Genomic DNA, 144,179 nt, shown 5'->3' with positions numbered 1-144,179 from the left:
CCCCTGACAGCCGCAGCCACGAGTCGGCAAGCGCTGGCCCCAGCCTCCTCCTCAGGAGAAGCCAGCGCTCGCGTCTACTCACCACAGCCGGATCCCGTAGGGTGCGCGCGCTCGTGCCCGCTCTTAAAGGGGCAGCGCGTGCACCGGACCTCATTCATGAACCTTGACCCGTGAGTACTCTGGACTATAAGATGGGTCCAGCCCCCTAGTTCTTTGCCTGAGCTTTGTTGTGTATTCCTAGTCTGTCGTGCATATGGCCTCCTAGTGTTTCCTGCTCCCAGTGTTCCTGTTCCTGTATCCTATACCTGTAGCCTGATCTAGTGTCGTGCTGTGCTGTATACCACGCCTGTCCTGTTTCTCCACGCCTGACGTTCACCTGCTGCCAAGTTCCTGCCAAGCCTGCCTTGCTACTGTCTGAGCTGCCACAGGTACCTATACGAACTATAAACTTTGACCTGCGTCCTGTTGACCAGCTGCCTTACCGCCAAGACGGTACGGCACAGTGGGTCCACGAACCCAACGTGACAGTAAGCTCAGGCCATGGACCCTGCTGTTTGATCCAAGACCATGATGACGTCACAGGAGATGCGTGCGGATTTACTAGACCTCCAGTCTCGACAGGATCAACTCCTCCAGGCTTTGAACATTCTCGTATGTCAGCAGGAGGCATGAGCTGCCGTTCCTCCTCCTACACCTCCTGGCAGGGTCGACCCGCGTTTTTCTTTGCCTCTTCCGGACCGCTATGATGGAGACGCAGGTTTCTGTCGTGGATTTTTGAACCAGTGCCAGATCCATTTCAGCCTGTATACTTGGACATTTTCGTCTGATGGTGCAAGGGTCGCTTTCATCATCTCTCTCCTCACTGGCAAGGCTCTTGCATGGGCGAACCCTATCTGGGAGAGACAAGGACCAGAGACCCGTGACTTCCAAGCCTTTCTCCGAACTTTTCGAATGGTGTTTGAGGAGCCTGGACGGGTCTCATCTGCAGTGGCTTCTTTGATTAAACTACACCAAGGAGACACTTCCTTTGAGTGAGTACGCCATCCACTTCCGCACCCTGGAGGGAGAACTGTTATGGAACAATAAGGCCCTTGTAGCTGCATTCTGGCATGGACTGTCTCCTAAAATTAAGGACGAACTTGCCGCTTTAGACCTGCCATGTACCCTGGATGACCTCATCCTTCTGTCCGCCCGGATTGATATGCGGATCAGAGAACGCCTCCAAGAGGTTAGTCGGGAGGGAGATCCTCCTAGTCTGGTACCTACTTTGCAGCAACCTCTGCTGTCCTCAGATGTCGATCCTCCTAAGGAGTCTGTGATGATGGACCGGGGTAAGCTGTCCACTCAGGAGAGACAATGCAGACGCACTTCGGGACTTTGTCTATATTGCGGCCTCGGTGGCCATCTTGTGCGCCTGTGCCCCCAAAAGCCCCAAAGCCTAGGGTTGCTAGGAGTGGCAACCCTGGGTAAAAAAGGACTTCTGTCCAAATTGTCCTTACCCGCGATCATAGTGTCCGGCGAGAGAAACCATCAGGTCTCTGCGTATCTGGACTCTGGATCCGCTGCTAATTTCATCCGTAGAGATCTGGTGGACCTTCTTCAATTGCCTACCACCCCTATGGAGAGCCCATTGACAATTACTTCTGTGGATGGTCTACCCCTGCCAGACCCAGTTTTTGCCGTGACCAAATCACTGAGGCTCCAAGTAGGGGCTCTCCACTCCGAATTGCTGTCGTTCTATGTCCTTCCCAGTGCCCTTGACCCTGTGTTGCTGGGCCTGCCTTAGCTCGGATTGCATGCCCCAGTCCTGGACTGGAACTCTGGAGAGGTTCTCCAGTGGGGCCCCGAGTGTCACAATCGTTGTCTGGGACAGATTCGTTCGGCTCAGCCTCCTCTTCCTCAGTCACTGGCATGATTGCCTAGTCATTTTGTTTCATTTGCGGACGTCTTCATCAAGAAAGAGGTGGAGACATTGCTTCCACACTGGACGTATGTCCTATCGAGCTGGTTCCTCGTGCTTCCCTTCCCCGTGGTAGGGTATATACTCTCTCTCTGCCAGAGACTCTGTCCATGTCCGCCTATGTTAGAGAGAACTTGGAGCGGGGCTTCATATGCAAGTCTTCCTCCCCGGCAGGAGCTGGGTCCTTCTTCGTCAAAAAGAAGGATGGTTCTCATTATCCCTGTATAGACTACCGGGGTCTCAACCAGATCACGGTGAAAAATAAGTACCCATTGCCATTGATCCCAGAATTATTTGACCCGTATACGTGGTGCCAAGATTTTTTCCAAGTTAGACCTGCTGGGTGCTTACAACCTAATTTGGATTCGCCAGGGTGACGAATGGAAGTGGCATTTAACACCCGGGACGGACACTATGAATATCTAGTAATGCCCTTCGGCTTGTGTAATGCCCCTGCGGTCTTCCAGGAGTTTATTAATTACATTTTCTGTGACCTCCTCTATGTTTGTGTAGTAGTCTATCTTGATGACAACTTTTCTCCAGATCCTATGACTCATCAGAGACATGTCCGTCAAGTCTTGCTGTGGTTAAGGGAGAATCATCTGTACGCCAAATTGGAGAAGTGCGTGTTTGAGAGAGATGCGCTACCCTTCCTGGGCTACATCATCTCGAATAGAGGTCTCAAGATGGATCCTGAAAAGGTAAAGTCCGTCCTGGAATGGCCACGTCCTAAAGGCTTGACGGCTATACAGCGCTTTCTGGGATTCGTCAATTTTTACAGACAGTTCATCCCAAACTTCTCTTCACTGACATCTCCTATCTCTAACCTCACCAAGAAGGGCATGAACACCAAGGTGTGGACTCCTGAGGCAGAGTCTGCATTCAATACTCTAAAGAGTGCCTTGACATCAGCCTCTATCCTCCATCATCCAGACGTTTCCCTACAGTTCTCGTTGGAGGTGCATGCCTCCTCTGTCGGTGCTGGTACACTCTTGTTCCAAAGAGGTTCCAAGGGCAAGTCTAGGGTATGTGGATATTTCTCTAAGCTTTTCTCTTCCGCAGAGCTCAACTACTTGATTGGAGATCGGGAGTTACTGGCCATCAAATTGGCCCTGGAGGAGTGGAGACATCTACTAGAGGGCGCAGCTCACCCCATCCTGATTTTTACGGACCACAAGAACTTCACCTACCTCCAGACAGCCCAACGGCTGAATCCTCGTCAGGCCAGGGGGTCACTGTTCTTTGCCAGGTTCCATTTTGAGCTCCATTATCGCTCTGACAAGAATGTGAGGGCCGATGGCTTGTCCAGGTCTTTTGAGACAGAAGACACCATGGAGATGCCCCAGAACATTATCGACCTGTCCTGTATTGTCTCAGTCAATCCACTGCAAGTTCGGGACATCCCTCCAGGGAGGACGTTTGTGCGCATGGCTGACCGAAGGAGAGTCCTCCGCTGTGGACACGCCTCTAGACTGGCAGGTCACGCAGGGATCCGTAAGAACCGGGATTTGATTGCCCGTCATTTCTGGTGGCCCACGCTGCCCAAAGATGTTATGGACTTTGTTTCCTCATGCTCTGTGTGTGCAGCTAACAAGGTCGCTCACTCCAGACCCGCTGGTCTGCTCCAGCCATGGCCTGTGCCCAATGCTCCCTGGCAGCATATAGCTATGGACTTTGTTACTGACCTACCTCTCTCTGCCGGATGCAGTACTGTCTGGGATGTGGTGGATTGATTTTCGAAAATGGCGCACTTCGTTCCTCTGACCGGCCTTCCGTCTGCTCCTCAACTGGCCAAGCTGTTTATCCAACACATCTACCGCCTGCACGGCTTGCCGCAGCATATTGTGTCTGATCGGGGGGGTTCAGTTCACCTCGAGGTTCTGGAGAGCCCTCTGCGGACTTCTAGGTGTGAAGTTGGACTTTTCCTCGGCCTACCATCCTCAGTCCAATAGACAGGTCGAGAGGATCAATCAACTCTTGGCGAACTACCTGCGTCACTTCGTCTCTAGGCAACATGATGACTGGGTACAGTTGCTTTCGTTGGCTGAATTCTCCTACAACAATCATACCAGCGAGTCCACAAGGAACACTCCGTTCTTCATAGTCCTTGGCCAACACCCACGAATACCTCTCCCGGTTCCTTATTCATCCAAGGTACCAGCTGCTGACGCGGCCTTTAGGGACTTTCTACAGATTTGGCGGCAGACTCGATCCTCAATCCTGCTGGCAGTTGACCGTATGAAACGGAGGGCGGACACTAGGAGAAGAGAACCGCCTCACTTTCTTCCTGGCACAAAGGTCTGATCCAGGAACATTCGACTAAGGGTGCCATCATGCAAGTTTGCTTCCAGGTTCTTCGGACCATTCGAGATCCTACAACAGATCAATCCTGTCGCCTATAAGCTTCGGCTGCCTCCTACCCTCAAGATCCCCAACTCCTTCCATGTATTCCTCAAGAGGCCAGCGGTCCTGAACCGCTACACCAAGACTCCTAGCCCTGTGATTGTCGCCAGCGGCTCTTCAGACACCTTTGAGGTTCAAGAGATCCTAGACTCCAAAAGAGTGAGAGGAAAGACCTTTTATTTGATGGATTGGAGGGGATTTGGTCCTGAAGAGAGGTCTTGGGAGCCAGAGGAGAACCTCAATGCTCCTGCTCTTCTGAAAAAGTTTCTCTCTTGCTCTGGTCCCAAGAAGAGGGGGTGTAAGTGGGGGGATACTTTAATGTCTGTGGCTGCGGGCTGTCAGCTCCGTTCTCCCCCTGACAGCAGCCCAGAGTCGGCAAGCGCTGGCCCCAGCCTGCTCCTCAGGAGAAGCCAGTGCAGCGCGCGCACCGGACCTCGTTCATGAACCTTGACCCGTGAGTACTCTGGACTATAAGAGAGGTCCAGCCCCCTAGATCTTTGCCTGAGCTTTGTTGTGTATTCCTAGTCTGTCGTGCATATGGCCTCCTAGTGTTTCCTGCTCCCAGTGTTCCTGTTCCTGTGTCCTATACCTGTATCCTGAGCTAGTGTCGTGCTGTGCTGTATACCACGCCTGTCCTGCTTCTCCACGCCTGACTTTCACCTGCTGCCAAGTTCCTGCCAAGCCTGCCTTGCTACTGTCCGAGCTTCCACAGGTACCTATATGAACTATAGACTTTGACCTGCGTCCTGTTGGCCAGCTGCCTTACCGCCAAGACGGTACGGCCCAGTGGGTCCACGAACCCAACGCGACATTCTGCAACAGATTTACCCTGTGTTTTATAAGCTACTGCTACCTCCTACACTCAAAATTCCAAACTCGTTTCATGTGTCCCTCCTAAAACCAGTGGTCCTAAACCGATACAGCAAATCCCCTAGCTCTGCAATTGCTCCCTGCGGTTCTTCTGAGGTCTCTGAGGTCAAGGAGATCCTGGACTATAAGAAGGTAGGAGGGAAGACCTTTTACCTTGTGGATTGGAAGGGTTTTGGTCCTGATGAGAAGTCTTGGGAGCCTGAAGTAAATGTGGATGCACCAGCTCTCATCAGGAAATGCCTGAACAATGTTGTGTCTTCCCTGTTTGTCTTGCAAATGGGCCCTTAGCTGTATCCTGAATCCCCTATCCAGTATCTCTGTCCGGTTCTAGTGCTTAATCGAGCGTCTGAGACGACTTCACCATCTGTGTCCGGTGCCCGTGCCAAGTAGAGTGTCCATGACGGCTTCACCATCTGTGACTGTGCCAAGTCGCGTGTCCGAAACGACTTCACCATCTGTGTCCTGTGCCCGTGCCAAGTCGAGTGTCCGAGATGACTTCACCATCTGGTACGCGAGCCAAGTCCAGAGTCCGAGACAACTGCACTACTCCTGTCCGGTGTCCTAGCCAAGTCCGGTGTCCAAGACGACTGCACTACCCCTGTCTGGTGTCCTAGCCAAGTCCAGTGTCCGAAACGACTGCACTACTCCTGTCCGGTGTCCTAGCCATGTCCAGTGTCCGAGACTACTGCGCTAATCCTGTCCGGTGTTCTAGCCAAGGCCAGTGTCCGAGACGACTGCACTACTCCTGCCCGGTGTCCTAGCCATGTCCAGTGTCCGAGACGACTGCGCTAATCCTTTCTGGTGTTCTAGCCAAGGCCAGTGTCCGTGACAACTGCACTACTCCTGTCTGGTGTACTAGCCAAGTTCCATTGTCCTGCACAGGCCTGCTTCTCCTGATTGTCTGGAATATACCCACCTCTGACTTTCCAGGTACTTTATCATCATTGACTCCCATAGACTCTGTTGTTCAGCAGCTGCTCTATTATGGCAGAGTGGCCCAGTGGGTCCATAAACCTGCCTGTTGTTACACGCAATCTATTCCAGCTAAATTTGATCTCAAAGTCAAATGGCGCTTCTTTCCTTCTGAGCCCTGCCGTGTGTCCAAACAGCCATTTATGACGACATATGGGGTATTGTTGTAGTCGGGAGAAACTGCTCTACAAATTTTGGGGTGCTTTTTCTCCCTTCAGTTCTTGTGAAAATGAAAAAAAAATTAGGTAAACCTACCTATTGAAAAAATTTTGATTTTCATTTTCACGGCCCACTTCCAATAATTTATGCAAAAAACCTGTGCAAAATATGCTCACTATAGCCCTAAATAATTTCCTTGAAGGGTGTAGTTTCCGAAATGGGGTCACTTGTGTGTGTGTGGGGGGGGGGGGGTTTCCACTGTTTTGTGCCTTGTTTTGCTTTGCAAATGTGACATGGCCTCCGCAAACAATTACTGCTAACTTTGAGCTCCAAAAGCCAAATGGCAGTTCTCCCTTTCTGAGCCCTGCCATGTGTCCAAACAGCCATTTATGACGACATATGGGGTATTGTTGTACTCAGGAGAAATTGCTTTACAAATGTTGGGGTGCTTTTTCTCCTTTAGTCCTTTTTTAAATTAAAATATTCTGTGTTTTGTTGGAAAAAAAATATTTTTCATGGCCCAATTCTAATAAAATCTATGAAACACCTGTGGGGTCAAAATGCTCACTACACACCTAGATTAATTACTTGAGGGATGTAGTTTCCAAAATGGGGTCCCTTTGGGGGTATTTCCTTTGTTTTGGTACCACAAGACTTCTTCAAACCTGACATGCTGCCTAAAATATAATCTTATAAAAAGAAGGCCCCAAAATCCACTAGGAGCTCCTTTGCTTCTGAGGCCGGTGTTTAAGTCCATTAGCACACTAGGGCCACATTTGGAATATTTTTCGAAGAACTGGAGAATCTGGGCAATAAATATTGAGTTGCGTTTCTCTGGTAAAACCTTCTGTGTTACAGAAAAAATGGATTAACCCCTTCCCAATCCTGGACGTACTATTAGGTCATGGTAACCATAGCGTTCGCGCTCCATGACCTAATAGTACGTCTCAGGAGTAACGGCCATTTCAGCCGTCCTCCCGACACATACAGAAGCTGTGACAGCTGCTGTCTCATACAGCAGCTGTCACAGCTCCTACAGCGGGGACCGATCGCTGTGTCCCCGCTGATTAACCCCTGAAAAGCCGTGTTCAATAGCGATCACGGCTTTTTAGGGGTTAAGCTGCCATACACGATAGCGGCCGGCGATGGTAACTATGGCAACCGGACACCAAACAATGGCGTCCGGCTATGCCATCAACGGAAGCCTAGTGGGTCCTGACAAAGTCAGGACTCACTATGCTTGATGTCAGTGAGTAGCTGACAGCTCTAATACACTACACTACGCATGTAGTGCAGTGTATTAGATAGCAATCAGGGCCTCCTGCCCTCAAGTCCCCTAGTGGGACAAAGTAATAAAGTTAAAAAAAAGTTAAAAAAAGATGTGTAAAAATAAGAAAATAAAAGATTTAAAAGTAAAAATCCCCCTTTTTCCCTTATCAGTCCTTTATTATTAATAAAAATAGATAAATAAACTATACATAATTGGTATCGCCGCGTCCGTAACGGCCTGAACTACAAAATTATTTTGTTATTTATCCCGCGCGGTGAACACCGTAAAAGAAAATAATAATAAACCGTACCAGAATCACAATTGTTTGGTCACTTCACCTCCCAAAAAAAGGAATAAAAAGAGATCAAAAAGTCGCATGTACCTAAAAATGGTACTAATGGAAACTACAGTTCGTTACGCAAAAAATAAGTCCTCGCACGTCTTTATTGATGGAAAAATAAAAAAGTTATGGCTCTTAGAATAAGGTAACACAAAAAGTGAATGATTTTTTACAAAACGTATTTTATTGTGCAAACGCCATAAGACATAAAAAAACTATAAACATCTGGTATCGCCGTAATCGTATCGCCCCGCAGAATAAAGTGAATATGTCATTTATAACGCACGGTGAACGCTGTAAAAAAAATAAAATAAAAAAACAATAGTAGAATTGCTGTTTTTTAGTCACCGCGCCAATTAAAAATAGAATAAAAACTGATCAAAAAGTCGCATGCACTCCATGAAAACTACAATGAATTCCTCAAGGGGTCTAGTTACCAAAATGGGGTCACTTTTGGGGGGTTTCCACTGTTTTGGCACCACAAGACCTCTTCAAACCGGACATGGTGCCTAATAAAAAGGAGGCCTCATAATCCTCTAGGTGCTCCTTTGCTTCGGAGGCCGATGCTTCAGTCCATTACCGCGCTGGGGCCACATGTGGGATATTTCTCAAAACTGCAGAATCTGGGCAATAAGTACTAAGTTGCGTTTCTCTGGTAAAACCTTTTGTGTTATAAAAAAAAAATGGTATAAAAAGGATTTTCTGACAAAAAAAATGTAAATTTCACCTCTACTTTGCTCTAAATTCCCGTGAAACACCTAAAGGGTTAATAAACTTTCTAAATGCTGTTGTGAATACTTTGAGAGGTCTAGTTTCTAAAATGGGATGTTTCCTAGGGGTTTCTAATATAAAGGCCCCTCAAAGCAACTTCAGAACTGAACTGGAACCTAAAAAAATAAATAAATGAGGCAATTCTTCGCTTCTTACATTATACTGATAATGAGCCGTGCCCACCCCGAAATGACCCCAGTTTTAACCATTTGTATAAACGGAGACCCCTATCAGACCATTTCAGTGCCCGGTTTTCCCAAGCATACACCCCCGAGAAGTGTATTTCTATTGATGAGTCCTTGGTAGATTTGAATGTGAGGGTTCAATTCCGCCAGTACCTGCCGGGTAAGAGGGCAAGGTATGGAAGATGTATAAGCTGTGCGAGAGTGCATGAGGGTATACCTACAGATTTAGGATATATAAAGGGAAGGACACCAGTATTCAGACCCCAGAATGCCCCCCCCCCCTTACTGGGAGTTAATGCAAAAATTGTGTGGGATTTGGTGCACCCACTGCTGGACCAGGGTTACCACCTCTACCTGGATAATTTTTATACCAGTGTCCCGCTCTTCAAGTGCCACGCTTCCAGATGTACTGCGGCATGCGGCACTGCTAGAAGAAATCTGAGAGGCCTCCCTAAGACTCTGCTTGGGCAAACACTCAGAAGGGGTGAGAGCAGGGCACATTCTAGCAGCAACATATTGTGTGTCAAGTACAAGACAAGAGAGATGTCACACCAGTACCCATGTACCTGTACGAGGTACCAGTACAGAGACCCCCTAACCAGACTGCATCCTGGACTACAATAGGTACATGGGAGGGGTGGACTTGTCAGATCAAGTCCTGAAGTCCTACAGCGCCATGCGGTGTGGTATAAGGAGCTGGCCGGGCACATCATACAGATGGCATTGTACAATGCATACGTGCTACGTCGATGTGCAGGCCAGAGGGGAACTTTCCTGGAATTTCAAGAGGTGGTTATCAAAAACCTAATCTTTAGGGACCAAGAAGAGGGGGGCACCCAGTACTTCTGGAAGCGAGGCCACACGCATCGTACCAGGGCAACACTTTCCAGGAGAAGTTCCCCAAACTGGCAAGAAAGGAAAAAGTCAAAAGAGGTACAAAGTCTGCTACAAGAGGGGGATAAGGAAGGACACAATATATCAATGTGACATGTGTCCCGAAAAACTAAGGCTCTGTATGAAAGAGTGCTTCAAAATTTATCATACATCCCTTGATTTTTAATCTACCCCAGTTTTACTTACCCTGATGCACAGCTTATCCCCCTCATCTTTCCCTTCTGAGCCCTGCTGCGTGCCCAGGCAGCTGATAACAGCCACATGGAGGGTATTGCCATACCCAGGAAAACCCACATTACAGTTTATGGGGTGTATGTCTCCAGTCAAAATGCTCACTGCACCTCTAGATGAATGCCTTAAGGGTGTAGTTTTTAAAACGGGGCCACTTCTACGGGTTTCAACTGTACTGGTACCTCAGGGCCTTCTGCATACATGACTTTGCACCAAAAAATCCCCAGTAGGCCAAATTAGGGTCCTTTCCTTCTGAGCCCTCCCATGGGCCCAAACGTCAGTTTATCACCTCAAATGGGGTACTGACGCACTCAGGACAAATTGGGCAACAGAATCGGGTATTTTATTTCTTGTGAAAATAAGAAATTTTCAGCCAAAACTACGTATTATTGGAAAAATATAATTTTGTTTTAATTCCCTGCCTAATTCAAATAAGTTCTGTGAAAAAACTGTGGGGTCAAAATGGTCACAACACCCATAAATGAATTCCTTGAGGGGTGTAGTATCCAAAATGGGGTCATTCTGGTGGGTTTCCATTGCTTTGATACCTCTGGGGCTCTGGAAATGCGACATGGCACCCGAAAACCAATCCAGTAAAATCTGGACTCCAACAAACACATAGCGCTCCTTTCCTTCTAAGCCCTCCCATGGGCCCAAACGGCAGTTTATCACCACAAGTGTGGTATTGCCGCACTCAGGACAAATTGGGCAACAAAATGGGGTATTTTTTTCCCTGTGAAAATAAGAAATTTTGATCAAAAATGACATCTTATTGGAAAAAATGTCATTTTTTTTATTTCACAGACCTATTCAAATAGGTGCTGTGAAAAAACTGTGTGGTCAAAATGATAACAACAATCATAAATTAATTCCTTGAGGGGTGTAGTTTCCAAAATGGGGTCACTTCTGGTGAGTTTCCATTGCTTTGATACGTCTGGGGCTCTGCAAATGCGACATGGCACCCGAAAGCCAATCCAGCAAAATCTGGACTCAAAGAACAAATAGCGCTCCTTTCTTTCTGAGCCCTCCCATGGGCCCAAACAGCAGTTTAGCTCCACAAATGGGGTATTGCTGCACTCAGGACAAATTGGGCAACAAAATTGAATATTTTATTTCTTGTGAAAATAAGAAATTTTGAGCTAAAACTACATATTATTGGAAAAAATATATTTTTTTTAAATTCCCAGCCCAATTTAAATAAGTTCTGTGAAGACACTATGGGGTCTAAATAGTCACATTACCCATAAATGAATTGTTTGAAGGGTGTATTTTCCAAAATGGGGTCACTTCTGGTGGGTTTCCTTTGCTTTGATGCCTCTGGGGCTCTGCAAATGCGACATGGCACCCGAAAACCAATCCAGCAAAATCTGGACTCCAACAAACACATAGCGCTCCTTTCCTTCTGAGCCCTCCCATGGACCCAAACGGCAGTTTATCACCACAAATGGGGTATTGCCGCACTCAGGACAAATTGGGCAACAAAATGGGGTATTTTGTTCCCTCTGAAAATAGGAAACTTTGATCACAAAAGACATCTTATTGGAAAAAATGACATTTTTTTAATTTCACAGCCCAATTAAAATAGGTGCTGTGAAAAAACTGTGTGGTGAAAATGATAACAACAACCATAAATGAATTCCTTGAGGGGTGTAGTTTCCAAAATGGGGTCACTATTGGGGGATTCCTACTGTTTTGGCACCTCAACACCTCTTCAAACCTGGCATGCTGCCTAAAATATATTCTAATAAAAAAGAGGCCTCAAAATGCACTAGGTGCTTCTTTGCTTCTGGGGCTTGTGTTTTAGTCCACGAGCGCACTAGAGCCACATGTGGGACATTTCTAAAAACTGCAGAATCTGGATAATACATATTTAGTAGTGTTTCTCTGGTAAGACCTTTTGTGTTACACAAAAAATTTTTTATAAAATTTAAATTCAGCAAGAAAAATGAAATTTGCAAATTTCACCTCCACTTTGCTTTAATTCCCGTGAAATGCCTGAAGGGTTAAAAAAACTTTCTAAATGCTGTTTTGAATACTTTGAGGGGTCTAGTTTTTAAAATGGGGTGTTTTATCTGGTTTTCTAATACATAGGCCCCTCAAAGCCACTTCAGAACTGAACTGGTACCTTAAAAAAAAGGCTTTTGAAATTTTCTTAAAAAAAAGAGAAATTGCTGTTTATGTTATCAGCCTTGTAACGTCCAAGAAAAATAAAATAATGTTCGAAAAACGATGCCAATCTAAAGTAGACATATGGGAAATGTGAACTAGTAACTATTTTGGGTGGTATAACCATCTGTTTTACAAGCAGATGCATTTAAATTCTGAAAAATGCTATTTTTTCAAAATTTTCTCTAAATTTTTCACCAATAAACACTGAATATATCAACCAAATTTTACCACGAACATGAAGCCCAAAGTGTCACTAGAAAACAATCTCAGAATCGCTTGGATAGGTTTAAGCATTCCGACGTTATTACCACATAAAGTGAAATATGTCAGATTTCAAAAATGGGCTCTGAGCCTTAAGGCCCAAACTAGGCTGCGTCCTTAAGGGGTTAAAAATTAATTTCTGCTAAAAAAAAAATGAAATTTGTAAATTTCACCTCTACTTTGCTTTAATTCTTGTGAAACACCTAAAGGGTTAAGAAACTTTCTAAATGCTGTTTTGAATACTTTGAGGGGTGCAGATTTTAAAATAAGGAGATTTATGGGGTTTTTTTTTTGTATGGGCCCCTCAAAGCCACTTCACAACTGAACTGGTCCCTTTAAAACTAGTCTTTTAAAATTTTCTTGAAAATTTGAGAAATTTCTGCTAAAGATGTAAGCCTTTTAACGTCCTAGAAAAATAAAAGGATGTTCAAAAAACAATGCCAACATAAAGTAGACATATGGGATATGTGAACTAGTAATTATTTTGTGTGATACAACTGCCTGTCTTACAAGCAGATACATTTAAATTCAGAAAAATAAAAATGTTTGCACATTTTCTCAAAATTTTGCTGTTTTTCACAAATAAGGAATGAATTTATCAACCAAATTTTATCCCTGACAATGTGTCACTAGAAAACAATCTGAGAATCGCTTGGATAGCATTCCAAAGTTATTACCATATAAAGTGAGACATGTCAGATTTGAAAAATAAGGCTCTGTCAAGAAGGTCAAAAGTGGCTGCAGCGGGAAGGGGTTAAAAAATCACCTCATTTATCTGTCCAGAAAATAAAAGCCTATCTTTCTGAACTAACAGGAGCCTGCAGCATTGATTATTCTTACTTCCTGCTAGGTGGTGCTGGCGAGTAATCTAAAGTTATACATTTATAGCAATGTAATTCTGGATGCAGACACTCTGGTAACTGGACGCGGAACAGCATCTCTATGATGATGTCCTTCATGCTGATACAATATGTAACTAATTCCGTTGAGTCATTTATATCAGCGTTCACCATGCTTGTCAGTTTTCTCAGGTGAAGCCTGGGTAGAGAGGTGGATGATGTAATGGGAACGTCTCCTTATTTGCATGGTATACCCATCATGCACCGTTATATTCTATCCGTTCTATTTGCAGTTTTCTGTTGTGTATGTTATAGGGGCTGCACAAGCACGTACGGCAGGCAGGTTGGGAGGTAGAAGTATATGAAGAGTAGCAGGCAGAGCATTTCTTGTCTCGCTATAATGTAGCAGTATTCACCAAGCGGGTGGGTTCTCAGACCGGCTGACATTCAGCAGCTTTGCGCAGTGGCAGTATCGTAGCCAATGAGGTCTATCCGAGGCGCGATTATTGCTAATTGAAAACTTTTCCCAATACCCCGCCGTGACGGCTTGAAATACAGCCGGCACTGGCAATTTTTGACAGTCTCTACGGAGACTGAACCTTGTATGTAACAATCAGAAATGTTAAAAGCGCATCAGGTGTCTTTAAAGATGATTGTATGGAGTGGTAATACTCTATTTTAAACATTAGATAAAGGTTATCTGATTATGGTAGTATTAGGGCATGACCACACGTGGCGGATTTCCTCCGCAACTGTCCGCATCAATGCCGCACAGAATCTGCGTTGCAGATTCTGCTGCGGATCTGCACAAAATGTGCATAAAATTGATGCGGACTAGCTGCTGCGGACTGCAGGAAAAGTGCTTCCCTTCTCCCTATCAGTGCAGGATAGAGAGAAGGGCCAGCACTTTCCCTAGTGAAAGTAAACGAATTTCATACTTACCGGCCGTTGTCTTGGTGACGCGTCCCTCTTTCGGCATCCAGCCCGACCTCCCTGGATGACGAGGCAGTCCATGTGACCGCTGCAGCCTGTGCTTGGCCTGTGATTGGCTGCAGCCGTCACTTAGACTGAAACGTCATCCTGGGAGGCCGGACTGGAGACAGAAGCAGGGAGTTCTCGGTAAGTATGAACTTCTATTTTTTTGACAGGTTGCTCTATATTGTGATCGGTAGTCACTGTCCCGGGTGCAGAAACAGTTACTGCCGATCGCTTAACTCTTTCAGCACCCTGGACAGTGACTATTTACAGACGTCTCCTAGCAACGCTCCCGTCATTACGGGAGCCCCATTGACTTCCTCAGTCTGGCTGTAGACCTAGAAATACATAGGTCCAGCCAGAATGAAGAAATGTCAAGTTAAAAAAGCAAGACGCATCCGCAGCACACATAACATGTGCATGACAGCTGCGGACTTCATTGCGGATATTAGAATCTCCATTGAAGTCAATGGAGAAATTCCGCCATGAGTCCGCCACTGCTCCGCAACAGACAGAGCATGCTGCGGACACCAAATTCCGCTCCGCAGCCTATGCTCCGCAGCGGAATTTTACGCATCGTCTAAACGAACACTGCTAAATTAAAGTGAAAGTCAATGGACAAACGGCTCCGCTGCGGATTAACGCTGCGGAGTGTCCGCAGCGGAATTTAAGTGAAATTCCGCCACGTGTGAACCCAGCCTTAGAGTATGCCAACACGACGCTGTTTGGTTACAGTGTTAACCTCAAAACCATCACCACATTTTGCTGCAATCTACCAGTAACCATGCATGGGCTCTGTCTGCATAGTGAAGTGAATCTGCGATGGAGGCTCCGAACAGGGCCTCCAGATGTGAACATAGCATTGTGTCATCTGTATAATAAAAATAGGCATTTCATTATGATGTTGCCCAATTAGAATTGACCTGGAATAAAAGATTTATTAAAACGGTCTTATGCTGGATTTACACGTCATAAGTGCGTTTTTTGTTACAAACCTTGATTAAACCGCACCATTGTTCTGTGATTTACACAAAAACGTGGCAAAAGAACACATTTTCACCACGTGTGAACACAGCCTCAAAGAAACAGACAGACAGAAACTGAGACAAATTAATCACACTGGTAACACCCGGTAAGATAAATCTGGCGCATCTTGCTTGCCATGTTAGATACTTTTTCACGCTGGCATAGTTTACCCCAATGTTTTGTACTAAAAGAATGCCACACAGCATAAATGAATCTAGCACATTTTATGACTCCTCTTAGCCATGCCTCTTTTTCTAGGCACTAATCAAAACTGTCAAGTGAGGCGTAAAAATTGTGTAAAACACATAATAAATTTGCCATACAGCATGTACACCAGTCTCTTTGCCATAATTTGAAGCAGAATTCTGGCACACTTTGTTAAAGAGGACCTGTCACCTGTCCTGACATGTCTGTTTTAGTAAATAATTTTATTCCCCATGAAATAACAATTTAGGAGCATCTTTTCTTAGAGCTCTACATTATGACGCTCTTCTGGCAATTTATGAAATTTAGAAATTTATGAATAAATTGACAAGTCGGTATGTCCTTAAACTGACTGAGAATGTCCAATCAGGGCTGACAAAGTGATACTGTGTAGGGACACAGCCCTTTAACAAGGGGAATGGTCACACCCAGTTGTCCATTTATTAAAACATTTCTAGGAGGAAAAACAGAGGAACGATACAATTCAGAGCTGTAAGAAAAATATATTTAATGGAGAATACAAGTATTTACTAAAATAGACATGTCAAGAGAGGTCACATAGGCACGGACGAAACCCCGTTCACTTGCGGTGGCCAATGGTCACCCGGTTTTGCTGATAAAACCAGGACACAGTTACGTGGTACCGTACCATGAGTGCTTGTCCTTTCCAAATAATTGAATAAAATGTGTTTCCTTTTTTACTGAGTGTTGATTTGCATTTTCCCACACCACTGTCTCTTTATTTTATTTGTCTATAATTATATGAGGCTCCTGTGTGACTGAGACAACCAATCATTGCTTTGAGTTATCCCCCATGTTATTGATAAGTAATACCACAGCTACATGAAGATCAAACCGTCACATAATCTCAAGGAAACCGTCACGTAATCTCAAGGAAATATTTTAGTATATTTCGTTATTTGCTCTCATGTGATTTATGTGCAATAAACAAATTCATGGGAAAAAGTTTTTCTTTTTGTTTTTTTTTTATACTAAGGCTGGATTCACACGAGCACATTACGTCCGTAATGGACGGACCGTATTTCGGCCGCAAGTCCCGGACCGAACACACTGCAGGGAGCCGGGCTCCTAGCATCATAATTATGTACGATGCTAGGAGTCCCTGCTTCTCCATGGAACTACAGTCCTGTACTGAAAACATGTTTTCAGTGCGGGACAGTTGTCCGGCAGCGAGGCAGGGACTCCTAGCATCGTACACAACTATGATGCTAGGAGCCCGGCTCCCTGCAGTGTGTTCGGTCCGGGACTTGCGGCCGAAATACGGTCCGTCAACTACTTCTTAGGATGCAGTCACATTTACTTAAACCCCTTCCCTCTTTAGCCACTTTTGACCTTCCTGACAGAGCCTCATTTTTCAAATCTGACATGTTTAACTTTATGTGGTAATAACGTTGGAATGCTTTTACCTATCTAAGCGATTCTGAGATTGTTTTCTCGTGACACATTGGACTTTATGTTACTGGCAAAATTTGCTCGATATGTTCAGTATTTAATTGTGAAAAACACCAAAATTTAGCAAAAAATTGCAAAAATTTGCATTTTTCTCAACTTAAATGTATCTGCTTGTAAGACAGGCAGATATAACACACAAAATTGTTGCTAATTAACATCCCCCATATGTCTACTTTAGATTGGCATCGTTTTTTGAACATCCTTTTATTTTTTTCTAGGACGTTACAAGGCTTTGAACTTTAGCAGCAAAGGCTATTTTTACAGGGGCCAGTTCAGTTGTGAAGTGGCTTTGAGGGCCTTATATATTAGAAACCCCCAAAAAGTCACCCCATTTTAAAAACGTCACCCCTCAAAGTATTCAAAACAGCATTCAGAAAGTGTTTGAACCCTTTAGGCGTTTCACAGGAATTAAAGCAAAGTAGAGGTGAAATTTACAAATTTCATATTTTTTTACAGAAATTAATTTTTAATCCAATTTTCTTTATAACACAGAAAGTTTTACCAGAGAAATGCAACTCAATATTTATTGCCCAGGTTCTGCAGTTTTAGGAAATATCCCACATGTGTGGCTGTAGCGTGCTACTGGACTGATGCACTGGCCTCAGAAGCAAAGGAGCACCTAGTGAATTTTGGGGCCTTATTTTTATTCGAATATATTTTAGGCACCATGTCAGGTTTGAAGGGCTCTTGCGGTGCCAAAACAGTGGAAATCCCCCAAAAGTGACCCCATTTGGGAAACTACACACCTCAAGGAAATTATCTATGGGTATAGTGATCGTTTTGACCCCACAGGTTTTTTGCAGAAATTATTGGAAGTAGGCCCTGAAAATAAAAATCTACATTTTTTCAAAGAAAATGTAGCTTTAGCTAATTTTTTCTCATTTCCACAAGGACTGAAGGAGACAAAGCACCACAAAATTTGTAAAGCAATTTCTCCCGAGTAAAACAATACCCCACATGTGGTAATAAACGGCTGTTTGGACCCACGGCAGGGCTTAGAAGGGATGGAGCACCATTTGGCTTTTGGAGTTCACATTTAGCAGGAATGGTTTGCGGAGGCCATGTCACATTTACAAAGCCCCTAAGGGGACAAAACAATGAAAACACCCAAAAAGTGACTCCATTTAGGAAACTACACCCCTTGAAGAATTCATCTAGGGGTGTAGTAAGCATTTTGACCTCATAGATGCTTCATAGAATTTACTAGAATTGGGCAGTGAAAATAAAAACAATCCTTTTTCTTCAATAAGACGTAACTTTAGCGCAAAATTTTTCGTTTTCTCAACAAATAAAGGAAAAAAAGAACCCCAACATTTGTAAAGCAATTTCTCCCGAGTACGGCAATACCCCATATGTGGTAATAAACTGGTGTTTGGGCACACGGCAGGGCTCAGAACGGAAGGAGAGCCATTTGGAGTGCAGATTTTGCTGGATTGGTTTCTGGGCGCCTGTGGGACCAAAGCAGTGGAAACCCCCTAGAAGTGACCCCATTTTGGAAACTACACCCCTCAAATGCATTTACCTAGTGGTGTAGTAAGCATGTTAACCCTGCAGGTGTTTTGTAGAAATTAGTGTGCACTCGATGTTGCAGAGTGAAAATGGGATTTTTTCCATAGACATGCCAATATGGGGTGCCCAGCTTGTGCCACCATAACAAGACAGCTCTCTAATTATTATGCGGTGTTTCCCGGTTTTAGAAACACCCTACATGTGGCCCTAATCTTTTGCCTGGACATTCGACCAGGCTCAGGAGTGAAAGCGTACCATGCGAAATTGAGGCCTAATTTGGCGATTTACAAAGTATTGGTTCGCAATTGCAGAGGCTCAGATGTGAAATAATAAAAGAAACCCCTGAGAAGTGACCCCATTTGGAAACTGCACCCCACAAGGCATTTATTAAGAGGTGTAGTGAGCATTTTCCCCCACAGGTCTTTTCCATTCCATTCCACCTACGTAGTGCAATGTATTAGATCTGTCATTTATTCACTGACAGCAAGCCGATTAGGCTTCGCCTCCCGGCTGGGCCTAATCGGCTTCCGTAATGGCAGAGCAGGAGGCCATTGTGTCTCCTGTTGCCATAGCAGCAGTCGCCAGTCCTAATTGCCTGTCAGGGCTGGCGATCTGCTAGCAACCGCTAAGATGCAGCAATCACCTTCGATTGCTGCATCGAAGTGGTTAATGGCAGGGATCGGAGCTAGCTCCGGTTCCTGCCATTACAGGTGGATGTCAACTGTAACATACAGCTGACTTCCACCGCTGATGACGCCGGATCAGCTCCTGAGCCGGCGCCATCTTGCCGGCGGCTACAGAAGCCAATCAGGCTCCGCCGCCGGGGGGATCTTGACCGGCTTCCATGCTAGGCAGACCGGGAGGCCAGTATTAGGCCTCTGGTTGCCATTGCAGCCACCGGAACCCCGGCAATTTCATTGCTGGGGTTCCGATGAGCTGCAAACACCTTAAGTGCAGCACTCGCGTTTGAGCGCTGCACTTAAGGGGTTAATGGCGGGGATCGAAGCTAATTTCGGTCCCCGCCATTACAGCCGGATGTCAGCTGTAAGATACCGCTGAGATCCGGCGATGATGGCACCGGCTTAGCTTCTGAGCCGGTGCCAAACATTTGGCGTATGGATTCGGCAATTTGCGGGAAGTCAATGCTTTCCATGGCGTACCCATACGGCAAATGTCGGGAAGGGTTTAAAGGGGTTTTCCTACAAAACACATGTATCCCTATCAGACCCCCAGCGGTCACACATTTATCACCTAACCTGTGGATAGGGGATACATGTGTTTTGTGGGAGAACTCCTTTAAGGGTAATCTAACCTTTAAATAAACAAAAGCGGAAAAAAAATTTATTTACCTTACTAGGCCTTCTTCACATCGTGTTTTGGCCTGCCGTGAGAGGTATACAACATATACCTCCGACAGAAGACTGCAATGTATCCCATGGTATGGCATACAGTGGGATGCATCACCCAGGACTCTGGGCCTGGGGAAGCTCCTGAAGTAACTGTCCATATATGGATGATGACTTCAGTAGCTTGCCCTTACCGGAGTCTGCGGGGAGAGCATCAGCTGTTTTTTCAGGTTCCCATCGCTTTATGTCCATTGGAATCAGCGCTGAAAAGGCCTCGCTTTTACATCACATTGCTTTCAATGGGAATCAGTGCCCTAATTCACACGGCGCTAATTTTTTAGCTCACTGAAACTAATTCACCGTTGCTGAAGAAAAAACACAAAAAACAAACCTCTTGACGTGTCTTCGCGTGGATTCCGCACCACAAATGCCCATTAAAACAAATTCTCATCAAAGCACCAAAAACAGCGACCAAAACAGATTGAAATTGAAAATCTGCCTCAAATTTAGCCTGGAAAACAGGCAGACTTTGGAGGCAGAATCAGCGACTAGTTTATCAGCTTCTAAAAAATTCTGTGCGAGCATACCCTAATGGAAATTTGTGACATGGAATACGCGCCAAGATGGAACAGGAGGCTTTTTTTTCTTACAGCATCGCTGAAATAGTTTCAGTGTGCTGAAAAATTAGTGCCGTGTGAACTAGGGCACTGATTCCCATTGAAAGTAATAGAATGTAAATGCGAGTCTTTTCAGCACTGATTCCAATGCTGAACTAGCATTGAAAGCAGCATGCAAAATACTCTGTGTAAACACTACATTAGGGTGCCCATACATGAGTTGATCGCGTTGCGGTAGTGTACCGTGCAGCAAAACCGCATGTGGTTTTATCGTAAATTGCCACGGTTTTCCGATTTGATGAAGCACATGATTTTAATTACTTCATTTGTATAAACTAATGTAAAAAACCGCATTGCAAAACGCTGTAAAACCGCATTCGATTTAGCTGCGCGGCACCATATTTCACGGCCGCTGCGTGTACGGACGGCCTTAAAGTACCCTAAATGGCCAATTCAGAGTAAGGCCCTGTTCACATAACCTTTTTGCCCTACGTTTAGAATCTACGTGAGGAAAGCTCCCAATGTACTTGCTAAATGTGTCTATAGGGCTCCATTAGCCCAACAGAGCCCAAGAGTGTCTTTTTGGCCTCCGTAGGGCTGGTAAACTTCTCTATACCTGTAGTATTCCACTCTGTCGTATGCCACAGAATATTTTTTTTTAAAACACGGGAGCCTATGATTGATGTATGCCACTGTATGGCATACGTCACAGTTATATATTTAACGTATAAGTCGAGTCTCAAGCACGTGGCCCGCGGTCCGCATGCGGCCCCTGAGGCTGTCATCTGTGGCCCGTGGGACACAGAGCCGCTAGTATAGGCTAGTATAGTATATGGACAGTGTTGTCAGGGTCTTCCCCAGAGCTGGATAGTGATGTCAGGAGCACGGCTGGAGTCCCAGTAAGAGCGCTACCCGGGACTCCAGCTCTGGGGTTGCCCCTGACATCTCTGTCCATATACGAACAGTGATGTCAGGAGCAGAGCTGGAATCCCATGCAGAGTGCTAGAAACGGCTCTGCTCTGGGACTCCAGCTCTGGGCAAGCCCCTGACATCACTGTCCATATATGGACACTGATGTCAGTGGCTTCCCCAGAGTTCTGGAGCAGAGCCTATACTAGTGTTCCGCACTTGGACACCGGCTCTGGGGTTGCCCTTAACATCACATTCCGGTCCAGGAGGATTCCCTGACGTCACTGTGTATGAACAGTGACGTCAGGGGCTCCCCCAGCAGAGGAATCCCTTTCCAAAGTGTCGGCAACACTCTGGCTGGGGATTCCACTCCTAGAGGGAGCCCCAATGGAGCTATCTACTGGGAGTGTGTGTGGCACTATCTACAAGCTGTGTGTGGCATTATCTGCAGAGGGCACTGTGGCAGCATCTGCAGAGGGCACTGTGGCAACATCTGCAGAGGGCATTGTGTCAACATCTGCAGAGGGCACTGTGGCAGCATCTGCAGAGGGCACTGTGGCAGCATCTGCAGAGGGTACTGTGGCAGCATCTACAGAGGGCACTGGCATTGTCTACAGAGGGCACTGTGGCATTATCTACAGAGGGCACTGTGGCATTATCTACAGAGGGCACTGTGGCAGTATCTACAGAGGGCACTGTGGCAGTATCTACAGTGGGCACTGTGGCACTATCTAAAAAGGGGCTGCCCAATCTAGACATTTGTGTGTCTGCCAAAGGCTGCCAGCTGAGCCGCCGGACTGCATTTAGCGACACTTAAACTCGAAAACTGGATTGTTGAAAAAAGCACGCAGAGAAATCTCACAAATTTCCGTTAAGTTTAAACCTAGCGTTATTATTAGAGTAATGTAGTATTGTTATAGTAATGTAGTATTGTAGTATTGTTATAGTAATGTAGTATTATAGTAATGTAGTATTATTATAGTAATGTGGTATTGTTATAGTAATGTAGTATTATTAATTATAGTAATGTAGTATTGTTATAGTAATGTAGTGTTATTATAGTAATGTAGTATTATAGTAATGTAGTAGTCTTATAGTAATGTAATATTATTATAGTAATGTAGTATTATAGTAATGTAGTATTATAGTAATGTAGTATTATTATAGTATTGTAGTATTATTATTATAGTAATGTAGTAGTAATGTAGTAGTATTATAGTAATGTAGTATTGTTATAGTAATGTAGTATTATTATAGTACTGCAGTATTGTTATTGTAGTAATGTAGTATTATTATAGTAATGTAGTATTGTTATAGTAATGTAATGTAGTATTGTTATAGTAATGTAATATTGTTGTAGTAACGTAGTATTGTTATAGTAATGTAGTATTATAATAGTAGTGCAGTATTGTTATTGTAATGTAGTATTATTATAGTTACATAGTTACATAGTTTGTACCGTTGAAAAAAGACACATGTCCATCAAGTTCAACCAAGGGATGGGAAAGGGGAAGTAAAAAATTTCTACACATAGGAGCTAATATTTTTTTGTTCTAGGAAATTATCTAAGCCTTTTTTAAACCCATCTACTGTCCCTGCTGTGACCAGCTCCTGCGGTAGACTATTCCATAAATTCACCGTTCTCACAGTAAAGAAGGCTTGTCGCCTCTGCAGGTTGAACCTTTCTTTTTCCAGACGGAGGGAGTGCCCCCTTGTTTTTTGAGGGGGTTTTACATGGAACAGGATTTCACCATATTTTTTGTATGTGCCATTCATATATTTATATAAGTTAATCATGTCCCCCCTTAGTCGTCTTTTTTCAAGGCTAAATAGGTTTAGTTCTTTTAATCTTTCCTCATAACTTAGATTCTCCATGCCCCTTATTAGCTTCGTTGCTCTTCTTTGTATTTTTTTAAAACTCCAGGGCATCCTTTCTATGAACTGGAGCCCAGAACTGAACTGCATATTCTAGATGAGGTCTCACTAATGCTTTGTAAAGTGGTAATATTACATCCCTGTCCCGCGAGTCCATGCCTCTTTTAATACACGACAATATCTTGCTGGCCTTTGAAGCAGCTGATTGACATTGCATACTGTTATTTAGTTTATGATTTACAAGTACACCCAGATCCTTCTCAACAAGTGACTCCCCGAGTGTAGCTCCCCCTAGGACATATGATACCTGCAGGTTGTTTGTACCCAGGTGCATAACTTTACATTTGTCTACATTAAACTTCATCTGCCAAGTGGATGCCCAAACACTCAGTTTGTTGAAATCCGCTTGCAATTCACGAACATCTTCCATAGTCTGAACTATATTACATAGCTTGGTGTCCTCTGCAAAAATAGAAACAGTGCTATTAATCCCATCCTCTATATCATTAATAAATAAGTTGAATAATAGTGGTCCCAGCACTGAACCCTGGGGTACACCACTTATAACCGGTGACCATTCAGAGTAGGAATCATTGACCACAACTCTCTGGATACGGTCCTTGAGCCAATTCTCAATCCAATTACAAACTATATTTTCTAAACCTATAGTCCTTAATTTACCCATTAGACGTCTATGGGGGACAGTGTCAAATGCCTTGGCAAAGTCCAAAAACACTATATCCACAGCGGCGCCTCTATCTAGGCTTCTGCTCACCTCTTCATAGAAACAAATCAGGTTGGTTTGACAGCTTCTGTCCTTAGTAAAACCGTGCTGGCTGTCACTTGTAATACTATTTATTGTCACATAATTCTGTATATAGTCCCTCAATAGCCCCTCAAACATTTTCCCCACAATTGATGTTAAGCTTACTGGTCTATAATTACCCGACGAAGACCTAGAGCCCTTTTTGAAAATAGGCACCACATTTGCCCTGCGCCAGTCCCTTGGCACTATACCAGTCACGAGAGAATCTCTAAATATTATGAAGAGGGGGACTGCTCTTTCTTCTGTTGTATATACAGAGCGGAAGAACCCATTTAGTAACTCTGCCTTCTCTTGATCCCCTGTGATCAACTCCCCATTACCATTATCTAGGGGTCCTACATGTTCAGACCTTGGCTTTTTTGCATTTATATGCTTGAAGAATTTTTGGGGATTTGTTTTACTATCCTTGGCCACGTGCCTTTCATTTTGTATTTTTGCTGATTTTATTACCTTTTTACAGATTTTATTAAGCTCTTTATATTTTACAAAGGCTACAGCTGTACCCTCAGATTTGTATTTTTCAAATGCCCTTTTTTTGTCATGTATTGCCCTTTTCACAGAAGGTGTAAGCCATGTGGGGTTTAATTTTAGTCGTTTATACTTGTTACCTATAGAAATAAATTTTGCAGTATAATTACCCAAAGTAGATTTGAAAATCTCCCATTTATCATTTGTACCATTATTTGACATTATTTCTTCCCAGTCTATATCCTGAATTGCAGCCCTCATCTTGGGTAAATTGGCCTTCTTAAAATTAAGTGTTTTTGCCCTCCCAGCCTGTGTTTGTTTTTTACAGTATAGGTAAAATGTAACTATATTGTGATCACTGTTACCGAGGTTTTCACGAACATTGACATTCCCAACAAGCTCTGCATTATTAGAAATGACCAGATCCAACAGAGCTTCACCTCTAGTCGGGTCTTCCACAAACTGGCCCATAAAATTTTCCTGCAACAGGTTGAGGAAATGTCTCCCCTTTGCAGTTGAAGCCGAACCATGACACCAATTAATATCCCGGTAATTAAAATCTCCCATTATCACTACAGTACCCGCCTGTACAGCCTGCTCCATCTGTTTATATAGCTGAACTTCCATCTCCTCAGTTATATTGGGGGGATCTATAGATTACACCAAAAGTAATTTTTTCAGTGTTTACCTCCCTTTGTAATTCCACCCACAAGGTTTCAACCTCCTCACAATCTTCACCCTCTAATGTCTCTTTCACACTCACCTTCATATCGCTTCTCACATACAGACATACACCACCACCTTTCCTATTTGTCCTGTCTTTCCGATAAAGTGTAAAACCCTGTAGATTTACAGCCCAGTCATCAGAAGAGTCTAGCCATGTTTCAGCAACACCAACTATATCTATATTTTCTTCCAGTACCAAGGCCTCCAGCTCCCCCATTTTGCTTGCTAGACTTCTGGCATTGGTGAACATACACTTTAACTTGCCTTTAAATGTTTCACTTTCAGTATCAGAAATGTGATTATTTGACAACATTTGGGCTTTTTTATTTTCACTGTTTTGTAACGAAAGGATCTCCTTATCTTGTTGCCTAGTCCTCTCCACACCGTCTGTTTCTCCCCCCACCAATATAGTCTGACCCCTCTCTAACCTGACTATCCCTTTAATTTCTACATTGGCCTCCCTCCTCAGCCCTAGTTTAAATGCTCCGCCACCCCAGCTAGAATTCTCTCCCCCAGCACAGCAGACCCCCTTCCATTTAGGTGCAAATCATCTGCAGAATACAGTTTGTACCCCAATGAAAAGTCAGCCCAGTGCTCTAGGAACCCAAAGCCTTCTCCTCTACACCAAGACTTCAGCCATGCATTTAACTCCCTAAGCTCCTGCTGTCTTTCCTGTGATGCGCATGGCACACGCAGTATTCCTGAGAATACAACCTTGGAGGTCCTTCCCTTCAGCTTGTAGCCTAGTTCTTTAAAATTATTCTTAAGGCTCCTCCACCTACCATTTATTCTGTCGTTGGTACCCACATGGACCACGACAGCTGGATCATCACCAGCCTCTCCCAGCAATTTGTCCACTCGTTCCACCACATGCCGAACCCTGGCACCAGGGAGACAGCAAACCATTCGGTTGAGGCGGTCTTGGCGACAAATTATTCTATCCGTCTTCCTGATTATAGAATCCCCTACAACTATCAATTGTCTTGGCTTACCTGCATTACCCACCGACTACTAGCTGGGCTATTCTCCCGGCTGTTAGGGAGATCAGTATCCACTAGGGCTGCCATTTCTGAGACAGACACCCTCGCATCCTCACCCAACTTGGCAATTTTGCTTGGAATATCAGAAACAGGATTGGCCTTCCTTTACTTTGACCCCTTTCTACTGCCCCTAACTACATTAACCCAGCTACTTACCTGATCCTGCTCACCCATGTCTTCACCCTCCAGTTCCACCCCACTAACTGCATGCTCGGTGAGCAGCATGCTCCGCTCAAGATTGTCTATCTCTAATGTGAGCTTCCAGGTGAACAACATGCTCACATCTGCCGCAGAGGTATTCACCCTGGAACTCCGGCTCCAGTCGTGCATACATATGGCAAACTGTGCACTGAAGAAAACCTCCAATCTTGCTGTCCATTATCCCAGTTACAACAAAACAATGAACAATTTGCAAAGTAAAAGAAAAGAAGAGTACTTACTGGGGTTTTAACTCCTCTTTAAAACTCTGGTTTTATAACTCCACTTATACCACAAGCCACTTAAACCACCAAGCTCAGAAATCAACTGAAATGTAATATTGTTATAGTAATGTAGTATTAATATAATATTGTTATTGTAGTATTGTTATAGTAATGTAGTATTATTATAGTAGTGTAGTATTATTATACAGGGTGGGCCATTTATATGGATAAACCTAAATATAATGGGAATGGTTGGTGATATTAACTTCCTGTTTGTGGCACATTAGTATATGGGAGGGGGGAAACTTCTCAAGCTGGGTGTTGACCATGGCGGCCATTTTGAAGTCGGCCATTTTGTATCCAACTTTAGTTTTTTCAATGGGAAGAGGGTCATGTGACACATCAAACTTATCGAGAATTTCACAAGAAAAACAATGGTGTGCTTGGTTTTAACGTTACTTTATTCTTTCATGAGTTATTTACAAGTTTCTGACCACTTATAAAATGTGTTCAAAGTGCTGCCCATTTTGTTGGATTGTCAATGCAACCCTCTTCTCCCACTCTTCACACACTGATAGCAACACCACAGAAGAAATGCTAGCACAGGCTTCCAGTATCTGTAGTTTCAGTGTCTGCACATCTCGTATCTTCACAGCATAGACAATTGCCTTCAGATGACCCCAAAGATAAAAGTCTAAGGGGGTCAGATCGGGAGACCTAGGGGGCCATTCAACTGGCCCACGATGACCGATCCACTTTCCAGGAAACTGTTCATCTAGGAATGCTCGGACCTGATACCCATAATGTGGTGGTGCACCATCTTGCTGGAAAAACTCAGGGAACGTGCCAGCTTCAGTGCATAAAGAGGGAAACACATCATCATGTAGCAATTTCAGATATCCCGTGGCCTTGAGGTTTCCATTGATGAAGAATGGCTATCTTTGTACCCCATATACCACACCATACCATCAATTTTTGTGTTCCAACAGTCTTGGAGGGATCTATCCAATGTGGGTTAGTGTCAGACCAATAGCGGTGGTTTTGTTTGTTAACTTCACCATTCACATAAAAGTTTGCCTCATCACTGAACAAAATGTTCTGTGTAAACTGAGGGTCCTGTTCCAATTTTTGTCTTGCCCATTCTGCAAATTCAGTGCGCCGATCTGGGTCATCCTCGTTGAGATGCTGCAGCAGCTGGAGTTTGTAAGGGTGCCATTTGTGAGTAGCTAATATCCGCCGAAGGGATGTTCGACTGATGCCACTCTCCAGTGACATGCGGCGAGTGCTACGCTGTGGGCTCTTGCTGAATGAAGCTAGGACAGCCACTGATGTTTCTTAATTAGTGACAGTTTTCATGCGTCCACATTTGGGCAAATCCAACACTGAACCAGTTTCACGAAACTTGGCAAGCAGTTTGCAAACTGTAGCATGGGAGATGGGTGGTCTCGTAGGGTGTCTTGCATTGAAATCTGCTGCAATGACCCGGGTACTGCGTTCACCAGACATCAACACAATTTCTATCCGCGCCTCACGTGTTAACCTCTGCGACATGTCAATGGCTGTAAACAAAGAGAAGCTTGTAAATAACTCATGAAAGAATAAAGTAACGTTAAAACCAAGCACACCATTGTTTTTCTTGTGAAATTCTCGATAAGTTTGATGTGTCACATGACCCTCTTCCCATTGAAAAAACTAAAGTTGGATACAAAATAGCCGACTTCAAAATGGCCGCCATGGTCAACACTCAGCTTGAAAAGTTTCCCCCCTCCCATATACTAATGTGCCACAAACAGGAAGTTAATATCACCAACCATTCCAATTTTATTTAGGTGTATCCATATAAATGGCCCACCCTGTAGTAATGTAGTATTATTATAATAATGTAGTATTGTTATAGTAATGTAGTATAGTTATAGTAGTGTAGTATTGATATAGTAATGTAGTATTATTATAGTAATGTAGTATTGTTATAGTATTGTAGTATTAATATAGTAATGTAGTATTATAGTAATGTAATACAGTTATAGTAATGTAGTATTAATATACTAATGTAGTATTGTTATTGTAGTAATGTAGTATTGTTATAGTAATGTAGTATTGTAATAGTGATGTAGTATTGTTATAATAATGTAGTATTGTTATAGTAATGTAGTATTATAGTAATGTAGTATTGTTATAGTAATGTAGTATTAATATAGTAATGTAGTATTATAGTAATGTAGTATTATTATAGTAATGTAGTATTGTTATGGTAATGTAGTATTATTGTTATAATGTAGTATTATAGTAATGTAGTACAGTTATAGTAATGTAGTATTAATATAATAATGTAGTATTGTTATTGTAGTAATGTAGTATTGTAATAGTGATGTATTATTGTTATAATAATGTATTATTGTTATAGTAATGTAGTATTATAATAATGTAGTATTGTTATAGTAATGTAGTGTTATTATAGTAATGTAGTATTGTTATAGTAATGTAGTGTTATAGTAATGTAGTATTATTATAGTAATGAAGTATTATAGTAATGTAGTATTGTTATAGTAATGTAGTATTAATATAGTAATGTAGTATTATAGTAATGTAGTATTATTATAGTAATGTAGTATTGTTATGGTAATGTAGTATTATTGTTGTAATGTAGTACAGTTATAGTAATGTAGTACAGTTATAGTAATGTAGTATTAATATAGTAATGTAGTATTATTATTGTAGTAATGTAGTATTGTTATAGTAATGTAGAATTATAGTAATGTAGTATTATTATAGTAATGTAGTATTGTTATAGTAGTTCAAATAACTAATTGACTAACAATAATTTTGTAATGTATCAAATTTGAAAGAAATGCAGCCCGTCAACTTCACATTTTTTTCTATATGTGGCCCACTTACGCGGCCGAGTTTGAGACCCCTGGTATAAGTCATGTGTTCTCTAATAGCTTTTTGTGACGTATATGTTAAACAGATACTATTATAGTATAGGAGACATATAAGTTAAATGGATGCCTAATAGCAGCATCTGTCACCCACAGACTATAATGGTATTCATTTAACGTATACATCTTGAACAGGGGTTTGAGATTTCACAACGTATCCATTTAACGAATACCATTAAAACCTATGGTGACGGATGCCACTGTGAGGCCCCATGCACACGACCGTAAAAAACCTCTGTTTTTGCGGACCGCAATTGCGGTCCGCAAAAACGGAGCCATTCACCTTCATTGAACGCTGACACCTTTCCGTAGCACTACGGAAGGGTGTCCGTGCCATGGAAATGTTCCGGGAATTATGTAACATGTCCATTCTTTAGCATTTTGCGGGCCGTGCTCCCATACTTTGTATGGGAGCACGGCCCGAAAATGCGGCTGTCAGTCGGCGGCCGGCCGTGCTCGCAATCGCGGGCCGTGATTGCGGGCACGGTCGTGTGCATGGGGCCTTAGGCGTATGTCATAGCATACGTTTAACGTTTGTTACAAGGCCTTATCCTTGTGATGATGATCTGAGTGGTGTATAAAATCTGTATAAAGCCAGTTCTCCAGTAGACCACTTCGGATGGTCCACTAATATAAACACCCCTCTATCTCCAGTCCATTAAAACGTAACGTTTATTGTATTTTCTTAATATTTGTATTAGTGTTCTAAACCTTCTGATATGTTGTATTTACAAAAGAGGAGAAATAATTTTGTGTGTTTTAAACCTAAGTGTGGTGTATTTTACTCTAGTTTAAGGCTATTTTCACATCTGCGTCAGAGGCGCCGTCGCAGATTCTGTCAAATTTGATATAAAAAATATTGCTGCTTGCAGTGCAATTTTTCCAGTCCAAACGAGCGACACCTTGGTAGAACCTGACGGACCCAATTGTAAGTCAATCGGATCCATCGGGCACTGCTGGTATTTCCTGTACGACTGATCCAGCACTGCGTTGTGGCTCCAGTCAGTGGCGTAACTACCGCTATAGCAGCCGTAGCGGCTGCTACGGGGCCCGCAGCATGAGGGGGCCCGTGCCACCCGCCGTTATCTACAGGGGGGGTCTGTATGGCGTTATCTACAGGGGGGGCTGTATGGCGTTATCTCCAGGGGGGCTGTATGGCGTTATCTACAAGGGGGGCTGTATGGCTTTATCTACAGGGGGGGCTGTATGGCGTTATCTACAGGGGGGCTGTATGGCGTTATCTACAGGGGGGATTTGGGGCTGTAGGACGTTATTTACAGGGGACCTGTAAGGCGTTATATACAGGGGGCTGTGTATGGCGCTATCTACAGGGGGCTGTGTATGGTGCTATCTATAGGGGGCGCTGTGTGGTGGAATCTATAGGAGGGCACTATCTACAAGGGGGGGTTGTGTGTTATCCAGCGGAGCGGGGGCCCCAGTCAAAAGTTTGCTATGAGGCCCAGTCTTTCCTAGTTACGCCCCTGGCTCCAGTTATTAATAGAAGCAACGATGCAGATGTGAATAGAGCCTAAGATGAGCCTATTTTGCAGTATTCCTGGTGGATGCATATAGTGCTTTTGCAGGGTTAAACTCACTGCACTGGTGCCCACGTGGGAGCTGAGCTCACTACTCCCATGAATGCCACCTCTCATCTTATGAGGACTATTTATTGCGGTATTGTACTCACTGTGAATTTCACACTATTGGCTGTTTCCGACATTTTTCTTAGCTCAAGGGGTACCACAGATAACAGGTATGGTAAGGCGTATGTCCATCTTGGTTGACTGGATGAGAAGGGTCTATGGCAGACTCTACAGCACCTTATTACCATACACCGTGCATTCCTGAATAGCGCACCCTCTAGTTTATGATCATTAGGACATCTACAATATGAGGACTGTAGCAAAACCTGCATTAAGTATTTTTTTCTTAGGCTTGATGCAGGGCTATGAGCCCACAGGTGTTTCATACAGTGGGCCGCAAAAAAAGAAAAATTATATTTTTTCAATGAAAATGTTGCTTTAGCCCCATATTTATAATTTTCACAAGGGGTTAAAGAAGAAAAAACAGACATGAATGTTATGAAATTTCTCCTCAATACGGCAATACCCCATATGTGGCCTTAATCTGCTGCTTGGGTACACGGCACGGCTCAGAAGGGAAGGAGTGCTATTTGGCTTTTGGAGGACAGATTTTGCTTAACCCCTTCAGGACTGAGCCTGTTTTGGCATTGTGGATGAAGCCAATTTTATCAAATCTGACGTGTCACTTTATGTGGTAATAACTTGGGAATGCTTTTACCTATCCAAGCGATTCTGAGTTTGTTTTCTCGTGACATATTGTACTGTATGTTAGTGGCAAAATGTGATCAATAAATTCAGTATTTGTTTGTGAAAATCACCAAACTTTAGAGAAAATTTGCAAAAATTAGCATTTTTATCAATTTAAATGTATCTGCTTGTAAGACAGATAGTAATACCACACACAATAGTTACTAATTAACATTTCCCATATGTCTACTTTATGTCGGCATCGTTTTTTGAACATCCTTTTATTTTTCTAGGACGATACAAGGCTTAGAACTTTAGCAGCAATTTCTCACATTTTCAAGAAAATTTCAAAAACCTATTTTTATAGGTACCAGTTCAGTTGTGAAGTAGCTTTGAGGGCCTTATATATTAAAAACCCCCATAAGTCACCCACTTTTAAAAACTGCACCCCTCACAGTATTCAATACAGCATTTAGAAAGTTTCTTAACCCTTTAGGTGTTTCACAGGAATTAAAGCAAATTTCTTTTTTTTGTCGGAAAATCCTTTTTAATCCATTTTTTTCCGTAACACAAAAGGTTTTACCAGAGAAACACAACTCAATATTTATTGTCCAGATACTGCAGTTTTTAGAAATATCCCACATGTGGCCCTAGTGTGGTAATCGACTGAAACACCGGCCTCAGAAGCAAAGGAGCACCTAGTGGATTTTGAGGCCTCCTTTTTATTAGAATATATTTTAGGCACCATGTCAGGTTTGAAGAGGTCTTGTAGTGCCAAAACAGTGGAAACACCCCCAAAAAGACAGCATTTGGCAAGCTACACCCCTCAACGAATTCATCAAGGAGTATAGTGAGCATTTTAACCCCACAGGTTTTTTTCTGAATTTAGTGGAATTACGTTTTTTCCAAGGAATAAAGAAGAAAAAGTGCAAGATTTGTAAAGCAATTTCTCCTGATTATGGCAATACCCCATATGTGGTAATAAACGGCTGTTTGGACACACGGCAGGGCTCAGTAGGGAAGGAGCGCTATTTGGCTTTTGGAGCTCAAGATTACTCAATTGGTTTTCAGGTGTCATGTCGCATTTGCAAAGCCCCTGAGGGACCAAAACAGTGGAAACCCAACAGAAGTGACCCCATTTGGGAAACTACCTCCCTAAAAAGAATTTGTCTAGGGGTATAGTGAGCATTTTGATCCCATAGGTTTTTTGCTGAATTTAGTGGAATTAGGCCGTCAAAATTTCTATTGTTTTTTATTATTTTTTCACGGTGTTCACCGTGCGCTATAAATGACTTATTTAATTTATTCTGTGGGTCAATGCGATTACGGCGATGTATATAATTTATGTTTTACGGTGTTTGCATGATAAAATCACGGTTTTAAAAAAATTATTTCATTTTTGTGTCGCCATATTCTAAGAGCTACAACTTTTTTATTTTTCTATCAGGAAAGCTGTGTGAGGGCTTGTTTTTTGCGGAACAAACTGTAGTTTTTATTGGTACAATTTTTGATCCCTATTTATGCAATTATTTGGGAGCTGAAGTGACTAAAAATAGCGATTCAGGTATCGTTTTTTTCATATTTTTTTTATGGCGGTCATCGTGCGGGATAAATGGCATTATATTTTTATAGTTCAGGCCGTTACGGTCACGGCGATACTTTTGTAAATTTTTGTATAACTTTTTTTAATTTTTTTTTTTTTAGTCCCACTAGGGACTTGAAGATCCAATTGTTGGATCGTTGTTATAATACCCTGCAATAATTATGTATTGCAGGGTATTATACCTGTCAGTTTCACACTGACAGGAGGCATATTAGGTTCTGCCTCTGGCAGCACCTAATCGCCTTCCATAGATGGCAGACCGGAAGCCTTTGTTAGGCTTCCGGATGCCATAAAAATCCCCCACCCCGCAACAATCCGCCCCCGCAATCGCGTAGCTCGGTGCTGATGTTTCTATAACAACTTAAATGCGGCGGTCGCTATTGATTGCCACATTTAATGGTTTAATCGGTTCGGATCACCGCTGTGATCCGACCGAATGTTTTCCCCCAGTACTAAGGCTGCTAGTAGCAGCCTGTACTGGGAGATGCCGGGCTGCGGGGGGCGCCTGTGTGCTCTTTTAGGAGCACACGTAGATTAACGGGCTGCAGGCACAAGGACCAATGCTGCAGCCCATTAATCTATGTGGGGTGGTCGGGAAGGGGTTAAATAGTTTTCAGGTGCCATGATGCATTTTCAGAGCCCCTAAAGTACCAGTACAATGGAAACCCCCCAAAAGTGACCCTATTTTTGAAACTACAACTCTCAAAGTATTCATCTGGGGGTGTTGTGTCCATTTTTTACTCCACAGGTGTTTCATGGAATTTATTTGAATTGGGCCATGAAAATGAAAAATTTTATTTTTCCAATAATTTTTTGCTTCAGGCCAAAATTATTCATTTTAGTTAGCAGTAATAGGAGAAATATCACGCCAAAATTTGTTACACAATTTCTTACGAGTATAGCAATATTGCATATGTGGTCATAAACTGCTGTTTGAGTATTTGGCAGGGCTCAGAACGTAAAGAGCACCCTGTAACATTTGAGGCCTCCTATGGTGGTATTTACTGCCCTGTGTCATGAAAACAGAGGCTTTGGGGTGTCCAAATATTAGAAATCCCAGAAAAGTGACCCCATTTTGGCAACTAAACCCCTAAAATAATTCATCTAGAGGTATAGTGAGAAATTTAAGATTGTAAAGTAACACCCTTCAAGGAATTCATCTATGTTTATGGCGAAAAATTTTAATTTGTGAAGTGACAGCCCTCCAGGTTGGTTTAGTTTTTTTTTTTTTACAAATTTTAAATGAGCAATGGGGCTAGTCAGTAAAAGAAAAAAATATATTTATCATGGCCAATAAGGGAGACAGAAAAGGTGGATAAAGAATAAATAAATTAAAAATCCAAGGAGGTATGGTATTTTTTGAAACATTGTTTCATGCACAGGCCGGGACTTGTGGGACACGTCTCACAATGGTATGTGGTGTCCTTCCGAATGCCTCGCTTGGCGCACACCCAGCATTTTTTGGGGGGCTTCTGTTGTTTGTTCAGTGGGGGGATTTCTGTGGGGAAATGCTGGCCAGGAATTATCCTGCTGACGGAAGGACCAGATGAACTGCCCCACCCCATTCTGGTAAGCAAATAGCAGGGGCTTAATGACTTCTTCCTGAAATTGCATATCTGCAGAGGACAAAGGTGTTGTATAAAGCCATCTGTGTAAGATGCACAGAAAGCTTTTTATGCCATACCTTTGTCTTGCGCATGGTGCTGTATGGTTTTATGACCTGATCAGATAGGTCAACGCCACCCATGTATTTATTGTACTCCTGTACGCAAAATGGTTTGCGGACTTGGGTGGTGGATCCGCGTAGAGGGACAAGGCTGCAGCTGCTGTCCTGAATGCTGGTCAGTATAAGGACGTTCCTTTTGTCCCTATATTTCAGGAGCAGAAGAACGTCGCTGCAGACAGCTCTGCTCTCTCCTAATTTCAGTGTCTGACCCAGCAAAGTTTTGGGGAGGCCCTTCTGATTTTTGCGGATTGTTCTGCACGCCAATGTGGATCTGGACAAGAGAACTTTTAGTAATGGGACACTGTTATAAAAAGTGTCCAGATAAATCTAATATCCAATGCCGAGCAAAGGATGAACAAGATTCCATACGATTTTTCCACTAATTCCTAGGAAGGGGGGGGGGGGCATTCTGGGGAGTCTTTTCCCTCATAAATGTTGAAACAGTGGCTGTAACTGGTGGTACTTTCACATCATTTATACATTTTAATGCCGTACCGGTCTCTTTTTATTTGGTAGATACTGCCTGAAGTGCAGTCTACCTTTGAAGCTTACTATTGACTCATTGACTATTGACTGCAATGTTTTGTTGGTGGGTATAAACTCGGGAAAAAGTTTGGCAGTAGTGAGCAATTTCTGGTCTAATTTTATAGAGCCTATCAAAATTTGTGTCCTCTGAGGTGGACAGTGACTGTTGTCGTTGTAGTGCAGGAACTTTAGGATAGCTTCAAATCGTGTCTTACTAATAATTGTGCGGTACAGGGGGGGTGTTATATAAAATATCAGATGACCAATAGTCTCTAATGCTCGGCTTTTTGACGCGACCAAAGCTTAAAAATAGGCAACAAAACTTCCCTTTTTACACTGAGTTTGTGGGGGTCCAATTTTGGCCTCTCGTGTAAAACGAGTTTGGGTTCTTCGATATCAACTTATCCGCATATATGTTGGTCTGTTGGACAATTAAATTTAAAAGGGTGTCAGAAAAGAAAAGTATAAAATAATCTATGGGGCGGAACCCTGTAGTATCAACTTGAATGCCTGAGGGGGCTGTAAATTCAGGCACCTGGGGGTATAAATGTCCGCATCTACCCATATCAGCTTGGACAGAGCTGGACCTACGGCTCTTCTGCGCTGATGGGGGGTTGAGACTCCGAGTCGCTTGATACGTACTAAGATGAGAGCACGAACTGCGTTTCACCTTTGCTTGCGCAGTCCATATCGGGTTAGAGCAATTTATATGCTTCCTCGGCTGTGAAAACCCTTCTGGCCATATTGGGGGATTTTACAATTACGAACCAAAAATAACTACGCTAAATTTTTTTCTAATTTTTTTTGTGATTTTTTTAAGCAAAACCACCCCCCCCCCCCACTACTACCAAGCGAGCATTGAAAACGGACCGGCGACCCTGCTGTATTTAATGTGTGAGGATATCCTACCTACTAGGGGAAAAGATGACAGGTGGCATTGTACCTAACAGGGAACTCGGGTAGAGAGCAATCTAGAGACACAGCAGGGCAATGGCGACTGGGTACTGCGACAGGTGATGTGATAGGTGATGGCTGGGCACATGTCACAGAAAGGCAGTTTGGGTGGATGAACAGATGAATCAAATGACCAGTGGGCACCGAAGGTGGTGACCACTGGTCAGTCGCCAGAAATTGGGCATATCTGAGGGTTTTATCAGTTATTCCTCCTCTTCTCTTCACTTCACTTGATCTCTTCACTAACACAACCAACTAACAAGCTCTCACACATAACAGAGCTTGTCGGAGCCAGCGATGCCTGTGAATCCTGCCTCCTATGCTGTGATTGGCCAGTCAGTACTGACTGGCCAATCACAGTTCTTGACGACACGGGACCATTCCGATTGGTCCCATGCCAGTGAGTCCTGCCCAGCAACTGTCACTAACTGTTGCGATCAGGACGCTGTCACCGTGTCATTTAACACGGTGACAGTTTAAAGCCAGGACGTGACTACGCCCGATTGCGGTAAAGCACTTGCAATCTGGATGTACAGTCATGCCCATTTGCGGGAAGGGGTTAACCAGATCAGTCCCTTTGTTGATCTTAGAAGAGGTTTATTGTGGAATGTCTCCTGTAGGTTCTTTCTTGAATGGATGTTCTGCATCTTGGTGAATAACATCCTGTAACAACCTGCAGAATATGCATGATTTCTATTAACCACATGCAATAAAGTAAATGACACCTACTTAACTATAAGTGCAATTTCACCACTATTTTAGATTCAAGGACCTAGACCATCCTGTATCCAGTAGCCATAGCACAGGTGTCATTTATGACCATTTTTTCATCTGCTTATTATAAGATTTTTGTTCAGAAATAACTCCTCATGAGTGAGTGACTCTGTAGTGGGTGAGCACCTTCCTGATATCTAATCCACACCAAAACCACAATAAAAATAGACATGTGCTGTGTGGCTTATGTATGTTACTAGAGATAGGCAGACTCCTCCAGGCTAAAAATACATAAAACAACTGAAAGCTAACTTGGGATGTGCCAGCCCAGACTCATCTTTCTCTGCTTCTAAATATGCTTGCTCTCCCCTCCCCTCTTCTCTATATTTTCTGTGTACACTGAATTTCTAAAAAGAGTGTGGTGTCCACTTAGTAAATTGACCAACAATACCAAATAGTTGAATATGTAAGCACATTCTAAATACCCTCCTCAACATTGAAATTTCAACACCAAGAAGGAAAAGTTTTGGAATTGTGAAAATTAAAGGATCGATAATCCTGTTAATGACATGTAAATGATAAAAAAATGGAAACAAAATATTCTAAATATCTTGATTTATTCAGTATCGAATACACAACACGTTTCTTGCGACCCTATTGATTATTTGCAACAAAACGTTTGATGGTTCTGTGATCATGCCCCAATATCTTAGCAAATTTAAGAGTGCTGCATCCCTCTGAAAGACTTTTAACCATTTCTGACTTTTCAGTCAGTTAAATCTATTTTTGGCCCATTTTGTTAGAGGAAAACAAGCTGCCTAATAATTCTGCACACCTTGATACAGAATCTTGATCTCCTTAGGCAACACCGTCCCTCATTACACAGATACACATCATCTGATATGCTTCAAGCCAATAAGCAGTCAAGCTTATACAGCTTGGAGTTGGAAAATATGCATAAAAATGATGATATGGTCAAAATACTCACTTGCCTAATAATTGTTCACACAGTGTATACAGTATACATACTGCCTCTTGATGCTCACTCTTTTCAATGAGTCACTTCCCAATATAGTTAAAGGGGTTTTCGAGTTCCTAAAAATTGATAGACCATCAATATGTGATCGGTCGGGGGTCTGAATTCTGACACCCCCGCTGATCAGCTGTTTTGAAGGGGCTCGAGCGCTCGTACAAGCGCTGCTTCCCCTTCATTTCTACCTGCTTAGTATGAATCGTCGACACACTTGGAGCAGCGGTACACAGTATTACAGCCTTCTCCTATTCACAGTGAGCACAAATAAAGTAGGAGCAGCACTCGTACGAGCATGGCAGCCACTTTAAAACAGCTGATCACCTATTGATGGCCTGTCCTGAGGAGAGGCCATCAATTTTTAGGGACTGGAAAACCCCTTTAAAGTCTTTTCCTTTGTGAAAGACACACTCCCCTCGCCAGCAAGGTTCATTCGACCCCTGCATCTCCAAAATTACAAGCTGCTCAGACAGTGTCTATTTGGCGGTTTCCTGATCTACCTACCCCTCGTCCCAGTCCTGAACGGGCAAACATACAACCAGGGCCGGCATTAGGGGGGCAAACTGGACAATTACCCAGTGCCCACATCCTCTCAGGGACCCTTGCCCGGTGGAAGCACCATAGCAGCCAAAGCGGCTGCTGCGGGGCCCGTGGCATGAGGGGGCCGATGCTAGCGACTGCCACATTCAATTATATCTGCGTCCTCAGGACACAGATACAATTGAATACTATAGGCCATGTTAGGTCTGCAACCTATAAGATACTAGGACAGAATCCCTGTGCAGGCCAGCGTGATGACGACACTAGATCACGCCTGCTTACCCAAGGGTCCCGTCTCGGCGTCTTGAGTCTGTGGAGCAGGTCCGTCCATCGTGGGAATGGGGCTAGGTGAGTATATATTTTTTTGTTTGTGGGGCTATATGGCACCATCTACAAGAAAGGCGGCTTTATGGCACTATCTACAAGAGGAGTGCTGTGTGGCACTATCTACAAGGCAGTGTCGTGTGGCACTATCTACAAGGGAGGGCTGTGTGGCATTATCTACAAGGAGGAGCTGTGTGGTACTATCTACAAGAGGGGGCTGTGTGACATTATCTAGAAGGGGGGCTGTGTGGCACTATCTACAAAAGTGGGTGTGTTGCAATATCTACAAGAGGCTGTGTGGCACTATCTACAAGGGGGGCTGTGTGGCACTATCTACAAGGGCGGGCTGTGTGGCACTATCTACAAGGGAAGCTTTGTCGCACTATCTACAGGTGGCTGTGTGTGGCACTTTCTATGGGGGGCTGTGTGTGGCATTATCCAGGGGCGTAGCTAGGGGGGCAGGCGGGGCATGTGCCCCGGGTGCAACTTAGAGGGGGGTGCCAGTGCCACCCCTCCTGCACTATAATTGCACCTGCGTCTATAGGACACAGGTACAATTAGAAGCAATCAATGGCCGGGTATGTTCCGTGCCCGGCCATTCAGCGCTTTTCCACGAGTGAAGCGGTATCGCGCGTCCGTCGTTGAAAGGCGCTGACTGACCGGGAAAGTCATTCTGCCCAGCCAATCAGCGCCTTTCATAGACGCTTCATTCAACCCCAGGAGACCTGCGCAAAAGAGAGCCGGGCTCCATTGCTGCCGGCCGGCGTGGGACCGGGATTAAGGTGAGTTTGAATAGTTTGTTATTTTATTGTAATAAAAAAAGGGTGGCTTTATCTACGGGGGTGTCTTTTTCTACAAGGGGGGCTTTATCTACGGGGGTGTCATTATATACATGTGGACTTTATCTACGGGGGGCTATATACTGGGGTGGGCTATCTATGGAGCACCATATACAGGGGTGGGCTATATCTACAGGGGGCTATATACAGGGGTGGGCTATCTGTGGAGCACTATATACAGGGGTGGACTATATGTGGAGCACTATATACAGAGGTGGACTATATGTGGAGCACTATATACAGGGGTGGGCTATATCTACAGGGGGCTATATACAGGGGTGGGCTATCTGTGGAGCACTATAGGGGAGCTATTTGTGGGACACTATATACAGGGGTGGGCCATATGCGGGCACTATCTACAGAGGGCTCTATGGCAGGCACTATCTATAGGGGGCACGGTGTGTGTGTGTGAGACACAGTGTATGGTGCTATTAGAATTAGAGGTGCAGTGTATGTCACTATTATATTTAGGGGCGTAGTGTATGGTATAATGAGAACTTTATCTTCGTTTATAGGTGTAGAAATGTTGAAAAAGTGAGAATCTGAAGACATCAAGGCGGCAAACTGCAGAAATGGTCTGTGACCGGGAGAAGTCATCATAGAGGTCTGGACCAGATGTAGAAAAAGAACTAGAATCGTCACCGGTGAGTCACTTAATGTAAATGTTTATTCTGCCTCTAATCAGTAATGTAGTCACTGTATGATCTGCGAGATGATGGGTGGTATGATTATGATATGATTTATTTTTTGTGAAGCAGCATCTCCCAGCATATCCTTACCATTGTTCGGGCCATGATGGGAGCTGTAGTTTTACGCCGTACATACCTATACGGCAGGGGTTGCACTAAATTGAGCTGTATTTGTGCTGGTGTTGTATTTATGTACTGAGCTTGGTTCCGGTGCTGTATATATGTACTGAGCTTGGTTCTGGTGTTGTGTATAGAACTATATTGCTTGTAAAATGTACAAATGTTTTTATGCTCGAGTTACATAAAAAGAAATGTGGAAAAGAAATGACACGTCATTGATTGGTAGAGAAAACAAACACGGTGAGAAGGAAGGAGATGTCGAGAAAAAGGTTGGGTGGGCGCCAAACTGAATCTTTGCCCCGGGTGCTGGAGAACCTAGCTACGCCTCTGCATTATCTACAGGGGATGCTGTGGTGCTATCTACATTTGCACTATGGCACAATCTGCAGGTGCACAAAGGGCATCATTACAGTGTGGGGGCACAAAGGGGGCATGATTACTGATGGGGCACTTTAAGTGTGTCGAGAACTATACTAAGGGATCATTATTACCATCTGGGGCACTGTAGATTACGAGTTTGTTTAGGGGATGGGGTATAGGTGGCGAGGGTGCTGGAAAAGTGAGAAACCAACATGTCTGTGTCAAATGCTGCAGAGATAATTGAATACTATAGGCCACGTTAAGCCTGCAGCCTATAAGATACTGGGACAGAATCCCTGTGCAGGCCGGCGTGATGATGTCACTAGATCACGCCAGCCTACACAAGGGTCCTGTCTCGGCATCCTGAGGCTGTGGAGCAGGACGGTCCGTCGTGGGAACGGGGCTAGGATAGTTTATATTTTTTCTTTGTGGGGCTATATGGCACCATCTACAAGAGGGGGGCTATGTGCCACTAACTACAGGAGAGGGCAGTGTGGCACTATCTACAAGGGGGGCTGTGTGGCACTGTCTACAAGGAGGGTCTGCGGTACTATCTACAAGAGGGAGGAGGGAGGCTGTGTGGCATTATCTACAAGGGGGGCTGTGTGGCACTATGCAAGAGTGGGTGTGTGGCACTATCTACAAGGGGGCTGTGTGGCACTATCTATAAGGGGGCTGGTGTGACACTATCTACACAGGGCTGTGTGTGGCACTTTCTACAGGGGACGCTGTGGCGCTATCTACATTGGCACTGTGGCACAATCTGCAGGGGCACAAAGAGGGCATCATTACAGTGCGGGGGCACAAAGGGGGCACAGTTACTGATAGGGCACTTTAATTGTATATATACTAAGGGATCATTATTACCATCTGGGGCACTGTGGATTATGAGTTTGTTTAGGGGATGGGGTATAGGTGGGAAAGGTGCTGGAAAAGCGAGAAACCAACATGGCTGTGTGTCAAATGCTGCACAGAGGAGTCGTGGAAAAGTGGTCTGGGCCGGATGGAGAAAACGTCACCTGTGATTCACTTAATATAAATTTACTGTAATCACTTATATTGTCAGCAGAGCGCCTGTGTATAACTGGCATCTACCACTACCTACCATGGTATGGAGGTATTATTCAGTCACTATGTTGTTATGGTGTGGCAGTATTACTTGGACCTTATATTGTATTCTTATTGGTAATATTGGTCTTATAAGAGTGAGTTGTGTTCAGTAACAGTATGCATGTAATATTTAATCTGGTATATTGGTATGATTTAATAACTTCATATCTATATAGATAATTTTTATGTGTGAGGGAGGGGCATATGCTTTGGGGCTTGCAACACTCCTGGACATGCTAGAAAGCAGTGATGCAGTTCTCTGCACACCGACTTCTGAATTGACTGCATTATTGATACAGTAATTCAGCATTTGGGGCCCCACTTTTAACTTTTCCCCCGGCAAAACTTTTTCTCAAACCGGCCCTGCATACAACCTTATCTGCTCTCAGTGTCTATTAAATGGCCATGTTGGATTTTTTGATCGCCAATCCTTGTTGTTTCTTTCTGGTATAAGAAGCACATGGGGATCTTTCAGCTAGATTTCCAAAGGCCCATTTACACATGGAACAATGATCAGGCAAATAAGTGTTCATACAAACGCTTGTTCCTGATCATTGATTTGTGTAAACAGGGCAGCGATCAGCCAACGAATAAGCAAACATTATTTTATTAGCTGATTACATACACTACCGTTCAAAAGTTTGGGGTCACCCAGACAATTTTGTGTTTTCCATGAAAACTCACACTTATATTTATCAAATGAGTTGCAAAATGACTAGAAAATATAGTCAAGACATTGACAAGATTAGAAATAATGATTTTTATTTGAAATAATCATTTTCTCCTTCAAACTTTGCTTTCGTCAAAGAATGCTCCATTTGCAGCAATTACAGCATTGCAGACCTTTGGCATTCTAGCTGTTAATTTGCTGAAGGGAGTAGTACACACCGTTGTAGGAAATCTTCAGTTTCTTGGCAATTTCTCGCATGGAATAGCCTTCATTTCTAAGAACAAGAATAGACTGTCGAGTTTCACATGAAAGCTCTCTTTTGCTAGCCATTTTGAGAGTTTAATCAAACCCACAAATGTAATGCTCCAGATTCTCAACTAGCTCAAAGGAAGGTCAGTTTTATAGCTCCTTTAAACAGCAAAACTGTTTACAGCGGTGCTAACATAATTGCACAAGGGTTTTCAAGTGTTTTCTAATCATCCATTAGCCTTCTAACACAGTTAGCAAACACAATGTAGCATTAGAACACTGGAGTGATGGTTGCTGGAAATGGGCCTCTATACACCTATGTAGATATTGCATTAAAAACCAGACGTTTGCAGCTAGAATAGTCATTTAGCACATTAACAATGTATAGAGTGTATTTCTGATTAATTTAATGTTATCTTCATTGAAAAAAACTGTGCTTTTCTTTCAAAAATAAGGAAATTTCTAAGTGACCCTAAACTTTTGAACGGTAGTGTATTTTATCAAGCCCTAAAAATCATCGTTGTCGGCAGCACATCTCCGTGTGTAGGATGTGCTTCCTAAAATATGTAATCTGTATGGGGACCGAACGATTGTTTAAGGTTTCTGTTTTTTTGGTGGAAACAATAGCGCAGTCGACTAAGCGGAAACCTTACGGAACAGGGACAAATGGAGACCATTAGCAATGGAAGCATTACCATTGAAATCAATGGTAATGCAAACGGAAGCTATGGTTTCCATTTTCCTTTCCGTTAATGAGTTCCTCCGACCGAAAGATCTGACGGAACCCATCAATGGAACCCGAACACTGATGTGAACACACTCTTACTCTTTTATGAGACACTGTAGCTGTCACCCTTATGGGAGCACTAAGGCTTGTTCTGTTATGAATGACTGCACATGACTATACTACACATTACTATCCTGGACCCACTGGGCCGTACCGCCTTGACGGTATGGCAGCTGGCCAACAGGACACAGGTCACAGTCTATAGTTCGTATAGGTGTACCTGTGGTAGCTCAGACAGAGCTCGCGAGCGCACCATGGTGGTCACTGTGAAACAGGACGGTCGCATGTGCAGACATCTCTGGAGAGAAGGGTGTCGACCGGATGGAAGGAGTTCGTGGTCAGCGACCACGGATGTTACACTATCCCCCCTCTTACGCCCCCTCCTCTTGGGACCAGAACGAGAGAGAAACTTCTTAATGAGGGTAGGAGCATTGAGATTCTCTTCTGGCTCCCTGGACCTCTCTTCTGGACCAAACCCCCTCCAATCTACTAAATAAAAGGTTCTTCCTCTTACTTTTTTGGTGTCCAGGATCTCTTTAACCTCAAATATTTCAGCAGAACCGCTGGGGGCAACTGCAGGGCTAAGAGTCTTAGAGTACCGGTTCAGGACCACAGGTTTCAGGAGAGAAACGTGAAAGGAGTTGGGGATCCGGAGGGTGGGAGGCAGCCGAAACTTGTAGGAGACCGGGTTAATATGTTGCAAGATCTCAAAGGGTCCGAGGAACCTGGGAGCAAACTTGTAAGATGGCACCCTCAGCCGGATATTTCTGAAGGACATCCAGACCTTGGTACCTGGAGAAAACTGGGGAGGTTCTCTTCTCCTTGTGTCTGCCTTACATTTCATGCGGTCCACCGCCAGCAGAATGGAGGATCGGGTTTGCTGCCAGATCCGCAGAAAGTCCCTAAAAGCAGAATCAGCTGCATGCACTTTGGACATAACGGACACTGGGAGAGGGAGTCATGGGTGTTGGGCGTAAACTATGAAGAAGGGTATATTTCTTGTGGACTCGGTAGTATGATTATTATACGAGAACTCGGCCCAAGGAAGAAACTGCACCCAGTCATCATGCTGCTTGGAGATGAAGTGTCATAGTTAGTTCTCCATGATTTGCTTGATCCTCTCAACTTGACCATTGGACTGAGGATGGTAGGCTGCGGAAAAGTCCAACTTTACATTGAGGAGTTTACAGAGGGCTCTCAAGAACTACGAGGTGAACTGAACCCCCCGATTAGACACAATATGCCTAGGCAAGCCGTGAAGACGGAAGATGTGTTGGATGAAGAGGGTGGCCAGTCGAGAAGCAGAAGGTAGACCGGTCAGCGTAACGAAGTGAGCCATCTTCGAAAATCGGTCCACCACCACCCAGACCGCACTGCATCTCACAGAGGGAGGCAGGTCCGTAACAAAGTCCATAGCAATATGTTGCCAGGGAGCATCGTGCAAAGGCAGTGGCTGGAGCAGGCCAGGCGGTTTGGAGTGGGCAACTTTATTTGCTGCGCACACCGTGCAGGAGAAGACAAAGTCTGTGATGTCTTTGGGCAGCGTGGGCCACCAGAACTGACGGGCAATCAGGTCTCGGGTCTTACTGGCACCCGCGTGACCTGCTAGTTTGGAACTGTGTCCCCAGCGGAGGATTGTTCTTCTGTCTACCATACGCACAAAAGTCCTCCCTGGGGGAATGTCTCTAACTTGCAGAGGGTTGACAGGGATGATGCAGGATGGATCGATAATTTTCTGTGTAGACTCCATAGTGTCCTCTGTCTCGAACGACCTGAACTAAGCATCGGCCCTCACATTCTTGTCGGCCGGACGGTAGTGGAGCTCAAACTGGAACCGGGCAAAGAACAACGACCACCTGGCCTGACGGGGATTCACTCATTGGGCCATTTGGAGATAGGAGAGGTCCTTGTGGTTCGTGAATATCAGGATGGGATGAACTTCGCCCTCTAGTAGATGTCTCCACTCCTCCAGAGCCAATTTGATGGCCAGTAACTCCAATCCCCAATCGAATAGTTGCGTTGTGCGGAAGAGAAGAGTTTAGAGTAATAGCCACATACCATTGTCTTGCCCTTGGAACCTCTCTGGAACAGAAGTGCTCCCAGCACTGACAGAGGAGGCGTCCACCTCCAACGAGAACTGTCAAGATACATCCGGATGATGGAGGATAGAGGCTGACGTGAAGGCACTCTTCAGGTTAATAAATGCAGATTCCGCTTCAGGAGTCCACACCTTGGCGTTCATGCCTTTCTTGGTGAGGGTAGAGATAGTAGATGTCAGTGAGGAGAAGTTTGGAATTAACTGTCTCTAGAAATTAGCGAATTCCAGGAAGCGCTGTATGGACCTCAAGCCTTGAGGGTGTGGCCATTCCAGGAGGGCCTTTACCTTCTCAGGATCCATCTTGAGGCCTTGATCCGAGATGATGTAGCCCAGGAAGGGTAGAGCATTCTTCTCAAACACACACTTCTCCAACTTGGCGTACAGGCGATTCTCGCTTAATCACAGCAAAACTTGACGGACATGTCTCTGATGAGTCATAGGATCTGGAGAAAAAATCATCAAGATAGACCACAACACAAACATAGAGAAGGTCACGGAAGATGTCATTAATGAACTCTTGGAAGCCCGCGGGAGCATTACACAGGCCGAAGGGCATTACTAGATGTTCATAGTGTCCGTAACGGGTGTTAAATGCCGTCTTCCATTCGTCACCCCGGCGAATCCGGATTAGGTTGTAAGCCCCACGCAGGTCTAGCTTCGAAAAAATCTTGGCTCCTCGTATGCGATCAAGCAGTTCAGAAATCAATGGCAACGGATATCGACTTTTTTTTACCGTGATCTGGTTGAGAACCCTGTACTCGATGCAAGGACGCAGAGAACTATCCTTTTTCTTGACAAACAAGAACCCGGCTCTGGCCGGGGAAGAAGACTTCCGTATGAAGCCTCTCTCTAAGTTCTCCTTAAAGGAAATGTGTTGCGAATGAAACCATTTTTATTTATTTTGTTAAGACAGTTACTTATTTCTATTATTTTTTTTTTATGTTTTTTGCTGTATTTTTTTTTTCTTCCACATGGTGGAAAGTAATAAAAATGAAATAATAATTTAACATGTTTTCCTATGTTGGCCACCAGAGGGAGCACTTCCCAGAATTACAGCAAGGTGAATAAGGCAAAGCAACCTGAATCACAGCTGCCGTAAATGTGGAAGGGAGTCAAAGAAAAACGGCTCCAAAAACGTCCCAAGAAGTGACATGCACTTCTTTTTCACGGGGGTCTTTTCACGTGCCGTTTTTTGAAAATGAGGCGTAAAATACCGCCCCGTCGGAACAGAACGCCGTATTTCCCATTGAAATCAATGGGCAGATGTTTGTAGGCATTCTGCTTCCAATTTTTCAGCCATTTTTCGGGACGTTTACGGCCCGAAAAACGGCTAAATACACTACGTGTGCACATACCCTAAGGGTATGTTCACACGGCTTTTTTTCGGACGTTTTTCGGGTCGTAAAAATCGGAAGCAGAACGCCTCCAAACATCTGCCCATTGATTTCAATGGGAAATATGGCGTTCTGTTCCGACGTGGAGTTGCTAAAAAAACGTCTGAAAATCAGGCGCAGTTTTCCCTTGAAAACAGCTGTGTATTTTCAGATGTTTTTGATTTTGTGTGTACACATACCCTAAGAAGGATGAAAGTGAAGTGAATGACTTTTCAGTTGAGATGTTCACACAACGTGTATATGACACGTTTTTTTGCGCATTTTACGTGCCAAAAACCGCATGAAAAAATGCTTGATTACGCTTTTCATTTACATAATTGGTAAAGTGCGCTGTTAGTGCATACAACATTCTTTTTTACACAAGCGTTTTTAAAAAACGCATTGTGTAAATAAAGAATTGTCGAGTCAATTCCTTTGCACGTAAAGCACTCCAAATGTTCCCACAGTCAATGGGAGTCCTAATTATGCGCCAAAAAGCGCACACAAAATGCGTCAAAAAACGTGCGGGAAAAAAAGTCAAACGCTTCAGGACTGAGCCTGTTTTGGCCTTGTGGATGCAGCCAATTCTTTCAAATCTGACGTGTCACTTTATGTGGTAATAACTTAGGAATGCTTTTACCTATCCAAGCTATTCTGAGATTATTTTCTCGTGATATATTGTACTGTATGTTAGTGGAAAAATTTGATCAATATATTCCGTATTTGTTTGTGAAAATCATCAAACTTTAGAGAAAATTTGCAAAAATTAGCATTTTTCTAAATTTAAATGTACCTGCTTCTAAGACAGATAGTAATGCCACACACAATAGTTATTAATTAACATTTCCCATATGTCTACTTTATGTCGGCATCGTTTTTGAACATCCTTTTATTTTTCTAGGACGATACAAGGCTTAGAACTTTAGCAGCAATTTCTCACATTTTCAAGAAAATTTTCAAATCCTATTTTTATAGATACCAGTTCAGTTCTGAAGTGGCATTGAGGGCCTTATATATTAGAAACCCCCATAAGTCACCCAATTTTATAAACTGCACCCCTCAAAGAATTCAATACAGCATTTAGAAAGTTTCTTAACCCTTTAGGTGTTTCACAGGAATTGACCCTTTCAGGACCAAGAATCATCGATGCCTCAATGACCAGCCCCATTTTTTTCAAATCTGGCATGTGTCATTTTATGTGGTAATAACTCTGGAATGCTTTTGCCTATCCAAGCGATTCAGAGATTGTTTTCTCGTGACATATTGTACTTTATGTTAGTGGAAAAATTTGGTCAATAAATTCATAGGTTATTTGTGAAAAACACCAAAATTGAAAGAAAATATGCAAAAATTATAATTTTTCTAATTTTAAATGTAATCTACTTATAAAACATATAAACAACGCAAGAAAAAAGAGTTTATAGCCAAACATATGTATAAGTAATAAATATTTTTATTAACATATATTTACAGACAATTTAAAAAGTATGAAAAAAGGAAAAGACCCTAGTAAAAAAGTTGGGAGCGATTGCTGATATTTCTAGTTAGAACATGGGAAATAAAGATGCTGTCCACTAGTTCTGATCAATACAAAGAATACCCCTTTTTTTGGAATATAAACAAGTGAGCTAGATAGAACATTATATAGCTCAAGAACATCAAATATAGGTGAACATTAAGTAATCAGGAGAAGTTTCATAGTAAAATGCCAGTGCAATTAGTTACCAGAAACAGATGACAGCAGCTTACCCATAATGAAGATGGTGGAAATCAGTGTTCGCTCCAACACATTAGCCCCAACGCGCGTTTCGCTATCAAATTGCTCCCTCAGGGGGAGATGTGTATATGTCTGTACCGTGTCTAGCTACCCTTATATACTGTGGTACATCTCGGGCTAACTAGCAATGAATATCGGCGCATGCGCCGTGACGCGACGGGAAGCGAGGACTGCCCCACTTCCGCCTCCACGTGCTGGAGCGCACATCCGGATTCCCGACGCGTAACGGGAGTTCCGGACATGCGCAGTGCACCAAGGGAGATGGAGCGGAGGCAGCGTCACACCATCCGCTGACACGGGCATGCGCACTCATCGCATAAGAGGGCTTGGAATATGTAAGTGGGATCGTATATATTATAAGTGTAAATGATTATGTATGTATATCAAAGCCAAACCCTGCTAACTTAACAGGGACAAAAAAAATGGAAATCTACATGTGTATGTAAAGACCATGCTGAAAAGAGGATAAATATAGAAAAGGGAATAAGTATCTAATCTCCGAAGATGTAATAACATGTATATATAAACGTGAGAAAGAAAAAGGGGACAAGATAAAGAATATATATATCTAAAATAAGTAATAAGAGACCTTAATAAAAAGTCATAGTGCCAAAAGAAGAAAGAAAAAGAAAAAAATACTCAAATTGAAAAAAAGTGATAAGACAATAGCCAAATGCTATTGATGTATACGGTGATAGAAATGCACGTTATGATATATCTGACAACAAGACAGAAATATACAGAAACATAATGTATATATTATATTAAAAGCATACAGAAGATAGTATATAATGATATGGTACATTAAAATTTTTTATAATATACAAAAGCTAGAAAAGATACATATAGATACATATAGATACATATAGGTATACTTGAATTTAGTCAATTACATGCACCTCTATACCTCAATTTATACACAGATGCATTGGAAATAATTGAATTACCCATATACGTTGGAGGGATTTTAAATGCATAAACTGTTCAACCTGAAATCACTACGAACATGCATCGATGTTTAATATAAGTATAAACACATTTTTCGTATGATGGCATATATATCTGGCAAGTGTCGTAGTGTTCACAGGATACGAATACTACAGAGTATGCTTATAGATATAAAGGATCCTCTACACAGTATAAAGGCGTTTAGAACAATAGCTGGAAATACAGGCATGATATATATATTATATAAATAAATAACAGTCGTAATAACAGTCGTATTCGAAGGCCAACAATTTTCAGTGCGATGATTCAAATTTGTTATTATTTTTCAGTCTGGGACAGAAGATTCCCTCAATCCACAGTCGGACAGCAACCATATAGGAACACTATACAGACACCTAAAATTAAAAACAGGTACAAGACAAGACAAAGTTAAAATGTAATATAGGATAGAGATTATAAGAATGGAACAAAGCTTAAATTTTCATTCAGGCCATGGGGTCTCATGGATCCGATCATCACGATCCATTTACATTCCCTCTGGGCTAAGAGTCTCTTCACATTGCCCCCTCTGATGCCACAATGTATTTTTATCAATACCACGTATCAGTAATGTTTTTGGGTTACTTTCATGGTATTTTTTAAAATGTCTGGGTAGTGTTTTTAAACTTGCCAGATCCTCTACTTCATTAGCTTTGATGATATCTCGTACATGTTCTCTCGTACGCATTCTTAATTCCCTGGACGTGAGCCCTATATATATCTTCTGACAACCGCATGGGATCCAATTTGAATCGGATATGTACTTGGTCACAGCCGATGTAGAGTCTCTCTACACAAACATTAGACATCATGACGGAATGGAGGCGGTCCGCTTTTTCCTGGGGACTAGTAGCCGGGATGGTCCCCTATGTGATCTTATTTTGGAGTTGCTAAAATTTATTCTTACTCATAATTTCTTTGTGTTTAAAGATTGTTATTATTTACAGAAACAGGGCACAGCCATGGGCGCGGCGTGTGCGCCGTCCTATGCAAATCTGTTCCTCGGTTTTTGGGAGAGACAGATTTTCCATGGGGATGGCGCATGTGCCACGGACCATGTGCACCTATGGTTACGCTATATAGATGACATTTTCTTTATTTGGCAAGGATCGGAGTCTAGGCTGATGGATTTCATGCAGCAACTTAATGTAAATCCTTTCAACATCAAATTGGCGTACAAATATCATCAGCAGAATGTTGAATTTATGGATATACAGATATTCGCGGATAATACTGGTTTCTTACAAACTGATGTTTTCCGAAAACCAACAGCAGTCAATTCTTTGCTGCATGCTTCATCAGCCCACACTCCATCCACCATTAGGGCCATCCCGGTTGGACAATTCCTCAGGATCAGGTGGATCTGTTCTTCTAACACTCTATTTGAACAACAATCTGAGGATTTAAGATCAAGGTTCAAAGACAGAGGATACAGTAATAGAATGATCAAATCGGGGTATGGGAGAGCCAGAGCTACCCCACGTGAAGTGCTTCTGAGGCCTAAGCCACAACGACCAAACAATTCAGATGTACGTTTCATTTCAACCTTTAATGGACAATGGAACCAAATGAGAGCTATTCTAGAGAAACACTGGCCAATTCTGAGGTCTGAGCCACAATTAGCTCAAAACCTGTCAGAAAGACCTCTGATGACGGCAAGAAGAGCCATGAATCTGAAAGATTTCTTGGTCAAAAGCCACTACATACCTCGTAATGTCTGCCCATTTGAGTCTCGAGGACCCAGAAAGGGCTGCTATCCTTGTGGCGATTGTAAAGCCTGTAGTAATATATGCCGGGCAACCAATTTTTCATCAGCCGACGGTCTAAGACACTTTGAAATTAGGGAGTACATTTCGTGTAGCTCCACACATGTGGTATACTACGCCACATGCGGTTGTCAGAAGATATATATAGGGCTCACGTCCAGGGAATTAAGAATGCGTACGAGAGAACATGTACGAGATATCATCAAAGCAAATGAAGTAGAGGATCTGGCAAGTTTAAAAACACTACCCAGACATTTTAAAAAATACCATGAAAGTAATCCAAAAACATTACTGATACGTGGTATTGATAAAATACATTGTGGCATCAGAGGGGGCAATGTGAAGAGACTCTTAGCCCAGAGGGAATGTAAATGGATCGTGATGATCGGATCCATGAGACCCCATGGCCTGAATGAAAATTTGAGCTTTGTTCCATTCTTATAATCTCTATCCTATATTACATTTTAACTTTGTCTTGTCTTGTACCTGTTTTTAATTTTAGGCGTCTGTATAGTGTTCCTATATGCTTGCTGTCCGACTGTGGATTGAGGGAATCTTCCGTCCCAGACTGAAAAATAATAACAAATTTGAATCATCGCACTGAAAATTGTTGGCCTTCGAATACGACTGTTATTTATTTATATAATATATATATCATGCCTGTATTTCCAGCTATTGTTCTAAACGCCTTTATACTTTGTAGAGGATCCTTTATATCTATATGCATACTCTGTAGTATTCGTATCCTGTGAACACTACGAGTCTAAACATACTCGACACTTGCCAGATATATATGCCATCATACGAAAAATGTGTTTATACTTATATTAAACATCGATGCATGTTCGTAGTGATTTCAGGTTGAACAGTTTATGCATTTAAAATCCCTCCAACGTATATGGGTAATTCAATTATTTTCAATGCATCTGTGTATAAATTGAGGTATAGAGGTGCATGTAATTGACTCAATTCAAGTATACCTACATCTATATGTATCTTTTCTAGCTAATGTATATTATAAAAAAATTTAATGTACCATATCACTATATACTATCTTCTGTATGCTTTTAATATAATATATACATTATGTTTTTGTATATTTCTGTCTTGTTGTCAGATATATCATAACGTGCATTTCTATCACCGTATACATCAATAGCATTTGGCTATTGTCTTATTATCACTTTTTTTCAATTTGAGTATTTTTTTCTTATTCTTACTTCTTTTGGCACTATGACTTTTTATTAAGGTCTCTTATTACTTCTTTTAGATATATATATTCTTTATCTTGTCCCCTTTTTCTTTCTCACGTTTATATATACATGTTATTACATCTTCGGAGATTAGATACTTATTTCCTTTTCTATATTTATCCTCTTTTCAGCATGGTCTTTACATACACATGTAGATTTCCATTTTTTTTGTCCCTGTTAAGTTAGCAGGGTTTGGCTTTGATATACATACATAATCATTTACACTTATAATATATACGATCCCACTTACATATTCCAAGTCCTCTTATGCGATAAGTGCGCATGCCCGTGTCAGCGGCCGGTGTGACGCTGCCTCCGCTCCGTCTCCTTTGGTGCACTGCGCATGTCCGGAACTCCCGTTACGCGTCGGGAATCCGGATGTGCGCTGCAGCACGTGGAGGCGGAAGTGGGGCAGTCCTCGCTTCCGGTCGCGTCACGGCGCATGCGCCGATATTCATTGCTAGTTAGCCCGAGATGTACCACAGTATATAAGGGTAGCTAGACACGGTACAGACATAAACACATCTCCCCCTGAGGAAGCAATTTGATAGCAAAACGCGCGTTGGGGCTAATGTGTTGGAGCGAACACTGATTTCCACTATCTTCATTATGGGTAAGCTGCTGTCATCTGTTTCTGGTAACTAATTGCACTGGCATTTTACTATGAAACTTCTCCTGATTACTTAATGTTCACCTATATTTGATGTTCTTGAGCTATATAATGTTCTATCTAGCTCACTTGTTTATATTCCAAAAAAAGGGGTATTCTTTGTATTGATCAGAACTAGTGGACAGCATCTTTATTTCCCATGTTCTAACTAGAAATATCAGCAGTCGCTCCCAACTTTTTTACTAGGGTCTTTTCCTTTTTTCATACTTTTTAAATTGTCTGTAAATATATGTTAATAAAAATATTTATTACTTATACATATGTTTGGCTATAAACTCTTTTTTCTTGCGTTGTTGGTATACATTTTGGAGTTGCCTATTCAATAATTGATGGGGGGACCTTTCTCTCTGTGTGAAACGTACCTAGCCCACAGTACTAATGCTACTGGAGCATACATATTGATTATAAAACATATAGTAATACCACACAAAATTGTTGCTAATTAACATCCCCCATATGTCTACTTTATATTTGCATTGTTTTTTGAACATTATTTTATTTTTCTAGGACCTTACAAGGCTTAGAACTTCAGCAGGAATTTCTCACATTTTCAAGAAAATTTCAAAAGGCTATTTTGTCAAGAACCAGTTCAGTTCCGAAGTGGCTTTGAGGGCCTTATGTACTAGATAGACCCCATAAATCACCCCATTTTACCATTTTAAAAACTGCATCACTGAAAGTATTCAAAACCGCATTCAGAACGTTGCATTCAGAACGTTTATTAACCCTTTAAGCGTTTCACAGGAATTAAAGCAAAGTAGAGGTGATTTTTTTTGCCAAAATTCATTTGAATCCATTTTTTTCTGTAACACAAAAGGTTTTACCAGAGAAACACACTCAATATTTATTGCCCAGATTCTGCAGTTTCTAGAAATATCCCACATGTGGCCCTAGTGTGCTAATGGACTGAAGCATCGGCCTCAGAAGCAGAGGAGCACCTAGAGGATTTTGGGGTCTCCTTTTTATTAGAATATATTTTAGGCACCATGTCAGGTTTGAAGAGGTCTTGTGGTGCCAAAACAGTGGAAACACGCCCAAAAAGACACAATTTGGCAAACTACACCCCTCAAGGAATTCATCAAGGGGTGGTAGCTCAGACAGTAGCAAGACAGGCTCGGCTGGGACTTAGGCAGCAGGCAGGCCCCAGGCGTGGTGAAGCAGGACAGTCGTGATACTCAGCGCAGCACGACTCCAACTCAATACGGCACTTGACCAGGATAGCACGAGATACAGGTAGCAGGAACGGGAAACACTGGGAACTGGAAAGCACTTAGGAGACCATTTGCAAAGGCAGACTAGGGTAATGACAACAAAGTTCAGGCAAGACAGGAAGGGGCTGGGCCCTTCTTATAGTCTGGGGTGCTCTGAGAGCAATCCGCTCAATCTCACACCTGTGTGCGCTTTGGCTCTTTAAGCCTGGACTGCGCTCGCGAGCGCACCCAGGTGGTCACTGTGGAACAGGACGGCCGCATGTGCAGACATTTCTGGAGAGAAGGGCGTCGACCGGATGGAAGGAGTTCGTGGTCAGCGACCACGGACGTTACAACCTGTAATGAAAGGTGCACTTTAAAGTTTCTCCAAACAGGAACGTTACTCTATCCTGTTTATAGTATATGGCTTCTGCATTTTAATAAATGCTTATTTTGCTGTATATATTTTTTTAAGTTGGTTTAATCTATTTTTCTCCTATATAAAAAGACTGAAGTAATATTTTTGTTGCAGCATCATGAGAGGTTTGTGTGAAATGTAACGTTCTACCGCTCCATTAAATGGTTAATAAAGAGTAGTACAGAGCATGGCAATATAATTCTAATCACATATCTGTCCACATTGCACTTAATAGGAAAGATTGCTTTCAAACGTAAACACTGATGTAATAGAATGTGGGAGAATTATAGGTGGTTCAATATAAATAAGGTTAGGGGATTGCTGTCAGAAATATACATCTTCATATAGGTCTCCACACAACGTTTGTGTACTTTACATTATTGTATTAACCGTTTTAATTCCCATGGCACATAGAGTAATAGTAGCGATGTAAAAATACATTTGTAAAACTAATGTAGTGCTGTTTTATTAAAAATAGTCTCACTATTCCTTGTTTAGAGATCTTCAATAGACCTCTGGCATTTAATTTGTGGAATATTTTAATCTCTATAATCTCCATATTAATAAACGAATAAACAAAGTGTGGAAGAGGAAGGGAGGTCACAGCCTAAAACAAAACAGGGGACACCGGGTAACATCAAAACAGGGCTAAAAACATCTGGCCCTGACCCGGCCAAGGAAGGCAAAACCTGCACCCCCTGGTGTGCTCCCCCAACCGATACCGTGTTCTCATGGATATTACAGCCCCTCAGGCCAGGGGTGAGAGCGCGGTAGGAAATCTAGGAGTCGTTGAGCCGCCTCCTTCTGTGGGGGCCACTGTCCCCGGGAGAGGGGGTCGACCCAGACCCAGGAGATGAGAATGAGAGGGGGTGGCGGAGGTTATGGACTCCTCGACCTCGAAAAAAAGAGGTAAAGAGGGAGAGGGGTCCTCCTCAGAGGAAAAAGCAAGGGGTAGGAAGAAGAAAACCGTCTAACTCAATCATTTATGATGGCGGCACCCACTCCGTTGACGCTGGCATCGATTAACGTTGCCAGCATTAAGTCGGATATGGCTAGATTTGCAGCCTTTGATTTGCTCGGCCGGGTTGAAGCTGACATTTTGTTTTTGCAAGAGACCAGACTGTCACTTTTGGCAGAGGTCGTGAAAGCTAGGAGGGAGTGGCGACGTGGGCCCTCCTACTGGTCTCTTGCGGCTGAGCCATATAGCAGGGTGGCGGTATGTTTTACCGCACCGGTCACATGCCGGCGGATGATCCAGTTAGAAATGGGGCGGTGCTTGATCTTAGATGTCCTCATGAGGGGACAAGAATTAAGACTTATCAACATCTACGGTCCCCAGACGAGGTGGGACCGGAAAAGTCTCTTCATGAGGATTAAGCCTTTCCTTTTTACAGGCCGACAAGTCATTTTTGGAGGGGACTTTAACACTGTCGTTAGGCCCCAAGACAGAGGAAGTTCCAGAAATGTACTGGCCTATGATAGTGTCGAGTTAAATAGAATAGTTAGTGATGCACGCCTGGAGGACGTCCACATTCTGTATACCCCAGGCCATTTGGGGTTCACCTATCACAGTGGTAGTCGTAGGTCCAGAATAGACAGGTTTTTTTTTTTAAACGAGGACGCCATCTCTACGGCAGTGTCCGTCGTTGAGGAGGAGTTCTCCGATCACTGTATGATTATGTTTTCTTTGAATGGTGCAGAGTCCCTCCAGATGGGAAGAGGTATATGGAGGCTGAATTCTACTCTCCTGGAAGAAGCAGTGATAAGACAGGCCTTCGAGGATTTTCTTCTGAGCCAGGTACCTTTATTGGATCTAGGTGGTACTAAGTGGTGGGAGATGTTCAAAGAACGAGTGGCTGAGTTTTTCTGCTAGATCTCGTGCCTCAGGTCCATGAGCAGGTATCGCCTGTATCAAGACATGAGGAGGAAGCTCGAACATCTAGTCTCATCTAGTCTCAACCGGAGGTAGCCGTGAGGAAATCTCCGGGGTGAAAGCTCTGCTTAAAAGATGACAGGCATGTATGATAGGCACACATCTTTGGTTCTTGAACGGGATTTCGCCAGGTACCGCTCGCCCGACCCTTACAGGAACTGTCAGTGAGTCGTAAGGTGGTGACAGGACTGGTAGATAGTACAGGCTCCCTGATGAGATTCAAATCGGGGATCCTGGAGATCATCAGATCCTTTTTATTATTCACAGCTTTTGGATGAGTAGGATCTAAACCGAGACGAAATGTCGGCTTTCCTGGCTGAAACCATCCCTGAGCCAGGAACAGACTGTCATGTCCGTGGCTGTGGGCTGTCAGCTCCGTTCTCCCCCTGACAGCCGCAGCCACGAGTCGGCAAGCGCTGGCCCCAGCCTCCTCCTCAGGAGAAGCCAGCGCTCGCGTCTACTCACCACTGCCGGATCCCGTAGGGTGCGAGCACACACTCGTGCCCGCTCTTAAAGGGGCAGCGCATGTACCGGACCCCGTTCCTGAACTTTGACCCGTGAGTACTCTGGACTATAAGAGGGGTCCAGCCCCCTAGTTCTATGCCTGAGCTTTGTTGTTGTATTCCTAGTCTGTCTTGCAAATGGCCCCCTAGTGTTTCCTTCTCCCAGTGTTTCCTGTTCCTGTAACCTGTATCCTGATCTAGTGTCGTGCTTGCTGTTGCCGTGCTGTGCTGTATTCTACGCCTGACCTGCTTCTCCAAACCTGACGTCCACCTGCTGCCAAGTTCCTGCCTAGCCTACCTTGCTTCTGTCCGAGCTGCCACAGGTACCCTATACGAACTATAGACTTTGACCTGCGTCCTGTTGGCCAGCTGCTTTACCACCCAGGCGGTACGGCCTAGTGGGTCCACGAACCTTTCGTAACAGTAAGCTCAGGCCATGGACCCCGCTGGTCGATCCAAGACCATCACAGGAGATGCGGGCGGATTTGCTGGACCTCCAGTCTCGACAGGACCAACTCCTCCAAGCTTTGAACATTCTCGTTCGTCAGCAGGAAGCAAGAGCTGCGGTTCCTCCTACTACACCTCCTGGCAGTGTCGACCCGCGTTTTTCTTTGCCACTTCCGGACCGCTATGATGGAGACGCAGGTTCCTGTCGTGGATTTTTGAACCAGTGCCAGATCCATTTCAGCCTTTATTCTAGGACATTTTCTTCTGACGGTGCAAGGGTTGCTTTCATCATCTCTCTCCTCACTGGAAAGGCTCTTGCATGGGCGAATCCTATCTGGGAGAGACAAGGACCTGAGACCCGTGACTTCCAAGCCTTTCTCCGGACTTTTCGAATGGTGTTTGAGGAGCCTGGACGGGTGTCATCTTCAGCGGCTGCCTTGATTAAACTACGCCAAGGAGACACCAACGTGAGTGAGTACGCCATCCACTTCCGCACCCTGGCGGGAGAACTGTTATGGAACAATGAGGCCCTGGTAGCTGCATTCTGGAATGGACTGTCTCCTAAAATTAAGGACGAACTTGCCGCTCGAGACCTGCCATCTACCCTGGATGACCTCATCCTTCTGTCCACCCGGATTGATATGCGGATCCGGGAACGCCTCCAAGAGGTTCGTCGGGAGAGAGACCCTCCTAGTCTGGTACCTACTTTGCAGCAACCCCTGCAGTCCTCAGATGTCGATCCTCCTAAGGAGTCTCTGATGATGGACCGGGTTAAGCTATCCACCCAGGAGAGACAACGCAGACGCACTTCGGGACTTTGTCTTTATTGTGGCCTCGGTGGCCATCTTCTGTGCCTGTGCCCCCAAAAGCCCCAACGCCTAGGGTTGCTAGGAGTGACAACCCTGGGTAAAAATTTACTTTTGTCCAAATTGTCCATACCAGCGACCATAGTGTCCGGCGAGAGAATGCATCAGGTCTCTGCGTATCCGGACTCTGGATCCGCTGCTAATTTCATCCATAGAGACCTGGTGGACCTTTTTCAGTTGCCTACCACCCCTATGGAGAGCCCATTGACAATTGCTTCAGTGGATGGTCTACCCCTGCCTGACCCAGTTATTGCTGTGACCAAACTACTGAGGTTCCAATTAGGGGCTCTCCACTCCGAACTGCTGTCTTTCTATGTTCTACCTAGAGCCGTTGATCCTGTGTTGCTGGGCCTGTCTTGGCTCCGATTGCATGCCCCAGTCCTGGACTAGAACTCTGGAGAGGTTCTCCAGTGGGGCCCCGAGTGTCACAATCGTTGCCTGGGACAGATTTGTTTGGCTCTGTCTCCTCTGCCTCAGTCACTGGCAGGATTGCTGAGTCATTTTGCTTCGTTTGCGGACGTCTTCAGCAAGAAAGAGGCGGAGACACTGCCCCCACATCGGGCGTATGACTGTCCTATCGAGCTGGTTCCTGGTGCTTCCCTTCCCCATGGCAGGGTATATCCTCTCTCTCTGCCAGAGACTCTGTCTATGTCCGCCTATGTTAGAGAGAACTTGGAGCGGGGCTTCATACGCAAGTCTTCCTCCCCGGCAGGAGCCGGGTTCTTCTTCGTCAAATAGAAGGATGGTTCTCTTCGTCCTTGTATTGACTACCGGGGTCTCAACCAGATCACGGTGAAAAATAAGTATCCATTGCCATTGATCTCAGAATTATTTGATCGTATACGTGGTGCCAAGATTTTTTCCAAGTTAGACCTGCGGGGGGCTTACAACCTAATCCGGATTCGCCAGGGTGACGAATGGAAGATGGCATTTAACACCCAGGACGGACACTATGAATATCTAGTAATGCCCTTCGGCCTGTGTAATGCTCCCGCGGTCTTCCAGGAGTTTGTGAATGACATTTTCCGTGACCTCTTCTATGTTTGTGTAGTAGTCTGTCTTGATGACATCTTAATTTTTTCTCCAGATCCTATGACTCATCAGAAACATGTCCGTCAAGTCTTTCTGCAGTTAAGGGAGAATCATCTGTACGCCAAATTGGAGAAGTGCGTATTTGAGAGAGATGCTCTACCCTTCCTGGGCTACAGCATCTCGAATAGAGGTCTCAAGATGGATCCTGAAAAGGTAAAGTCCGTCCTGGAATGGCCACGTCCTCAAGGCTTGAGGGCCATACAGCGCTTTCTGGGATTCGCCAATTTTTACAGACAGTTCATCCCAAACTTCTCTTCACTAACATCTCCTATCTCTCTAACCTCACCAAGAAGGGCATGAACGCCAAGGTGTGGACTCCTGAGACAGAGTCCTCATTCAATACCCTGATGAGTGCCTTCACGTCAGCCTCTATCCTCCATCATCCAGACGTTTCCCTACAGTTCTCGTTGAAGGTGGACGCGTCCTCTGTCGGTGCTGGTGCACTTCTGTTCCAAAGAGGTTCCAAGGGGAAGTCTAGGGTATGTGGATATTTGTCTAAGCTCTTCTCTTCCGCAGAACGCAACTACTCGATTGGGGATCGGGAGTTACTGGCCATCAAATTGGCCCTGGAGGAGTGGAGACATCTACTAGAGGGTGCAGCTCACCCCATCCTGATTTTTATGGACCACAAGAACCTCACCTACCTCCAGACAGCCCAACGGCTGAATCCTCATCAGGCCAGGTGGTCACTGTTCTTTGCCAGGTTCCAGTTTCAGCTCCATTATCGCCCAGCTGACGAGAATGTGAGGGCCGATGACTTGTCCAGGTCTTTTGAGACGGAAGACACTATAGAGATGCCCCAGAACATTATCGACCCGTCCTGTATTGTTTCAGTCAATCCACTGCAAGTTGGGGACATCCCTCCAGGGAGGACTTTTGTGCGCATGGCTGACCGAAGGAGAGTCCTCCACTGGCGACACGCCTCTAGACTGGCAGTTCAAGCGGGGATCCGTAAGACCCGGGATTTGATTGCCCGTCATTTCTGGTGGCCCACGCTGCCCAAAGATGTTATGGACTTTGTTTCCTCCTGCTCTGTGTGTGTATCTAACAAGGTCACTCACTCCAGACCCGCTGGTCTGCTCCAGCCATTGCCTGTGCCCGATGCTCCCTGGCAGCATATAGCTATGTACTTATTACTGACCTGCCTCTCTCTGCCGGATGCAGCACTGTCTGGGTGGTGGTGGATCGATTTTCAAAAATGGCCTCTGACCGGTCTTCCATCTGCTCCTCAACTAGCCAAACTGTTTATCCAACACATCTTCCACCTGCACGGCATGCCGCAGCATATTGTGTCTGATCGGGGGGTTCAGTTCACCTCAAGGTTCTGGAGAGCCCTCTGCGAACTTATAGGTGTGAAGTTGGACTTTTCCTCGGCCTACCATCCTCAGTCCAATAGACAGGTCGAGAGGATCAATCAAATCTTGGAGAACTACCTGCGTCACTTCGTCTCTAGGCAACATGATGACTGGGTACAGTTGCTTCCGTGGGCTGAATTCTCCTACAACAATCATACCAGCGAGTCCACAAGGAAGACTCCGTTCGTCATAGTCGTTGGCCAACACCCACGAATACCTCTCCCGGTTCCTGATTCATCCAAGGTACCAGCTGCTGACGCGGCCTTTAGGGACTTTCTACAGATTTGGCAGCAGACTCGATCCTCCATCCTGCTGGCAGTTGACCGTATGAAACGGAGGGTGGACACAAGGAGAAGAGAACCACCTCAGTTTCTTCCTGGCACAAAGGTCTGGCTGTCCTCCAGCAACATTCGACAAAGTACCGTCATGCAAGTTTGCTCCCAGGTTCCTCGGACCATTCGAGATCCTACAAAAAATCAACCCTGTCGCCTATAAGCTTCAGCTGCCTCCTACCCTCAAGATCCCCAACTCCTTCCATGTATCCCTCCTGAAGCCAGTGGTCCTAAAAACGCTACACCAAGACTTATAGCCCTGTGGTTGTCGCCAGCGGCCCTTGAGACACCTTTGAGGCTCAAGAGATCCTGGACATCAAAAGAGTGAGAGGAAAGATCTTTTATTTGGTGGATTGGAAGGGATTTGGTCCTGAAGAGAGGTCTTGGGAGCCAGAGGAGAACCTCAATGCTCCTGCTCTTCTGAAAAAGTTTCTCGCTCTGGTCCCAAGACGAGGGGGCGTAAGAGGAGGGATGTCTTGTCCGTGGCTGCAGGCTGTCAGCTCCGTTCTCCCCCTGACAGCCGCAGCCACGAGTCAGCAAGCGCTGGCCCCAGCCTCCTCAGGAGAAGCCAGCGCTCACGTCTACTCATCACTGCCGGATCCCGTGAGTACTCTGGACTATAAGAGGGGTCCAGCCCCCTAGTTCTATGCCTGAGCTTTGTTGTTGTATTCCTGGTCTGTCTTGCAAATGGCCCCCTAGTGTTTCCTGCTCCCAGTGTTTCCTGTTCCTGTAACCTGATCTAGTGTCGTGCTTGCTGTTGCCGTGCTGTGCTGTATTCTACTCCTGACCTGCTTCTCCACACCTGACGTCCACCTGCTGCCAAGTTCCTGCCCAGCCTGCCTTGCTTCTGTCCGAGCTGCCACAGGTACCCTATACGAACTATAGACTTTGACCTGCGTTTTGACAGAGTCGATCAAGGAAGAGGAAGTGATGCTGGCGATTGATGGGTTGGCCGTCAAAAAGTCACCAGGCCGAGATGGCTTAACATCTGAGTTTTATAAGGCTTTTAAGGGAACCTTAGTTTCCCTCTTGACTGCGGTTTTTAATGAGTGTCTCTGCTCGGCCACTCTGCCAAAGTCAATGGGCAAGTCGGCCTTGATCATTCTGTCAAAGGGTAAGGATTCGACCCGTAGTGAGAACTGGTGTCCCATAGTGCTCCTCAATGCGGACAGAAAGGTTCTCGCAAAAGTACTGTTTAATCGGCTGGTGAAGTTTGCACCCCGGCTCCTTTCGTCGACCCAGCATTGCTCTGTTCCAGGCCGCAGCGGTTTTAGTTCTGTCCTCAGTGTCAGAGAGGCAGTGGAGCAGGGACATTCTGGCCGATGGGAGGGGTACATGCTTTCCTGGGATCAGGGCAAAGCTTTTGACCAAGTGAATCACAAGTACCTTTGGTCAGTCCTTCTGAGGTATGGCCTACCCTGGGACTTTGTTAATTGGCTCCAGACCCAATACGCCGGGGCTGAGTCTTTTGCACTGGTGAACAGTTGGACTGGAACCCCCTTGAGGTTGGGTCTGGTGTCCGCCAGGGTTGTCCCTTAAGCCCCTTGCTGTATGTTTTCGAGGTCGACCCCTTTCTTAGGCGGGTCGATCGTGGGCCATTGGCGGGGGTGGGGATGGACTTGGAGGGGCAGGAAGCCACTCAGAGCATGGTTGTGTACGCGGATGACGTCACTATCTTTGTCTCCTCGAGACGGTAGGCAGAGTGGGTGATGTCAGAAGTTGAGCACTACTCACAGGCATCTGGGTCCAGGATCAACCCGGACAAGTGTGAAAGTCTCTGGCTAGGGTGGGGGGATTCCCAGTTTTGATCTCCCGGACACCCTCCCAGAGCCCAAAGGGTCTGCTAAAATCTTAGGTGTTGAATTTGGCCCGGGTGATTATCCCAAGAAAATCTGGGAAGGAAGGCTATCAATAGCTGCCCAGAAGGTTGGCCAATGGAAGGAATGGTCTTTGTCCCTTAGGGAAAGGGTTCACCTGGCCAAGGCTTACCTGATGCCCATGTTGCTCTACATTGGCAGTGTGTGCATGTTGCCAGAACCTCTCTGGACTCGGGTCTATAGCCTGTTCTTCCAACTGCTTTGGGGAAACAGGCTTAACCTAATCAAGAGTGAGGTTACTTACCTTTTGAGGAAACTAGGTGTTTCTGTTATGATTATATGGTGTATAGGTGTATGCACGGGTTTGTGTGAATGTTTAGGTAAGATGGGCAGTAGATAGGTGGGGTGGGGGGCCTGGGGATGTGCCCAGCCCGATTCTGGACTACTTGGACGTGAGGAGGACATGAGACGTGGGATCGGGCTGGGTGTGTGTTGTGTTGGGTGGTGGGGGCCAGCATCTGAACTATGCGGACATGGGAGGACATGAGGTGTGATGTTGGTTGGGTGAGGTCATGGGTGGTAATGGATAAGTTAGTATGTATAAGGTTAGGAATGGATGTGGATAAGTTAAATAAAATGTAAAAGAAACAAACTTTTTTTGTGTTTTGTTCTTTTCTTTTCATCTACATGGTGCACTGAAGTAATGAAGTGATATTAATTTTTTATTTTTTAGAGTTAGTTTGTTATTACTATTATTATTATTTTGTTATTATTTGATTTATATATGTAGGAATTTTGGGGGGGCCATTGGTTGGCATAAGGTCATAAGAATGTGTTATATTAAGTATGTATAATTGTGTTTATAGTTATGTTTTCTTGGGGTTGAGGGGTATAGGTGTGAGTATGAATGGGTATGGGTTTATAGTTAAGTATGCATGGGGATGTATGTAAGAAAGGCCAGGCTGGGTATATTTTTGTAAAGATATTTTATTTTGTCTTGTAAATATTGTATATTTTTGTAAAGTTTTATATTTTTCTATTAAAAGAGTACCAGGAGTGACTAGCGAGGAGGAAGGTTGTGTGTGCGTGTGCTGCTGGTGCCTTGGATCACTTGGACCAGGCCTGCGATCTGGGGACTCTCCTTTTATCACCTGCCCAGGTTCATAACACCTGCCTGGGCTAAGGAGAGGGCCCCGAAGGGGGCTCCAGCCGTGCATCGAGCCTCGGACCTCTACCCCCTGGAACATGCCGGCGGGGGATAGAGGGTCTTCCCAGCATGCTGGGGAACTGCAGCCAGCGTCGGGGGTGAGGAGGTCATCCTCCAGGAGGAGAAGCACAGGTGAGGCCATGGAGGCAGGCCTGGACGCAGACCCAGGAGAGGGCCCGGCGAGGCAAGGTACCAAAGACCAGAGTACAGTGGAAGAGTGGGGGCTACTGAGACCAGGAGAGTCTGTAGAAGATTTCAGCTCCTGTCTTGTTGCCCGGCTGGAGAAGTACCGGGACCTTGGAAAGTCCCTGCAGCGGATGCGGGAGGAGCTGGCGGTCGCTCGGGGACGGGCTGCGAAAACATCTGGCAGCAAGAGGGCCTGGCACTGAGTTCAAGTAAAGAACACCTTGGAGGAAAAAATCCTGAAAAGGAGAGCAAGGAGGAGGAGAGGCTGCAGAAGTTGTAGAAAATACAGAGGTGAAGGAGAGAACGCCGATCCGGGAAGAGATGGACTCTGAGGTCTCCTGGGAGAGCAGTGATGAGGCCCGGGAAGTGATTCACCGCAACAGATGTATGGAAGCTTCAAGTTGGAAGGTGAGCACGCCCCGGTTCTGCTCACGCAGATTCGGGAGCAGGAATCCCCGGTATCGTTCCAGGGGTAGTGCTTCGGCTCAGAGCTACCGCCGGAGGAGTAGAAGAAGCGACAGAAAAAACTAAAAATGCAGAAAAAAAACAGAAGATTTAAATATTAATACCAGTCTTTTTTGTGTTCCGGACCAAGTGAGAACCTGGTACCTCTGCAGTGGGGTCGGAGCGGCTACGCGGGAATAAAATTTTGGGTCCGGTCCTAAAATTGTGGCCAAGTTGGCACCGGACGCCGTCTCCTGTAAAGGAGGCAGCGTGGGTGGCCACGTGGTGCTGGGGGGTGAGTCCCCATGTCCGGTGGATGGCAATCCTCGGAAATCGGTCTCTGCCGTTAGCCAGGGGCCGGTGGAAGGGGGAACCAGAAGCCGGATGTGGCGTCGGGCGACTGGAAGTCCGCTGGTCTTGCAACACCTCGACCTGTGGGCGTCCCAGACAGAGGAGGTGTCGAGGGAAGCTCTGGCACTGTTGGGCACTCCGGTGAAAGTGGTCGGGGGCGGCTCCAGATGTGCCAGCGGTCCCTCCGGCTGCATTGCCGCAATGTGGTGGAGATGGGAGGGGTTTAGCCTGCATCGTGGGTAGCAATACCCCTCCTCCCAGGCAAAATACAGAGTCAGACGGAATGGAGGTTAATGATTCGGAGGATGCTGAGGAGGCGTCGCTTGCAACATCTGGCGGCGCCCCAGAATTACAGCAAGCGCCCGAGGATGTGGAGACCTCCATAAATGTGAACCCTGGAGATAAAAATAAAAACTAGTTGACCAGCCTGGAAGTAAAGATAAGGACTTAGGAAATGTATATAATGATAATAGAATTACTGATAAGAATTGTGTGGGGAATGTGTCACTCGGGGCCATGGGGCTGGCTGCTCCTTCCACTGGAACGTTCAGCAGGTCGTATGCGGGCGTTGTGGTGCGGGGACCACCAGCCCACCCATCCTCATCCTCTGGAGCTCGGAGACGGTGGCTTGCAACAGCGCCTCCTAGACGTATTAAGGGAGGGGAAGCAGACACTGACAGTAGGGGGTGTGCAGAAGAACCTATCCTTTTGGATAAATAGGTACGGTCTGGATATCTTCCAAGTAAAAAGGGGAGATCAGTGGTCGCTCCCAACAACTGGGCCGGCTGTTGCCAGGAGGAATGTGGTCTGTCTCCGGTGGCATGGCGATTAAGTGCGCCCTCCTCGTAAGAGGGTGGTGGAGCTGCTGCTGGAGATGGGTTTCAAGGCAAATGACATCTATGCCTTAATATATCCTCATGGTACAGCTGAGTTTGACATCAGTTCGTTCACCCGGGCGGCCTTAAGGTCCTCTGGGGGAACTACAAGCTGGTGAAGAGCGAGCCCGGCTGGCGAGTGTTTGCTGTGCAAGCAATCTCTCGCCAGAATGGTCTCAAGCAGGTGACCGTTCCTACCCATAACGAGTCACTTTCTTGTGTGGACATCATGACCTGGTTGGGAAGGTATGGCGAAGTAGCAGAGATGCCACAGAAGAACTTGGACGAGTTTGGCATCTGGTCGGGAGCCTGGACGTTTATGGTTAAACGTAAACATCTTGGGCAAATGGTGTCCCACATACCATCTTCTACTTTCTTAGGTAGAGACCGAATCCTTGTCTTCTACCAGGGGCAGCCGAAGCTGTGTCACCGGTGTGGCGACCCCTCACATTTGAGTGCGGGTGTTAAGGATCTGCCAGGCACAGCTTCTGTATCCACGCCCATAGGTAGTCAGTCTGCACCTGCTTCTGTGTCTGTGGGGCTGACTCCATCTTCCGCCACTCAGGATGGCAGGCTTGGGAGTGGGAGAGCCTATCACAGCCTGGCCAGACGGAGCTAGCTCCCGCCCTCCGTCTATTTGTGCCTGCCTTTCCTGTGCCTCCTTGCTTGTGATTCTTCTCTGTTGGTTTCCTGGCCCTGCTGCAGCTTCTTGAACTACTTGTCCATGCTTCGCATTGACCCTGGCTTACTGACTACTCTTCTGCTCTGCGTTTGGTACCTCGTACACTCCTGGTTTGACTCGGCTTGTTCACTACTCTCCTGCTCTGCGTTTGGCACCTCGTACTCTCCTGGTTTGACTCGGCTCGTTTACTACTCTTGTTGCTCAAGGTGTTACCGTGGGCAACTGCCCCGCTTCCCTTTGTTCTGTGTTTCCTTGTCTGGTTGTCTGTCGTGCACTTACTGAGTGTAGGGACCGTCGCCCAGTTGTACCCCGTCGCCTAGGGCGGGTCGTTGCAAGTAGGCAGGGACTGAGTGGCGGGTAGATTAGGGCTCACTTGTCTGTTTCCCTATCCCTGTCATTACATAATCACAAGCCCATATACCTACTCTACCCTGGTCCCTCACACCACTATGGACCCCCTTGAGACCCTGGTTCAGCAAATGCAGGGTCTCTCCCTACAGGTCCAGGCCCAGGCTCAGAGGGTCAACCAGCCTGATGCTACCATGGTAGTGCCCCTCACCTCACCTCTTGAACCCCACCTCAAGTTGCCTGACCGGTTCTCAGGGGACCGGAAGACTTTTCTCTCCTTTCGGGAGAGTTGTAGGCTCTATTTTCGTTTAAAGCCCCACTCCTCAGGTTCTGAGACCCAGCGGGTGGGTATAATTATGTCCCGGCTCCAGGAAGGGCCCCAAGAATGGGCCTTCTCCTTGGCTCCTGACGCCCCTGAACTTTCCTCCGTTGATCTTTTATTTTCTGCTCTCGGACTCATTTATGACGAGACTGACAGGACTGCCTTTGGGAGAGTCAGCTGGTGACCTTACGTCAGGGTAAGAGACCTGTTGAGGAGTATTGCTCTGACTTTAGGAAGTGGTGCGTAGCTTCTCGGTGGAATGACCCTGCCTTAACCCCTTCCCGCTCCTTGACGTACTATTACGTCATGGCAGCTGTATCGTTCGCGCTCCATGCCGTAATAGTACGTCTCGGGAGTAACGGCCGTTTCGGCCGTCCTCCCGACACATACAGGAGCTGTGACGCTGCTGTCTTGTTCAGCAGCTGTCACAGCTCCTACAGCGGGGACCGATCGCTGTGTCCCCGCTGATTAACCCCTTAAAAGCCGCGTTCTATAGAGATCGCGGCTTTTTAGGGGTTAAGCTGCCATCGCCGGCCTGCTACGCGATAGCGGCCGGCGATGGTGACTATGGCAACCGGACACCAAACAATGGCGTCCGGCTATGCCATAGACGGAAGCCTAGTGGGTCCTGACAACGTCAGGACCCACTATGCTTGCTGTCAGTGAGTAGCTGACAGTTCTAATACACTGCACTACGCATGTAGTGCAGTGTATTAGAATAGCGATCAGGGCCTCCTGCCCTCATGTCCCCTAGTGGGACAAAGTAATAAAGTAAAAAAAAAGTTAAAAAAAGATGTGTAAAAATAAGAAAATAAAAGTTTTAAAAGTAATAAAAGTAAAAGTCCCACTTTTTCCCTTATCAGGCCTTTATTATTAATAAAAATATATAAACAAACAAATAAACTATACATAATTGGTATCGCCGCGTCCGTAACGGCCTGAACTACAAAATTATTTTGTTATTTATCCCGCACGGTGAACGCCGTAAAAAAAAAAATTAATAAACCGTACCACAATCACAATTGTTTGGTCACTTCACCTCCCAAAAAATGGAATAAAAAGAGATCAAAAAGTCGCATGTACCTAAAAATGGTACTGATGGAAAATACAGTTCGTTACGCAAAAAATAAGTCCTCGCACGGCTTTATTGATTGAAAAATAAAAACGTTATGGCTCTTAGAATAAGGTAACACAAAAAGTGAATGATTGTTTACAAAACGTATTTTATTGTGCAAACGCCATAAGACATAAAAAAAAACTATAAACATCTGGTATCGCCGTGATCGTATCGCCCCGCCGAATAAAGTTAATATATCATTTATAGCGCACGGTGAACGCTGTAAAAAAAAAAGTATACAAAAACAATAGTAGAATTGCTGTTTATTAGTCACCACGCCACCTAAAAATGGAATAAAAACTGATCAAAAAGCCGCATGCACCCCATGAAAACTACAATGGATTCCTCAAGGGGTCTAGTTTCCAAATTGGGGTCACTTTTGGGGGGTTTCCAATGTTTTGGCACCACAAGACCTCTTCAAACCGGACATGGTGCCTAATAAAAAAGAGGGCTCAAAATCCGCTAGGTGCTCCTTTGCTTCGGAGGCCGGTGCTTCAGTCCATTACCGCCCGAGGGCCACATGTGGGATATTTCTCTAAACTGCAGAATCTGGGCAAGAAGTAAAGAGTTGCGTTTCTCTGATAAATCCTTTTGTGTTATAAAAAAAATGGTATAAAAAGAGTAAATGTCACCTCTACTTTGCTCTAAATTTCTGTGAAACACCTAAAGGGTTCATAAACTTTCTAAATGCTGTTGTGAATACTTTGAGGGGTCTAGTTTCTAAAATGGGGTGTTTGATAGGGGTTTCTAATATATGGGCCCCTCAAAGCAACTTCAGAAATGAACTGGAACCTAAAAAAATAAATAAATGAGGCAATACTTCGCTTCTTACATTATACTGATAATGAGCCATGCCCACTCCGAGATGACCCCAGTTTTGACCGTTTGTATAAACGGAGACCCCTATTAGACCGTTCCAGTGCCCGGTTTTCCCAAGCATACACCCCCGAGAAGTGTTTTTCTATTGATGAGTCCCTGGTACATTTTAAAGGGAGGGTTCAATTCCGCCAGTACCTGCCAGGTAAGAGGGCAAGGTATGGCGTGAAGATGTATAAGCTGCGAGAGTGCATCAGGGTATACCTACAGATTTAGGATATATGAAGGAAAGGCCACCCCCAAACCAGACTGCATCCTGGACTACAATAGGTACATGGGAGGGATGGACTTGTCAAATCAAGTCCTGAAGCCCTACAGCGCCATGCGGTGAGGTATAAGAAGCTGGCCGGGCACATCATACAGATGGCTTTGTACAATGCGTATGTGCTACGTCGATGTACAGGCCAGAGGGGAACTTTCCTGGAATTTCAAGATCTAATCTTTAGGGTCCAGGAAGGGGGGGCGCATCGTACCAGGGCAACACTTTCCAGGAGAAGGTCCCCAAACCGGTGGAAAGGGAAAGAGTCAAAAGAGGTGCAGAGTCTGCTATAAGAGGGGGATAAGGAAGAACACAATATACCAATGTGACACGTGTCCCGAAAAACCAGGGCTCTGTATAAAAGATTGTTTTAAAATGTATCATACATCCCTTGATTTTCAATTTACCCTGATGCACTCCGCACAGCTTACCCCCCTCATCTTTCCCTTCTGAGCCCTGCCGTATGCCCAGGCAGCTGATAACAGCCACATGTAGGGTATTGTCGTACCCAGGAGAACCCACATTACAATTTAAGGGGTGTATATCTCCGGTGGCGCATGCTGGGCACACTATATTGGACACTGAAATGGCATATACATATATAAAATTGCAAATCTCACACTGCACCATCTGCTGCGCATTATCTTTTACACAGTACCTGTGGGGTCAAAATGCTCACTACACCTCTAGATGAATGTCTTAAGGGGTGTAGTTTTTAAAATGGGGTCACTTCTCGGGGGTTTCAACTTTACTGGTACCTCAGGGGCTTCTGCACACATGACTTAGCACCAGAAAAGCTCCAGTAGGCCAAATGGTGGTCCTTTCCTTCTGAGCCCTCCCATGGGCCCAAAGGGCAGTTTATCACCACAAATGGGGTATTGCCGCACTAAGGACAAATTGGGCAACAAAATGGGGTATGTTGTTCCTTGTGAAAATAAGAAATTTTGATCAAAAATGACATCTTATTGGAAAAAATATCATTTTTTTCATTTCACAGCCCAATTCAAATAGGTGCTGTGAAAAAACTGTGCGGTCAAAATGATAACAAAAACCATAAATGAATTCCTTGAGGGGTGTAGTTTCCAAAATGGGGTCACTTCTGGTGGGTTTCCATTGCTTTGATACCTCTGGGGCTCTGCAAATGCAACATGGCACCCGAAAACCAATCCAGCAAAATCTGGACTCCAACAAACACATAGCGCTCCTTTCCGTCTGAGCCCTCCCATGGGCCCAAACGGCAGTTTATCACCACAAATGGGGTATTGCCGCACTAAGGACAAATTGGGCAACAAAATGGGGTATGTTGTTCCCTGTGAAAATAAGAAATTTTGATCAAAAATGACATCTTATTGGAAAAAATATAATTTTTTTCATTTCACAGCCCAATTCAAATAGGTGCTGTGAAAAACCTGTGCGGTCAAAATGATAACAAAAACCATAAATGAATTCCTTGAGGGGTGTAGTTTCCAAAATGGGGTCACTTCTGGTGGGTTTCCATTGCTTTGATACCTCTGGGGCTCTGCAAATGCAACATGGCACCCGAAAACCAATCCAGCAAAATCTGGACTCCAACAAACACATAGCGCTCCTTTCCTTCTGAGCCCTCCCATGGGCCCAAACGGCAGTTTATCACCACAAATGGGGTATTGCCGCACTAAGGACAAATTGGGCAACAAAATGGGGTATGTTGTTCCCTGTGAAAATAAGAAATTTTGATCAAAAATGACATCTTATTGGAAAAAATATAATTTTTTTCATTTCACAGCCCAATTCAAATAGGTGCTGTGAAAAACCTGTGCGGTCAAAATGATAACAAAAACCATAAATGAATTCCTTGAGGGGTGTAGTTTCCAAAATGGGGTCACTTCTGGTGGGTTTCCATTGCTTTGATACCTCTGGGGCTCTGCAAATGCAACATGGCACCCGAAAACCAATCCAGCAAAATCTGGACTCCAACAAACACATAGCGCTCCTTTCCTTCTGAGCCCTCCCATGGGCCCAAACGGCAGTTTATCACCACAAATGGGGTATTGCCGCACTAAGGACAAATTGGGCAACAAAATGGGGTATGTTGTTCCCTGTGAAAATAAGAAAATTTGATCAAAAATGACATTTTATTGGAAAAAGTATCATTTTTTTCATTTCACAGCCCAATTCAAATAGGTGCTGTGAAAAAACTGTGCGGTCAAAATGATAACAAAAACCATAAATGAATTCCTTGAGGGGTGTAATTTCCAAAATGGGGTCACTTCTGGTGGGTTTCCATTGTTTTGATACCTCAACGCCTCTTCAAACCTGGCATGCTGCCTAAAATATATTCTAATAAAAAAGAGGCCTCAAAATGCACTAGGTGCTTCTTTGCTTCTAGGGCTTGTGTTTTAGTCCACGAGCGCAGTAGGGCCACATGTGGGACATTTCTAAAAACTGCAGAATCTGGACAATACATATTTAGTAGTGTTTCTCTGGTAAAACCTTCTCTGTTACTAAAAAAAAATTGAATAAAATTGAAATTCAGCAGAAAAAATGAAATTTGCTAATTTAATTTCCACTTTGCTTTAATTCCTGTGAAATGCCTGAAGGGTTAAAAAACTTTCTATATGCTGTTTTGAATACTTTGAGGGGTCTAGTTTTTAAAATGGGGTGTTTTATGGGGGTTTCTAACACATAGTCCCCTCAAATCCACTTCAGAACTGAACTGGCACCTTCAAAAAAAGGCTTTTGAAATTTTCTTAAGAATATGAGAAATTGCTGTTTATGTTCTAAGCCTTGTAACGTCCAAGAAAAATAAAAGAATGTTCAAAAAACGATGCCAATCAAAAGTAGACATATGGGAAATGTGAACTAGTAACTATTTTGGGTGGTATAACCGTCTGTTTTTCAAGCAGATGCATTTAAATTCTGAAAAATGCTATTTTTTGTAAATTTTCTCTAAATTTTGCAATTTTTCACAAATAAAGACTGAATATATCGACCAAATTTTACCACGAACATGAAGCCCAAAGTGTCACGAGAAAACAATCTCAGAATCGCTTGGATAGGTTTAAGCATTCCGACGTTATTACCACATAAAGTGAAATATGTCAGATTTGAAAAATGGGCTCTGAGCCTTAAGGCCCAAACTAGGCTGCGTCCTTAAGGGGTTAAGGTGCCAGTTTAGGTTGGGTCTGTCGAACGCCCTGAAAGACCTGCTAGTTAGCTATCCCTCTTCTGACTCCCTAGACCAGGTTATGGCTTTACCGACGTCTCAGGGAACGACAACATGAACGTTTATGTGTTTTCTCCTCTGACTCCCCCATGATGCCTCCCGATGTTCCGTTGCTTCGTTCTTCCACGGAAGACTCGGAGGTACCTATGCAACTCGGGGCCTCCGTGTCCCCCCAAAAACGTAGAGAGTTCCGCAGGAAGAATGGTCTCTGCTTCTATTGTGGGGATGACAAGCATCAAGTGAACACCTGTCCTAGGCGTAAGAATAAGCAGCCGGAAAACTTCCGCGCCTAAGTGATCATCGGGGAGGTCACTTGGGCGCACAGGTATTTCCCGTAAATATGAAACCTAATAAAATCTTGCTTCCCTTTCAGGTCTCTTTTGGTGGTAGGTCTGCTACCGGCAGTGCCTTCGTGGATTCAGTGTCGTCTGCTAATATCATGTCTGTGGAATTTGCTATGTCTCTAACTATGCCTTTGATTGATTTGCCTAAACCTGTCCCGGTAGTGGGTATCGACTCCACTCCTCTTGCTAATGGTTATTTTACACAGCATACCCCTGTTTTTGAACTCCTTGTTGGCTCCATGCATTTGGAGCAGTGCTCTGTACTGTTGATGCAGGAATTATCGTCCGATTTGGTTTTAGGCCTTCCCTGGTTGCAGTTGCATAATCCCACGTTTGACTGGAATACTGGGGATCTTACCAAATGGGGTAATGAATGCTTGACGTCATGCTTTTCTGTTAATTCTATTTCTCCCCCTGAGGAGGTGAACACGCTGCCTGAGTTTGTTCAGGGCTTCTCTGATGTTTTCTCTAAGGAGGCCTCCGAAGTGTTACCTCCTCATAGAGAATACGATTGCGCTATCGATTTGGTACCAGGAGCTAAGCTCCCTAAGGGTAGGATATTTAATCTCTCTTGTCCCGAACGTAAAGCCATGAGAGAGTATATCCAGGAATGCCTGGCCAAGGGTTACATTCGCCCCTCTACTTCTCCGGTAGGTGCTGGCTTCTTCTTCGTAGGGAAGAAGGATGGTGGTCTTAGGCCATGCATTGACTACCGTAACTTGAATAAGGTCACTGTAAGGAACCAGTATCCCCTTCCTTTGACTCCTGATCTCTTTAATCAGGTTCAGGGGGCCCAATGGTTCTCTAAGTTTGATCTACGGGGGGCGTTGTAATGGTGGGGGGGGTAGGGAAACGGACAAGTGAGCCCTAATCTACCCGCCACTCTGTCCCTGCCTACTTGCAACGACCCGCCCTAGGCGACGGGGTACAACTGGGCGGCGGTCCCTGCGCTCAGTAAGTGCATGACAAACACGACAAACAAACAAGGGAATACAAGCAAGGGAAATGGGCAGTTGCTCGCGGAAACACCGTGAGCAACAGAGTAGTGAACGAGCCGAGTCAAGCCAGGAGAGTGCGAGGTACAAAGCGAAAAGCAGAAGAGTAGTCGGTAAGCCGGGGTCTGTATGGAGCAGGATCAAAAAGTAGCAGGAGCTGTAGCTGGGCCAGGAAACCTCAAGGAAAGAATTCACAAGCACAGATGGACAGGAAGAGCAGGCTTAAATAGACCGAGGGCGGGAGCTAGCTGAGTCTGGCCAGGTTGCGATAGGCTCTCCCACTCCTAAGCCTGCCAGCCTGAGTGGAGGAAGCTGGTGTCTGTCTCAGGGATGTACACTCAGGTGTTGACTGATTAATTCTGGGAATTAACCCCGAAGCAGTGCCTGGCAGATCCTTTACAGTACCCCCCCTTTTATGAGGGGCCACCGGACCCTTTCTAAGTGGACCTGGCTTACTGGGGAAACGCAGGTGGAACCTCCTGACCAATACCCCAGCGTGAACATCCCGGGCGGGTACCCAAGTCCTCTCCTCGGGCCCGTATCCTCTCCAATGGACCAGGTACTGGAGGGAGCCTTGGACCATCTTGCTGTCCACGATCCTGGCCACCTCAAATTCCACCCCCTCAGGGGTGAGGACGGGAACAGGAGGTTTCCTCGAGGGGGCCAAGGACGGGGAGCAGCGTTTCAGGAGGGAGGCATGAAACACGTTGTGTATACGAAAAGACGGGGGTAACTCCAGCCGGAAAGAGACAGGACTGAGGACCTCAATGACCTTATACGGCCCAATAAACCGGGGAGCAAACTTTTTGGACGGAACCTTGAGACGCAAGTTCCTGGATGACAACCACACCAGATCCCCGACCACAAACAGGGGGTTAGCAGAACGTCTTCTATCGGCCTGAGCCTTCTGTATGCTCTGGGACGCCTCTAGGTTCTTCTGAACCTGGGCCCAGACTGTGCACAGATCCCGATGAACGACCTCCACCTCGGGATTGTTGGAACAACCAGGTGAAACGGAGGAGAACCGTGGATTAAACCCAAAATTACAGAAAAAGGGAGAGACCCCTGACGAGTTACTGACCCGGTTATTAAGGGAAAATTCGGCGAGGGGAATGAAAGAAACCCAATCAAATTGACAGTCAGAGACAAAACATCTTAAGTATTGTTCTAGAGACTGATTAGTCCTCTCCGTTTGGCCATTGGTTTCAGGATGGAAAGCAGAGGAGAAGGACAGATCAATCCCCAACTTATTACAGAAGGCTCTCCAAAACAATGAAACAAATTGTACCCCCCTGTCAGAAACAATATTGACGGGGACCCCATGGAGACGCAGGATGTGTTTGATAAACAAGGTAGCCAACGTCTTGGCGTTGGGTAGTTTCTTGAGGGGCACAAAGTGGCACATTTTACTGAAGCGGTCTACCACCACCCACACCACCGACTTGCCTTGGGATGGAGGCAAATCGGTGATAAAATCCATGGAGATATGTGTCCAAGGTCTCTGGGGAATGGGCAACGAACGCAGTAAGCCCGCTGGTCGGGATCTGGGAGTCTTGGACCTGGCACAAACCTCACAGGCGGCGACGTAGGCCTTAACGTCTTTAGGCAAACCAGGCCACCAATAATTTCAGGTAATGAGGTGTTTGGTACCCAGGATGCCTGGATGGCCAGATAGTGCGGAGTCGTGATTTTCCCTAAGTACCCTTAGCCGGAATTGCAGGGGAACAAACAGCTTGTTCTCAGGAAGGTTCCCAGGAGCTGAACCTTGATCAGCAGCAATTTCAGAGACTAAATCGGACTCGATAGAGGAAATGACTATACCTGGAGGCAAAATACAAACAGGATCTTCCTCCGAAGGAGGGCTGGCCATGAAGCTACGCGACAGTGCATCCGCCTTAATATTTTTAGACCCGGCCCTATAGGTAACCAAAAAATTGAATCTGGTAAAAAACAACGCCCATCGAGCTTGTCTCGGGTTTAGCCTCCGGGCAGATTCTAGGAAAACCAGATTCTTGTGGTCGGTAAGGACCGTTACCTGGTGCCTAGCCCCCTCCAGGAAGTGGCGCCACTCTTCAAATGCCCATTTAATGGCTAAAAGTTCGCGGTTGCCAATATCATAGTTACACTCCGTGGGCGAAAACTTCCTAGAAAAGTAAGCACAGGGGCGGAGATGGGTGAGGGAGCTGGTACCCTGGGACAAGACGGCCCCCACTCCCACCTCGGACGCGTCAACCTCCACAATAAATGGCTCCCTTTGGTTGGGCTGAACCAGCACGGGGGCCGAGATAAAGCACTTCTTGAGGGTCTCAAAAGCCTGGACGGCCTCAGGGGGCCAATGGAGGACATCAGCACCCTTGCGAGTGAGGTCCGTAAGAGGCTTAGCGACGACCGAGAAGTTAGCAATAAATCTCCTGTAATAGTTAGCGAACCCCAAAAAACACTGTAGCGCTTTCAGGGAGGCAGGTTGGACCCATTCAGCCACAGCCTGAACCTTGGCAGGGTCCATGCGGAATTCATGAGGAGTGAGGATTTGACCTAAAAATGGTATCTCCTGTACCCCAAATACACATTTTTCGATTTTGGCAAACAGTTTGTTTTCTCGAAGGACCTGGAGCACTTTCCTGACATGCTCTATGTGGGAGGACCAGTCCCTGGAAAACACCAATATGTCATCAAGGTACACTACAAGAAATATCCCCAGGTAATTTCTCAAAATCTCATTTATGAAGTTCTGGAAGACCGCAGGGGCATTGCACAACCCAAAGGGCATGACGAGGTATTCGAAATGGCCTTCGGGCGTGTTAAACGCAGTCTTCCACTCATCCCCCTCTTTGATGCGAATAAGGTTATACGCCCCCCGTAGATCCAATTTAGAGAACCATTGGGCCCCCTGAACCTGATTAAAGAGATCAGGAATCAAAGGAAGGGGATACTGGTTCCTTACCGTGACCTTATTCAGGCCACGGTAGTCAATGCATGGCCTAAGACCCCCATCCTTCTTCCCTACGAAGAAGAAGCCAGCACCTACCGGAGAAGAAGAGGGACGAATGTAACCCTTGGCCAGGGATTCCTGGATATACTCCCTCATGGCTTCACGTTCGGGACAAGAAAGGTTAAATATCCTACCCTTAGGAAGCTTAGCTCCTGGTACCAATTCGATAGCGCAATCGTATTCTCTATGAGGCGGTAATACTTCGGAGGCCTCTTTAGAGAAAACATCAGCGAAGTCCTGAACAAACTCGGGTAGCGTATTCACCTCTTATTTACGGGAAATACCTGTGCGCCCAAGTGACCTCCCCGATGATCACTTAGACGCGGGAGCTCTCTGACAGCATTCTTACGCTTGGGACAGTTGTTTACTTGATGCTTGACATCCCCACAGTAGAAGCAGAGACCATTCTTCCTGCGGAATTCTCTACGTTGTTGAGGGGACACGGAGGCCCCGAGTTGCATAGGTATTTCTGAGTCTTTAGGGGAGAAACGAAGCAACGGGACTTCGGGAGGCATCATGGGGGAGTCGGAGGAAAAAACACATAAACGTTCACGTTGTCGTTCCCTGAGACGTCGGTCAAGTCGTACCACTAAAGCCATAACCTGGTCTAAGGAGTCAGAAGAGGGATAACTAACTAGCAGGTCTTTCAGGGCATTCGACAGACCCAACCTAAACTGGCACCTTAAGGCAGGGTCATTCCACCGAGAAGCTACGCACCACTTCCTAAAGTCAGAGCAATACTCCTCAACAGGTCTCTTACCCTGACGTAAGGTCACCAGCTGACTCTCGGCAAAGGCAGTTCTGTCAGTCTCGTCATAAATAAGTCCGAGGGCAGAAAAGAAACAATCAACGGAGGAAAGTTCAGGGGCGCCAGGAGCCAAGGAGAAGGCCCACTCTTGGGGCCCTTCCTGGAGCCGGGACATAATTATACCCACCCGCTGGCTCTCAGAACCTGAGGAGTGAGGCTTTAAGCGAAAGTAAAGCCTACAACTCTCCCGAAAGGAGAGAAAAGCCCTCCGGTCACCTGAGAACCGGTCGGGCAACTTGAGGTGGGGTTCAAGGGGTGCGGTGAGGGGAACTACCAAGGTAGCATCAGGCTGGTTGACCCTCTGAGCCAGGGCCTGGACCTGTAGGGAGAGACCCTGCATTTGCTGAGCCAGGGTTTCACGGGGTTCCATAATGGTGTCAGGGACCAGGGTAGACTAGGTATAGGGCTTGTGAATTTGTAATGGTGGGGGGGGTAGGGAAACGGACAAGTGAGCCCTAATCTACCCGCCACTCTGTCCCTGCCTACTTGCAACGACCCGCCCTAGGCGACGGGGTACAACTGGGCGGCGGTCCCTGCGCTCAGTAAGTGCATGACAAACACGACAAACAAACAAGGGAATACAAGCAAGGGAAATGGGCAGTTGCTCGCGGAAACACCGTGAGCAACAGAGTAGTGAACGAGCCGAGTCAAGCCAGGAGAGTGCGAGGTACAAAGCGAAAAGCAGAAGAGTAGTCGGTAAGCCGGGGTCTGTATGGAGCAGGATCAAAAAGTAGCAGGAGCTGTAGCTGGGCCAGGAAACCTCAAGGAAAGAATTCACAAGCACAGATGGACAGGAAGAGCAGGCTTAAATAGACCGAGGGCGGGAGCTAGCTGAGTCTGGCCAGGTTGCGATAGGCTCTCCCACTCCTAAGCCTGCCAGCCTGAGTGGAGGAAGCTGGTGTCTGTCTCAGGGATGTACACTCAGGTGTTGACTGATTAATTCTGGGAATTAACCCCGAAGCAGTGCCTGGCAGATCCTTTACAGGCGTATAACCTTATCCGCATCAAAGAGGGGGATGAGTGGAAGACTGAGTTTAACACGACCGAAGGTCATTTCGAATACCTCGTCATGCCCTTTGGGTTGTGTAATGCTCCCGCGGTCTTCCAGAATTTCATAAATGAGATTTTAAGAGATTACCTGGGGGCATTTCTTGTAGTGTACCTTGATGATATACTTGTGTTTTCCAAGGACTGTTCCTCCCACATTGAGCATGTCAGGAAGGTGCTCCAGGTCCTTCGGGAAAACAAACTGTTTGCGAAGACCGAAAAATGTGTGTTTCGGGTGCAGGAGATACCATTTTTGGGTCAAATCCTCACTCCTCATGAATTCCGCATGGACCCCGCCAAGGTCCAGGCTGTGGCGGAATGGGTCCAACCTGCCTCCCTGAAGGCGTTACAGTGCTTCTTGGGGTTCGCTAATTATTACAGGAGATTTATTGCTAACTTCTCGGTCATCGCTAAGCCTCTTACGGACCTCACTCGCAAGGGTGCTGATCTCCTCCGCTGGCCTCCTGAGGCTGTCCAGGCTTTTGAGGTCCTTAAGAAGTGCTTTATCTCGGCCCCGGTGTTGGTTCAGCCCAACCAAATGGAGCCATTTATCGTGGAGGTTGACGCGTCCGAGGTGGGAGTGGGGGCTGTCTTATCCCAGGGTACCAGGTCCCTCACCCATCTCTGTCCCTGTGCCTTCTTCTCCAAGAAGTTTTCGCCCACTGAGAGTAACTATGATATTGGCAACCGCGAACTCTTAGCCATTAAATGGGCATTTGAAGAGTGGCGCCACTTCCTGGAGGGGGCTAGGCACCAGGTAACGGTCCTTACCGACCACAAGAATCTGGTTTTCCTATAATCTGCCCGGAGGCTAAACCCGAGACAAGCTCGATGGGCGTTATTTTTTACCAGATTCAATTTTTTGGTTACCTATAGGGCTGGGTCTAAAAATATTAAGGCTGATGCACTGTCGCGTAGCTTCATGGCCAGCCCTCCTTCGGAGGAAGATCCTGCTTGTATTTTGCCTCCAGGTATAATCATTTCCTCTATTGATTCTGATTTAGTCTCCGAAATTGCGGCTGATCAAGGTTCAGCCCCCGGGAACCTTCCTGAGAACAAGCTGTTTGTTCCCCTGCAATTCCGGCTAAGGGTACTTAGGGAAAATCATGACTCCGCACTATCTGGTCATCCAGGCGTCCTGGGTACCAAGCACCTCATTGCCAGAAACTATTGGTGGCCTGGGTTGCCTAAAGACGTTAAGGCCTACGTCGCCGCTTGTGAGGTTTGTGCTAGGTCCAAGACTCCCAGGTCCCGACCAGCGGGCTTACTACGTTCTATGCCCATTCCCCAGAGACCTTGGACCCATATCTCCATGGATTTTATCACCGATTTGCCTCCATCTCAAGGCAAGTCGGTGGTGTGGGTTGTAGTAGACCGCTTCAGTAAGATGTGCCACTTTGTGCCCCTCAAAAAACTACCCAATGCTAAGACGTTAGCTACCTTGTTTGTCAAACACATCCTGCGTCTCCATGGGGTCCCTGTCAATATTGTTTCTGACAGAGGGGTACAATTTGTTTCTTTGTTTTGGAGAGCCTTCTGTAAAAGGTTGGAGATTGATCTGTCCTTCTCCTCTGCCTTCCATCCTGAAACTAATGGCCAAACTGAGAGGACTAATCAGTCTCTAGAACAATATTTAACCGGTTAAGGACTAGGCTGTTTTACAGCTAAATGACCAGAGCAAATTTCACAATTTTGCTATGCGCTTCTTTAGATGACTATAATTCTGCAGGTGAATAAAGTTCATCTTTGAATTATACACTCTTTTTAAAGGACAGATAGGGCATTGTTTTAGTGGCATTTGTCAGTATATATCATTTTAATTTTTTTCTCTAAAGTGGGCAAAATTGGAAAAAAATGCAAGAATTTAGCAATTTGCGTCAGTTTATGCTAGCATTTTTCACACACAGTATGGACCACTGACAAAATTAATCTCCTTTCACATTCTTCCACTTCTCCCGTGCATGGGGATACCAAATATGCGTGCCTTATTCACTGTGCGGGCATGTGCCAGGGCTTGGCATAAAAGGAGGCTTTTTGGCCTTTTCGGTCCAGGAATTTTGCATTTGATTTTATAGCCGCATACTGTTTTCTGGGAGGTGTAATGCTGCTGAAACATTAGAAACACCCCATAAATGACTTCATTCACACAAGTAGACCCCACAAGGTTTCCTTCAAGGGGTTTATCATATTTTTAGACAGTCTAGTTTTCTTCTGAAAGTTTCTTGAATAAGATGAAACAAAATAAAATTTGCTTTTTTTCAGCAAATGCGTCAGTTTATGCTAGCATTTTTCACACATAGAATGGACCACGGACAAAATTCATCCCATTTCACATTCTTCCACTTCTCCCGTGCATGGGGATACCAAATATGTGTGCCTTATTCACTGTGCGGGCATGTGCCAGGGCTTGGCATAAAAGGAGGCTTTTTGGCCTTTTTGGTCCAGGAATTTTGCATTTTATTTTATAGCTGCATACTATTTTCTGGGGGGCCTAATGCTGCTGAAAGATTAGAATCACCCCATAAATGACTTCATTCACACAAGTAGACCCCACAAGGTTTCCTTCAAGGGGTTTATCATATTTTTAGACAGTCCAGTTTTCTTCTAAAAGTTTCTTGAATAAGATGGAACAAAATAAAATCAGCTTTTTTATTAGCAAATGTGTCGGTTTATGCCAGCATTTTTCACACACGGTATAGACCACAGCCAAAATTAATCTCCTTTCACATTCTGCCACTTCTCCCGTGCATGGGGATACCAAATATGTGTGCCTTATTCACTGTGCGGGCATGTGCCAGGGCTTGGCATAAAAGGAGGCTTTTTGGTCCAGGAATTTTGCATTTGATTTTATAGCCGCATACTGTTTTCTGGGGGGCCTAATGCTGCTGAAAGATTAGAATCACCCCATAAATGACTTCATTCACACAAGTAGACCCCACAAGGTTTCCTTCAAGGGGTTTATCATATTTTTAGACAGTCCAGTTTTCTTCTGAAAGTTTCTTGAATAAGATGGATCAAAATAAAATTACCAATTTTTTAGCAAATGCGTCAGTTTATGCTAGCTTTTTCACACACAGTATAGACCACAGACAAAATTCATCTCCTTTCACATTCTTCCACTTCTCCTGAGCATGGGGATACCAAATATGTGGGCCTTATTATCACATAGAGATGTAGGAGGGCGGACGATAGAAGAAGCTTATTTCACAAATCGCTTTTTTTCAAAGCTGGTTTTACAAAACTCAACAGAGTTTCTATAACACTTCCAAAATATCTGCTCTTGAAGCAGAAATCCCAAAATATTCATCTAGGGGTATAATGGGAATTTATTTTTTTGGGTTTTCTAAAATAAGAAATTGCAGGTTTATGCAAATGGAGCTCTCCAGCAGATGATCTTTAGAAAATATGCAAACATGACATCCACCCCCCACCCATTCCCTCCCTCACCCTTGGAGTAAAATCAGGGGAAAAATAAAAAAGTAATGTAGGGCAAATATATTTTCAACGAATTAACTAAAATCTAATAATGCAGAACAGTGTGGTATTTTTTAAAACATGGCTCAATGCACAGGCCTGGTTGCGAGGGACATGAGGGACAGAAATATCGGGAATCTTTGCGGTGCCCATCTTTTCTGCAGATGCGGCACTTTTTCTGGGGGTTGCTTCTGGTTGGTGTTGGGGGAATCCGACTGATAAAGTGTCTTTCAGTCAGTCGCGTGAAATCCTCAGACTGGGGGCATTCTCGGGTGTCCTGAACATCAAATATGAGTCCTTCAATAATTTTCTCCTGGAAATCCAGGTATGTGTCTCTGCCTCTGTTTTTTTTGTAGAGCACAAATGAATTGTGGATTGCCACCTGTAACCAATAAATGGCCACTTTTTTGTACCAGGTTTTTGTTTTTCGCTTTACTAAATAGGGCTGTAAAACCTGGTCGCTTAAATCCACCCGCCCCCCCCATGTACTTGTTATATTTGGACACGCTCACTGGTTTGTGCTTGTCCGATGTTGCCCCTCTTTCCCTCACTGCCACTGTTCCTGCGGTATGAATCGTGCTTAGCACATACACGTCTTTGCGATCCCTGAACTTGATCGCCAGCAATTCCTCGGATGCATAAGCACAGGAGTCCCCCTTTACCATGCGCTTCCCCACTAATTGCTGTGGAAAACCAATTCGGTTTTTGCGCATGGTACCACATGCCCCAGTCCTTGCAGCATGCAAATGTCTAAACAGGGGCACACTGGAATAAAAATTGTCGCAGTACAGGTGGTACCCCTTGTGAAGCAGAGGCTGCATAATCTCCCACACGATCTTACTGCTGGTGGAAAGATCAGGGGGGCATCCAGGAACATTTATTGAGCGGTCCCGCCCTTCATAAATCCTGAAGGCGGTGGTATATCCTGACCCGCTTTCACACAATTTGTAAAGCTTAACGCCATATCTTGCCCTTTTGGAAGGTAGATATTGGCGAAAGCTAAGTCTGCCATGAAAGTTGAGGAGGGATTCGTCCACACTTACATTCTGCTCAGGGGTGTAGAGTTGCAGAAATAAATTATTCAGGGAATTTATTAGCGGTCTAATTTTGAACAACCGATCACGGTTTGCATCGGTACTTGGGGGGGCCTGTGCGTTGTCGTTGAAGTGGAGGAACCTCATTATTTTCTCATAACGAGACCTGGGCATTACTGCAGAATATACTGGGGTGGCTTGTGCGGGTCTTGTTGACCATTAAGACCTAATGGAGGGCTTTTTGACAATACCCATATTTAGGGTGAGCCCCAAAAAATTTTTTAATTCCTGCAAATTGGTGTGCGTCCAATCTCTGGCATTGGTGGATGAAGGTTTCTGCCTTATATATTGAGTGGCATATAAATTTGTTTCGTGGACAATCTGATTTAGGATGTCATCCGTTATAAATAAATGGAAGTAATCCATTTGGACAAAATTTGTATTGTCCACGGTTATTCCAGGAGTGGCAGTAAATCCGTGGATTCTAGGCCCAAAAGATGGGGCAGGTGCCCATACAAGAGCCTGGACTGGAGGGACCAGGCTGTCCCGTGCTACAGCGCCACTTGGCCCTGCGCTTTCATGTTCTGCAGTTTCAACTGCATCAGGGACAACGTCCCCTGAAGATGAACCTGAAGTGACGCTATCATCGTCACTGCCCAAAACAGGTTCCATCTCTGACGCCATCTCTGATGCGGTCTCCGACTCAGACCACAGCATGGCGTATGCCTCCTCGGCGCTAAACAACTTCCTCACCATAACGTCACTAACACTAACACTAACTAAACAAATTTATTTTTTATTTTTTTATAAAATACACAAACTAACTGGCATATATATCTACACTACCGCTAACAAAAAAATAAACCGCTATTGCTATATATATTATATATATGTGGCTATATATATAATTATATACTCCCTACCTGCCTATTCTAATAGAATAAAAGAAAGAAAGGTAGATAGATAGAAAAAAAGATAGATGGATAGATAGATTGTATAGATAGATAGAAATCACAAGCAAGGAGGAACAGGAAAGGCAGGCACAAATAGACGGAGAGCGGGAGCTAGCTCCGTCTGGCCAGGCTGTGATAGGCTCTCCCACTCCCAAGCCTGCCATCATGAGTGGCGGAAGATGGAGTCAGCCCCACAGACACAGAAGCAGGTGCAGACTGACTACCTATGGGTGTGGATACAGAAGCTGTGCCTGGCAGATCCTTAACAGTACCTCCCCTTTTATGAGGGTCCACCGGACCCTTTCTAGATGGACCTGGTTTATTGGGGAAACGAAGGTGGAACCTCCTGACCAATACCCCAGCGTGAACATCCCGGGCGGGTACCCAAGTCCTCTCCTCAGGCCCGTATCCCCTCCAATGGACCAGGTACTGGAGCGAGCCTTGGACCATCTTGCTGTCCACAATCTTGGCCACCTCGAATTCTACCCCCTCAGGGGTGAGAACGGGGACAGGAGGTTTCCTCGAGGGAGCCAAGAAATGTATAGATAGAAATCTATCTATACAGAGAATGTTTTATAGTGTAACTGTATTTTTTTCACTGTAATCTTCTGGCAGCAATTCTCTCGAGTCTCTTCTTCTCCTCAAACGGAAACAATGTTTGAGGAGAAGAAAAGAGGCAGGAGATTTACTGCCAGAAAAGTAAAAATAAAACAAATGTGGTCGCTGTGATAGGTTTTCACAGCGACCACATGTTCAGGGACCATCAGATTGGTCCCTGATACTCTGCCCAGTTGCCAGAGCTGTTGGTAACACAGCGTGGGCACAGGGCTGTGTGCACGCGATCGCGTGCACACTGTTTTATATGTAGAAATGCATGTGATCGCTGTGATTGGTTGTCACAGCGATCACATGTTCAGGGGCCAAAAGATTGGCCCCTGACATTCTGCCCAGTGCCCATGGCTGTTAGCAACAGCCAGGGCATAGAGCTGTGTGCACGCGATCGCGCGTGCACAGTCTCTGAAGTGCCACCGTAATTAGTCTATACGGCGGACTTCAGAGACCCTGACCGCTGGCCGTATATATACAGCCAGCGGTCGGGAACCTGTTAAGGTGTTTTATCTCTGACTGTCAATATGATTGGGTCTCATTCATTCCCCTCGCCGAATTTTCCCTTAATAACCGGGTCAGTAACTCGTCAGGGGTCTCCCTCTTTTTCTGTAATTTTGGGTTTAATCCACGGTTCTCCTCCGTTTCACCTGGTAGTTCCAACAATCCCGAGGTAGAGGTCGTTCATCGGGAACTGTGCACAGTTTGGGCCCAGGTTCAGAAGAACCTAGAGGCGTCCCAGAGCATACAAAAAACTCAGGCAGATAGAAGACGTTCTGCTAACCCCTTGTTTATGGTCGGGGATCTGGTGTGGCTATCGTCTAAGAACTTGCGCCTTATAGTCCCGTCCAAGAAGTTTGCTCCCCGGTTTATAGGGCCGTACAAGGTCATTGAAGTCCTCAATCCTGTCTCCTTCCGACTGGAGTTGCCCTCATCTTTTCGAGTACACGACGTGTTTCATGCCTCCCTCCTTAAACGCTGCTCCCCGTCCTTGGCTCCCTCGAGGAAACCTCCTGTCCCCGTTCTCACCCCTGAGGGGGTAGAATTCGAGGTGGCCAAGATTGTGGACAGCAAGATGGTCCAAGGCTCCCTCCAGTACCTGGTCCATTGGAGGGGATACGGGCCTGAGGAGAGGACTTGGGTACCCGCCCGGGATGTTCACGCTGGGGTATTGGTCAGGAGGTTCCACCTTCGTTTCCCCAATAAACCAGGTCCATCTAGAAAGGGTCCGGTGGACCCTCATAAAAGGGGGGGTACTGTTAAGGATCTGCCAGGCACAGCTTCTGTATCCACTCCCATAGGTAGTCAGTCTGCACCTGCTTCTGTGTCTGTGGGGCTGACTCCATCTTCCGCCACTCATGATGGCAGGCTTGGGAGTGGGAGAGCCTATCACAGCCTGGCCAGACGGAGCTAGCTCCCGCTCTCCGTCTATTTGTGCCTGCCTTTCCTGTCCCTCCTTGCTTGTGATTCTTCTCTGTTGGTTTCCTGGCCCTGCTGCAGCTTCTTGAACTACTTGTCCCTGCTTCGTATTGACCCTGGCTTACTGACTACTCTTCTGCTCTGCGTTTGGTACCTCGTACACTCCTGGTTTGACTCGGCTTGTTCACTACTCTCCTGCTCTGCGTTTGGCACCTCGTACTCTCCTGGTTTGACTCGGCTCGTTTACTACTCTTGTTGCTCACGGTGTTGCCGTGGGCAACTGCCCTGCTTCCCTTTGTTCTGTGTTTCCTTGTCTGGTTGTCTGTCGTGCACTTACTGAGTGTAGGGACCGTCGCCCAGTTGTACCCCGTCGCCTAGGGCGGGTCGTTGCAAGTAGGCAGGGACTGAGTGGCGGGTAGATTAGGGCTCACTTGTCTGTTTCCCTATCCCTGTCATTACAGCGGGCTGTACAGTTCAGAAGTGCGCTTATTGTGGGGGGGGTAGGCCATCTGGCTGCATCGTTTGACCTGATTTGGTGTAACCTGTGTGGTGACTTAGGTCTCCCGTTCAGCCGGTGTCCACGCTCGGTTGTCAATGTCTGCTCCAATCCTGCGGAGAATGTAAGGAGGGAGGTCTCCATGAGAGAAGGGGTGGACAGGGATGACGGAGCAAAGGAGGAACACCAAGAAGGGACCCCCTTCTCGCCAGAGGAGGGTGGAGAAGCACAGAAGGGAAAGAGAGCAGAGGAGGGCCCAGGAAACTGGGGATTCTTCTGCATCGGACCCGGATGCCTCCCAGGATACTGATGCTCTTGGCGAGGCCATGTTGGATGAAGAGATAAGGAGGATACAAAGAGAGCAGGGGGCTCCTCCCACTATGAAATTGTGGACCATGGGGGGAGGCCACAGCCTAAAGCAAAAGATGGGACACCGAGTAACAATGCAAAAGAGCTAAATACATCTGGCCCAGTCCCAGCCAAGGAAGGCAAAACCCTTTAGCCCCCTGGTGCTCTTCCCCAACCGATACCATGTCCTTGTGGACATTCCAGCCCCCCAGGTTGGGGGTAGGGCACAGTAGGGAGTCTAGGAGCCGCTGAGCCCCCTTCTCCGCGGGGGGTTGGCCCGGACCCTTGGGATGAAGATGGGAGGGGTAGGACTGAAATTATGGACTCCTCGGTCTCTAAGAAAAGAGGGAAGGAAGGTGAGGGGTCTTCATCAGACGATAAGTCAAGGGGTGGGAAGAAGAAAACCGTCTAACCCAATCACCTATGATGGCGGCACTCGCTCAGTTGACGCTGGCATCGATTAACGTCAGCATTAAGTCGGATATGGCTAGGTATGCAGCCTTTGATTTTCTTGGCCATGTTGAAGCCGACATTTTATTTTTGCAGGACACCATACTGTCACTTTTGTCAGAAGTTGTGAAAGCTATGAGGGAGTGGCGACGTGGGCCCTCCTACTGGTATCTTGCAGGTGAGCCATATAGCGGGGTGGCGTTCTTTTTACCACACCGGTAACATGCCGGCGGGTGATCGAGTTAGAAATGGGGCGGTACTTGATCTTAGATGTCCTCATGGAGGGACAAGAGTTGAGATTGATAAATATCTACGGTCCCCAAACTAAGTGGGACTGGAAAAGTCTCTTCCTGAGGATTAAGCCCTCCCTTTTTACAGGCCGACAAGTCATCTTTGGAGGGGACTTTAACACCCGATACAGTGGAGTTTCCAGAGATATACTGGCCTATGATAGTGTTGCATTAAATAAAAATGCACTAGCGGGCACCGCACATGTATTGCCACATACCCAAAAACTACAATAGATAGGGACAGAGAACACACACACGGGTATGTATATGGCAAAAAAAGTCTATAGACACAAGTGATATAATAAAGCATGTAAATTTATTAACAGAGAATACTCCACTAAGACATAATAAAAGCACTTAAAAAAGCAGATGGCTGCTATGACTGGTTCAAATGAGGGATGCCGCCCTGATAAGCAGTCCAATACACAAACCCCCCAAAATTAAGAACCTACCTCGATACCCCTCATGTAATGGTAACGAAAGGTAAGGACACAAGTGAAAAGAATATTACATCAGACCATATGAATGAAGTCCTAAAGCTTTCTAAAGTGTCCATACAGAGGGGTGGTAAAGGTATAAAACTCCCCACGCGTATCGCCACACCGTGGCTTCCCTGAGGAGAGTGTGTGTGTTTGTGTGTGACTTACTCCCACAGCACATTGAGATCATGCTCTGCTGTCATTTACAGTGAAATCCCGCGAGATTACGCTTGCTTTGCTGTAAGTCACACACAAACGTTACCGAAGTGTCGGGATTGTGAATAGACATCCTGTCCTGGTTGGATGCGATGTCTATTTACTGTCAGTACACTTCAGTAACGTTAATGTGTGTGTATGTGACTGCACATAGTGAACAACGCAGCAGCACTATGTGCAGAGTAAATGAATGGGGAGAAGTGTAAGACGCTGATTGGTCAGCGTCATACACTTCTCTCCACAACGCCCACTTGGTCTAAATTAAAAACACGCCCAGTTGCCTATTAAGAAAGTCATTAGCATGAAGCTAAAATCGCTCATAACTTGGTGAAAATAGATAGTATTTCTGTAATGATGGGGGTAGGGAAACGGACAAGTGAGCCCTAATCTACCCGCCACTCTGTCCCTGCCTACTTGCAACGACCCGCCCTAGGCGACGGGGTACAACTGGGCGGCGGTCCCTACGCTCAGTAAGTGCAAGAGACAAACAGACAAGGGTACACATAGCTAAGGGAAATGGGGCAGTTGCCCACGGCAACACCGTGAGCAACAAGAGTGGTGAACGAGCCGAGTCAAACCAGGAGTGAACGAGGTACCAAACACAGAGCAGGAGAGTAGTCAGTAAGCCATGGTCAGTATGGAGCAGGATCAAATAGTTAGAAGCTGTAGCTGGGCCAGGAAACCACACGAGAAGAGTCACAAGCAAAGGAGGAACAGGAAAGGCAGGTATAAATAGACAGAGGGCGGGAGCTAGCTCCGTTTGGCCAGGCTGCGATAGGCTCTCCCGCTCCTAAGCCTGCCATCCTGAGTGGTGGAAGATGGAGTCAGTCTTAGAGACATAGACTCAGGTGCAGACTGATTACCTATGGGCGTGTACACAGAAGTTGTGCCTCGCAGATCCTTTACAATTTCTAAATAAAAAACATTACTGTAATCTACATTACAGCGCCGATCACATTATGTACAAGATAGGGCACTTATAATGTGGTGACAGAGCCTCTTTAACTTTCAAGAGATGGTTATCAAGGCACTTGTATTGGGGAACCAGGCAGGGGAGGGCCCAAGCATATCTGCTGGTATTGATGGTCCACGTATGGTACCAGGGCAACATTTCCCCAATGAAGTGCCCCAAATTGCAAAGGAGGGAAGAAAAAAAAACGTGCAGAATGTGTTCCAAAAGGCTGTAAATGCCTGAAAAACGTCCTAAAAATCAAAAGCAGAACGCCTCCAAACATCTGCCCATTGATTTCAATGGGAAAAACGGCGTTCTGTTCCAACGTTTGAAAAACGGCCGCAAAAAAGAAGTGCAGGTCACTTCTTGGGACGTTTTTGGAGCCGTTTTCCATTGACTCTATAGAAAACAGCTTAAAAAACGGCTGTGAAAAACGCGAGTGGCTTAAAAAACTTCTGAAAATCAGGAGCTGTTTTCCCTTGAAAATATGATTTTCAGACGTTTTTTAATCAAAGTCGTGTTTTTCGCGTGTTTTTCGCCGTTTTTGGAGTTGTTTTTCTATAGAGTCAATGAAAAACTGCTCCAAAAAACGGCTGAAGTAACATGCACTTCTTTTTCACGCCCGTTTTTTTTAAAAACGCCCCATCGGAACAGAACGCCGTTTTTTCCATTGAAATCAATGGGCCGATGTTTGGAGGCGTTCTGTTTCCGATTTTTCAGCTATTTTTCAGTGTAAAAACACTCTGTGTGAACATACCCTAACCCCGAAAAACCAGGCCTGTGTATCAAGGATTGCTTCAAAGTGTACCATACATCCATTAATTAGTAATATCATCCTTCGTTTACCTCTTTATTATACCAAAAGCGACTTTGCGTCCACACAAAAATCCAGCTAAATCCTAGCTCCAAAAGCCAAATGGCGCTTCTGAGTCCCGTGTTGTGTCCAAACAGCTGTTTATGACAATATATGGGGTATTGTTTTAATCGGGAGAAATTGCTCTACAAATGTCGTAGTGCTTTTTCTCCTTTAGTCCTTGTGGAAATGAAAAACAATTAGCTAGACCTACATTTTATTGAAAAAATGTAGATTTGCATTTTCACTGCCTATTTCCAATGATTTCTGCAAACCACCTGTGGGGTCAAAATGCTCACTATACCCCTAGATAATTTCCTAAAGGGGTATATTTTTCAAAATGGGGTCACTTTTGAGAGGTTTCCTTTGTTTTGGCCCCTCAGGTTCTTTGCACATGCGACATGGCCTCCCCAAACCATTCCTGCTAAATTTGAGCTCCAAAAGCCAAATGGCGCTCTTTCCCTTCTGAGCCCTGCCGTGTGTCCAAACAGCCGTTTATAACCACATGTGGGGTATTGTTTTACTCGGGAGAAATTGCTTTAAAGAATGTTGTGGTGCTTTTTCTCCTTTAGTGCTTGTGGGAAGAAAAAAAAATTAGCTAAACCTACATTTTATTGGAAAAAATGTAGATTTTCATTTTCATGGCCTACTTCCAATAATTTCTGCAAAAAACCTTCTGGGTCAAAATGCTCACTATACCCCTAGATAATTTCCTCAAGGGGTGTAGTTTCCAAAATGGTGTCACTTGTGGGGGGTTTCCAATGTTTTGTCCCCTCAGGGGAATTTACAAATGCGACATGGCCTCCGCAAACCATTCCTGCTAAATTTGAGCTCCAAATGCCAAATGGCGCTCTTTTCCTTATGAGCCCTGCCGTGTGTCCAAATAGCCATTTATAAACACATGTGGGGTACTGTTTTACTCGGGAGAAATTGCTTTACAAATGTTGTGTTGCTTTTTCTCCTTTAGTCCATGTGGGAATGAAAAAAAATGAGCTAAACCTACATTTTATTGGAAAAAATTTAGATTTTCATTTTCACGGCCTACTTCCAATAATTTCTGCAAAAAACTTGTTGGGTAAAAATACTCACTATACCTCTAGATAATTTCCTCAAGGGGTGTAGATTCCAAAATGGGGCCACTTGTGGGGGTTTCCACTGTTTTGGCATCACAAGACCTCTTCAAACCTGACTTGGTACTTAAAATATATCTCATAAAAAGGAGGCCCCAAAATTCACTTGGTGCTCCTTTGCTTCTGAGGATGGTGCTTCCCGTCCATAAGCACACTAGGGCCACATGTCGGATATTTAAAAAAACTGCAGAATCTGGGTAATAAATATTGAGTTGCGTTTCAGAAAAAATGTATAAAAAATGAATTTCTGCAAAAAAAAATAATAAATTTGTAAATTTCACCTCTACTTCGCTTTAATTCCTGTGAAATGTCTAAAGGGTTAAGAAACTTTCTAAATGCTATTTTGAATACTTTGAGGGGTGCAGTTTTTAAAATGGGGTGACTTATTGGGGTTTCTAATATGTAAGGCCCTGAAAGCCACTTCGCAACTGAACTAGTCCCTGAAAATATAGCCTTTTAAAATTTTCTTGAAAATGTGAGAAATTGCAGCTAAAGTTCTAAGCCTTGTAACGTCCTAGAAAAATAAAAGGATGTTCAAAAAACGATGCCAATCTAAAGTAGACATATGGGGGATGTTAATTAGCAACTTTTTTGTGTGGTATAACTGCCTGTCTTACAAGCAAATACATTTAAATTTAGAAAAAAGCAAATTTTTGCAATTTTTCGCTAAATTTTGGTGTTTTTCACAATTAAATACTAAATGTATCGAGAAAATTTTGCCAGTAACATAAAGTCAAATGTGTCACGAGAAAACAGTCTCAGAATCGCTTGGCTAGGTAAAAGCATTCCGACGTTATTACCACATAAAGTGAAACATGTCAGATTTGGAAAATGAGGCTCTGTCAGGAAAGTCAAAAGTGGCCACTCTGGAAGGGGTTAACCTACTTGATAAAATCTTTAATGATAGAAATATTTTACATTAAAACAGTAAATGTGCTTGTTTGCTCCTGTCACATGGAGCTATGGAAGGGTGACGAGCGGTTGTTACTCCGATCGTTCGTCCCCATACATTATTATCGTGTTGGCAGTGCGTCTCCCTGTTTACACACCAAAATGTGCTGCCGACAACGATAATATTTCACTTTTTTAAAATGATACGACTAGCAGGTGATCGCGTGTTTGCTCGTTCATCTGCTGATCGTTCCCCTGTTTACACAGCGCAATTATCGCCAACGAGCGTTCTCTGAACGCTCGTTTGCCCGATAATCGTCCAGTGTAAAAGCCCCTTAACAGGTTTATTTCAATGAGATTATGTCTTAGAAACCTTTAAAGAGGCTCTGCTCAAATCCCTATCTCCTATTGCATGTGATCGGCGCTGCAATGTAGATAGCAGTAACGTTTTGTTTTTTTTGAAAAACGATCATTTTTGGCCACGTTATGAGCAATTTTATATTTATGCAAATGAGCCTTTCTTTTTTTTTTTTTATTATTTTATTTGTCATTTTGTTAATTTATATCACAAATCGTACAAATAATATACACAACATAGTGCAAAAATGGCAGTGAAAAACATGCAACAGATCACAGGTCAGTTATCAGCCTCACATCAACACATGAGGTCACCTGAGAGTACCATGTCACTGAAGACACTTGTTTAAGGAAACTCCGATATGCACCCTGAACCCGCAGCCGTGCATGGTATGTCCTAAGTGTGCATAAGAGCATTAAAGAGAGAAACCGAGACAGAGAGAAGGAGAGGCAAATTAGTAAGGAAAGAAAGAAGAGAAAAATGGGGAGGGAGAAAACAGGAAGGGAGGTGGTGGGGGGAGCTGACCTGACATTCCGGATCTAGACAGGAATTCACGAGGCCATGCTGATTTTATATTCCTCGGTCGTTTGGAAACGAATCCATTCACGCCATGTTTTTAGGAAGGAGGCATGAGTCCCCTTCATTGATGCCGTGAGGTCCTCCATTCTCATGATTTCCTGGATCTTGCCGAACCACATGCCCACCGTCGGAGGACAGGACTGTCTCCACAGTGCAGGAACACATGCCCTAGCCGCGTTTACCAGGTGTCGAACTACCGAACGTCTATACAAGGGCAGTGGGACCTCACACAGATGAAGCAGGAAGAGGCCCGGGGATTTCGGAAGAAGGTAATCCGTAAACTTTGAGTAAATGCGCCACACCTCGGACCAGAACCCAGTCAGGAGTGGGCAGTCCCAGAAAATATGTAGGATTGTACCCACATGGTCCCCACATCTCCAGCATAATGGCGAGGCCGCCGGGATCATAGCATGCAATCTGGAAGGCACCCTGTACCAATGGGAGAATATCTTAAACCCTGCCTCTTGGAATCTACTGGCCATGGAGGACTTATGCGTCATGGTGAACAGGCGGTCTTGTTGTTCAGGTGTAAATGTTTCGCCCAAATTCCTCTCCCAGCTGAGCAAGTACGGAGGTGGTGGCAGATTGGAGGGCGAGATCAAAAACGCATAGATTCTGGATAAAGCATGTCGGGTCGTGCCTGTGCCTGTACACAGGAGTTCAAACGCGGAGCAGTCTCGTAGTTGCTCTCCAGGATGTTCTAGGGACGCCAGAAAATGTCGCAACTGGGTAACCTGCCATGTCGAGAGAGGGACAGGGTCCAACAGGGCTTGTATTTGATCGCTCTTCATCCACCTCCCCTCCTGCTGAAATTGTAGGGCCTGTCCCTTACCCGCCTGCAACCATACTTGAAATGGACCACTATCCAGTCCCGGTGGAAAGGCAGGGTTGCCCAAGATCGGGAATAGTGGGGAGGGGGACGGCGAGATCTCTGCCCGAGTAAACACCCGCGCTGCGACTGCCAGAGTGGGGCCGATTGTCGGGTGTAACCGCGCTACCCCGGGAACATGTCTGCCCAAACACAGCAGAGCCTGCAATGGGATAGACATAAACGACTGTTCCATAGACACCCATTCTTTCATCCCGCCGTGCCGGAACCAGTCTAAGATTCGTGTCAAGTGGGAGGCGTGATGATAGGAGACAAAGTCTGGAAGACCAATGCCCCCCTCCCCCTTTACACGAAAGAGCAAAGATCGGGCGATACGTGCTGGTTTCCCTGCCCATATGAATTTGTGCACCAGGGACAGCAGGGACTGAAAGAACGGGCGTGGGATATGGATCGGTAGGGCCTGTAGGAGATACAGAATCCGTGGCAAGATGTTCATTTTAAAAATCACACACCTACCGAACCAGGTAAAAGTGCCCGACGTCCAAGAGTCCAGGTCCGCCTTTATACGTTGAAGAAGCAAAGGGAAGTTCACCGCATAAAGGCGAGAAAGATCACTGGGAAGTCGGACTCCCAGGTATTTAAGCGAGTCTCTTGCCCACTTGAAGGAAACGGACAGGTCAGTGACCAAAGTCTGTGGTAAAGAAATATTAAGGGCCTCTGACTTCTGGTAGTTTATTTTGAAGTTGGATAATCTCGAGTATCTACCCAGCTCCACCATCAGGTTAGGCAAGGAAATTCTAGGGGCTGTGAGGAAAAACAGCAGGTCATCCGCGTAAGCAGCAACCTTATGGGATCTGCCTCCCAGGTCCACGCCTGTAATGTCCGGGTTGGAGCGGACGTGACACAACAAGGGCTCTAGGCATAAGATAAAGATCAGAGGCGATAGGGGGCAGCCTTGGCGTGTGCCGTTAGTAATCGTAAAGGAGGATGAGAGGTGCCCATTGACCTGAGCTGACGGGGATGAGTATAGACCAGAGATCCATGACATCATATGAGTCCCTATTCCTATATGTCGTAGGGTGGCCAACATAAAGTCCCAACTGACCCTGTCAAAGGCCTTCTCCGCGTCCGTTGACAAAAAACAAGTGGGGAGTGACGTGACTGCCGCCTGGTACATTAAATTAATTGCCCGTGTGGCATGAAACCCACTTGGTCAGTATGTATCACGGTTTGAAGGAGCAGAGACAACCGATATGCCAGAATCTTTGCAAAGAGTTTCAAATCTACGTCCAGTAGTGAAATAGGACGGTAACTCTGGCATAGGGATGGGTCCTTCCCTTCCTTGGGTATGACCGTAATATGAGCCCTCAGCGTGTCCCTGGGAATGGAACCCCCTTCGGTAAGTGAATTAAAGGCCCGGATGAAGTGGGGTGCGAGCACTTCTGAATAGGTTTTATAATACGGCAGAGACAGGCCATCCGGTCCCGGGGCCTTCCCCGTAGGGGAGTCTTTCAGCGCCCATGACCACTCCTCTGGGGAGATGGGGGCCTCTAAGGCCGCAAGATCGTCAAGTGGGATGGATTTCATCCCAGAGGATCGAAGGTACTCCTCGATCCTCTCTAGATGGCTACCGCCGTCCTGTGAGGAGGGTGCCTTTGGGAGATTCTAGAGAGAGTGGTAATAGGCACGGAAGGTCTCAGAGATGTCATGTGGAAGTTGCAGTCGTTTATTATGGGTACCTATGATGTGCGGGACGTATGTACGCGATCTGGTTTTCTGGAGGGCGCGGGCCAAGGTCCTACTGGGTTTATTACTGAATTCATAAAAGTGTCTTCTACATTTGACTAGGGTGGCCTTCGCCTTGGCCAGACAGAGTGAGCGCACCTGCTCCCTCAATTGTCCCAATTCTGCCCCTAATAACCGGTCCTGTGATACTTTATGGGACTGTTCCAGTCGGTGGATGCGTGACAGTAGGTCTCTGAGATGTGCCGTTCGCTCCTTTTTGAGTTTGGCTCCCAGTCGTATAAGGGAACCACGCACCACACATTTATGCGCCTCCCATATACAGAACGGGTCCATCCCTGGTGTGTCATTTCTATCAAAGTATTCCACCAGGTCACGACGTACTTCAGAGACCACTGACGTATCCTGTAGGAGCGACTCATTCAGTCGCCACTGCCAGGAGGGAGGATGGGCCAATGGGCGCGCCAGGGTGATGGTAATAAGGGCATGGTCAGATATCGTTATGTCATCTATTGAGGATGATGTAAGGCTAGGGAGATGTGCGTGGCGTAGGAAAAAATAGTCCAACCTGGAATAGGAGTTGTGAGGCACCGAGTAGTACGTGTAGTCTTTGACTGAAGGATGCATAACTCGCAAATGAGCCTTTCTAATGGACAACTGGGCGTGTTTTCTCTTATTTCCAACTGGGCGTGTATTGTGTTTGTAACATCTGGGCGCGTTTACTTGTTTTACTAGCTGGGCGTTGTGAATAGAAGTGTATGATGCTGACGAATCAGCATCATTCACTTCTCATCGTTACCACCCAGCTTCTGGCAGTGCACAGACACACACTCGATGAAGTTCCTGTGGGAGGAAGTGACGTCACAGCGTGATCTCGCGAGATCACGCTGTGTGTCTGTGCACTGCCAGAACTGAAGTTTTTCACGTCCGAGTCTGCATTCGATAGTAGTGTGAATAAGCCCTAAAGGTAAGTTCACACATAGTGTAAACACTGCAATGGGTTTCGTTGTGTAAAATCCGTGGCATAATATGGTAGCAGGAGCGTGGATCTCATCCACATGCTGGGTAAATGGTAAGCGGAAAAACCGCAATTAAACTGCGGTGCGTTTTTTTAATCCGCAGAATGTCAATTGTATTTGCGTAATCGCTGCTTTTTTGTTGCAGGTATTCCCCATTGAATTGGGGAGGTAAAACCCGCAACATATAGCAGATGTTGTGATTTTTGTGTGCGGAAATGCTGCGATTCAAGTCCAAAGTCAACGCAGCCGTCTATCAGGAAATTTCAGAGCACTTCATGCTTCCCTCTGCTGACAAGCTTTATGGAGATGCTGATTTCATTTTCCAGCAGGACTTGGCACACACTGGCACCACACTGCCAAAAGTACCAATACCTGGTGTAATAACCACAGTATCACTGCACTTGATTGGCCAGCAAACTCGCCTGCACTAAACCCCATAGAGAATCTATGGGGTATTGTCAAGAGGAAGATGACACACCAGACCCAACAATGCAGATGAGCTGAAGGCCGCTATCAAAGCAACCTGGGCTTCCATAACACCTCAGCAGTGCCACAGGCTGATCACCTCATGCCACGCCGCATTGATAACACCTCAGCAGTACCACAGGCAGATCGCCTCCATGCCACGCCGCATTCATAACACCTCAGCAGTGCCACAAGCTGATAGCCTCCATGCCACGCCGCATTGATGCAGTAATTCATGCAAAAGGAGCCACGACCAAGTATTGAGTTCATATGCTGTACATACCTTTCAGTAGGCCTATATTTCGGTATCAAAGGGAATGTGTCGCTAGAATTTTTTTTTCAGTTAAACAATTAGTATATGAGTGATTACACATTGTTTTAATTTTTACAATTTTTTCAAAAGTCAGGAAATATTATAAATTACATTCTAATTTATAACATTTCCATGTGCTGGGCACTAGAGGGAGCAGTTCCCAAAATTGCAGCATGGTCACTGGGGTAAAGCAACCTCATTGCTTTATGCTGCAAATTTGGGGTGGACACACTCTCCTCTAATGTCCTCACACAAACCCCCCTCCCTTCTTCTGGCTAGTGCCAGGAGAAGCGGGGGTTTGAATCTTCAAACCTCCTACACTGTGTGCCGCCATTTTCTGAGCGACTGCACAGTGTAGGAGGATTAGATACAGGGCTCAGCAGACAGTATCACACGAACATAATACACACATCACATGCACGAACATAAATTACCTGCTCCTGCCGCCGCCGCTCCTATTCCTTGCGCCTTCGCTTCCTTGAACATATGGCCGGAAGCCGCGGCCGTAAGTCGTCATCTTACTGTCCGGCAGCGTCTTCCGGTCCACATGAAAATGGCGCTGGATTTCGCTCTGCGAACGAGCTTCGTTTTGGTCTGTGTGGGAGCGGCGCATGTGCCGTTCCCAGACAGACGGCGTACGCTGCAGTGAATGGAATGGCTCCCGTTCACATTCTCTATGGGGTTGTATGTGCCGTATTCCATCTCTGTATGTGTCATTAATCGACACATACAGAGATGAAAAAAAAAATGGCAGCCCCCATAGAGAAGTGAAAGTACAAACACATTAAAAAGTAGAACATGAGAACACAAATAAATAAAATTTATGTTAATATCATATTAAAAGCAGTATGATAATAAAAAAAAAATAATTCATGACACCTTCCCTTTAAAAATAATTTTTGAAATTGGGCTTATATAATATTCTAATTTTCTGAGACACTAAATTTCTGGTTTTCATTAACTATTAGCCATAATCATCAACATTAAAAGAAAAAACTGCTGGAAATAGATCACTCTGTGTGTAATGAATCTATAGAATATAGGAGTTTCACTTTTTGAATTGAATTACTGATATAAATTCACTTTTTGATGATATTCTAAATCATTGAGAAGGACTAGTCTAACCCAAGAAATGTACTCCGTGCTAATTAACCAGGCAAAGCTAAATGATGACCAAATTCAGACTCGTTGCCTAGCAGCGCCCAAACTCATAGATAACAGAAATCATTGATTAGCAGCAGTCCTGTTGTTGTAGTTGTGATTATCCAGTGAGTGCTACCGCACCTTCCTGCTGATTAGTAGTCGTGCCGTGGATCAGATTCCCACCGATCACAAATTGATAGGCTCCGAGCATATCACGCTTTGGCCCTATATTTAGCGTGTATGTCTGGAAAACTCCCGACGTGCACACGTAACGTGTTCATAGTACTCTATTAGAGTAATGGAGGCCCAAATAATGTCCCTTTGGCCTCTGCTGGGCTGGTATTCGTCAGTTAAAGAGGCTCTGTCACCAGATTTTGCAACCCCTATCTCCTATTGCAGCAGATCGGCGCTGCAATGTAGATAAGAGTAACGTTTTTTGTTTTTTTTAAACGAGCATTTTTGGCCAAGTTATGACCATTTTTATATTTATGCAAATGAGGCTTTCTAAAGTACAACTGGGCGTGTTTAAAGTAAAAGTACAAGTGGGCGTGTATTATGTGCGTACATCGGGGCGTTTTTACTTCTTTTACTAGCTGGGCGTTCTAACGCGAAGTATCATCCACTTCTCTTCAGAAATCCCAGCTTCTGGCCGATCACGCTGTGACGTCACTTCCCCAGGTCCTGCATCGTGTCAGACGAGCGAGGACACATCGGCACCAGAGGCTACAGTTGATTCTGCAGCAGCATCAGCGTTTGCAGGTAAGTCGATGTAGCTACTTACCTGCAAACGCTGATGCTGCTGCAGAATCAACTGTAGCCTCTGGTGCCGATGTGGCCGACACGATGCAGGACCTGGGGCAGGAAGTGAGTGACGTCACAGCGTGATCTCTCGAGAACACGCTGTGTGTCTGTGCACTGCCAGAAGCTGGGCGTTGTGAAGAGAAGTGGATGATGCTGATTTGTCAGCATCATACACTTCCATTCACAACGCCCAGCTAGTAAAAGAAGTAAAAACGCCCCGATGTACGCACATAATACACGCCCAGTTGTACTTAAGAAAGCCTCATTTGCATAAATATAAAAATGGTCATAACTTGGCCAAAAATGCTCGTTTTAAAAAAAACAAAACGTTACTCTTATCTACATTGCAGCGCCGATCTGCTGCAATAGGAAATAGGGGTTGCAAAATCTGGTGACAGAGCCTCTTTAACCTTTTATTTAAAGGATGGAATAGCATAATGGATACCATATTAGTCTATGGGCGACGAATGCCTGTGACTTTTAATATACTCGGAAGCTTCATTCGCTAAATGTAGGCTAAAAAAACGTAATGTTCAAAGGGCCTAAGGGTAGGACATCAATGCTAAATGCTTATCGCTGGGTGATGAGAAGGGTGAAGCGTCTGTTTCCTAGATCAGTCTACTTAACAGATTTGCTATATAAAATAATAGTAATAAAAAAGATGGCTCTAAGGCCTTATTCACACGAACGTGTCCGTTTTGCGCGTGCAGTTCAGCGTGACATCAGTGTTTGGTGCTTGTCAGTGTTTTTTACGCGCGTATGTCAGCGTTTTTTACGTCCGCAAAATAAACTGAATGAGGTGTTTTTCTTTTTCTCATTATTTCTTTAGCAACTGTTGTGCGTCCGTGTACTGTCCGTGATGCGCAGAAAACGCACAAGTATAGGTCATGCAGTGAGTCTCATGCAAGGGACACGCTGTGTGAAAAACACAATGTCTGAAGGGCCGAATTGACTTGCATAGGTCCGTGTGACGTGCGTTATTTTCACGCGCGTAACACGGACATGAAATACGCTTGTGTGAATAAGGCCCAATCCTAATGGATTCAAATGTGTGGGCTGCTCCTCAGTCTATAGTAAAGAATGTTGTGTGTAGGTATTTGACGCGACGATGAGCACGCTACTTTATTCAGTACTTTTAAAAAAAGTATTTGTGAGGTCGTATGTGTGAACATTTATGTGTTTATTCCATAGAAAACTATAATATTTTATGTTTCTATATGTTGTTTTGGTTAGAAAAAAAAAGGGGTAAAAAAACAACAAGTCAAAACCATTTGTCTCTCAGCCCGGGCAGCCATGTCTCTGGCGGTTGTAGTTTAGTATTCACAGCTCTTATTTATAGGGTCACAAGGAACGGGCAGTTGTGGAATAGGGATTCATTGTATTGCGCCTGGCACGGTGTGCAGAAGCTTTGTTCTACCACAGTACTGTGTAACGGTGAGGACCGCGCATGCGGGTACGCGCACCGCGAAGACCGCCTACGAGTCGCGGGGGCGCGCACAGCTAGGTGGGGTGTGGCTCGTCGGACTGTCGGTAACGCGCACGCAGGGGGCGGAGGCGCGTTCTTGCGTTGAAGTCTGAAAGTTGTGTCCGACTCCTGGGGACCGCTCCGGCTAAGCGGCAACATGGACGACCTGGGTAAGTGGTGGCCGAGGGACAAGGGGACTTGCGCGTAATGGCTGTGTGTATTCGTGGAGACAGCCACGTCGTGTGTGGCCGGGTCTCTCTCGGGGTCTCTCTCGCTGGTCTCCATACAGTGCTGCCGAGCCGTCCGCTAAGCGGACTGTTATAGCCTGTGCCCAGGAATAAGTTTACGAGTGTCACATGGAGGAGCATGTGTGACCCTGACTCCTGTAGACCGTGCTGAGGTGCCGTGCTATACAGTAGCTGTTCCTTGGAATGGTTATCAGTGTGTATTCCTGGGTGACATGTCTGCTGGTATCTGAGCTTCCATTATTTCTTCTATAGTTTATGGTAATCCTGGAGGTGACTTCTTCTATGCCCCATTCTACGTTAAACGACGTATATAGTCGCCTTCTATAGGAATGAATTGAGTTAGTAAACATGTTGCACAACAGTTGGGTAATGTTTCAATCTTTTGCAACTTTTTTTGAGACTGGAGGCAATCCCCATCCATACAGATCTATGGAAACTGACGCTATCTTACAGCATTCTCATTGAATTCTATGGGATGGCAAGGAATGTTGTGACCTGAATCTCACAAAAGTCTCATCAGCACGGTCAGAATGACCGCTTCTGCCATGTGATGCCCGCCATGACTTCCTATGTACATGAAGTCTTGTGTGATATTGCACAATTGTAACTGCGGTGGTCACTGGCATCTATAGGGTGAAAAAGAACGCTGCATGACTAGTATAGCATTATGTCTTGAGCCAAGTATCTATGTAGTCATGGCCAGTGGCGGATTAAGTAGACCATGGGCCCTGGGCTGTTACCCAAACTTGGGCCCCCCTTCCTCACCGTAACTATTTTTAACACTACCTTTTTGGGCAAGCATTAACAGTGTTACGATTCCCCTTGTCACAGCGCGGTGTCCCTACATACTGACAGGATCACACTGTGCAGGGACACAACCTCCTGACAAGGGGAATTGTCTATCAGTCCTGGACCGCAGAAAGACTTTTTGTGAAATACAAGGATTTCCTATAATAAACATGTCAGGAGAGGTGACAGATTCTCTATAAATCTAGTGACTCACAGGTGACGACGTCTCAGATTCTAGTAGTTTTTTTCCTCTTTTCTTCTCCATCCGGTCCAGCGCTCATGACGACTTCTCCCGGCCATGACTCATTTCTGCAGAATTTGCCACTTAGACGTCTCCTCACTTTTCCAACATTTCCACACCTATAAACGAAAATAAAGTTATCATGGTGCCACATAGTGTACCCCTAAATATAATAGCACCAAACACTGCGCGCCTGAATATAATACCACACACTGTAAAACACCATACACACAGCCCCCTGTACATAGTGCCACACACAGCCCCTGTAGATATTACACACCCCCATAGATATCGCCATACACAGCCCCCTCTATATATCACACATCCCCCTCGTAGAGAGCGTTACACACAGCCCCCTATAGATAGTGCCATACAGCCCCCCTGTAGAGAGCGCCACACAGCCCTCCCCCTCTTGTAAATAGCACCAAAAAGCCCCCCCTATAAAGAGCGCCACACACATACCACGGTGGATAGCACTACACAGCTCCCCCTTGTATATAGTGCCTCACAGCGCTCCCCCTTGTATATAGTGCCTCACAGCGCTCCCCCTTGTATATAGTGCCTCACAGCGCTCCCCCTTGTATATAGTGCCTCACAGCGCTCCCCCTTGTATATAGTGCCTCACAGCGCTCCCCCTTGTATATAGTGCCTCACAGCGCTCCCCCTTGTATATAGTGCCTCACAGCGCTCACCCTTGTATATAGTGCCTCACAGCGCTCCCCCTTGTATATAGTGCCTCACAGCGCTCCCCCTTGTATATAGTGTCACACAGCGCTCCCCCTTGTATATAGTGTCACACAGCGCTCCCCCTTGTATATAGTGCCACACAGAGCTCCCCCTTGTATATAGTGCCACACAGCGCTCCCCCTTGTATATAGTGCCACAAGGTTATGTACACATTTAAAAACTTTATATTTTATATATATATATATATATATATATATATATATATATATATATATATATATAGTATGTCTGTGTATCAGTGTGATTGATTGATTTTATTAAAAAATATTTTTACTTTTTGAGATACAGCTGCTTTGTATCCTGTATCCGTCAGGTCAGCAGGACTGACGGGATCAGTGACACGCAGGATCCACCTCAAATCTATCACATCTAAGATTATAATTTAGCGCAGGGCCCGTTTCACTGATCCCGTCAGTCCTGCTGACCTGACGGATACAGGATACAAAGCAGCTGTATCTCAAAAAGTGAAAATATTTTTTAATAAAACGTAATTACAAAGTTGCACCAAACACACATTTTTATTAAAAAAAAATAAAACCGACGTTATTTTTGCGACGTTTTTTCCGTAGACAATGCAGGTTTCGGTTTTTATCGTTTTTATGCACACATTTTTTGCCATTTTAGAATTTTTATTCATAAAGTTTGAAAATAATAGTAAAAAAATAAGCTTTTTTAAGTTTCAGCTATTTTTTTTTGGTAATAACATTGTTTTACCCTAAAATAGACCTTTTATCTGTGATCGTCATTGTCTACCGTAAATTTTAATATATTACATGTCTATATTAGGGTAATTGGGTCAGCGCTAGCGTTACAACAATGATTGGCGGGGGGGGGGGGAACGTTTTTTTTGGGGTGGGTATTTTATGTGTATTTATTATTATTTATTTTTTTTGCACTTTACTATTTTTTATTACTATGTTCTGATCCTCAAAGGTCAAAAAAGACCTTTGGGGAACTTTATATCTACTTTCTCTTTGTTTTACACCATGTTTTTCCACTGTAACTGGAGCTGCACAGCAGCCCCAGTTACAGGGGAAATCAGCCCTCTCATAGTGACGATTGTCACTAATAGGGCTGTGCTGGGTCTAGTAAGACCCAGCAACAGTCTGCCACTAACGGCACCCGGCGATCATGTGACCTGTCACATGATCACCGGGAGGAATAGAGACAGCGCCGCTGCTGCTGTCTCTATTCCTGTACACCGCGTTCATTGAACGCTGTGTAAGAAGACATCGGAGAAGACAGAAGCAGCGAAAGCTGCTTCTGTCTTCTCCTCAGGGTCCCCGGCAGTCACTGACAGCCGGAGACCCGACATTCAGCTGCCCGATCGCGCGGGCAGCAAGTTAAAACCCGAGCCGTAGAAAGTCTATGGCTCGGGTTTTAAGCACCCGTCCCTGACCGCTGGCCGTAAAAATACAGCCAGCGGTCGGGAACCAGTTGGGCAGGAGGATAATCCTGTACTGACCTCAGCGCCGGTGACCGCCCGCCGGCTCTTCTCTTGCTGCTTTGGAGTAACAGAACAGCCGTCCGTCGCTGTTCTGTTACTCAATGGCGGCGGCCCGCACTGTCAGGGAGGCGTGTCCTACCCCTGGATCCCGGCGAATTCCCTGCTCCTCCCCATCTTCGGCCGTTAGCAGCGCTAGCGCGCTGAATAGACTTAGGAGATAATGTGCGTTTCGGGCTGCCATGGGCCCCCTGGGAGCCTCGGGCCCCGGGCGGCCGCCCGAAACGCCCATATGATCCGCCACTGGTCATGGCCGCAATATAAAAAGCCAGTGTTTTTATTGACCGTTAATATCAAGTCTATTTTTGTTCTCTACTCACAATGCAGGATTATATATAGTGTATAACTGGCCGACTATTGAGATTGGAAGCTGCTGATGACTAAGTCACATTCATAGAGTGTGGTGCGTTTAAAGGTCTCGGCACATCCTGTATGTGACAGATTTGAGTTACTGCTGGCCTCACTAGTCTGTTCCATATGTGCTAAGGTGACTCTTCGCCTCTTCTTTAATAGGACAATGTATACTACATCAAAATGACACTTTATCCCTTGTTATTCGAATCTATTTATATTGTGTATTTCTAGGAATATATCCTGTGCAGTTTACCATGACCTTGCCTAATCCCAAGTACCAATGACTGGCGCCTGTTTTAAATCTCTGCCGTTGATCTTGTTAAAATTATAACTTCCCTGTCCAATAGAGTTGATCCACTTAATTCTTACCTATTCGGGCATATGGATCTCATTGGGGGGGGGGGGGGTCATATGCTCAGGGCTACCCCTTCTTTTAGCCGGAGCTTGGAAGCATTGTTGACCAGGTATTTTGTGCACATTGATTTCAGTGGGCACTGAGTACTGCACTTCTCTGCAAGGATCTAGCAGCCTTACCCCCCCCCCCCCCCCAGTGATCAACTCTGCAATAATGATCAGCTTGTTATGGGGACACATGCTTTAGCTGTCATAACTAAGATAGCGCCCCCCCCCCGTCTAAATATTTAATCTTAAACCAATGGGCGCCTGTAGTTCATTGGTGGTTGTAGTTTTCCTTGGTAAAGAGCTGTTCTTTTCAGAGAGTCTGCATTGACTGATAGAGGGGTTATGATCAGGGGACTGTCCCACTTGGTCATATAAAGAGGACAATTCCTTTAATTTTGACATCCCCAGTTAATTTACCATGTATTTACTTATAGTGATGTGCAGTCTGGACAGTGGTAAAGGTTCGGGGGTTTAATCGGGGACCGGGGAGTAGAAAATGTCAGCGGTAACAGGAGAAGGAGCTCCATGTTATTTCAGGGGATGGCTTGTGTATTCTGTTGCAGAATTTCACCGCTGCGGAAAACTCACGACATGTCCTGTACTTGGGAGTTTTTCGCGCATCACGCATCCATTGAAGTCAATGGGTGCGTGAAAATCACGCGCAGCACACAGAAGCACTAAAAAATTAAGGAAAAAATAAAATCACTTCATTTATTTTTCGAAACATCAAAACCGCATGTCATAAGGCTGGCATATGCGTGAAAATCACGCAGCAAACACTTAAGACACATGGACCTGCAACGCGCAAAAAATGCAAAATTTACACGTTCATGTGAATCAGGCCTTAGGATCAATGCACACGATGCGTATTACGTGCGGAAAAACCGCAGCGGTAATACAGTATCGGCATAGTCAGATTTTTAAGGAAATCATGTACACGCTGCAGTATTTTTCTGCACGTAAGTTGACCTGCGGTGTGGTTTTTAAAATCCACAGCATGTCCAGTTATCTTGCGTTTCCGCTTGTGAGTTGTTGTATATGCCTAGCGCTGAGGAAAGTCTCACCAAAATCCGCAGCATGCAAATGTGCTTAAAAACCTCACCAAAAAAACTGCATGATTAGGTGCTGTTTTTACCTGCGAATTTCATATTGCTGCGGTTTTGGTGCGTATTTTCTGCAGCAAAATATGCAACATGTGCATGTAGCCTGGGGCTACATACACACATGTATTTTGCTGCAGCAGAACCGCAAGATATTTGCAGGGGAAAAAAATGCACCTGATGGTGTGGTTTTTTCAGTGCGGTTTTTAAGTTTTTGCTGCAAAAATATGCACCGCGAGTCAGTTTACGTCCCGAAAATACCGCAGCGTGGACATGAGTTTACCTGGAATGGAATCTCATTGTCTATGCAGGTGTGTACTGGGGGGGGGGTCTGTGTGGCATCCTCTGCAGGGGGTCTGTGTGGCATCCTCTGCAGGGGGTCTGTGTGGCATCCTCTGCAGGGGGTCTGTGTGGCATCCTCTGCAGGGGGTCTGTGTGGCATCCTCTGCAGGGGGTCTGTGTGGCATCTGCAGGAAGCAGTGCATATTGCAATCCACAAATAGCTATAAATACTCCAGAAACCAATGCAGAAAAAACTAGGGAATCAACAAAGGTCTCTATGCTGTGAAAGCCAGAGAAAATAGTGTCTAGGTGAAAATGTGACCTTCCTCTGGGTGTTTTCACAAAAAAAGTCTGACAAATGGGATTCATCGTGTTTTTTTTAACTGCCATTGAAAACGGACAAACGGACTGGATATGGTTGAAAATCTGGAGACATACTGATTCAGAACTGCCATGAAAAACTGACAGTTGATCAGCTTTTAATAGACTTTTTTTTTTCACTGTCGTGTGGGTGTAGCCTAAGGCCAGGTAATCTAGTTGTAGCATGCACGCCAGAATTAGGGCTTGTCCACACGTAACGGAATTCTGCAGCAATTCTGTTGAAAGTAGAAGACTTACCATTGCAGTAAAAATGGTGCATGTTTTGCTGTCATTTCTACAGCAATTTAGTGAGTCCATGCGGTTGCAGTTAAAGTCAACCACACCAATTGGCGGTAAAAAGGTGTGAGGTTTTGACAGCACTTCAACCGCAATGTCTGAATAGACCCTTAGGGGCGATGCACACCGCATTGTTGCGTGCATGGCTCTGCGCAGCGGTTTTACAGACCCACAGGTCTGCATGGTATCTGCATGTTTTTCAGGCATTTGTGAAATAAGGTGTGTTGGAGCAGCAGGACATAGCTTGGAGGGGGGAAGGGATTTTGGCTGTGTATAGATGGGTGTGGGAGGAAGGGCCTGTTTCCTTACAATGCAAAATTTTGTTTCCTTTCATTTTCAAATGTTTGCCCAGATGTTGAATCTCCTGGAGTTTCTTTTGCATTTTACCATGATCTATACTAGACTTCCTGGCAGATGTCATCGTGTCACTCATTTTCTGTGTAATTGCATGTGGAGAAATGACTTCAATTAGAGAGCAGTTTTGACCCTTATCAGCCACGCGTCAGTGCTGGCCTATTCGCCTCACTGCCTGGCACCAGTAAATAGAAGATGCAAACACACACATCGTGTATACAGCAATGCAAACAAGAAAATGACATTGTTGCTTTTAGAGTTGATCCACCAGTTTACCAGCCTATGGGCTCAAAGATTCATTATTTGCTGAAAGCGTGTCTCAAATCATTTCACCAAAGGTCTTGTATGGGAACACTGCGAATTGATCCGTGAGTTGGTGAAACTCGTATGGCAGATCACTTTGGATTGCTTCAGCGTCCGTTATTGGAGAAATGAATACTTGCATCAGTGCACGAGGAAGGGAAACCTAACGTGCGCTTTCTGATACATGTAGTATTCAGGAATATATAGATTTCTATAAGGTCATGTATTCACAAGTCTCTTTGCTTATTTGCGAATGTTCTGCAGGAGATGGGTTAATTGCCGCAGCTTGTGTACTTCCTATAGAGTCATTTGATGTTTCATCCTGGCTTGTCTTCCCTATTATATGCAGTGTATAGACTTGCCATTCCTGTGCAGTTACTCACTGAGTGGATGAGGTTACACAGGATTGGATTACGGTGGAGTGTGGTGTGTAATGAGTCCGCTGGGTATGGAGACACTGGGGGCTCTGTTTCACTGTTCAGGACTGCAGAGCGCTGCTTTATACAGCTGTATGTAGTTTGACTTCCCGTTCCTTAGACCGCAACAGATGCACAAAGTTCTTCAGAACTGATAAGATGATGACGTTCACCATGGTCTGTCATTTGTCTCCAATTTCACATTGATGTCTGTCATTACACTTTCAGCCATTCTAACCAAGACGTAAAGTAAAAGGATTCTCTTGAAAGATCCTATATATTTCTATGGTTTACCAACTGATGCAAAAATATAGCAGTCTGTATCCATTCAGTTTTTTGGGGAATTTTTGAAAATGGAACCAGATCCACAAGACAGATTAAAGCTGATGTTTTCCATTCTGATTTAATTCAGTTACAATAAAAAAAATAAATGAAAAATCGCCTCGAAGGTAGTATATGCTCATTTTCTGGTTAAAGGGAATGTGTTGCCAGCAAAACATGTTTTGTTTTTTTTTAGTTAAACAATTAGTGTGTAGGTGATTAAACGTTGTTCTAATTTTTTTTATTTTTTTCACGAGTCAGGAAATTTTATAAATTGGATTCAATTTATAATATTTCCCAGCACTGGTCACTAGATGGAGCAATTCCCAAAATTGCAGCATTGCATGTGGTAAAGCAACCACATTGCTTTATGCTGCAAAATTGGGAAAAAATCCCTCGCTCTAGTGAGCTCTCAGAATCCCCCCCTCCTTTATCCTGGCTAGTGCCGGGAGAAACGAGGGGTTTGAACGGTCTAACCTCCAACACTGTGTGTCGCCATTTTTTGAGCTAACACACAGTGTAGAAGGTTTACATACACTAGTAAAACACACTGAAACCCGAACATACATAGAAATCACTTACCTGCTCCAGTCGCCGCCGCTCCCTCCGGTCCGTCCGCTCCGTCTGCTGCCGCTGCTCCATGTACACAAGTCCGGAAGCCGCGACCGGAAGTAGTAATCTTGCTGCCCGGCCGCGACTTCCGGTCCACAGGAAAATGGCGCCGGACGGCGCGCATTTCAAATCGGACTGTGTGGGTGCGGCGCATGCGCCGTTCCCACACACACGGCGTACACCATAGTGGATGGAACGGGTCCCGTTCGCAGTCCCTACGGGACTGGAGCTGCCGTATTCCATGTCTGTATGTGTCGTTAATCGACACATACAGAAATGGAAAAAAAAATGGCAGCCCCCATAGGGAAGAAAAAGTGTAAAAATAGAAAAAAGTAACACACAAACACACAAATAAATATAAACGTTTTTAATAAAACCCTAACATTAAACTGATATATAAAAAAAAAATTTGGTGACACTGTTCCTTTAATCCTCTTTCCAGTATAGCGTGTGGATGGATCATTGTAGAGGAGGATGGAAAGCTAAGTTGACTGCCGCACATAGGGTCTCTCTGTGGCCAGCTTAAAAAAACGCTACAATTTACGACAGAGTTTGAATTATAATTAGTTAGACCAGACATGGGCAAACTACGGCCCGCGGGCCACATACGGCCCGTTAGGCTTTTTAATCCGGCCCGCCGAACTTGTCCAAATCATAGTAAAAACCTCCTTTTTTTTTTCCCCTTTCCCTGCAATGCCCACGTTTTCCCAATAGATGGCGCACTCAAAACACATTGACCGTTGTTAACTCCTTAACGCCGAAGGACGGATATATCCGTCCTCAGCAGCTGCTAGTTCGCGCAGGAGGACGGATATATCCGTCCTGTGATGGCGCGGGTACTGCCAGTGTACCCACGCGATCAGCGGCAGGAGCACGGCTGTTATACACAGCCTGGCTCCTGCTGCAACTGCCGGAATCGAAGCGCGCTCCGATTCCGGCAGTTTAACCCATTAAATGCCGCTGTCAATAGTGACAGCGGCATCTAATGTGTTTGACAGAGGGAGGGAGCTCCCTCTGTCACCCGATCGGCGCCCCCGCAAACAAATCGCGGGTCGCCGTCGGGTTTCCATGACAGCCGGGGGTCTAACAAAGACCCCCAGGTCTGTCTTCCGCAACTGCCTGTTTGGCGATGCCGGAGGCATGACCTAACAGGTTGCCTGTCAGTTTTACACTGACAGGCAATAATGCTTTGGTATACTAAGTATACCAAAGCATTATATATGCGATCGGCACATCGCATAGTGAAGTCCCCTGGTGGGACTTAAAAAAAAAATGTCAATCAGTTAAATAAAGTTTGTTGAAAAAAAATAAAATAATTACAGTCAAAATCAAATAAAACTACTTTTTTTGCCCAAAAAGTGGTTTTATTCAGTAAAAGTGTCAAAACAAATAACACATACACATATATGGTATCCCCGCGATCATAACAACTTGACCAATAAAATGAACACATTAATGAAACCGCCGGATGTACGGCGTCCAAAAAACCCGCAAAAAACAACGGCAAAATTCTCTCTTTTCTCCCATTCCCCCCATAAAAAATAAAATAAAAGTTAATCTATAAGTCCTATGTACCCCAAAATAGTACTAATGAAAACTACGCATTGGCCCGCAAAAATCAAGCCCACATACGGTCACATCGACGGAAAAATAAAAAAATGACGGCTCTTGGAACGCGGCGATGCAAAAACAAGTAATTTTTTTCTAAAAGGGTTTTTATTGTGCAAACATAGGAAAACATATAAAACCTTTACATATTTGGTATCCCCGTAATCGTGCCGACCCGTAGAATAAAGGTAACATGTTATTTATGCTGCATAGTAAAGGGCATAAATTTATAACGTGAAAATTAATGCTGGAATAGCTGCTTATTTTCAATTCTCTCCTAAAATAAAGTTAATAAAAGTTAATCAATATGTTATAAGCATCTAAAAATGGTGCAATTACAAAATACAACTCGTCCCGCAAAAAACAAGCCCTTATACGGCTATGTCGACGTAATAAAAAAAAAGTTACGACTCTTGGAATGCGACCATGAAAAAACAAAAAATAATCCTTGGTCATTAACGTGCAAAATGGCCCGGTCATTAAGGGGTTAATGTGGCGCGTATTTCTCTTTATTTCACTTTAATTTTCACTTCGTTTCACGTCACCATTAAGCCCTTCGGTTTTCAAAGAGTACAACATCAGCCGTCACTTTGCCACGAAGCATGCAAACTATGCTAGCAAGCAGTCAACACAAGAACGGGCGGCTACTGCTCAGAGGTTGGCAGCTAATTTACAGAGTCAACAGAACTTTTTTCTTGATAAATCACAGTGCGTATGTTATTTTAATCTATTTACATTTCCTCCTCCCAGTATCTGCGAAATAGTATGTAAATGCCATATCTTGCATATTCCTTGAGACAAATTTATTAACTGATAAGGGCTATTTTTCACATTTGAAAGACAGTTAATAAATTGGGTTGTAGTGTTCTTACTGTGCTATGAGGTTTGCACACACTACATTTAATGCTTTAGTATATCCGGCCCAAACACTCCCTCCAAATGCTCCTGGCCCGGCCCCTCTGTCAAATTTTAGAACCCATTGTGGCCCGCGAGTCAAAAAGTTTGCCCACCCCTGAGTTAGACAATATGATTTGTAAACCTCACAAACCACTGTCTTTGTTGTCTCCCTTAGGGTCCATTCAGACATTGTGGTGCTATTTAAAGTCACATAAAAAAAAACACGTCTGAAAACCACATGCTTTTTTAATTCGGTGCGTTTTTTATTTGGTTTCATATACAGCAACTGCATAAAAAAAACGCACCAAATCGCGGTAAGAACGCATGCAGTTTTTGGATGCTGTTTTAACCACACCTCAGCTGCAACGTCTGAATGGACCCTTAAACCTTGTTCACATGGTGCCGATGTTGCAGGCTTTTTTGAAGCAGAAACAAGTGGTTTATGTTCTCTGGCCATACATGTAGGATAGCTGTTGGTTGAACACTTGTTTAAAGAGGCTCTGTCACCAGTTGTACTTTTGCAAGCCTCATTTGCATAAATACAAAAATGGTCATAACTTGGCCAAAAATGCTCGTTTTTTAAATAAAAACGTTACTGTAATCTACATTGCAGCGCCTATCTGCTGCAATAGCAGATAGGGGTTGCAAAATCTGGTGACAGAGCCTCTTTAAAGCTTTGTTCAGATCACGTTTTTGACCTACGTTTGACAGAAAAAAGCTCCCGACGTTTACATTTAAACGTAGGTTATAACGGATGAAGAGTGGCATCCATCGCCCATAGGCGATAATGAAATCTGTTTAACGGATATGTCATGAACTCTCATGACCCTGTGTATGACATATCTGCTAAACCGACACCATTATAGCCTATGGGTGACAAGTGCCACTGTTAGGCACCCGTCACTGGCATCGGTTAAACAGATACGTTGAGAAACTCCAGTGAAGTAACTGTCCATATTTTGACCGTGTAACTGGAGCTTTCCAACGTTGCAGATTCCTCCCCATGTCCGCTCTGTGGAATCCTCTGGGATCCATAAAGAAAACCCTCCACCGGGGCACACTGGATGCTACTCAACACAAGCACCCTCCCGCCGCGTCTGCAACACTTTGTTAGCAGCCGGATGGATATGTCACTGGTGCTAAACCAGGAACGCTTTAGTGACATAGCAGCCTGGGGAAGATGGCTACTCACAAAGTGTTGTGATGGGAAGGAAGGTTTGTGTCGAGTAGCAGCCGGTGTCCCTGGGTGTAGTTCTCTGTGTGGATCCTGGAGAATCCAACAGCGGACGTGGGGTGGTCTCTGCTGCATCAGGAATCTCTAGTGATACTGTCCATATTTGGACAGTTATGTCACTGGAGCTTCCCAACGCATATGTTTAATTGGAGGCCTTTGACAGGTGCTATACAGTGACATACATCACCAATAGGCACCCAGGTAAAAAAAAAAAATAATTAAGGGCGGGGTGGAAAAGTATATTCTTTTATGCTATTCCATCCTTCAAAAAAGCTAATGTCTGATGTATACCAGCCAGACTGATGCCAAAAGGACGCTCTCTTGGCTTCCGTCAGGCTAACTGAGCCCTATGAACACGTTAAGCGTGTGCGATGGGGACTAACTGACAGCAGTCTCTCCTAACCTCCCCTTCAAACGTGCTCGATCTGTTCGGCCATACATGCATTATTATTTCAAGGCGGAGATGCTTCGAGTGGCAGCTTATCCCTCAGCTGAACAAGAGGACTGGGCATGTTAAGAGCTAACATGACCAATTCTCCTTTGCCGTCACCAGAAAGTCGAGCGACCCCCCCCCCCCCTTCCCATACATTTAGGGTATCATTAATATTTATTGTTCCCTTTAGGGCTTAGTCACACGAGGGTGGAAATCAGCCGTCGCATGGCTGCACAAAAATCTGTCCTTCTATGGAGCTATTCACACGGCCGTTTTAACGGACCGCGTAAACTGTCCGTGGAAAAAATAGGACCTGTCCTATTTTTGTACGTTTTTAAGAGCTCCTTCAATAGGATCAAGTCTATAAGGGATCCATGAAAACGGGTCGCGCACGGATGCAAATGTGCCTTTTTTCACAGCCGATTTGACACGCGTTTGTATGAATATAGCCTTAGTCCCTGTTTCTTTTTCCTATGTGCATATTTAATGTGGTTTTACCTGTTGTGTACATTTTAACACAATATTTCTAAAGTGTTCTTGACGAACATGGGCTGTTGACCTTTTTATATTTGTGGGTCATGTGTTCGTTGTTTTCGGAGCAATGCTGGTGTTGCGGAGGTGCAGCGAGTGCCAGCATGCAGGGAATGTCAGGATTCCTTGAGACTGTACTTGGCAAGCTTTACATTTTCCTTCTGTGATAGGAACAGGCCCTAGGGGCAGAACTGCAAAAATCACTCTGGAATGTGATATTACTGCATCCGCCTTTGTTTTTCAATTAACATTTTTCTGATCGGTTAACATATCTTTTAGTTTCCTTAGCAAACTCATTTATATAAGAAACTGCAATGTAATGTAGAAATGCAGCTGTAAGGCCATATTTGCAATGCATATTTTCAGACTTGTTTCTGAGTGTAAAACACCCGCATTAGGCTATGTTCACACAGAGTTTTTTGCAGGTGGAATTTCTGCCTCAAAATTCCGTTTGGAAGTTTGAAGGCAGATTTTCCTCTCCCTGCACGCCGCGGGCATAAAATGCTGCGAAATACGCTTTCTCTGCCTCCCATTGAAGTCAATGGGAGGTCAGAGGCGGAAACGCCCAGCGATCGGGCATGTCGCTGCTTTCTCCCGCGAGGCGGTTTTACTGCTCGCGGGAGAAAACGGGAGGCATTTTGGGGCCGTTTTTTGTCAAGTTTTTTTTTTTGGTACGGTTTCTGGTCTAAAAACTAGTCAAAAAAAACTCTGTGTGAACATAGCCTTAGGGTATGTTGACACGCTTAACAAAAAATTTCTAAAAATACGGAGTGGATTTAAGAGAAAACAGCCTCCTGATTTTCAGGCATTTTTGAAGCTGAAAATGAAATTTGGAGCTTCTTTTGAGGCTTCTTTTCAGGCGGTTTTTGAGGCGTTTTTCGTAGTGTTCAATGGAAAATCGGCTCCAAAAAACGCTTTAGGAAGTGACATGCACCACTGTTCACACAGTTTTTTGCAGGCGGAATTTCTGCTTCAAAATTCAGTTTGAGCGCCGCGGGCATAAAACGTCGCGAAATACGCTTTCTCTGCCTCCCATTGAAGTCAATGGGAGGTCAGAGGCGTAAACGCCCGAAGATAAAGCATGTCGCTAATTACCGCTCGCAGGTAAAAGATGCCTCCCATTGAAATCAATGGGAGGCATTTTCGGGCCGTTTGATTTTTTTGGCGCGATTTCTGCGTAAAAAAAAACAACTCCGTGTCAACGTAGCCTTACTGAGCGTCTTTTTACGCTCTGTTTTTTTAAACCGAGGTGTAAAAAGACGCCCCCTATGAACTAAATGCTGTTTTTCCCATTGATTTCAATTGGCAGATGTTTGTAGGTATTCAGCTTCCGTTTTTTCGAGGCGTAAACGCCCCGAAATACGCCTGAAAACACTGCGTGTGAATATACCCTGACGCTCATAAATACGCTTAAAATATTCCCGAAAACAGCTGCTAATTGATTTTAATGAGAAATATGCTGTGTAGTTCATACGAGCATATATATTTTTAGGTTGCCAAATTAAAAAATGCCTTGTAAAGATATGCTTCGTATAAAAGGGACGTCACTTGTTGAAGCATTTTACCATTGTTGTCTTTGCTATTGACCCTTAAAAAATTAAATAAAAAAAAAAGGTTTAGAAAATATTCTTCAAAAACACTTTGAAAATCAGTTCCAAAAACCCCTGGATTTCAGAGGCTATTTTCACTTAATCGCCCTCGTATTTTTCAGTACGGGACAGTTGTCCGGCAGCGAGGCAGGGACTCCTAGCATCGTACATAACTATGATGCTAGGAGTCCGGCTCCCTGCACTGTGTTTGGTCCGGGACTTGTGGCCGAAATACGTCCGTCAATTACGGACGTAATGATCTCGTGTGAATCCAGCCTTAGGCTGCTTCAAAACTGTTCCACCGGAGCAATGCTTCTATGGGAGAATACCTCTCTACATATGGATTTCGATGGAGCATGCCACAATTTTGTACAGTAGAAGGCTGATGTAGCTTTATGGGAGCTCTGCTTTGGCTCGGTACAACACATAGCTGTAATACAGCCACGTGCAGGAGCCCTTGAAGTCTGGAATGGCCTGACACTGCGCAAAAGGCACCTAACAACAGCTCCGTGTGGCCTCCGCATATGATGCACGGCTGCGTGATTGTCGTGCAGCCGCCATCATTATGACACTCCGTTTGGATGTTTGTAAACCGAAAAGCACGTGGTGCTTTTCTGTTGTCATTCATCCTTTTCACAGCTGTTGCGCGAATCACGCTGCTTCCGTGCGACATGCATGGTTTTCACGCACCCATTGTCTTCAATGGGTGCGTGATGCGCGAAAAACGCTCAAAGAACGGACATGTCGCGACTTTTACGCAGCGGACCAACGCTGCGTAAAAATCCCGCACATGTCTGCACGGCCCCATAGACTAATATAGGTCCGTGCGACGCGCGTGAAAATCCCGCGCGTTGCACAGATGTATATCCCGTTCGTCTGAATAAGCCCTAAGGCCGGGCTCCCACGTAGCGTAAACGCTGTGGAATTTCCGCAATTGAATTCTGTGCAGAAATTCTGCAGCATTTACAGTAGCAGCAAAGTGGATGAGATTTAGAAAATCTCATGCCCACGCTGTGGAAAAAAACCACAGCAAAAATGTAAATTGACCTGCGGTGCCAAATTTAAATCCGCAGCATGTCAATTTATTCTGTGTTTTCTGTTGCGGGTTTTCCCCATTGAATTCAATGGGGATGCAAAACCCGCAACCGATAGCCAGGTGTTGTGACTCTTGCGGCGTAATCGCAGCCATTCCGCCGCAAAAATCGTAACTCAGAATAATTTTTTTATACTCCACTCCTCCCCCTCCCCCCCCCCCCCAGATCTCCCTGCTACTTCCTCCATTACGGCCCCCTGTGATGACGTTTCATCCTGCAGCGGTCACATGGGCTGCAGCGTCATCCAGGGGGACCGGACGGCAAAGATGTCACTATAAAAACAGCCGGGGTGAGTATGTATGTTACTGGGTCTTTTTTTTGCAGCGGAAGTTCCGCCCGTATAAAACAACCCACGATGTGGTGCGGCATGTGCTGCCGGTACCAGGTTGGATTTGCTGCGTAGTTTTATGCAGCGTATACGACACGTGGAAATCCGGCCTTTTGAAACCGCACCATGTTTTCCTGCAATAATTTTGTATCTCGGCTCCTAGGCTCGGATGATGCGGATTATGACATGTCAAAAGTTTTTTCTTTTTCCAGATAGGTACAAAAGCATAAACATATACCATATATAGACATGCAGTCTTAAATAATTCAAAACTTGATCTACTTGTCATCTGGCATAGATCATCAAATCTTTTAACTAAATCACTGTGTGGGGCTGAAGGAATAATGTAGCCCTGTACAGAATAATCCCATGAAAATTCTTCTAAACAAACTCCTATGTCTCCAGTCACATAATAGGGGACCGCTGTTACGTAATCTATCAGGAACTTGTCCACTGGAATTCTCTTGGTTCTGGATGACTCGGGAAGGGATATTTCCTAGATTCTCTCGTACCGACAGGAACAGCCGTGACATTTACTTCTGCCAGTAAGTGCTTTCGGAAGTCCTGCTACTTGCGTAAGGAAATGAGGAGGGAACCCATTTCGCAAACACAACTGGAATTTGTCTACACCTGGTGTATAGGGATGTGTTTTATGTTCCTATTGTGAATACTTGTGTTCAGTTGACCTAGTGCACATGGGCATTTTTGTCCACATTCCATTTTCTTGACATGGTCCAGGGGGGGTGAGACGCTCAGCTTGAACATACTTCTGGATTATAGGTCCTCTATTAGGGTACATTCGCATGTACTCTTTGTATTGTGGTTTTTGTGCTGCAGTAACTTACTGCATAGGCTGTAAGATATTACACTGTAGTCAACTCCTGTCCACACAATGTAGCTGAAAACTGTGCTCTTTAGGGTATGCTGCTGTGTGTATTTCAAGTGCGATTTTTACTAATCATTTATATTTATGAAACCTCTGCATGCTGCAATTTTAGCATTGCCAAAAAAAAAAAAAAAAGTGTGAGCATGGCCTTTTTAGTGGTGTGATCATTGAGCCCAGTGCCTCGAACAGAAGTGATGGAGGTGATGGATTAGCCAATGCCTGAATATCAGACATGCGTGATGATTGGGGTTAATCCACTCCGTTAGGCCCCGTGCACACGAATGTGCTTTTGGGGGTGCAATTCCCCCGAAAATCCACGGGAGAATTGCGGCCCCATCCATTTCTATGGAGCCATGCACACGACCGTGGTTTTCACAGTCCGTGCATGGCCTAGGAGCCTGGACCGCAGAAAGAACGGGCATGTCTTATTGCGGCTGTGTTCTGCGGTCCAGGCTCATAGGAAATAATGGACGCGGCCGTGTGCATGGCCCGCGATTTGTGGGCGGCTTGCGGGTGACACTCCGCTGTTGACCAACCCGAAAATCACGGCCGTGCACATGGCTACTGTCGTGTGCGTGAGGCCTCCGGCTGTATTCACATGGGGCGGAAATACTGTCGAATTTCTGTGCAGAAAATCTGCAACGGATTAGTCCCGAAAATCTACAGCGTATTACAGTCCCAGCCATGTGTATGAGATGTGAACAAATCTCATCCACCTGCTGCTAAATAGTTTCCAGATGGAAATTGGCGCATGCTCCGTATTATCAAATCAGCAGCGTGCTCATACTGGTCTGTAGGTTCACTGCAGGGTTCTCTTTTTCTCAATGTAAAAGAGATGAAATCCAATTTTGCTGTAGAAACGCTGCGGAATAATCTGCAGCATTGTAGTTCCATGTGAATCCGCCTCCGGCTCTATTCATATATGCGTCATGGCTTCCGTTTATAAGTCAAGCAGTGGCAGAACTGTCCTACGTTGCCACCTGGCGAACTTTATCAACTTATTCTGGGTTCTTTTTGTGGTGTTTGTTTTGGTACGACGATTTTGGCTTCATTAGTGTTATTCCTCCTGTCAAATCTGACAGAATTTGTTACGGAGCCTTTTCTGAAAAGCCAAGGCATTTAAGCAATGACTATGGGATATTTTCAGATTTTTTTTTCCTTTTTTTTGGGTTACATCTAAAGTGTTTCTAAGGAGCAACAGACTTGGAGGCAAAATGTATTAGGGCCTGTTCACATCAGCCATCAGTGTCGGGGTTCCGTTCAACCGTTTTGTCTGAGGAACCGATTAACAGAAAGCCAAAAGGAAACCATAGCTTCTGTTTGCATTACCATTGATTTCAATGGTAATTCTTCCGTTGCAGTTGGTTTCCATTCGTTTTTTTTTTTTTTGCAGAAACCATAGCGTAGTTGACTACGCTATTGTTTCTGCGGGAAAAAAAACGGAAGCCTTACGGAGTGAAAACCAACTAAAACCAATTGCTACAGAAGCATTACCATTGAAATCAATAGTAATGCAAATGGAAGCAATGGTGTCCGTTTGGTTTTCCGTTCATCGGTTCCTCGAAGGATGTACTGAATCCGTGGACAGAAGCCCAACGCTGATGTGAACAGTCCCTTAGACTTGGTTTTAAAGCTGTCCGAGGAAGACTGTTTAGTTTCAGATTTCTGCATCGAGGAAGGCTTCTTCTCAGATTTATGGATTTTTTGCGGTTTTCTAGTTAAATGTGTATCTTTTTTGTATAGATCTTGATGTATCTTTTTCTGTTTTAGGTACAAATTAAAGTTAATGAAATGAATGCAACAGATGACCACTAAGGGCTAATGCACACATCGGTGATTTTCTTCAGTGTGCTATCCGTTTTTTTTTTTTAATGGATAGCACACGGACCCATTCATTTCTTTGGGGCCATGCACACATCCGTTTTTTTGGGGAGTTTTGCGGATCCGTGTGCCCAAACGGTAAACTCAGAGGGTCCTATTCCTGTCGGTCTTTGCAGTCTCGCCCATTCTTTTCAATGGTGTGTTAAATTTTTTTTTTTAAAAAAGGACCGCAAACAGAAGCCATCAGTGTGTGGTCCGTGTTTTGCGGCCGTATAAAAGGTCACGGATGTGTGCATGAGGCCTTCGGCTCTGTTCACATTAGCTTCTTTCCATCTATCACATTAAAGTCAAAGGTATCTGATGTCGTACCCTTATGATAAACAGATCCGAACAATGTTTTAATGCTGAAGAATCCCTTTAACAAAGAATCTCAGAAATGTTTACATCCACAGATCACGTTGGTTTCCACCTGTACACATGTCTTAGCTGTGACTCAGATGACAGACCATTGTCATGGAACTTTGTGTTGCCCCAGGCTGTAAAATGTCTAAGCACAGATTTGCACAAAGACATAGTTTTTGCTTTTTGTCTCTCCTTTGAATTTCCTGGGTGTATCCAGTAGCGGAGCTTTTGTCTTCTTGCCTTGATCTTTCATATGATGGTGATTTGTGTGGCACAGCTATCAATCTGTCCGGAAGTCTGATGAAGTGACTAACTCTGAGAAATGCATGACTCAGTGTAAAGCTGCTGCTTCCGTCTTCATCTCGTCATGTATGTTGTCTGCATGCAGTAGATCTACTCCATGGCTGCGTCCCAAGTGAAACAGAAAGAAAGCCATTATGTTTCTACTTTGGGATATAAATTGTAATATCATTAAAGGTGGTAAAGCACTACTGAAGTGATTCCGTCCAACTTTTCCGTATGGCCTCAGTTTTCTGATTCTGCAATGTCTGAGTTTAACTATAGTTTCACCACCGCTCTTTACAAACTATTCTCTCTCCAGGGGAAAGGCACTTGGTGCAGCTGGCAAAAATAAGTCACTTCAGGGGCCAATGTATTCAGGCCTGACTTCAGTCTTACTGTATCTGTAGTGCTAGCTGTTTGCACTTTTTTATTATATATGTATTGTGACTGTATATCACATGGACTGTTGCAATGCCCATTAACACATTGTGACGTTCCATGTCGGAAACACATTCAAAAAGTACTGACTGGCGCAAACCGTGCCTGTGTCCCACTAAAAGCACCTGCAGGGCAGTAGAGGCAGAGAATTTTATTTTTAAATTGGATAAAGTTCTGCAAGAGGGTAATTGTGATAACCTTAGGGCTCATTCAGACGAGCGTATATGTAGTTCATGTGGTGGCCGTTAAAACAACGGCCGTCACACGGACACCTGTACCTCAGTGGGGCTGTTCACGCGACCATTGTTTCAACGGAACGTGTAAAGGGTCCGTGAAAAATAGGACATGTCCTATTTTTGTTGCGCTTCACGCATCCCTCCATAGGCTCTAGCCTATGGGGGATGTGTGATAACGCGTCCCGCGAGGGTGCACCTCGGATGTGAAAAACTGCAGTCTTTCACATCCGATGTTTGCTACGTTCGTCTGACTGTAGCCTTCGGCCCCATGCACACGACAGTGTTCGGTCCATGATATACAGTCCGCATGTCCCGGACCGAACACCGTGCAGGGAGCCGGGCTCCTAGCATCATTCTTATCTATGACGCTAGATGTCACTGCCGCGATGCAGGACAAATGTCTCGTACTGTAATCATGTTTTCAGTACGGGACAGTATTTCTGTGGACAGGCAGTGACACCTAGCATCATAGATAAGTATGATGCTAGAAGCCCAGCTCCCAGCACTGTGTTCGGTCTGGGACATGCGGACCGTATATCTCGGACCGAACACGGTTGTGTGCATGGGGCCTTAGTCGAGGGATTTTCTCATATATTACAAGTTTCTCTAAGTCTCTGTTCACACTTGCGTCCTAGTTTGCGTTAATAATGGAAACCAGTATGCATAACTGGATCTGTTACACTACGGATTCCTCCGGCACCGATGGACACCATTGACTTAGTGGAGTCTTTCGTGTTCTGTTGTCGTTTGTCGTGTTGACAGGAAGAATGCAGCACTATTCTTAAAGTCCAATTTGCTGGGACTGCCAACAAACGCTCCAAACAGAGCCTCTGACAGCATTGTGACCTTAGCCAGAGCATCGCTTTATTTTTATCAGTTTATCCTATTGCTTTCTGACAAAGTTACATCGATAGTCATCTATTCATGAGCACTTCCACCAATCTTGTATAATTGCTGGACTCTCCAGGCATTGCCCTGGGTTGTTTTTTTCCCCCCCAAATAAATATACCCCTACAGGACAGCAGACCATGAGTATATTACATTAAATTCCGTGCAAATGTAAGTTCCCTCTACTCATTTTTTGCTCTTTACTGCAGATGCGTTGCTTGCTGACCTGGAGTCCACTACATCTCATATATCCAAGCGACCTGTGTTTTTATCAGAGGAGACCCCATATTCCTTTCCCAGTGGTTGTCATACATATCAAGAAATTTCTATACCACCTGCACATGCCAGTGAGTCTCTCAATGGCACAGTTACTGACCCCCTGGATACCTGGACTACCGGCTCCAATAAGTTTTCCCAGCAACAGGTAAAGATCGACTAAAAGAACAGGTTTTTTTTTATTTTATAGTAATGTATTGCACATATAAGATCTGTGATTATGGAAGACGGGTTTATCCTTCTGCTTCTCTTACAGAATCCCATCCACAGTAGTTCTCTTGTGAAGGAGAGTGTTGGATCCCCCTCTGCTGGAGAAGATGAACATGTATACAGGTAAGCCTGATAAGTTGTTTTTTTTTTTTTGGCCATACTTGCTCTTTGAGATTTATAGGTTCCAAATGTTGTTCTATTTCTTTTGTACAGTTTCCCCAACAAACAGCGATCTGCTGAGCCATCTCCCACTGTCTTGGGCTCATCTCTGGGCAGCAACCTGTCAGAGTTGGACCGTCTGCTTCTGGAGCTAAATGCTGTGCAGCAAGCCCCATCAAGTAGCCTTTCTGAAGGTGAGTTGTGTGGTTTTTGGGGTATTTTACATGTTTTAATTTTTTATTTTTTTTGTCCCTTTTTTTTTACTTGCATCTATATATAAAAAATAAAAAAAACATTTCAAGCGCAGTATTTTTTATTTTGTTTTGCTGATTTTTGTGAGCGTAAAGCTAATGTAACTCATGTGCCATAATTGTCCATGGCACATCCGTTTTAAATGCAGAGATATTGTCTGATCACTCACACTTGTAAAGGCAATAATTGCTCATGCTATTTATCTAATATAATTATTGAAGAAGCTCCAAACAGGCTCAATTCACACCACATTTTCCATACAGTTGGAAGTAAACAGCGGAGGGTAAAAAAAAAAGTATGGACATATACTGTAATGTAAAGTATCCATAGACGTCTGTCCGACAGGTGTAACAAAAGTGTCTCCAGGTTGTATGGCAGGTTTATGTATGGATACTTTTTATTAACTATTGAAAAACTGGGCTACTGAACTAGAAATACAAAACAAAGCGGGAAACCACAAGAAGTCAAGGTATACACATGGTTTGGTGTCCGTCCGTCCGTCCGTCCGTCCCCGGTAGAGCTTAAAGAGGCTCTGTCACCACATTATAAGTGCCCTATCTCCTATATAAGGAGATGGGCGCTGTAATGTAGGTGACAGTAATGCTTTTTATTTAAAAAAACGAACTTTTTTCACAACGTTAGGAGCGATTTACGTTTATGCTAATGAGCTTTCTTAATGCCCAAGTGGGCGTACTTTTACTTTCGACCAAGTGGGCGTTGTACAGAGGAGTGCATGACGCTGCCCAGTCGGCATCATGCACTCCTCTCCATTCATTTACACTGCACTAGCGATATAGTTAGATCACTATGTGCAGCCTCATACACAAGCCCTAACATTACTACAGTGTCCTGATAATGAATACACATGAAATCCAGCCTGGACGTCATGTGTACTCAGAATCATGACACTTCTGAATCTTTTTTTTGTGAGATTCCGGCAAGTGAAACCAAATCTCGTTTAGCTCTGTGATCTCGCGAGATTTCGTATCCGTTGCTGGAATCTCACAAAAAAGATTCAGAAGTGTCAGGATACAGAGTACACATGACGTCCAGGCTGGATGGTCATGTGTATTCATTATCAGGACACTGTAGTAATGTTAGGGCTTGTGTATGTAGCTGCACATAGTGATATAACTATATCGCTAGTGCAATGTAAATGAATGGAGAGGAGTGCATGATGCTGATTGGTCAGCGTCATGCACTCCTGTACAACGCCCACTTGGGCATTAAGAAAGCTCATTAGCATAAACTTAAATCGCTCCTAACTTTGTGAAAAAATATCGTTTTTTTTAATAAAAAGCATTACTGTCACCTACATTACAGCGCCCATCTCCTTATGTAGGAGACAGGGCACTTATAATGTGGTGACAGTCTCTTTAAGGATATACATTTCCACAGTATACGTTTGGATCTGTCAGGAGAAATTACATTTTTTTTTTTAAAAAAAGCCTGAAAAATATTCTGCCTCAAACGGATGCCAAGAAAAGGACACTTTTTTGTTTCTAACTTATATGGTTAGGTTTTCAGACTAAACGTGGTGTAAACCAAGTCTTGGCTGTATCGGATTTTGGTAAAATTGTAATTAAAAAATTGTCTCTAAAATAAATATCCATTGGGTTTCTTTTCATAGTATGGAACCATCTCTTTCCAATAAAGGCATATTGTGATTTATTTTATATTTTCTATGAATATATTATTTTGGCTTTCATATTTGTTTAAGCAGGAGTCGAAGGATAAGGTGTGCAGGTGCTCTTTAATGTTGGGTATTACTTGCAGATGATTTGACTCGAAGCTTCTCACAGCCTGTGGCGGTACCTGTTACTCTCTCCAATGTTTCTGAGAGCTCAGGAATAAAGATTGTGCAATCTTCAAAGGAAAAACCTAAGCGTAATGGTGCCCGGGGCATAGAGGATGTCCGTCCAAGTGTGGAGAGTCTTCTAGATGAACTTGAGAGCTCCGTACCCAGCCCAGTGTAAGTAGCGTTGTGTGCCATTTTCTGCCACATGGGTGTTATTCTTTGATACTGAGTTCTATTTCTCTTGTGCAGTCCATCAGTCACTGTGTCTCAAGGTGAAATTAGCAGCTCTCAGAGTGTCACCCCCAGCCAGCAGCAGACCCGAATCTCTGCCTCCTCTGCCACACGTGAACTGGATGAACTTATGGCTTCTCTCTCGGATTTTAAGGTATCTAATCCTGACCTACACCTCACTGGGATTTAAAATGTACCTCCAGTTTTTGTAAGTGACTGGAGCCAGTTGTGCGAGGAGCAACTCCCATGATGTTAGGGTCAGTTCACACAGGTTTTTGGCACAGAAAATCGCCCCCCCCCCCCCATTGATTTTATTTATTTTTTTCCCCCTTATGGCTTTTAGCCACTTGAAGGGAAAAAAAGCGGCATGTCCTTTCTTGCCGTAGTTTCCGCCTCTGACCTTTTCATTGAATCAATGGGAGGCAGAAAATACCTGCGGTGCTAGTTTCCGAGAGTTTTTTCCGCAGCGTTTGTTTTCCTCAGTCCTTTAACTATCTTTAATGCCGCGGGTGGAAAACGCTGTGAAAATTGCGGGGGAAAAAAAGCGCAGTTCAGGGAATTCTGAGGCAGATTTAATTCTAATGTATTTCAACAGAAAGCGGCCAGAGAAGCCTATAGCCTCCTGTAGTTTCTGCAATGCTTTTTAGTCTTGTGATGTCTGTTAATTATTAGCAAGATAGTTCCTGCGCCCGATGCTGGGTTTGCCTTCCCCTTTGCTATTTTTTTTTTTTTTTATTGTGTTGGGTGTGGTTGTTAGCTATAGTCATCTGAGGAATACAGCACTGGTCTGTTCATGGCAAAGAATTGTTCACCAATTTTATTGGTTGGGACCAGAGATTTTAGAAACGTACTAACCGACTACTGCCCTAAAATATTTGTGCAGTCTTTTTGTTTGTTTTTTTGTGAAGATTACATAGGAAGCTGAAGTAGCTTGTGTAACCATCATACATCTGTATGTAAATACTTCCATTTTCATTAGTTTTGTAAGGTTTTTGGTTTCATAATCATGCGGAAGGCTTGTTACTTTTAGGGTATGTTCACACGCAGTGTTTTTAGACGTAATTCGGGTGTTTTACGCCTCCAATTACGCCTACAAACATCTGCCCATTTCTTGCAATGGGCTTTACGGTGTTCTGTTCCCACAAGGTGTATGTTTGCGCGTCGCTGTCAAAATACGGCACGTAAAAAGAAGTGCAGGACACTTCTTGAAGTTTTTGGAGGCGTCTTTCATTGACTCCATTGAAAAACCGCTCCTATAACGGCCGTAAAATACACAGCGAATAACGTGAGTTGCTACAAAAACGTCTGAAAATTAGGAACTGTTTTCGCCAGCTCCGTATTTTCAGATGTTTTTGGTCACTGCGTGTGAACATACCCTTACATCAAAAATAGTTTTCTTTTTTTTATTATTTTGCTCGCATGCAGCTACAGTTTTGATCAATTATAACTGCAAAGCTCCATCTACTTTTATGACAAATGATGTCTGCCTGTTTTAATCCCATTGATAAGTAGATGTACAAAACCAATATTGTCTAATGAAACATAATAACTCAAAAATAATATAAAAATAAACTTTATTAGTCCCCTTCCTGAGGACAAAGTTACCCACCTACAATTATTAGACATAGTACAAAAGACTGTTAAAAAAAAAAACATAAGCAAAAACGGTCTCAAGTGAATACAAGCCACACCGTTCCAAAAGTTAATGCCAAAGTCACTACTGTAGTGTCTAATTAATAGCACATCAAAGGGCAGGAAATACCTGGGATTGTCCTACTGGTTGTACTATGGTTCCAAACAATCAAAAGTGACAGTGCAAAAGTAGAAAATGTTGATAACTGATTAGTTACCTCTGGTGGACATGATGGCAGATGAAAGGTATGCACCTGTGGAGACACCTCGACGCGCGTTTCGCAACCTTCGTCAGGAGAAGGTAAACGCTAGCCCCAAACAGAGGTTTAAATACTGAGCCCTATAAAGCGGCTTTGATCGGCTTTCATAGCGCCTCCCGAGCACATGTGGTCCCATACCTTCCGCATCACATCCGCCCATCGATGCAGACTCAAATGCCCACATTCAATGACCGATGACCACTTCCGGTACGGCACTCAGATGCGAGGCGCATGCGCACAGACCGCAGTTAAAGTATATATCAAAACCGAAGGATTCACCCATTCAAAAATACCTATTGGTCAAGTGAATAAAGCAAAACAGCGCCATCATGTCCAACACGGCAAACACAATGAAAATCCAACAATCTCTATCATACACAACTGGGACCATTAATTCTTTGGTCTTATGCTGTAGATATATGCTCGGGATATATATATAGGTTATAATATATAAGTAGATGACGCCTTCTAGCGGTCATATATGTAGATATACACGGCTCTCTATTCTCTGAACCGGACTCGATACCATTTTTAGTCTATGCAGTTTGTGTTAGGCTATATTCACACAACAGTGAAAAAAAAATGGCAATTAAAAACTGATCTACAGTCGGATTTTCATGGCCATTTTTCATCAGTGTGTCCAAATTTTCATCCATTTCCAGTCTGTCTGTCCGTTTTTAATGGCTGTTTGACATCCATTTTGCATCCGTTTTTCATGGCCGTTAAAAAAAACTGCTGAATTTCATTTGTCAGGCTTTTTTTTTTTTTTGCTGCTTTTTTTATCTCAACCCCCTGAAAACACCCAGGAAGGTGATTGTCATGATTGTTACACGGCCCCCCTGTGTATGATGGCACATGGCCCCCCTGTGGTAATCTTCCGGGACAGTCTCTGTAAATTCAGGACTGTCCCAAAAAATTTGCTGCAATTGCCAACAATGCCCCCTGTACTACTTTTTGTAGTGAGCGCAACAATACACGACATTTAATTCCGCCTGAATTCCCTGCACACTCGCCGATGCAGCGCCGTCCGCTTCACGTGTGGTCTCTAGTTTCACGGGTTCTGCGCAGGCGGCGCGGTGACGTCCTCTTGTCGCCTTGACATCCCGTGAGACTAGAGACCACACCTGAAGAGGACAGTGCAGCATCGATGAGTATGTCATCGCGCCGCCGATAGCCAGCAAAGGAACCAATAGTTCCCTTGCTTCTTGAATCACAGATCCGTTTTTAACGGTTGTTACATGAATTGACAGCCGTTTAAAATTGATCCATTGACTTCTATGGGGGCTTTTAAACATATTTTCCTGACTTACAGAAGCTCATCCTGGTGGAAACTGTCATGCACATGTGTTGGCTTTAATGCTCTAGGTCTGACTTTAGAAATGTAAATAAGCTACTGAACATTATCACATTTCCAGTTCCAATGCTAGGGATTTAGACAGTCTAAGGGTATGTTCACACAGTGTTTCCAGGTGTAAACGCCTCGAAATCTAAATACGCCTTGCAATGCAATAGCAAAATGCCTACAAATAGCTTCCCATTGAAACCAATGGGAAATACGGCTTTTAGTTCAAACAAAGTTTATTTTTACGCCGCTGCTTTGACACTGAAAAACACCAAAAAAAAGTTTCAAAATAATTTTCAACTTCAAAAATGCCTGAAAATCAGAGGCTGTTTTCCCTTGAAAAGGTCCGTAATTTTCAGCCGTTTTTTTTTTTTTTAATTGTACGTGTGAACATACCATAACTGGCCTGCCAAATCACAGTGCAGAGCTAGACTTTTGCTGAGCTGAAGTGTGTGGTTTGGCACTTTATATTCTCCAGCTCCGTTGCTCACTTACAGGGGCGTAGCTAAAGGGCTCTAGTGCAAAAGTTCATTCCCCCGGTCTCCTCCGCCCAACTTCTCTTCACGGCCGTGTCCTGAGACTTTCAGCTGCATATCTGGGTCTCTTAAAGGGAATGTGTCGCTAGACATTTTTTTTTTTTTTTTTTTTTTTTTAGTTTAATAGTTAGTATATACATAATTAGACATTGTCTTATTTTTTTTTACAAGTCAGGAAATATTATAAATTAGATTCTAATTTATAACATTTCCTGTGCTGGTCACTAAAGGGAGCTATTTCCTAATTGCAGCATTGGCATGTGGTAAAGCAACCACATTGCTTTATGCTGCAAAATTGGTGTAGACACACACGCTCTAGTGAGCTCACAGAATCCCCCCTCCCTTATCCTGGCTGGTGACAGGAGAAAGGAGGGGATTGAATGTTCAAACCTACTACACTGTGTGCCGCCATTTTTTGAGCGAATGCACAGTGTAGTAGGCTTACATACAGTGGTAATCACACAGTAAAACACGAACAAACACAGACATAACTTACCTGCTCCTGCCGCCGCTCCGTCCGCTCCTAGTACTTGCTTCTAATCACATGTCCGGAAGCCGCGACCGGACATAGTCCTCTTACTGTCCGGCCGCGGCTTCCGGTTCACATGGCGTACACCATAGTGAATGGAACGTCCCCCGTTCGCATTCTCTATGGGGATGTATGTGCCGTATTCCATCTCTGTATGTGTCGTTAATCGACACATATAGAGATGAAAAAAAAAATGGCAGCCCCCATAGTGAAGTAAAAGTTAGAAAAAATAAAGTAAAACACAAACACACAAATAAAATTTATTTTAATAACACCCTAAAATCCAATTTATATAAAAAAAAATTTTTTCGCGACACCCGTCCTTTAAGTAACCCATCAATGCAGCATGAACAGCCAGGGCTATGCACACCGTTGAAACTGATTTTATTGTTTTTTTTAATAAAAATGTCAGTCAGTGTGTTTGGTGCACCAAATTTATACAGCACACAAGAAAATGGCAGCCGCACACTGCGAACACCGTTTTCTTGTGTGCTGTATGTTTGCAGTCACAGGCGTTCTTGCACCTGTATACACGTTTTGCTGGAATGTGCTGTTCAAACTTTTGTTTTTTTTTAATGCATTTCGTATATGTGGGGTTAGTGACTGCCTCTATTTTTTGATCTTGCACTCCTCCCATTCTGCACTGGGTGATTTTAATTAGTTTAATGCTGGTTCCTACCATCCCGTTATATCTAAGCTTAGTCCAAGTTCTGGGTGTATGTACTGTGTAGGGACCCACCTTTTATAGAGGGCGCCTTTTCGTGGCAAGTGGGCTCAAACTGTTTGATCAAAATGTCCGCTAAGGACCTCCCTATTGTAAGTAGATTCAGCAGCAATGCATATTTAGTGGTTTAGGTGGCATAGGTGTTTGCAGAGTGCTGTGGCCATTTTCTTGTATGGTGTATATTTATCTCTCATCATCTTGCGCGTATTGGATTTTTTGCCGTTTTCAACTTTCCTGTGGACACAGATACAGTTGAATCCTATGGTACAGCAGGGAGTAGTTATTTCCCCGCTCTACTATTCATTGTGTAACATCGGCCTCTCACTGTTCATCGCAGACAGACGCGATGACGTCACTGCCTCATGCCTGTCTGTGCCGAGCCGTGAGTAGCTCAGCATTCATATTTTCAGAGTCCGCTGTACTTCTGGCATACACCAGTGTTTAAGGTATCTTATTGGTCCACGGTGTCCTTAGTGCCCAACCTATCCCATCTACATTTTTTTTTTCCCGCCTCAATGCCTGCCCTATTTACTTCTTGTTTAGCCTCAAATGTATATACCTGAATGATGGGGTAATATACAGGGATGATGGCAGGCTGGCATATGCAGGGATGATGCGGCTCCCTGTTTACAACCCCCATCATCCCTTTATATACCAGCCATCATCCCTTTTATATACCAGCCATCATCCCTTTTATATACCAGCCATCATCCCTTTTTATATACCAGCCATCATCCCTTTTTATATACCAGCCATCATCCCTTTTTATATACCAGCCATCATCCCTTTTTATATACCAGCCATCATCCCTTTTTATATACCAGCCATCATCCCTTTTTATATACCAGCCATCATCCCTTTTTATATACCAGCCATCATCCCTTTTTATATACCAGCCATCATCCCTTTTTATATACCAGCCATCATCCCTTTTTATATACCAGCCATCATCCCTTTTTATATACCAGCCATCATCCCTTTTTATATACCAGCCATCATCCCTTTTTATATACCAGCCATCATCCCTTTTTATATACCAGCCATCATCCCTTTTTATATACCAGCCATCATCCCTTTTTATATACCAGCCATCATCCCTTTTTATATACCAGCCATCATCCCTTTTTATATACCAGCCATCATCCCTTTTTATATACCAGCCATCATCCCTTTTTATATACCAGCCATCATCCCTTTTTATATACCAGCCATCATCCCTTTTTATATACCAGCCATCATCCCTTTTTATATACCAGCCATCATCCCTTTTTATATACCAGCCATCATCCCTTTTTATATACCAGCCATCATCCCTTTTTATATACCAGCCATCATCCCTTTTTATATACCAGCCATCATCCCTTTTTATATACCAGCCATCATCCCTTTTTATATACCAGCCATCATCCCTTTATATAACCCCCATCATCCCTGTATATACTATTGTGGTGCGTGGGCATTGAGGCTAAACAAGAAGTAAATGGGGTGGGCATTTTGGACCCCGAGGACCAATAGGATGCCGGTATATGACACAAGTTCAGTGGAACCTGAAAATATGCACTAAGACACAGACCGGAGGAGCAGAGGGATCGTTGGAACAGGGTTAGGCAAGTATGCATTTTATTATTTTTATTAGGCACTAAGAGTGCATTATACTGCTTGGGGGCAGCTATAGGGATATTATACTGTGTAGAGGCATTGTACTGCTTGGGGGACAGCCTTTGGGGCATTCTACTTTCTACTTTGTGAGGGGCAGTGTCGGGGGTAAAGCAGGCTCAGGGGATCTATATTAATTCAATGGTGTGGCAAGCAAAAAGGGTTGTGGCCTAAAATTGTTTATTAATTGTAATCGAGATTACATGTTTAATTGTGATTTTGACTTGGGTAATCGCCCAGCCCTGCTACAGCAGAATAGTACGCAGCTGCGTTCGCACAATTGCTGGTTACGATTGCGGTGAAGCACAAAGGAGCTGTTGACTGGTTCCATTTGTTTCTCCACATTGTCTGATTTATAAATTGTACACTCCCAATAATGCATATTGGTATAACAAGCAGGGAGCACTTGGATATTAGAACTTATGAGTATCCAGAAATGTAAAGGGTAGTCTGTCATCGCACTTGCTGCATTTCAGAACTAGAGCAAGATGAGTAACATAAGGTATTTTCAAAGTTGCTTAACTTTTTTAAAGGTGTTCTTTTACTTTAAAGGGGTTATTTCCATCTCAGACATTTATAGCAAACCATGGGATATGCCATAAATGTCCGATAAGTGTTGGTCCCTATCTCTAGAACAGGGCGCACTGCCTCCCGTCATGCCTTCTGTCGCTGGACTTTGGCCACTGCGTTACGAGGTGTCCAGGAGTATGGAAACAGCCGAGATTGCTGGGCTATTCTGTTTCCGTAACGCCCACAGAAGTGGATGGGAGCTACGGAAACCATTTAACACAGCAAACTACCCTTTTTCCGGACCTCGGAAGCTACAGAAATAGCGTAGCTCACTGTAGTGCTGTTTTCGCCAATCCCAATCACTTCTGTAAGAGTTTCGGAAACCACTTATCTCATCAAGCTTTGCTATTTCCGTACTCCTGGCCGCCTCGTAACTCAGAAGCCAGAGCCAAGTGACAGTGTGAGAAAGTAAGACTGGGTTCAGGGAGGCCCACTCCAGATATAGATGTGGAAACCTCATCTATTGGACACCTATGACATATGCTGTGATATGGCATAAATGTCAGAAGAAATACCTATAGGGGGTATTACCATCTCTAAGTGCATGTCATTTTTTGTTTCCTACTTGGTTAAAGAGTAACCAAACTTTCAAAAAACTTCTGACATGTCATAGTGACATGTTAGACGTTTTGATCAGTGGAGGTCTGAGCATGGAGACCCCCACCGATTGCTAAAATGAAACGGCAGAAGCCCTCGGGTGAGCGCTGGGCCGCTTAGTTTCTGATTGGCTTTTCTCTGAAAGCCTTGCAATTGGTGTATGGGCCCATAGACTTACTATTGAGATCATAGGTGAATTGTTAGTTTTTTCACGAAAAGCCCATCAAACCATGCGGCTCAGCGCTCACCCGAGCACTTCTGACTCTTTGCATTAGCGATCGGTGGGGGTCTCAGTGCTCAGACTCCCACTGATCAAAACTTCTGACATGTCACCTATGACATGTCAGATGTTTTTTTGATAGTTTAGATACCCTTTTAAACAGCAGTTATGTTCTATAGTTTGATACGTTTGCTCTGAATTGTATTGTGTTGTAATACAGGTTCACGTGTGGATGGCACGTGTTTTTGTTTTTCGTAACTTGTTTCTTGTTGTTTTTTTCCCTGCTTCTATTAGACATGTCATACTTGCTCTGACCCCTTTTCAGAACAGTGTAAGAGTAGCCCTGCATCCCACCCAAGCTCTCTATGCAGCACTCTATATGCAAGACCAGGGAGTGGTTTTGATGCGGTCGCCCCCAGTAGTCCTGCCTTTTTCCTACACATTGATGAGGATGAAAACCCTGCCTCATCATCCCTTCTAAGAAAAGGCGTTGTCCTCCCCAGTTGTGGTTTACAGATGGATTTGGCCCCAAAAGATCAGCCAGTGATCACCCCATTCAATGTTTATAGTCCAAGAACAGACCTTTACCTTCCAAGTTTTTACAAGAAGTCTCAGACAAAGCAAAAGGAACTTGATGTCCATCCTGTAGAATACGCCCCTTTGCCGAACCCAATCCAGTATAAAGATTTAAGAGGTGGTCAGTCAACACAAGAGAGAAACTGTTCTGCTTTGCGGAAGGTGTATGATAATATAGTGCTAAATGAAGAAAGTCTCTCATCTGAGAGCGTTGATCCTCAATGTTCAGCCAATGAAATCTCAGAAATCGCACTAAGGCCTACAGACGACAAACTTGTGATTGATAATGTGTTTACTGAGTTTCCAGTTGAACATGTTAGTAGCCGTGCTCAGAATGGATACTTGGAAGAAAATTCAACATTTGAACTTCATCCTGACCTAAATGATAGTTCTTGGACGGAAGATTCACATGAAATTATTTATCAAGAGGTTCCCGCACGTGAAAGGCTTTCTGCCTCACGCCAGGCAAGCATGTTCTGTGTGGATCTTGTCCTGTGCATGTCCTAAGTGTACTTCACTGGCGGTGCATGCAAATATATATGCATCCTTGTCCGGTTATCTGGAAGCTATAGTTCTTGGAGGAGGTTAAGTCTAATATGTTCTGCTGTGTTTTGTAATAACAAGTTTATGCCTGAAGCATCGAGTTGACGCCTGTCCCATGTGTGGTGGTATTGGAGTGTAAAACAGTGGCCTTATCGTGCAATTTGTTTGCTGGTGACAAGTAACATTGTGTTGTTTGTTCAGATGAAGTCTGTGATTAAAAGAACTAAAGAGACCCCTAATGTGCATCCAATGTCTCGGGACCTCTCTCCTCGACGCAAGTTTGGACCAGCTATATACAACAAGAGTCCATCACAAGACCGCCTCATTGAAGAGCTACATGGGCGATTTGGCATAGACAAACAGGAAACTACCAAGGCTCCAGAGGATAACTGGCTGACGGAGGGTGTGATCATTACATCCCAGCCCACTAAAAATGTGCGCTTGTCTGAACAGAGGATAGAGAAGGTAGAATGAGAAGGCGAGGGAAAGGGATAGTCTGCCTAAGGAGTTTTTTTTTTTTTTTTTTTTTTTAATTCCAACATTATTGGTGGCATTGTGAATTGTAGCTTGTCATTGAGTATTTTACGTACCTAATATTTAGGGATCTTTTTCTGGGTGTTTGTTTATTTTTGTGAGCTAATGTAATGCACAGATTTTATTTAATGAGTTCATATGGACAAGAACCGTAAACTGCGGGCATTGCTAGAATAGAGCATCATTTACATAAGTTTTTATCTCTTGTAGGCCCCAAAACGAATATAAATGTTCTTTACTACAGTGTGTACTCTAAGGCTCAAGGCACACAATAAGTACTACGTGCGGTTTTGCGTGTGGAAAATCTGCAGCATAATACAGTACCAGCATTTTTCGTGAAGTTGAAATGCGGTGCGTTTTTTTTAGAATCCGCAGTATGTCAAATTATCTTGCATTTCTGCTTGCAATTTGTAACTGCTTAGTGCTGTGGAAATCGCAACAAAAATCCCCAGCATGAAAACGCGCTGAAAAACTCATCAAAACGTGGTTTTTATCTGCGAATTTCCTGCGTATCGCTGCGGTTTTGGTGCGTATTTTCGCAGCAAAATACACAACTTGTGCATGTAGCCTAAAATAGTAAAAAAAATTCCCACATCTCAATGTTACTTTTATCATATGCAAACTCTTTTAATTTATCTCCGATACACTGATTGTATTTCTATCTTTTTCCTTTCTTGCATATCTTACTTTAGATAATTATCCCTCCAGATTCTCCTCACCTCATGAGAAAAACTTTTTCAATTACCACTTCTGGTACACTGCAGCCAACGAGACTTGTGTCTAAATCTACATCCCCAGCACTACCGCCACCACCTTCTATTTCTTCCTCTGCTGCTGTCTCTTCATTCCTGCCACCACCTGCCCCTCCATTGCCCCCAATCCACCCTCCGTTGCACAACATGCCCACGTCAACACCACTTCCTCCTCATCCACCTCCTTCTTGGAAACGATGCAGTGATGATTACCAGGATTTGTCTAGGGCTGCTTTTTCTCCAGAAGACTCTAGGAATCCTTGTCAGAATGCGACTACTATGCCATTGATGGTCACCTCCGCTCCATTGAGAATGCTCCCTACTCCAAAATCTTGTGTATCTGTGGGTTGTCAGACTGAAGATAATCCACTGTTTCCACCTATTCCGGCAGGGAACGAAAATGTGTCCATGGTTAGTTTGGTTCGAAGTCATGTTTGGTTGTGTAGTAGTCTGTTTTTGTATAGCAGAGAGTTTGGGTCTCTAAGTCTTTGTTTTGGATTTTTTGGGAGTCACATTAATTTTTAGAACTCGTGCTATATGAACAACTTTAATCTTCTTGCAGATGATCTCTCCTGCTGCTTACTCTAGTGGCAGAGCGCTTACTGCTCGTCCTCCTCTGAGCCGCTCCTTCTCTGACAAGGCAGGTTTCTTTAAGTATGGAAGATGTTTGGTTTCTGACCCTTTCCCGTAGGTTGGGTATTGTTTGAACACAATTTTGTCACCATTTGGGGCTTAATGGTGCATGAAAACCTGCAGCCTCTTATTGTCTATTTGCGTGCTGAATCTGCATGTTGTGCAGTGAGTTAGTTGTCAGGTTTTTTTTTTTAAGTTTCCGCTCTTTGTATTGGTCTCCAGTCACTGGTTCCTTCCCCTCCGGCCTCTTCTGCATGGCCAACACAAGAAGAAAAGTCTTGGGTGCCTGACTGTGATTACCGCAATGTGAATTCTAGGTTCCTGGGTTCAACAAAGGAAACTCCTTTGGTATATGGATTGATTTGACTTGCTTAACATTATAACCTATTCATTGGGATGTTGTATTGGAGTCAGAGAATTTGACATTTAATGTGTTTTGGCTCTTCCTATTTGTCTTTTGATAGTTCATGGCCCAAGGAAAGACTGTGAACAGCTCACCTCCTTCAAGTACTCCGAAGCCTGGTAGTCAGCTAGACAATATGCTGGGTAGTCTGCAATCTGACCTGAACAAGTTGGGTGTAGCAACGGTTGCTAAGGGTGTGTGTGGTGCTTGCAAGAAACCGATTGCTGGCCAGGTAACTCATATTTTGGTATTGGGGGGTAAAACATTTGGTTTCATTTCGGTTTGTACTGATTATCTTTGCTCTAATGCAGGTTGTTACAGCAATGGGAAAGACTTGGCACCCAGAACACTTTGTGTGCACTCATTGTCAGGAGGAAATTGGATCACGCAACTTCTTTGAACGAGATGGACAGCCATACTGTGAAAAGGATTATCATAATCTGTTCTCCCCTCGCTGTTTCTACTGTAATGGACCCATACTGGATGTGAGTGCTCTGGACTGTCCATAGCATATTATCTTATACTTTTCATATTTCAAAAATATTTTTTTTTTTCTTTTTTTTTTTTCTAGAAAGTTGTCACTGCTTTGGACAGAACATGGCATCCTGAGCATTTCTTCTGTGCGCAATGTGGGGCATTCTTTGGACCCGAAGGTAATTCTGTCAGTGTGCTCAGCAGTGAAAAATTAATTGTAATCCAATAATACTGTACGGTAAAATGTACACGTGTATGTAACTATCCAGGTATGCACTTATCTTTTGTCGTGTCAAACCTAAAAGGAATGTATGTTTTTTACTAATTAAAACTAGATAGTGAAACTCCTTCTTCTTTTTTTTTTTTTTTTTTTTTTTCTAAGGCTTCGTTCACATCTCCATTGGGACCCTGTGAATGGAGTCCAAACTGAAACGTTTCCGTTTGCATCACCATTAATTTCAATGGTGACGGATCCAGTACAAATGGTATCAGTTTGTCACCGGTGTTTAAGGGTACAGTCGTTTTGACGGAATGAATAGCGCAGTCGACTTTGGTATTGATTCCGTCAAAACGACGGAACCCTTAAACAACGGTGACAACTGGAAAACATTTGCATCGGATCCATCACCATTGAAATCATGGTTTCTGTTCGTTTAGATTCTGTTCATGGGTTCCCCTGACATGAACGAAGTCACAACGTGGACGTGAACAAAGTCGAATGTTTTTATTTTTTGATTGTATATTTTTTCCTGTACGTAATTATGGTATATAATGTTAACATTTAGAGAGATGCTTTACCTACGCCACATGGACCATAGGAGCCTGTGAACAGGAGGGGACCCACAGTCTTCTGTGGGAGAGTTTTCTGGGCATGCTCTGTGACCTGTGCAGAGGTCATTGTGCAGGAACGGATAGGAGGGGAGCTGTGTATCACCTGTTGTAAATGGTGAATCCTGGGTTATCGATATGTAAGAGGCCTGTGATGGTAATGAGATGAATGCTGAGAAGTGATCTCTACAGAACAGGAAGTGTCAGTCTATTATAAGGCTCAGTGAATCGAGTGACAACTGCAAGATTTTAGTTTTTTTTTAAGAAGGGTAGAAACGAAATAAAAAAAACAATTTTTTTGTTTTTTCATGTTCACCATAAAAACTGAAATGTAAACTATAGGTCGTTCTCTGACACATTCCCTTTAACCCCTTGAGGACGTAGCCGGTTTTGGCCTTAACGACCAGGCCAATTCCTTGAAATCTGACGTGTCACTTTATGTGGTAATCACTTTGGAATGCTTATATTTATTCAAGCGATTCTGAGATTGTTTTCTCGTGAAACATTGTACTTTATGTTTGTGGTAAAATTTGGTCTATACATTCAGTGTTTATTTGTGGAAAAACACCTACATTTAGGCCCCATGCACACGGCTGTAGTTTTGATCAAAGTACGGACCCATTCATTACTTTTGCCCACGGACCCCTTCCCATATACTTACGGGAAGGTGTCCGGGCCGTAAAAAAGGCTCCACAAGAAATAGTACGTCCAATTTAGATTTTACGGACAGTTCTCTGATACTTTTATAATGGGAGCACAGCCCGCGAATGCGGGTGACAATCTGTGGCCCGCAGTAGCAGTTATCACGGAAAGGCTCATGAGTCTTGTGTTTTTGTGTTTTTTTTATTTTTTTATTGCATCTGTGATATTCTGGTCTTATTTTTGGCTTGGTTTTACAGGTTTCCATGAAAGGGATGGGAAGGCTTATTGCCGTAAGGATTATTTTGACATGTTTGCTCCCAAGTGTGGTGGCTGCACCCATGCAATTCTGGAGAATTATATCTCTGCTCTGAACACACTGTGGCATCCGGAGTGCTTTGTCTGTAGGGTAAGTGTACACGCTTGATATAAAAAATTAAAGAACATATTTGTACTTTTTAACCAATGTGTGGTATACCTCAAAGATCTCATATTATGAGTTCATGGAACCTTTCCTAGACCTAGAAATGCTTCCTAAAAAAAAAATTTCGTTTTTATTTCTCTCTGACCTCAAAGGGGCTCCTAATCTAAATTCCCTATATCGAATACAAACCTACACACTGATTCATTTCAGTATGTATTTATGTAATTAGAGGGTGGGAGAAAACCGGTGTTCCCGGGGAGAACGTTGTGGGGGAAATTTTATTAAGACTGGCATCTTACGCCAGTTTTAATATACAGATCGCTAGGTCCGAAAATTGCATTTTAAGCCGACAGTTGGACCCGGAGTCCCTATCCTACAGTTTTAGTAAAACTGTTGTCTGTTTTGCTTAATTTTAACCCCTTAGTGACCAGCCTATTTTAGGCCCTAATGACAAAGCAATTTTTTTTTTTTTTCCGTTTTTCTATAGTCTCATTCAAAGAGCTTATAAAAAGTTTTTTACTTTTCCATCGACATAGCTGTATGAGGACTTGTTTTTTGCAGTATTAGTTGTACTTTCTAATGGCACCATTTTAGGGTGCATATAATTTTTTGATTACCTTTTATTAACTTTTTTTTGGGGGGGAATAGAAAAAAAAACCTGAAATTCCACCATTGTTCTATGCGGTTTCAATTGACGTTGTTTACTGTGCGGCGTAAATAACACGTTACCTTTATTCTATGGGTCGGTACGATTACGACGATACCACATATGTATAGGTTTTTTTTGTTTTACGACTTTTGCACAATAAACACTTTTGAACTAAAATTATTTGTGTTTGCATTGTCTCTTTCCAGTCGTATTTTTTTTTATTTTTCAGTCAATGTAGTAGTGATTTTTTTTTTAGCCTGTTTTTTGCAGGACGAGACTTGGTTTTGATTGGTACTGTTTTGGGATACATGGGACTTATTGATTAACTTTTATTATGACTTGTTGCGAGGGCAATATAAAAAAAATAGCAATTTCGTCATAATTTTTTGCGCTTTTTTATTTTTACGGTGTTCACCTTGCGGTTTAAATGACATGAACTTTATTGCTTGAGTCATTACAGTCGCGGCGATACCATATATGTGTACTTTTATTTTATTTTTTTACACTTTTACTAAATAAAATCACCATTTTTACTGTAAATTTTTATTTCACATTTATTACTTATTTTATTAGTCCCGCTAGGGGACTTAACTATGCGATCTCCAGATCGCTGCTATAATGCTTTGGCATACAGCAGAAAAAGGGGAGTTGGAACCAGCGCTGGGAGTGCAAATTCTGTTAAAAACGGGAATCTTCTTCCAAGTTTTAATATGTCTTAGTTAAAATCAAAGCAAAGGACTACGAACAAATATTAGTGACGGGCAGGTATAGTCCAAGGTACAGAGAGAAAAGAGGAGATAGGCGGTAGCCTACGTGTTTCAGACCCTCGCTGGGTCCTTAGTCATGCACTCCCAGCGCTGGTTCCAACTCCCCTTTTTCTGCTGTATCTCTTGCGTGTGCCGACACGAGGATCCGTGCGCTGACTTTCATACCCTTCTTGTGACAAGGTGAGCTGGAGGATTTTTTCCATATTTTTTCAATGCTTTGGAATACTTAGTATACCAGAGTGTTATTGCCTGTTAGTGTAAATCTGACAGGCAATCTATTAGTACGTGCCTCTGGCATGTCCTAGTAGTTGTATGCCCAGGGCAGATCTGGAGGCTTTTATCAGGCCCCCGGCTGTCTTGACACCCCGTCGGAGGCCCGTGATTGCATTTGCGGGCTGCCGATCGGTGACAGGGCGCTCACTCCCTCTGTAGACAAGTTCAATGCTGCGGTCGCTATTGAACATGACATTTAACGGGTTAAACGGCCGCGATCTAAGTAAACTGCGGTCATTGGAGCAGGAGTCCGGCTGTCAGACAGCCGAGCCCCTGCACCAGGCACCCATGCCCCAGCTCGAACCTGCACCAGACACCCGTGCAGGGCTTAGAATGGGCCACCATGAAAAGGCGGCGGCCTAGCCTAAGGCCCCTTAGTGACCGGCGTGAAAAGGTATATTGGTGGTCACGAAGTGGTTAAAGGAAAATGTATGTGTTTATTTGTAAGCCTTCCAAAATACTTTTTTTTTTTTTTTTTTTAGGAATGTTTTACTCCATTTGTGAATGGAAGCTTCTTTGAGCATGATGGGCAACCATACTGTGAGGTGCATTACCATGAGCGTCGTGGTTCACTCTGTTCCGGCTGCCAGAAGCCCATTACCGGCCGCTGTATCACCGCCATGGGGAAGAAATTCCATCCAGAGCATTTTGTTTGTGCCTTCTGCCTTAAGCAGCTCAACAAAGGAACCTTCAAGGAGCAGAATGACAGGCCATATTGCCAGAACTGCTTTGTCAAGCTCTTCTGTTAGAGCACTGCACTGTATCTACACATTTCAGTTATGAGGGTATGAGTGGCTCTTCTGCACAGCCAGAGGGTTTATAAATATATGAACTTTAAGAGGGAAAGGGGCATAAAAGGGAGGGTGAGGATCCTTTCTCATTTACCACAATTTTTTTCATTTCCTTATAGGGTGCTAATCTGACTTTTGACCACCTAAACTCTTTGCCCTTCAGAAAAGTGCTTTATCATTTCAGGGTGGGCAGCACAAAGCTGCCCATTAGTAGAACCTATGAATGCCATGTCTTCAAGGATTGAAAACCTTGTAGATTACATGGCATGTTCATTTTGTGCTGTGGACTATGCGGCACTTTAAAAGGAGAGACAATCTTCTATGCAGCGGTTGTGTGCATGTTTATTAGAATGGCTTGTAATGGTTTAGGAAGGAGACTAACGCAGGTTCCCTTGGTTAGGCCTGTTTCACACGGCTGTACTCTGTCCGTGAGATAGACCGTGTGCTGGCCATGTTTCCCTGACCGAACACCGTTCAGGGAGCTGGACTCCTAGCATCCTAATCATCCATGGTGCTATGAATCACTGTCTCCCCGCGGGAATACTGTCCCGTACTGAAAACGTAATCACAGTACAGGCCGGTTTTCCCGCGGGGATGCCGGTACTCCCGCAATCATAGATGACTGATGCTAGCAGTCCGGCTCCCTGAACTGTTTGGTCCAGGAATTACGGCTTGCATACAGTCTGTATCTCATGGACAGAACACGGCCGTGTGAAGCAGGTCTTAGAAAGTAAGGGGAATGGCTCTCACACCCTCACTAGATAAGATTGGCAGCTTTTCATTATATGGGTTAAGCTGTGTTTTTTTATAAAAGGCCTGATTTGGGAATAACAGCAATAACATTTTCTAATGACGGTTACTGGTAACTTGTCACCTGAATGCAGAGTAGTTTATCTTCAGGTTTTTTTTAATTCTAAATCCTCTTTCCTCATTTTAAAAGAGTGTGATTTCTAAGACTGGTTAAGTTTTAATAACAAAATAAATCCTTTTTTTTTTTTTTTTTTTTTTTTTTTTTTTAAAAAAAAAGAACTTCATAAAAAATATACACATATATAAATATATTTACTCTTTAAGTAAATCCAGTGGTACTGGTTTTTTTTGTGCTTTAATTAAACCTGGCGATTAACATTTCAGTATTTTTAGTGTGGAATTACTTTTATTAACAATTTTGGACATATGTTAATTGAAAAGCAGTATTTGAAATTAAGCTACTTCAATCAAATATTAATAGGAAATGCCAAATGATGATTTTTATGTGAATCATGTACTTATTCAGGAAATGAAACTTTATAAAGAGGCCTGCCACTATTTAGTAAAGACTCATTTTGATTTAGGGGGTATTGTGCTTTGTTGCAGATTTTTGTATTGTGACAAAAGGAGGATGGTCAGAATTAGAAAAACATTGCAGCTTTCTTCCAGCAGTAGCGCCACACCTGTCCATGGGTTGTGTGGTATTGCAGCTCTACTTTATTCA

The 144,179-nt window shown here is 44.5% G+C and overlaps 1 protein-coding gene and 1 non-coding gene across 2 annotated transcripts; both read left to right on the top strand.

Moving 5' to 3' along the window:
* The first annotated feature begins 13,776 nt into the window (after positions 1-13,776).
* On the top strand, positions 13,777-13,917 carry LOC142722499 (U4 spliceosomal RNA). Its single transcript, XR_012874795.1, has one exon. It is a non-coding gene; the product is annotated as a U4 spliceosomal RNA (small nuclear RNA).
* Positions 13,918-102,490: 88,573 nt separating this feature from the next.
* Positions 102,491-143,675, top strand: PXN (paxillin). Its single transcript, XM_075853985.1, has 11 exons — positions 102,491-102,600; positions 123,637-123,851; positions 123,960-124,036; positions 124,127-124,266; positions 126,101-126,296; positions 126,372-126,507; positions 137,922-138,092; positions 138,172-138,345; positions 138,432-138,513; positions 140,062-140,210; positions 142,397-143,675. Exons 1-11 carry the CDS (start codon positions 102,588-102,590, stop codon positions 142,661-142,663), a joined length of 1,620 nt encoding a protein of 539 aa, XP_075710100.1. The 5' UTR covers positions 102,491-102,587; the 3' UTR covers positions 142,664-143,675.
* The last annotated feature ends 504 nt before the right edge of the window (positions 143,676-144,179 follow it).

The sequence above is a fragment of the Rhinoderma darwinii genome, chromosome 1, assembly GCF_050947455.1.
Source record: "Rhinoderma darwinii isolate aRhiDar2 chromosome 1, aRhiDar2.hap1, whole genome shotgun sequence".
Classification (NCBI taxonomy): Eukaryota; Metazoa; Chordata; class Amphibia; order Anura; family Rhinodermatidae; genus Rhinoderma; species Rhinoderma darwinii.
The sequence above is the reverse complement of the archived record's forward strand: the minus strand, read 5'-3'. Positions and strand labels throughout refer to the sequence as shown.

Bases quoted from the DNA above. Each gene is read 5' to 3' on its own strand.
- PXN (XM_075853985.1), top strand. The intron at 138,093-138,171 runs GTAACTCATATT...GCTCTAATGCAG, and splicing joins AGAAACCGATTGCTGGCCAG to GTTGTTACAGCAATGGGAAA. The intron at 138,346-138,431 runs GTGAGTGCTCTG...TTTTTTTTCTAG, and splicing joins GTAATGGACCCATACTGGAT to AAAGTTGTCACTGCTTTGGA.